This window comes from Thalassophryne amazonica, chromosome 18 (assembly GCF_902500255.1).
Source record: "Thalassophryne amazonica chromosome 18, fThaAma1.1, whole genome shotgun sequence".
Lineage (NCBI taxonomy): Eukaryota > Metazoa > Chordata > Actinopteri > Batrachoidiformes > Batrachoididae > Thalassophryne > Thalassophryne amazonica.
Window position 1 is genome coordinate 2183731 of NC_047120.1, and position 144179 is coordinate 2327909.

The window sequence follows — 144179 nt, forward strand, 5'->3', positions numbered from 1 at the left end:
TGTACTCTTTCTCTGGTTATCACAAGAGCTGGACATCAGCCATTTTCCGGCAGATTTCACTTTTAACAAGAGATTTTGTCATGGAAAGCCGCACGGAGGCTTCGCGCGTAAAGACCGATTCACTTTGGAAGCGAGACAAAGGAACACCTCCATTTCGGCGTGTCAGAGGACAAGTTTGGACATGTCTATCTCGGCTTTCAATGCTTACCAGTCCAGTAAGTATCAGTGAATTTGTGGAGAGCTGGTTCATTTTGGTATATAATTTACATCACCTCTCGACCTGGTGTATATTTTCAGCGCAGCGTACGCCAACGACCACATTGATAAATGCCAAGTAGCGCAGCCGTTTTGGCATATAGCCCATATACGCTCAAATATCGCCGTACGCACGTTGATACATGAGGCCCACTGTGTGCTCTGACAGACATGAGCTTTAATATGTTATGAGGTTATTGCGAGGGAACGCAATAATCTGGGCCAAATAAATAAATAAATTTAACCACCATGTTCCCAGGTGGGCTCCGTACAAATGCCTTTTTTTTTTACAAATAAAAAAATGGCATATTTTACAAAAGCACATTTATATATGTAAACACCCAACACACACCTCACATTAACATGTTGGTTTTTACATAGAATGAATGAGTCAACCAATCAGTGTTTGGAGGCACATTTTACCCATAATCCCTTTCGTATCTATCTGTGTTTGTTATAAAAGTTAAGAATTAGTGCAGTATTTAACATTAAAATACATAAGTTATATTGTAACTTTGTACAAATGACAGAATTGACATTAATGGAGTTATTCTATTGGTATTAATTTTATTTTTAAATCCAAACCTTAAGTCAGTACTGCTTTATTTTCCAGGACCTCCGCCTTACAGCGAGGCTGTTATTGAATAGAGTTGAGCTTCACTGCTCCTCTCAACCACGTCTCTGCTGTAAGCTATGTGATAAACAGGAGCTTCCAGCAGGGGGCAGGATGCTCAAAGAAGTGCTGACTTGTTTGGGTTTGTGGTCACCTTTCATGCTACCAGAAGTGATTGTGGTGTTAAAACTCAAAATCAGCTTGTTAGTCTTTGCAAGTGTAAAGGAGACAATACTGGAAGTTATTGGTTATCTGTAGCTTCTGAAAATTTTTTGGGTTTAGCTTTATAAAAGATAACTTTTCAGTTAGCTGATTACGTTATTGAAGCTAACTTTTTGGTTAGCTGTGCCCACCACTGAATGAGCCCCAGACTCGGGGTCTATAGTTACCCTAAACATTGCTGCCATTGTATCCGAGGGCTCTCTTCAAGAAGGTGACCGTTCTCTTAATTGCTGATAACGGCACCTCATGGGCACTTTGGTGACCAGGGTTTACCATGAGGTACTTCTTCAGGTTCTTCTTCATAAGCCCTGTTGCCCCCACCACAACTGGTATTATATCTATTCGTTAAATGACCATATTATTTCAAGGTCATTTTTAAAGGTCTTGTAATTTTGTGATCTTTCCCCTTTCGGCTCGATTCAGCTGTCACCGCTGATGGTTTGACCTCTAACCTTAGAGGTATAGCAGCAGACATCATGAACCGGTTCTAGTTAATAACCAGAGCTCATCCGGGTTTATTCTCCCAACTATTTCCCCGCACTATGCAGGCGAGGAAAATTATGAGAGACCCCAAATAAAATTCAATGCCTGAAACATTTCTTGAATACCGTTGTTTTGGTAACATTTTTTCTTGCATGCGACTTGGAACACTGTCCAATTCTGGGCGTATTTCATGGTTTTCATGACCAAAATTTGGTCATGAAAACCATGAAATTTAAAATTCTAAATTTTGCAATGAAGAGCAGAACTGTAATGAAACAAACAAAACCATCAGAATTAAAATGTATCACAAACTGGATCCAAAAAGCATTTAGGTGAATTTTCCAAACAAAATTTAATGACAAAAATTCAAAGTTTTGCAAGGAAGAATTGAAGACAGTTTAGAAGAATCAAACTAAATAATCTGAATCAAAATAAAAATCAAAGAGAAGAAACATTTTGCATACATTTCCACAAGGAAGAATTATGAACAGTGTTTAGATCAATCTAACAAAATCAACAGAATTAAAATCAGAAACTGAAAAAGTGTTTGAATTTCACTCTTTTCACGAAGAAAAAAAACAACTACATTTTCAAAAACAATTCAAAACTTTAATATTTTGTGAAGAACCATGAAGAACCATTTCCTTTGAAGTAAACAAAAATGTGATAATCAAAATCCATCAAGAAGTGAAGAAGTTTTTAACCAAAAAAATAAATAAATTTAAAATTTCATCACACAGAATCAAAGCATGCAGCAGGACTCCTGACACAGACGCTATCACACACCTCGAAGACAGCAACACCTTGCTGACAGGTTAAACACCATGAACATCCAAACACAGGAGGTGATGGTCTCGTGGTTAAGCGTTGGACTCGAGACCAGAGAATCCTTGGTTCAAATCCCAGCCTGACCGGAAAATCACAAAAGGCCCTTGGGCAAGGACCTTAATCCCAAGTTGCTCCTGGTGTGTAGTGAGCGCCTTGCATTGCAGCACCCTGACATCAGTGTTTGTGTGAATGTGAGGCATAATTGTAAAGCACTTTGAGAGTCTGTTGCAGACCAAAAAGCGCTCTGTAAATGCAATACATTTAACACTTCACACCACGTTTTAGTCCAAATCTTCTGCCACACTGAAACCCACCTTTTTTTCTCTTGGATTTCTTTTCAATAGAATGTAACGAGCCCCAGAACTGGGGTCTGTAGTTGCACCCAACCATAGCTGGCACTGCAACCGAGGGCTCTCTTCAAGATGGTGATCGTTTCCTTAACTGCAGACAACTGCACCTCATGTGCTCTTGGGTGACCGGGGATTAACTCAAAGTATTTCTTCAGGTTCTTCTTCATCAGACCTGTTGTCCAACAACAACTGGGATGATATCGATGTCTTTCAATGACCATGTTGTTCATAGGTCATTTTTCAGGTCTTGGTATTTCGTGATTAGGGATGGGTATTGATAAGATTTTATCGATATCGATGCCATTATCGATTCTGCTTATCGATCCAATTCTTATCGATTCCCTTATCGATACCTCTTGTGAATTTTGTACTAAAAGTAGGCTTTACAGGTTTTCTATGTATTTCCTTGAGTCTTAAAGTAAATAAATATGAAATTGGTCACTGTACCCTTGATCTCTGGACATAAATAAAAATAAACAAAACGGTGTTTCACTTTGAAGTTATTAATTCAGACTGGATTCTATCGTTCTATCTTGACTTGTCAGAGAGCGTTTGGAGCTGTGTGAACAGAACGGAGGACGATTCTCGTTTCTTTCTCGCAACAAGACAGGAGTCCCAGTTAGTAACTTTAATTCGCACAAACGTGACTCACGATTGACATATTCAGGGATGAAAGTGGTGAAAAACAAAAAAAAGCTGAAACCCAAAATTACTGCCACCACCACCTGCATGAAAATGTTTGAATTCTAGAAGCTCTGAAATACAATCTGGGACTATTCCAGATGATAAACTGGAGTGAGTGCAGCATCCATTTAGTGAGAAACCCCCCCCACCAACTTTCCTTTTTCAATTTCATTCCAGTAGTATTCTGCTCTTACTACGATGCAGCAGTTTTCTAGTTTGGCAGATAGTTCTGGAGGAAATCACTGAAGAAATTAACAAATTGCAAATATGGTTTGACCGGAACAAACTGTCATTAAACGTAAATAAGACAGAGATGAAATGGAGGTGTAAGAGTCACTAGGTGTTCACAGGAAACACTTATTTCTGTATTTATTTATTTATTATTTATTTATGTTCATTGTTAGTTGCTATTATATATTTTCTGTTGTGTTTTCTTCAGGTTCTTTTTGTCTCTTTCTCTAAAATTGTATATAATAATCATTAGATTATTAATATATAAACAAAAATAAATTTAAGAAATATTACAATTTGAAAACAAATGCACCCGAACGTGATGACAGCTGCAACTGCTTAATGCTAACTAACATTGAAAATGCCATAGACATGCTAACACATTAGTATCGCTCCCGTGTTTAAGTTATAAAATACATCTATCAACTGTTTCAGGAGACCATAACAGGTCGTTTTAACATAGAAAAGGTAAATAATACTCACAGACGTATGCTCTTTAGGGTTTTAGCGGGGGAAAATTAATTCTAAAGAAAGAAAGTATAAACGAAGCAACAGATCGAAGCACTGCTTCAATCTGGGAACCACTGCTTCGATTGGTTCAAGGTTCAGAGTAAAGCAGCGCTGCAGAAAAGTTGATCACGGACCCACTGCAGGGTCTGTAATCAATGTAGAGAAATTATCATTTTACTGACAAACACCCGCCAAAACAACGGCCACTCTGAAGGACCGATAACGGAATCGTTAAGCACAAAGCTTATTGATGTCGGTAGATCGAATCATTTCTTAACGATACCCGAAAAGAACCGGTTCTCGATACCCATCCCTATTCGTGATCTTTCCCCTTTCAGCTTTATTCAGGCCATAGTCATTAGGGACTGTCACATGTATGATTTTGGCTGTTTTCTCTTGCTTGTTCAAGATGACAATATCAGGTTTGATTGCACCTCCTTCCATATGTCTTCCTGCTGGGATCTCTTTGTCGTAGGAGACAGTTACTTTTCCGTTGGATGAGACTGGTGCTAGCTGATGCTCCCAGATGTTTTCCTTGACTTCCATCTCCAGTTCCTTACATATTTTCCAGTGGAGATATTGACAGATCTTGTTGTGTTGGGATGTATAATGTCCGTCTGCCATGAGGATCTGACATGCTGATGTTAGATGATTTACACTCAACAGCTGTATGACAGAATCAGCATTTATCATTTTGTGAGATCTTTGACATTTGTTTAAAGCCATTTGTTAGAAGTCCCTGATCTTGTGCTCTAATCAGAATTCTTTCTCCATCAAAACCAAGTTCTCCATTTTTCAGCCACTGCATTGATCCAAGTTTGTCAATGTTTTCTTTTTCCAGTTCTTCTTGGAATCGTCCGGCCCTTTTGTGTTGTTTCCATCTGTCCACTCGATGTTTTCATTCTCTTTTGCTGTATTGTTCTCTGGTCTGTCTTGCAAGTTTTGTTGCAGGTGTCAGATTGTTGCTTTCCTCTCTCTTCTAGGAGGTCTTCTGCCAAGTTTTTTGCCAGTTTGATGACTGAGGTCTGCTCGGATAAGGTCTTCTTGTGATGCTGTCCTCCCTTTTTCATGAGTACTTATTCAGAGCTCTTTAAGTACTGTCCAAAACTTATTATTAGAGATGTACCGAATCCTGATTTTTAAGGTCCTGCCTGTTATGTGTCGGACGCAGCTCGGAGAACCGACCAGCGTTTGAAGGACCCAGTATGAAATAAGCAGAGCACGGTTCAAAGGCTAACTGAATTTAATACATAACAGTGATAATATAACAAAAAGGTGCGGCCTGGGGTGGTGCGCTCCCAGCAGCGCTAACGGTCCGGAGCCAGAAGCTGTTTCGGACCCAAGGACCCCGCCGACACCCCCCAGGTGGCCGCAACAACCGAGTCTGTAAAAGAAGGAACCATTATGTGAGTCCACACTCTACACACAGAACACTTAAAGGTGTACAAACAGCAAACACTTCCTGGCTTGATTACTGATCAGCTTCCCAACCTGCAGGCATGGAACCTCCCGTTCACAAAACTCCACTGCAGTGGAAGCTGATACATGACTAACAAACAGCTCAATACAATAAGGTGTGAGGGACACCACATTTACTGACTGTATAACTGTTAGTCACAAAATCTAACGTACCTCAGGAAGTGTGCTGACGAGCGTGAGACCTCACCCCCTCCTCTTTCACAGACTGTGCATCAAACCTGGACGTTCTCAGCATCCGCTGCTGATGAGATGGCTCCCAAGACGACGATCTCACCCGTCTGGTCACAAGGTCGAGTCTCTGGCAAATACACACTGTGCACTCCAGTCTTAAATGCCAACATGCTCCAATCCATCCAGATGCACCTCAGCTGTGAGTCCTGACGAGTCGCAGGTGATCAGGGTGAGGTCCTGACAGCCTCAGCAACACAGCCACTCAGTCCCAAATGCACGCCACCTGGGAGGAAACACAAAAGGCAAACAAACCAGCAGCCAGGCCCCCCCAGCCATATAACACTGCCGAATACCGAATCAAGTGCTTAAGATTTGGCCAAAACCGAATACCGAATCCTACTCCAATCATCAGCTAGTACATTATAATGCAATGAAAACCATTGCACAGTGTATTTCCTTTCCTTAACAGTAAGATAAAACATAGGCAATAACTTCTACCATTATTTTTTTATTTGAATATAGTCACACTTAGAGAACACCACTGAAATGTTAAGCTTAAAGCCATTCAGTGTACAGGCTTAGTGTTCTGTTCATTCCAAGAACAAAGAAAGAGAGCAAAAAGGTTATCTTCTCTTAAGCCTGGTTTACACGACAGGATTTTAAAATTATCTTTAGGTTTCCAAAACCTGAGAGACCACACACATGAAGATTAAAAATCATAGCTCTAACAGGTTTGGTGGTACAGTGTGTGGTGTTTAGCCACACGGTAAGAACAACAACACGAACAGATTTCACGCACGGACATTCACAGCTCAGACAGGAAATCTCGCAAAATCTCTCAAGATTAAACGTGACTTCAGAGTAAACAAACGGAGATACTTTGTGGACTATTTAAAACAGAGGGATAAAAACGATACCAAAAAAAAAATAAGAAAAGGCGTTAATTAAAGGAGTGGAGACAGCGTGACCACCGGACTTTCTGGTAAGTCAGAACAGCTGTTTTGATTTTATTTTCCGCTCCGTACATCCAGTACCTCGCGTTCTGATTGGCTGAATGTCACATTCAGCAGGCTGCATGCTTGTTTTGGTCGGAGGACAAACACACATAACGATATCTGCCCTTCCGAGCAGATCAGAGCGCTCTGAACACACTACACACGGGAGGAATATCTGATAAGATTATCTTTAGCGTCATCACGATTGTCGGGGCGTCCTTAAGATTGTCGGAAGGGGAACATCGGGTCCGATATCGGCCTAATTATCCCGCCGTGTGAACCCGGCCTTAAACATTAACGATATAATCACGTTGTGCTAACACGCGGTCGGATTCGGTTCGGTTGGCGCTCTAGGGTTCGGCCAAAACCGAACCCCGTCAACAAGGCCAATGTTCAGCCGAATCCGAAACTGAATCTTGGATTCTGTACATCTCTACTTATAGACGCTCTGTAGGCTGGTTGATTTCAGTGAGACCCAGACCTCCTTCTCTGTGAGGGAGATATATTCTGTCCATGCACTGATTTCTGTATGTAACCTTGTGGAGGGTGAGCATCTTCCTGGTTTTCGTGTCCACGCTGTGGCCAGTCAACTGCCAAACCCAAAGGTCACCACTGGTATTGCAAACAGGTGGTGACCTTTGTGATCTTGTTTCATGGTGTCAACTTTGATTTGCAGATAAATGCTAAATGGACTGCATTTATATAACACTTTGCAATCTGCATCGGACGCTAAAGTACTTTACAATGATGCGTCACATTCACCCATTCACAAGCACACCAATGTCACACTGGGACCTTGCCCAAGGGCCCTTAGTGACTTTCCATTCTGGCTGGGTCTTGAATAGAGGATCCACTGGTCTGAAGCCCAATGCTTAACCACTAGACCATCACCTCCCTTTTAAAGCGGTTTATGTATTCCTGTTTGACTCTCACTCCCATTTTCTTATGATCTTTTGTCGTATTTTCTTCATTTCCCAAGTATTTGTATGTGGAGTCTTCAGCCAAATCTTCAATGTAGCTCCCTTCATCCAACTGTATGTTTTCTGTTGTTCACTTTTTATCTTTTTTGATTGTGCACTTTGAGCATTTATCCAGTCCAAATTCCATACCAACGTCTTTGGAGAACTTATCGACTGCTACCATGAGCCAACTGAGTCCCTGATCTGAGTCAGCAAAGACTTATAAGTCAAAAACGTTTTGATCGATTGCAGTTTGTTTGTATTACAACATTTGTAAAGAGGTGTCATTTGATTTAAACGGCGTTTTGCTTTGAAGTTATTGATTCCGACTGGTTCTATCATTCTAACTTGACTCGGCAAAGAGCCGCGCAGTGTTTGGAGCTGTGTGAACAGAACAGAGGACGATTCTCCTTTCTTTCTCACAAGACAGGAGTCCCAGTTAGTAACTTTAATCCGCACAACAGTGACTCACGATTGACATACAAGGTCTGTCCAAAAAGTAACGGACCTTTTTATTTTTTTCAAAAACTATATGGATTTGAATCACGTGTGATTGCATCAGCCAAGCCTGAACCTTCGTGTGCATGCGTGAGTTTTTTCACGCCTGTCGGTTGCGTCATTCGCCTGTGGGCAGGCTTTGAGTGAACACTGGCCCACCCCCCTCGTCGGATTTTTATTGTCAGGGAACTGGCTGACTGCCACTTTGCTCCATGATTTTTTTTTTTCAGAAACTGTTAGAGACAGTCAGTTGGAAACCATTCGAAAGATTCAGATGGCATTCGGTGAATATTCTGTCTGCGTCACACGGATTAAAACCTTTTTAAAGACGGCCCACAGCGGCGGAGGGCGCGCGGCGCACTGAGCGGCCATTGACAAGCTGGATCGACCAGATCATTTCTAAACTGAACGCTGTGTTGATCCGGGACATCGTGTGACTACCACAGAAATGGCAAGAGAGCTGGACATAGCACTTTTGCGGCACATTCCACTGTTACAGGAGATTTTGTAATGAAAGACGTGCGGAGGATTTCGCGCGTCGGCACAGAGCCACTCATGACGCGCAAAAAAAAAAAAAAAAAAAAACACCTCCGTGTTGGAAACCATTCAGAAGATTCAGATGGCTTTCGATGGCTTTTCAGTCAAGTGAGTATCCGAGAAATTGTGTAACACCTGGACATGCCACAACATGTCCTGTGAGACTTCCAGCACTTCCTTACGATACCCAAAAGGAACCGGTTCTCGATACCCATCCCTCGTCTTCAGTTACTTATCTTTTTCTGAAGCAACCTTTCTGTTCATCTTCCAGGTAGCCATCAGTGTCCAGATGTTCATTAATGGCATCAGCTATGAGCTATGATTCCTGTCAGCCATTTGTATGTTGTTGTTCGGCAGCGGATGGGTCTGGTTAGCTGTGTTTCCTTGGTCTTTTGGACCTGTATGAATTTTCATGTGTCTGTTCAGGCTGCACTTATGTCCAAATCTTTGACCACATTCAGAACAGCCAAATTGTTTTTGTCTTTTTTTTTTCCATTTGCCTTGAATTTCCTTCTACTAGAGTGCAGTGGGCCCCAGACACGGGGTCTAAAGCTGCACCCTTAAAATTACTGGCTTTGTAACCGAGGGCTCTCTTCAAGATGGTGACCTTTCCTCTCCTCAAATACTGCCTTTAATCTCCTGCCCCTCAAGTTTGAGTAGGCGAAGCAGCGAGAGATCTTTTTCTTCTCCCCAATGGACCAATTTACAATGATGCAATTTAGCCCATTGATGGTGTTGTTGCTGGGGTCAAAGATCAGAACTATCTGGTGGATGACACCGCTGATCTGGTGGATGACCCAGCTGAGTGCTGCAACAAAGATGTCTTCCCGCAGCACTGGGAGACGTTGCACCATTTTCTTCATACGCCCTGGTGCCTAGGCGCTTGGTGGAGGTTTTAGCTGGGGTTTGTTTCTTGTGAAACATCCTCATACCAAGATCTCTCCTGGTAAACCCCTTCACAGTGGGACCGAGGACAATCGAGGCTTGTGTCCAGTAGGAACTCCAACCCACCACCACCCACCAATTTTTGTCCTGAGTGAATTATCATGTGTTTTTTCAGGTTGCCCTTTTGTCTAAATCTGCGACCACATTCAGAACAGACAAATTGTTTGTGTCCTGTGTGAATTATCATGTGTCTTTTCAGGTTGCTCTTAGCTCCAAATCTGCGACCACATTCAGAACAGCCAAATTCTTTTTGTTGTGTGTGAATTATCATGTGTCTTTTCAGGGTGCGCTTATCTCCAAATCTGCGACCACATTCAGAACAGCCAAATTGTTTGTGTCCTGTGTGAATTGTGTGTTTTTGCAAGTCGCCCTTTTGTCCAAATCTTTGACCACATTCAGAACACACAAATCGTTTTTGTGTTGTATGAATTATCATGTGCCTTTTCAAGTGGCTCTTATCTCCAAATTTGCGACCACATTCAGAACAGGCAAATTGCTTTTGTCCTGTATGTATTATCATGTGTCTTTTCAGGGGGCCCCTTTCTCCAAATCTGCGACCACATTCAGAACAGCCAAATTGTTTGTGTCCTCTGTGAATTATGTGTTTTTGCAGGTCACCCTTCTGTCCAAATCTTTGACCACATTCAGAACACACAAATTGTTTTTGTACTGTGTGAATTATCATGTGTTTTTTCAGCTCGCCCTTTTGTCCAAATCTTTGACCACATTCAGAACAGCCAAATTGTTTGTGTCCTGTGTGAATTATGTGTTTTTGCTGGTGGCCCTTTTGTCCAAATCTTTGACCACATTCAGAACAGCCAAATTGTTTGTGTCCTGTGTGAATTATCATGTGTCTTTTCAGGTTGCCCTTTTGTCCAAATCTGCGACCACATTCAGAACAGTCAAATGGTTTCTTTCCTGTCTGAATTGTCTTCTGTTTCTGTGTTTTACTCGAATCAGAACAGCTCAATGGTTTCACGCTTGCTTGCATCCCCTTGTATTGCTCTGAACTGTTCATGGGTCCAGGTGCTTGAGAATACATAAATTCTGCCTCAGCAATGTTACATCTGCTTGAACTAACAATACTGCTATTTTTTTGACAGTTAAAACTTGACAGAAGTCCTCTGGTCTGTTTCCAGTCATATCTATCATCAGTCTGAGTTCCAGAACTGTCTGAACTCCTGCCACTGGTATCTGGTTGTAAATGACTGTTTGGACCTGAGTTGCTGGCTGGTTGTGGTCCTCCATCGTCCTCTCCATCAGCTTCTGCTGTCAGTGTTCTGTGTACAGATGAGCTGCTAGCTACAGACTCAGCCTCTGTGCTCTCATCACTTGGGCTTTGATGAAGCTGTGATGACTCTGTTTTTTCATCATCATTTTCACTCTTCAGAGAGACGGCAGTGAAACCAAACTTGGTGAGATCTGCCTCCTCCAGCTGCTGAAGCTGCTCTCCCTCCTGACTTATCCACAGCTTCTCTTCTTCTTTAATGTCCTCCTGGTCAACACTCAGATTCCATTCCTGGTGTTCAGGGAGAGTTTCTTTTTTATTCAACAACAACGGCTGCATGTCTGCAAAGAAACAAATTGAGAATAAATGTTAGAACAACACTCATTAAAATAAAGTATCAGAGTGGTGAGTTTGACCTGATGATAGTAGGTTTTTGCACTGATTGAATTGATTAAGTGGAAATATACAGCACAACCCGGTTTCATAAAACAGTCTCATCTTTAAGTCTCCTAAACTTACTTAGTTGAGTAAAGCCTCGGTGACACGGCACTTACCAAGGACACTGAAGTCAAAACTTGTAGATTAGCCATCTAACGTTAGTCGACGATTTTCATGGGCATAAGCAGCCTCACAAGTGTCGCTGGCACAAAATGCCTCCAATGAATGAGTTTTGTTTACTTCCGGGTTGGTCGTCTGCTACAACCATAGCTGAGTTTACCACATCAGAGGAGAAGCACTCCTGGAAAAAGGATCCTGCCTTCTCCAAAGTAAAGAAAGCTCTCCTTTTGGAGGCATATGAGCAACATAAGGGTGCTCTTGAGTGTTTCAAAGGAACATCGGCCCTAGCTGCCAAAAGACGGGCTTGAGAGGAGATTACAATGTTCCTCAATAGGGAAGTGACATCCCTCAAAATTCGGCACACGTTCGACTTGCAGACGTGGATGGTGTCACCGATAACCTGCTGAATGGTTCCACAGGCGGAAAACTTCAGCTCAATCAAAATCTGAAAAGGGGTTGGCAGGACATTGTTCCTTCTCATTTGATGGTTGATTGCTGGAGCTGTCATGTCCACGATGAAGAAAACTGCAGACGGATGGAAGCGGTATCACTGTTGAACCTCGGTGTACGTAAACATCTCCAGTGGCTTATTCTGGTCCCGGTACACCCGCTCCTGCAGCAACACTCTCCTTCCTTCCTTCCTGCTCCCTCAAGTGGTGGTACATGATAGCTGCCATTTCTGAAGTAAGACACTGAAGTTTTGTTGACTAAAATAAGATTAGCCTCCTCTGTAGCAGGCTCAAATCTAACGCTGCATTTACACATAACGGCGACAAGTCACAAATGCCACGAAGTACACATTCTTGGCCGTTGATCACAAATGTGATGATTCGGGGCAGAGGCGTCAGGTGTCCTCAGGAACTGCTGCAACCTGTTACCACAAGTTACAATTAATGGCACATGTTGCTGGAGAATAATCAGGAACCATTACGCACGGTCAAGAATAATGTTCCCCGTTGTTGCCCGCTACTGCGCATCGTTAAGTTCTGTCACGTTGTGAACGAGGTGAATTGTCTACACACACACACACACACACACACACACACACACACACACACACACACACACACACCCATATTCATCCAACCGAATTCAGATCGCTCCAGTTTTTCAGAAGAACTTTGTGACTGCATGCGTAGTTGGGCTCTGTGCCATGGAGTGGTGGAGAGAAGAGGAGACGGACAGAGTCAGATGTGTGGCTTCATGCGGCTCTGGTCTCACGCGTTTTCCCAAACATCAGGCACATGGAGCAGGTGGAACACCTGCAGGAGCGCTGAAGAGCACTGAAATGAGACTTTTCGCCGACTTGGTGTCAGCAATCAAACTGCATGCGGTGCAGCAGGGTTTAATTGTGCGCATGCTTCTTCCTCTGCCAGACTGGAGGAGGTGCAGAGATGTCTGGCTGCATGTGAGTCTCCTCTCACTCCCCAGGTTCCTCTGGTTGCTCAGACTCCTTCTCCCAGTCATCGGTTACAACAACAGGTGAAACACCTGCAGGAGCGTTCTGAGGAGCTTCAGCAGGAACTGTGGAACGACACTTGGCTGACTTTGTGTCACTGTTCCTCTTCTACATACTGCATCAAATTGAACGCTGTGGGGCAGAGTTTAATTATGTGCACGTGACAGAAAACTGATTCGTCATGGCGCGCAGTAAAATGTGACGCTGCGTTAAAAGTCGTGTCAAAACTTGACAGTTTCCGTGTCACTTCGTAATAACGCGTGACAGTTTGGGCTCCAAGAACCATCACAGGAACCACTACGAACGTTGTCATGTTCTGTTAAGGATCAATACTCATCAAGACGGATCAATACGCTCAGTTGTGACCTCCACGGTGTGAGACGACATGAGGGTGGTGTGTGACATTCGTGGAAGATTGTTTGACAGGCAAAAACATGCTCCACGAATATCAAGAATATCACGCAACAACACGCACTATTAAGAAACCTATTCAGATGCGTTAAGTCACATTAAGAATATCAGGAATGTGTCATGAATGACAGAAAAATGACATTCGTAACGCGTCTTGCTTATGTGTAAACGCACCTTAAGCACTTTGTGCAATGGCTAACGTTAAATGAATAGCTGAGTTTAGTCAACAAAACAAAATTACGCTGCTTCATGAAACTGGGCCAAGGAGGATTTGTTTTACATTTCACACATACTTTAGCTGGACTCTAACGTAATGTCAAAACTCAACTATGACATGAACACATCAACGGTGACATTACAACTCAGTGAAAAATATATAAGCCAACTATTTTAATTAATATTTTAGAATGTTGCTGACCTCAAACACAATGCGAATGAAACTTCATTTCCACAGCACATTTTGCCATCTGATAAACGTGTTCAAAGAGCTTTACAGTGATGTCTCACATGCACCTCTTCACACTCATGAAGTTGGAGCAATTTGGTGTTTAAAACCTTTGTACTTTTCAGATCTTACAGGGAAACAAGGATCCTCTGCTGTCAAACCCGTGGCTTTGAACTCTTGACCTTGGTTTTCAAAATTACAGAGACGGGGGGGGGGGGGGGGGGTTCACACATGGAAGTTGCAATCAGAAATATTCAACTCCACAAAGATTTTATGGATTTATCAAAGTTATTTTTTTTTAAAGAGCAAGATTCTGCTTTGGATGACTTCTTCATGAGTTGAGAGAGATATAAAATCAACACAAAAAATACATGATGTTGTATTTGTGTTTAACAGTACATTTGGTCCACCCTGTGGGCTCACTACCCACGGGGGGGAGCCGCTGGTGTTGGGTACGCTGCCCCATGGGTGGCGGTGAAAGTAGAGGGGCTCGGTGGACCAGACCTAGGTGGCAAGGGCTCACTCGGTGGGTGTGCGTCACCTCCCTGTGGAGGAAGGAGCCGGAGATTGTGCAGGAGGTGGAGCAAAAACAGTTAGATCTGGTGGGCCTCACCTCTACGCACAGCCTCAGCTCCTGAACCACTCTCCTTGATAGGGGTTGCGCCTTATTCTTCTCTGGAGTTGCCCAGGGTGTGAGGTGCCGGGCAGGTGTGGGGATACTCACAAGGCCCCTGCTGAGCACTGCTACGTTGGAGTTTACCACAGTACATGAAAAGGTTGCCTCCCTGCACCTTCAGGTGGCCGAGGAAAAACTCTGAATGTTGTTTGTGCGTATGCACCGAACAGCAGTTTGGAGTTTTTGGCCTTCTTGGAGTCCTGTATGGGGCTCCCATGGGGTACTACATTGTTCTGCTGGGGGACTTCAACACCTGGAGAGCTGTGACCTGGGAGGAACGGCCTCCCCAATCTAAACCTGAACGGTCGTTTGTGAATTGACATCTGTGCTCGTCACGGACTGTCCATAACAAACAATGTTTGAACATAAAGATGCTCCTGAGTGTACATGGTACCAGAGCACTCTAGGTCGAAGATTAATCATCAATTTTGTGATCGTCTCATCTGTTCTGAGGCTGCATGTTCTGGACATTCAGGTGAAGAGAGGGGCAGAGCTGTCAACTGTTCACCATCTGGTGGTGAGTTGGAGGACTTTGGACAGACCTGGTAAGCCCAAACGGATAGTGCGGGTGAACTGTGAACATCTGGAGGAGCCCACTGTCCGACAGAGCTTTTCTAGTATCCCTGTGGAGGTTGGGGGCATTGAACCAGAATGGGCAATGTTCAAACCTTCCACTGCTGAAGCTGCAGCAGGGAGTTGTCGCCTGAAGGTCTTAGGTGCCTCAGGGGGTGGCAACCCTTGAATACCATGGTGGACACCTGGGGTCAGGGAAGCCATCCAAGTGAAGGAGGAGTCCTTCCGGGATCTGTTATCTCTGAGGGCTCCGAAGGCAGATGCAAGGTAGCGACAGGCCCAAAGGCTGACAGCCTCTGCTGTGGAAGGACTTCAGAGCAACCACAGAAGACGTTCAGTCGGCACCTAGGTGCTTCTGGGGGAATGTGAGGCACCTCAGGAGGGGAAAACAGGGAACCATCCACGCTGTCCACAGTAAGAAGGAGATTCTGTTGACCTCAACTGAGGATGTAATCTGCCGCTGGAAGGAACACTGAGGAACTCCTGCATCAGACCGGAGCACCCTCTATAGTAGGGGCAGAGCTGGAATTTCCCTGGGCGAAGTCAATGAGGGAGTCAAACAACTCTGCAGTGGCAATGCCCTGGGAGTTGATGAGATCTGTCCAGAAATGTTGAAGGCCTTGGGTATGGAGGGACTATCTATGGATGAGATATCTCTTCAACACTGTGTTGTGCCTAAGGAGTGGCAAACTGGGGTGGTGGTCCCCATATTTAATAAAGGGGACCAGAGTGGGTGCACCAATTCCAGGGGCATCACGCTATTCAGCCTTCCTGGTAAAGTCTCCTCCAGGATGCTGGAAAGGAGGGTTCAGATGGTAGTCGAACCTCTGACTGAAGAGGAACAATGCGGGTTAGGGACCCAGGCATACTCCAGGATCCTGGAGGGTGCCTGGGAGTATGCCCATCCAGTCTATATGTTTTGTGAACTTAGAGAAGGCGATGATGTCATAGGCCTGCCTCTTGAAGCTCAGCTGCTCACAATTAATGACATGTAGTTGTTAACAGGGTCATTTAATATACTTTTTTGTTCTTGCTGAACCATTAATGGTATTTTTTTTTCATTGCTAGTAGAATGCTGAAGAGATGAAAGATGGCTGTGGTGAACGCTAATCATGAATAAAGGGACCCCTGTGACACATACAATAATTCTAGAAAGGACTACTTTCGACTGCTCCCATTAGGGGGTCGCCACAGCAGATCAATCGTTTCCATCTCTCCCTGTCCTCTGTATCTTCCTCTGTCACACCAACCACCTCATATAGCAAGACGAATGGGTCGTCAGGTTTTCATGCCGGATGGGGCTGTGGCCGTTGCAGTTGTTGTCGCCTGCAGCATTAAAAGCCGAAGTGGGCATCAAGAGCATGGTCATCAAGGGGTCGAGAAGACCTTGGAGCTTTTGCATCAGCGGTGTTTCTGGCCATGGATGTTTGTTGAGGTGTCAAAGTGGTACAAGGCGTGTGAGAGGTGCCAGGTGGCCAAGGGGACTCAACCAGCAGCTCGTGGCCCTATGGGACACCTAGGCATCCCGGCCTAGAGAGATTCTTGCCATTGATTTTACCATTTTAAAGCCTCGCTATGGCGGAATAGAAGACGTTCTTGTGGTGACTGACTGTCTTCAGTAAATACACTAAATACATGTGGACAGTCCCCCCCCCCCCCATACTGTTTAAGGAATTAAGCTTGATCTGAACAGCTGATAATTTATGTTTATTTTTTAAGACTATATTTTAGGAAATTTGTGATTTTTAAATATGTTATTAATACATTCTTATGTTTCTTTTTTAAAACTATATTTTAGGAAATTTGTGATTTTTAAATAGGTTGTTATTAATACATTCTTTTGTATTTTGGAACCACTTCTGTCTCTCATTTGTGAATGAACCTGTGTGTCTTGAGTTGGAGTGAATTTGATTGTGGAATTCCCTGGGTGAAACCCAGGCTGTCAGCAGTACAACTTATTAGTCCCCTCATGAGTTTTGGATGTTTCAATCATTTAATATTTTCTGCTCTGGCATATTTTGGTGTCAGAAGTGGGATGCAAATTGAGACGAGGTGTGTTGTTTTTTTATGTCAAAAGTAGAATTGTTGTTACTGTTTAATTTGTGTTTGTGTTTTTTTTTTTTTTCTTTTTCAGGACAATGCAGCAGTTGGCTTCTGTGCAAGTGATTTCCTCTCTGATTTTGGCCTCACCTTCAGGGTGGAAAGGTTCAAGTGTGTGGTGAAGCGGACTGGGGAAATCGTGCAAATAATCAACAGTGTTGGTAATGATAGGTCAAACTTCTGACACCACCCTGGGAGTTTAGCCCAGGGAACTCTACACTCAAATCCAAGCGCACAGGTCCTTGGCAGAAAGAGGCAGTAGAAGTGGTTATCAGTACAAGTGTAATTTATTAGTGCTAGTTTATATTTTTTATTAAAAAAATTGGTAACTATAAAATGAGACGTCTAACGTCTAAAATTAGACATCCCTTGTGTCATCCAATCCCAGCCATATCATCAAGTTGACAAAACATCCACAGTGACGATAAACCTCACAGCAAAGTAGCAGTAACGTCCGGCAGAGCATCAATCTGCTGCCTCACTCCTCTCCACCACGGACCTGAGGCCTAACCTGCTGCCAGCATGTGGCATCTTGGTGAAGGATTCTCCCGGTATGTCTCTGCAGATTCCCAGGGTCCTGGGGATGAATGTCTTCCACAGGTATTATGGGAAACTGTTTAGGCAGCATGGGGTTTCCCTGTTTGACTTACTGGTGGTGTCCGAGGCCACTGAGGGTGTCACACAGGCATTTCAAAGGTGTCACGAAGCTAGTGCTATTGCTAGCTGAGGAGCAGGTAAAGTTAAGGTTCATGGGAGAGAAGCTTGTCGGATTCCAGGTGGGGTGATGAAGTTTGTTACAGCCACATATTCAGAGCGGTATTCTGGTGGTGTGGCCCTGTTTGAGCTTGTAGTCTGGCCTGCCTGTGTCTCCTGTTGAGGTACAGCTGGAGCGGGGCACAGCCTACATTCTGGTGATGAATGTGGGGTCATCAGATGTGTGGCTTCCCGAGTGAGTGAGTGAATAGAGAGATAGTGGACATAAAGGACAGCAACAAGTACTGAGGAATCCCACAAGCCAATCAGAACCATGATGAAGATGCAAAGTTAGTCACAGCCAAATACTTCCAGAAGGTCAGACAGGTACTGAGAAGCCAGTTCAATGTAGGAATAAGATCTCAGCCATTAATACATACACTCAACAAAAATATAAACGCAACACTTTTGGTTTTGCTCCCATTTTGTATGAGATGAACTCAAAGATCTAAAACTTTTTCCACATACACAATATCACCATTTCCCTCAAATATTGTTCACAAACCAGTCTAAATCTGTGATAGTGAGCACTTCTCCTTTGCTGAGATAATCCATCCCACCTCACAGGTGTGCCATATCAAGATGCTGATTAGACACCATGATTAGCGCACAGGTGTGCCTTAGACTGCCCACAATAAAAGGTGCAGTTTTATCACACAGCACAATGCCACAGATGTTGCAAGATTTGAGGGAGCGTGCAATTGGCATGCTGACAGCAGGAATGTCAACCAGAGCTGTTGCTCGTGTATTGAATGTTCATTTCTCTACCATAAGCCGTCTCCAAAGGCGTTTCAGAGAATTTGGCAGTACATCCAACCAGCCTCACAACTGCAGGCCACGTGTAACCACACCAGCCCAGGACCTCCACATCCAGCATGTTCACCTCCAAGATCGTCTGAGACCAGCCACTCGGACAGCTGCTGAAACAATCGGTTTGCATAACCAAAGAATTTCTGCACAAACTGTCAGAAACCATCTCAGGGAAGCTCATCTGCATGCTCGTCGTCCTCATCGGGGTCTCGACCTGACTCCAGGAGATACATACCACTGATGTCAAGACATGAAAACTCCTCATAATGCACAGAGGTTTCTACTCAAATTCTAGCACTCTGAGGCTCTATGAGCAGCCGAAGGAGGGAGGACAAGGATTAGTGAGTGTCAGAGACACGATCCAAGATGAGACAAGGAGAATCCATGAATACACCAGAAAGGCATCACCCCAAGATCAGCTGCTACAAGAGTGTCTGACAGTTACAAGCTGAATGAAGTTCTCGGGTCTGTTTGTATTCACAGCTGTTGTCAGTCTCAGTTCCTGAACTGTCTGAACTCCTGCCACTGATTTCTGGTTCTAAATGACTGTTTGGACCTGAGTTGCTGGCTGGTTGTGGTCCTCCATGGTCTTCTCCATCAGCTTCTGCTGTCAGCGTTTGATTCAATTTTATTTGGTCAGAGGAACAATGTACATTAATGAAGGTTTTATTTTAAAAATAAATAAAAATAAGAATGTAAATGTACATAATTGCAGTCATAGGCTGATTTTCATTGTCAGCCCCCCTACCAGATGGTACAGGCAAATTCCTAAAATAATAAAACAAAAAACATAATAAAATCATTAAAAAAAAACATATAAAATCATATTAAACAGCAGTACACTCAGCAACGCTGCTATAACACAGATTGCATCACATTCCCAGCCCTTTACACAATGTCCAAGGTTCTACTGACTATGATGGCAGGTTTGGGTGGACATTAACCATCCCTTCAGGTGTTTTTTAAAGTACTAAAAGTAGGACATTACCTAACAGTGGATGGTATGGTGTTCCAAAAATGACCACTCTTGACAGATAAGGCCATCTGGCCAAAGGTAGAGTGTCTACCTGGTATGACACAGTCACCTTGAGTGGTTCTGGCCGCGGGGCCACAAGAGGAGCAGCGTTTGATAAAGTCTGTGCACAGATGAGCTGCTGGCTACAGGCTCAGCCTCTGCACTCTCATCACTTTGGCTTTGAAACTCTAGAACCTGGTCTCCAAAACTGCTGAGACAGCTGTGAGGAGGTGTGCAAGAGACAATTTATGCACTGGCCCACAGGGCCAGTAGAATTTGAAAGTTACTGGCCCGGATGAAAATATCACTGGCCCATACTTTCACGTCTGCGCCGAACCGACAGCTGCCGCATTGACCCAGTAAATATACAATACTCTAACTGGCAACTTGCGTTGACCCAGTAAATTTCACCAGTAAAAAATTATTTCTGTGACAAATTATTTCATGTAACCATGACAGTCTCTTGAGTCAGTTTCTTGAGATTTGATTATTTATAATTTGGTGCACATGTCCTCCTCATGCATGACACGTCCTTCCACCCTCTCACGCCCCAAACACTCATCCATACACTCTTCATCAACCTCATCCTGGCTGAGGAACATGTCCTTTGACCTTAAAGACGAGAGTTCTTCCTCCATTTTATTTTCTAATTCTTGCAGCTCTAGAGCTAGCTCTTCATCAGAAATTCATAATATTCACTGCGATCAATCTTGCGTAAGCAAAAATGATGCGTCGATGTTGAAGCGAAATTCGCGCCACATCAGAAGATGCTCCTGCAGACGAACTTCGTCTCCAGGAGCATGTTCGGAACATTGCCGAAGTGGCGTGGAAAGAGATGAAGACGGCCCCACGCATGTGCCGTAGCTACCACAACAAACATGGCGGACGATGTAGCGAAAATGTTCAATTTCTACATGTATTTTGACAGATTTCTTCACGGTAAGACTAATAAATTTGCCCAAAGCGATTTTAATTCTTACTGGCCCGTACGGACCAGTGAAATATTAACTTCACTGGCCCATGGTGGCCCGGAACGTGTAAAAAAGGCCGCCGGGCCATCGGACCAGTGCTATTGTCGAGCCCAGCAAGTAAATCACTGGGTTTGTTCCTCCTCATTTTCAGTCTTCACAGTGACAGCAGTGAAAGTGAACTTACTGATGGCCTCCTCCAGCTGCTGCTCCTGCTGACTGATGCAGAGATTCTCTTGTTCCTCTTTAATGTCCTCCTGGTCAACACTCAGATTCCCCTCCTGCTGTTCAGGGAGAATTTCTTCTTGAATCAGCAACAACTGCTGCATGTCTGAAAAGAAACAAATTGATATGATTTAGAACAGTGGGCGACGCAGTGGATTAGTGGTTAGCATGACGCCTCATGACGCCTAACATGTATCCTGAATTGCATGAAAATTGGGTGACTTGGTTTGGAATGACCCACAGCTGAAAAAAGTCCTGGAATTGACAGAAAACGTTTAGCAAGATGAAAATTACTGTGGAGCCAAATAATTTTTCCCCCCAGAGCTGAGAAAAAAAAAACTACAACCAAAGAGATTATTATATAAGTACTAGAGTCCACACTCCCAATGCTACCTACTAAATGTGAATGTCCCTTCATGGACAGCAACATGACGCCTCCTCACTGGGCAAAATACTGACGAAGTTCCCGGATGTTAATACATTTTCAATTGGGATTCACGAATGAACAAACTCAGAAAGAAGCTCACAAAATACGTGTTAAAATGTCATTCTGACCTGGATATCGTGCCAGTAAAAATTAATTAAAATTAAACCATGTCCAAAAGTATTAAACTTACTCTGACACCTATACATTCCCAAATATTAGTGTTCGGGAAATTGACACGGATCTGCGCTGTTAAACTGCTGAGCTGCTGCTGCTACGTTCAGCGTGGCTCCTAAAACCATTAAAATACACATATTTTTACACAATTATCCTTTATTGACAGAGTTTCATTCATGAATTCAGTGGTGTGTGTGTGTGTGTGTGTGTGTGCACACATCTCTGAAAATATCAACTAGACATAAGTGAAGAATTTAATGTTCTGTGTCCTCAGACGATACGGAAACGGGCAGGAAACATACACCTGTTTATCAAACAAATGTCACGGACAAAGTGACAACAACATAACCACTTATGGAAGGAAATGTTGGCTCCCTTCTTCCTCGGTTTGTGGCTTTGCCAGCATGCGCAGCTTTCCGGTAGGCCTGGGCGATTTGGCCTAAAAATAAAATCTCAGATTTTTTCAGAAAAAATTCGATTTTCCATTTTTTCTGATTTTTTCCCCCCTACTTTTTAAAAGAAAACATTTAGTACAAATGACAGAGATACCTCAAAACAACTTTTGCTTTTATTCTATCAAAAACCTAAAACTAACTCCTACTTACCTCCTGGAATTGAAGCTCCAACTGTTCTTTTGATTTAAAAAAATACTCTTGGGTAAATTATTCTACCAGAGTAAGCTGGTTTTTAGAGGGAGTTTGCGCTCTTGTTCCCCTCGTAAAGTGTACCATTTCTCCCATGCAGCTGGATGCCTCTGTTTTAGATACTGGAATAAGTTTGTTGTGCGGCTGCATTTTGTTGCGATGGACTTTCAGAGTTCGCCCCAGAAATTTTTAGTATAGTGGTGCTGTTGGCAATTATCAGGTGGCGCGTTGTGAGTCATTTTGACTGGTTTGAGATGCATTGAAAGCAAGAATAATAGACAAAAAAAATGACACGTGTTATAATATCAAAATTCTTTTTGCATGTTTCTAAGTTAATGAAATAAACAACATTGAAAAGTTTAAAAACACATTAATATTTGATGGACATATCATTTGCTCTCCTCTTCTTTAAAAATGACACACTGGACCTTTACTCCAGTCAGACAGGCAGAGTTTTACTGGCATGTTGATAGTTTAGTTTTTCCTTTTTAACATTTCTGAGTGTATACTTTTTTAAAAACAATATAACCCCTAATTGTCTTGTTTGCACAAGAGCTAAACCTGGACTGATTTGATTGTCAAATCAGAATAAAATTTATTGCAAAGTAAGTTCTCACATACAATTAATTTGATCTGGTGTCATTGGTGCAGAAACAATAATAAAAAAGAAGACACTTCTGTAAGAAGTAAATTTGCTCTCATAAAGATGACATCCTGGATGGAAAAACTGTCTGAATCAGTTTTTCACACTTTACTGTTTCACTGAATTGTGTGGTGAAGATGATCGTTGATTAATTGCTTCACTTTTTTTTTTTTTTTACAGTGTGGAGCCTCTGTTCACTTTTTCCTTTTCTCTCTCTCTTTCTCTCATTGTGAGGGAACGAGACTCTTCACTCTAACAGCGTCTTTGCGGCTTATTTGAGCAAACTTTGGAAATATTAAAGCTTCATCTGTAAAATAAAGCCTAATAGCTACACAGGCAGAAGAAGCCGTTTTCGTTGAAAGACTAGGACGGAGTTTTTGTTCTTTCACTCTGAGCTGCAGCGCTGTGACTCTGCTCTGGTCCGATCAGCACAAACAGACTGGCTGGATTAAACAAAAATACAACAGCACTACGCCGTTGTTCCATTGTGTGGGGAGAACCGTGTCTTTAGACAAACTCTGCAGCGTCTAGTCACTTGTTCCACGTCTGTCACAACAATCTCAAACCACTGACGAAACTCGCTCTCCATTAGCAGTTAGCCATCTTTGTTATTGTGTGAAGGAAACGGGACGGGGAGGGGGAGCTACGGAAGGTCCTGGGGACAAAAATGTGCGCCGCTGCAAGAGGATAAAAAAACTCGAATTTTTTATTTTTAAAATCGTCCGCAACAAATAATTCGAATTAATCGATATTACCGATATATCACCCAGGCCTACTTTCCGGAATATTCCACCTGTTTCTTGACAAGACTAATGGAACTTTTGTGGGCGCTGCCTCCTGACCTGCCCAGAATTCTCAGAATCCTCATTGTTTAACTACAACACTGAACAGACTGGGACAGAGTTTTTCTCAAGCCAAATTCAAACCATTTTATTTTAGTCCCAGATCATTTTATTATACAGATATACTTTATATTTTTATAGTGCTGAATGTTGCCACTTTTGTCCTCGTTGAATAGAGGCTGACCAAGTTACATCTGCTGCTGTCTAGTGGGCAAAGCATTCTGGGAAAAAGGTTGCCATACGCAATCACGCACATACAACACACAGGCTGGTAATTTATTGTCTTTTTAAGGAATGAGGTAATTCCGTGTGAAATCAGATTTTCCAAAATCTTCCCGGGTCACCAACTCAGGTTTTGTATTGTTTTGAGTATATTTCTTATTGTTACATGGGAAACAAGGTACCAGTAGATTCAGTAGATTCTCACAAATCCAACAAGACCAAGCCACACTGTTAAGGCTATGAAATCACACATGGTGTCAACAGGACGGTGCCATCAGAACCGCACGAGTAGAGAAAGTGCAGAGAGAAGTAAAGGCAGCTCCACGTTTTGTTTTGTTTTTTTTTAAAATGTTCACTCAGGTTAAAATCCTCTCTCTCTGCTCCACACTCGCTGTCTCACATGCATGGATGGTTCTCAGCAGAATGTAATGTCTTGTGTCTCCGGAATCTCCCTCCCCCCTCCCTTGCAGTCTGCGGCCAGTTGCCTCCGCACGCACGCACACACACACACACGCACACCCCCCTCCGTCACTAAACTGCGCATTTTAGACGGCTTTGAACAAGACGGCCACTGTTTTAATCGGCCGTCTTTTTCAAAATTCGAAAGTCCAAATGACGGCAGGACGGCTCGCTGCCTAATTTAGAGACAAACAAAGACGACGGTTTCAATAGTCGACATAGTCGTGACTAGGGATGGGCATTGATAAGATTTTATCGATATCGATGCCATTATCGATTCTGCTTAACAATCCGATTCCTTATCGATTCCCTTATCGATACCTCTTATTAATTTTGTACTAAAAGTAGGCTTTACAGGTTTTCTATGTATTTCATTGAGTCTTAAAGTAAATAAATATGAAGTTATTCACTGTACCCTTGATCTCTGGACATAAATAAAAATAAACAAAACAGTGTTTCACTTTGAAGTTATTAATTCAGACTGGATTCTATCGTTCTATCTTGACTTGTCAGAGAGCCGTGCAACGTTTGGAGCTGTGTGAACAGAACGGAGGACGATTCTCGTTTCTTTCTTGCAATAAGACAGGAGTCCCAGTTAGCAACTTTAATCCGCACAAACGTGACTCACGATTGACATATTCAGGGATGAAAGTGGTGAAAAACAAAAAAAGATGAAACCCAAAATTACCCCCCCCAACACCACCTGCACGAAAATGTTTGAATTGTAGAAGTTCTGAAATGCAATCTGGGACTATTCCAGATGATAAACTGCAGTGAGTGCAGCATCCATTTAGTGAGAAAAAAAAAACAACTTTCCTTATTAAAATTCATTCCAGTAGTATTCTGCTCTTACGAGGATGCAGCAGTTTTCCAGTTTGGCAGATAGTTCTGGAGGAAATCACTGAAGAAATTAACACATTGAAAATATGGTTTGACCGAAACAAACTGTCAAACTTAAATAAGACAGGGATGAAATGGAGGTGTAAGAGTCACTAGGTGTTCACAGGAAACATTTATTTCTGCATGTATGTATTTATATATGTTCATTGTTAGTTGCTATTATATATTTTCTGTTGTGTTTCTATTCAGGTTCTTTTTGTCTCTGTCTCTAAAATTGTATATAATAAACATTAGATTATTAATATATAAACAAAAATAAATTTAAGAAATATTACAATTTGAAAACAAATGCACCCAAACGTGATGACAGCGAGAACTGCGTAATGCTAACGTTTAACATTGAAAATGCCATAGACATGCTAACACATTAGCATCACTCCTGCTTTTAAGTTATAAAATACATCAACTGTTTCAGAAGACCATAACAGGTCGGTTTAACATAGAAAAGGTAAATAATACTCACAGACGTATGCTCTTTAGGGTTTTAGCGGGGGGAAATTAAACGAAAGAAAATATAAACGAAGCAACAGATCGAAGCATTGCTTCAATCTGCGAACCACTGCTTCGATTGGTTCAAGGTTCAGAGCAAAGCCGCGCTGCAGAAAAGTTGATCATGGACCCACTGCAGGGTCTGTAATCAATGTAGAGAAATGATCATTTTACTGACAAACACCCCCCAAAACAACGGCCACTCTGAAGGACCGATAACAGAATCGTTAAGCACAAAGCTTATTGATGTCGGTGGATCGGATAATTTCTTAACGATACCCAAAAGGAACCGGTTCTCGATACCCATCCCTAGTCGTGACTAGTTGAGGCAGCCCTAATATACAACCCCAATTCCAACGTTGTGTGAGATGTAAATAAAAACAGAATACAATGATTCACAAATCCTCTTCAATCTATATTCAATTTAATACACAAAGACAATATATTTAATGTTCAAACTGATCAACTTTATTGTTTTTGTGCAAATATCTGCTCATTTTGAAATGGATGCCTGCAAGACATCTCAAAAAAGCTGCACGGGGCAACAAAAGACTGGGAAAGTTGATGAAGTTGATGCTGAAAGAACACCTCTTTGGAACATTCCACAGGTGAACAGGTTAATTGGAAACAGGTGAGTGTCATGACTGGGTATAAAAAAAAGCATCCTCAAAAGGCTCAGCCTCCAGACTGTTATCAGAACAAAGTTCAAAAGCCAGCATCTGTGATGGTATGAGGATGTGTTAGTGCCCATGGCATGGGCAACTTACACATCTGTGACAATCAATCAATCAATCAATTTTTTATATAGCGCCAAATCACAACAAACAGTTGCCCCAAGGCGCTTTATATTGTAAGGCAAGGCCATACAATAATTATGTAAAACCCCAACGGTCAAAACGACCACCTGTGAGCAAGCACTTGGCTACAGTGGGAAGGAAAAACTCCCTTTTAACAGGAAGAAACCTCCAGCAGAACCAGGCTCAGGGAGGGGCAGTCTTCTGCTGGGACTGGTTGGGGCTGAGGGAGAGAACCAGGAAAAAGACATGCTGTGGAGGGGAGCAGAGATCGATCACTAATGATTAAATGCAGAGTGGTGCATACAGAGCAAAAAGAGAAAGAAACAGTGCATCATGGGAACCCCCCAGCAGTCTACGTCTATAGCAGCATAACTAAGGGATGGTTCAGGGTCACCTGATCCAGCCCTAACTATAAGCTTTAGCAAAAAGGAAAGTTTTAGCCTAATCTTAAAAGTAGAGAGGGTGTCTGTCTCCCTGATCTGAATTGGGAGCTGGTTCCACAGGAGAGGAGCCTGAAAGCTGAAGGCTCTGCCTCCCATTCTACTCTTACAAACCCTAGGAACTACAAGTAAGCCTGCAGTCTGAGAGCGAAGCGCTCTATTGGGGTGATATGGTACTACGAGGTCCCTAAGATAAGATGGGACCTGATTATTCAAAACCTTATAAGTACGAAGAAGAATTTTAAATTCTATTCTAGAATTAACAGGAAGCCAATGAAGAGAGGCCAATATGGGTGAGATATGCTCTCTCCTTCTAGTCCCCGTCAGTACTCTAGCTGCAGCATTTTGAATTAACTGAAGGCTTTTTAGGGAACTTTTAGGACAACCTGATAATAATGAATTACAATAGTCCAGCCTAGAGGAAATAAATGCATGAATTAATTTTTCAGCATCACTCTGAGACAAGACCTTTCTGATTTTAGAGATATTGCGTAAATGCAAAAAAGCAGTCCTACATATTTGTTTAATATGCGCTTTGAATGACATATCCTGATCAAAAATGACTCCAAGATTTCTCACAGTATTACTAGAGGTCAGGGTAATGCCATCCAGAGTAAGGATCTGGTTAGACACCATGTTTCTAAGATTTGTGGGGCCAAGTACAATAACTTCAGTTTTATCTGAGTTTAAAAGCAGGAAATTAGAGGTCATCCATGTCTTTATGTCTGTAAGACAATCCTGCAGTTTAGCTAATTGGTGTGTGTCCTCTGGCTTCATGGATAGATAAAGCTGGGTATCATCTGCGTAACAATGAAAATTTAAGCAATACCGTCTAATAATACTGCCTAAGGGAAGCATGTATAAAGTGAATAAAATTGGTCCTAGCACAGAACCTTGTGGAACTCCATAATTAACTTTAGTCTGTGAAGAAGATTCCCCATTTACATGAACAAATTGTAATCTATTAGACAAATATGATTCAAACCACCGCAGCGCAGTGCCTTTAATACCTATGGCATGCTCTAATCTCTGTAATAAAATTTTATGGTCAACAGTATCAAAAGCAGCACTGAGGTCTAACAGAACAAGCACAGTGATGAGTCCACTGTCCGAGGCCATAAGAAGATCATTTGTAACCTTCACTAATGCTGTTTCTGTACTATGATGAATTCTAAAACCTGACTGAAACTTTTCAAATAGACCATTCCTCTGCAGATGATCAGTTAGCTGTTTTACAACTACCCTTTCAAGAATTTTTGAGAGAAAAGGAAGGTTGGAGATTGGCCTATAATTAGCTAAGATAGCTGGGTCAAGTGATGGCTTTTTAAGTAATGGTTTAATTACTGCCACCTTAAAAGCCTGTGGTACATAGCCAACTAACAAAGATAGATTGATCATATTTAAGATCGAAGCATTAAATAATGGTAGGGCTTCCTTGAGCAGCCTGGTAGGAATGGGGTCTAATAAACATGTTGATGGTTTGGATGAAGTAACTAATGAAAATAACTCAGACAGAACAATCGGAGAGAAAGAGTCTAACCAAATACCGGCATCACTGAAAGCAGCCAAAGATAACGATACGTCTTCGGGATGGTTATGAGTAATTTTTTCTCTAATAGTTAAAATTTTGTTAGCAAAGAAAGTCATGAAGTCATTACTAGTTAAAGTTAATGGAATACTCAGCTCAATAGAGCTCTGACTCTTTGTCAGCCTGGCTACAGTGCTGAAAAGAAACCTGGGGTTGTTCTTATTTTCTTCAATTAGTGATGAGTAGAAAGATGTCCTAGCTTTACGGAGGGCTTTTTTATAGAGCAACAGACTCTTTTTCCAGGCTAAGTGAAGATCTTCTAAATTAGTGAGACGCCATTTCCTCTCCAACTTACGGGTTATCTGCTTTAAGCTACGAGTTTGAGAGTTATACCACGGAGTCAGGCACTTCTGATTTAAAGCTCTCTTTTTTAGAGGAGCTACAGCATCCAAAGTTGTCTTCAATGAGGATGTAAAACTATTGACGAGATACTCTATCTCACTTACAGAGTTTAGGTAGCTACTCTGCACTGTGTTGGTATATGGCATTAGAGAACATAAAGAAGGAATCATATCCTTAAACCTAGTTACAGCGCTTTCTGAAAGACTTCTAGTGTAATGAAACTTATTCCCCACTGCTGGGTAGTCCATCAGAGTAAATGTAAATGTTATTAAGAAATGATCAGACAGAAGGGAGTTTTCAGGGAATACTGTTAAGTCTTCTATTTCCATACCATAAGTCAGAACAAGATCTAAGATATGATTAAAGTGGTGGGTGGACTCATTTACTTTTTGAGCAAAGCCAATAGAGTCTAATAATAGATTAAATGCAGTGTTGAGGCTGTCATTCTCAGCATCTGTGTGGATGTTAAATCGCCCACTATAATTATCTTATCTGAGCTAAGCACTAAGTCAGACAAAAGGTCTGAAAATTCACAGAGAAACTCACAGTAACGACCAGGTGGACGATAGATAATAACAAATAAAACTGTTTTTGGGACTTCCAATTTGGATGGACAAGACTAAGAGTCAAGCTTTCAAATGAATTAAAGCTCTGTCTGGGTTTTTGATTAATTAATAAGCTGGAATGGAAGATTGCTGCTAATCCTCCGCCCCGGCCCGTGCTACGAGCATTCTGACAGTTAGTGTGACTCGGGGGTGTGACTCATTTAAACTAACATATTCATCCTGCTGTAACCAGGTTTCTGTAAGGCAGAATAAATCAATATGTTGATCAATTATTATATCATTTACCAACAGGGACTTAGAAGAGAGAGACCTAATGTTTAATAGACCACATTTAACTGTTTTAGTCTGTGGTGCAGTTGAAGGTGCTATATTATTTTTTCTTTTGAATTTTTATGCTTAAATAGAATTTTTGCTGGTTATTGGTAGTCTGGGAGCAGGCACCGTCTCTACGGGGATGGGGTAATGAGGGGATGGCAGGGGGAGAGAAGCTGCAGAGAGGTGTGTAAGACTACAACTCTGCTTCCTGGTCCCAACCCTGGATAGTCACGGTTTGGAGGATTTAAGAAAATTGGCCAGATTTCTAGAAATGAGAGCTGCTCCATCCAAAGTAGGATGGATGCCGTCTCTCCTAACAAGACCAGGTTTTCCCCAGAAGCTTTGCCAATTATCTATGAAGCCCACCTCATTTTTTGGACACCACTCAGACAGCCAGCAATTCAAGGAGAACATGCGGCTAAACATGTCACTCCCGGTCTGATTGGGGAGGGGCCCAGAGAAAACTACAGAGTCCGACATTGTTTTTGCAAAGTTACACACCGATTCAATGTTAATTTTAGTGACCTCCGATTGGCGTAACCGGGTGTCATTACTGCCGACGTGAATTACAATCTTACCAAATTTACGCTTAGCCTTAGCCAGCAGTTTCAAATTTCCTTCAATGTCGCCTGCTCTGGCCCCCGGAAGACAATTGACTATGGTTGCTGGTGTCGCTAACTTCACATTTCTCAAAACAGAGTCGCCAATAACCAGAGTTTGTTCCTCAGCGGGTGTGTCGTCGAGTGGGGAAAAACGGTTAGAGATGTGAACGGGTTGGCGGTGTACACGGGGCTTCTGTTTAGGGCTACGCTTCCTCCTCACAGTCACCCAGTCGGCCTGCCTTCCCGGCTGCTCCGGATCTGCCAGGGGGTAACTAACGGCGGCTAAGCTACCTTGGTCCGCACCGACTACAGGGGCCTGGCTAGCTGTAGAATTTTCCACGGTGCGGAGCCGAGTCTCCAATTCGCCCAGCCTGGCCTCCAAAGCTACGAATAAGCTACACTTATTACAAGTACCGTTACTGCTAAAGGAGGCCGAGGAATAACTAAACATTTCACACCCAGAGCAGAAAAGTGCGGGAGAGACAGGAGAAGCCGCCATGCTAAATCGGCTAAGAGCTAGTAGCTACGCTAAGCTAGCGGATTCCTAAAAACACGCAAAGTGAATAATGTGTAAATAATTTAGAGGTGATTCAGCAGAAGGAGTGCTTTAGTTAAGGCACGTAAAGATTACACTGGAAAACAAATCGTAATCTAGATAACTAGATCAATCTAATTGCGCAGATTAAACAGCTAACAGATACAGAAAAACACCGCTGTGCTCCGGAACAGGAAGTGATACAATACCGCAGTGAGAGCCAACCACCAGTATAATGCTGAAAGCTACATCCAGGTTTTGGAGCAACACATGCTGCCATCCAAGCAACGTCTTTTTCAGGGACGTCCCTGCTTATTTCAGCAAGACAATGTCAAGTAGGGCTGCAGCTATCGATTATTTTACTATTCGAGTATCGATTATCGTTTTTCCCGCCACTATCCACGCAGTGGACAATCGGAAAACATGATAACACAGAGTTCTATTGGGTTAAAATTGTCTCATTAATATTTGTAAATGCACACAGGGTGATCTACAAATAATCATTGATTTGCAAATGTGTTCAGATATCCACAAATCCAAATTTCATATTTGTAACTTGTAAATTGGTCTTGGCAAATAATGTATTTGCAAATATAAAACTTAATTTGTAAAAAAAAATAAAAAATTACATTTGTAAGCCACATCAATGAAGGGAACCACACTGCCATCTAGTGGATATCCAGTGTGCGTGAGTGTGTATTTGTGAATCAGTCGGCATTTGTTTGTGGATCACGAAAAGAATGTCTCAAAATGACATCACAAAGGAAAGCGATGAATGCGTGTAATTGGTGATCCATAAATGCTGAAACTCAATTCACAAATACGATTTCCAGTTTTACGAATGTAATTTTTTTTTTTTTTTACAAATTAAGTTCTATATTTGTAAATACAACATTATTTGCAAAGACCAATTTACAAGTTACAAATATGAAATTTGCATTTGTGGATATCTGAACACATTTGCAAATCAATGATTATTTGAAGATCACACTGTGTGCATTTACAAATACGTATTAATGAGACAATTTATAGGTATTAAAGGCACTGCGCTGCGGTGGTTTGAATCATATTTATCTAATAGATTACCATTTGTTCATGTAAATGGGGAACCTTCTTCACAGACTAAGGTTAATTATGGAGTTCCACAAGGTTCTGTGCTAGGACCAATTTTATTCACTTTATACATGCTTCCCTTAGGCAGTATTATTAGAAAGCATTGCTTAAATTTTCATTGTTACGCAGATGATACCCAGCTTTATCTATCCATGAAGCCAGAGGACACACACCAATTAGCTAAACTGCAGGATTGTCTTACAGACATAAAGACATGGATGACCTCTAATTTCCTGCTTTTAAACTCAGATAAAACTGAAGTTATTGTACTTGGCCCCACAAATCTTAGAAACATGGTGTCTAACCAGATCCTTACTCTGGATGGCATTACCCTGACCTCTAGTAATACTGTGAGAAATTCTTCTTATAAGGTTTTGAATAATCAGGTCCCATCTTATCTTAGGGACCTCATAGTACCATATCACCCCAATAGAGCACTTCGCTCTCAGACTGCAAGCTTACTTGTAGTTCCTAGGGTTTGTAAGAGTAGAATGGGAGGCAGAGCCTTCAGCTTTCAGGCTCCTCTCCTGTGGAACCAGCTCCCAATTAGGATCAGGGAGACAGACACCCTCTCTACTTTTAAGATTAGGCTTAAAACTTTCCTTTTTGCTAAAGCTTATAGTTAGGGCTGGATCAGGTGACCCTGAACCATCCCTTAGTTATGCTGCTATAGACAGACTGCTGGGGGGTTCCCATGATGCACTGAGTGTTTCTTTCTCTTTTTGCTCTGTATGCACCACTCTGCATTTAATCATTAGTGATTGATCTCTGCTCTCTTCCACAGCATGTCTTTTTCCTGGTTCTCTCCCCTCAGCCCCAACCAGTCCCAGCAGAAGAGTGCCCCTCCCTGAGCCTGGTTCTGCTGGAGGTTTCTTCTTGTTAAAAGGGAGTTTTTCCTTCCCACTGTCGCCAAGTGCTTGCTCACAGGGGGTCGTTTTGACCGTTGGGGTTTTTCCGTAATTATTGTATGGCTTTGCCTTACAATATAAAGCGCCTTGGGGCAACTGTTTGTTGTGATTTGGCGCTATATAAATAAAATTGATTTGATTTGAATTTTAACCCCATAGAGTTCTCCCCAGACAATGGAACAACGGCGCCGCGCCACAGTGTTCTGACAGCGCCGTCACACTCTGCCCTGCAATCAAGAAGTTTTTAAAAATACAGCCAGGCTGCAGAACTGGCCTCTTGCTCCCCCTCCACCGCCAGCAGAGAGCCAAGCAGCGCTGCAGCTCAGAGCGCACAGTGGAGAAAAAAAAACAAAAAAATCTTCAGGTAATAAGAGCCCATTCTGCTTTGCACAGCCCCAGAAATTCATTTATAGGCTTTATTTTATAGTTGAGAGAGAGAGAGAGAGAGAGAGGAGACAGAGGGGGGTAGGGGGAGACAGAGAAACAGAGAGAGAGAGAGGAGACAGAGAGAGACGGGGGGGGGGGGGGGGGGGGATACACACATTTTATATATATACACACACACACACACTCAACAAAAATATAAACGCAACACTTTTGGTTTTGCTCCCATTTTGTATGAGATGAACTCATAGATCTAAAACTTTTTCCACATACACAATATCACCATTTCCCTCAAATATTGTTCACAAACCAGTCTAAATCTGTGATAGTGAGCACTTCTCCTTTGCCAAGATAATCCATCCCACCTCACAGGTGTGCCATATCAAGATACTGATTAGACACCACGATTAGTGCACAGGTGTGCCTTAGACTGCCCACAATAAAAGGCCACTCTGAAAGGTACAGTTTTGTTTTATTGGGGGGGGGATACCAGTCAGTATCTGGTGTGACCACCATTTGCCTCATGCAGTGCAACACCTCTCCTTCGCATAGAGTTGATCAAGTTGTCAACTGTGGCCTGTGGAATGTTGGTCCACTCCCCTTCAATGGCTGTGCGAAGTTGCGACGACGAACTGGAGTCAGGTCGAGACCCCGATGAGGACGACGAGCATGCAGATGAGCTTCCCTGAGACGGTTTCTGACAGTTTGTGCAGAAATTCTTTGGTTATGCAAACCGATTGTTTCAGCAGCTGTCCGAGTGGCTGGTCTCAGATGATCTTGGAGGTGAACATGCTGGATGTGGAGGTCCTGGGCTGGTGTGGTTACACGTGGTCTGCGGTTGTGAGGCTGGTTGGATGTACTGCCAAATTCTGTGAAACGCCTTTGGAGACGGCTTATGGTAGCGAAATGAACATTCAATACACGAGCAACAGCTCTGGTTGACATTCCTGCTGTCAGCATGCCAATTGCACTCTTGTTATGTTTCGGACGCGGTCGGAGCACCGACCCAGCGTTTGAAAGGACCCAGCATAAAATAAGCAGAGCACGGTTCAAAGGATAACAGAATTTAATAAACATAACAGTGAGATGCAGTGCTAAACAACTAAAAAAAAGTCTGCGGTCTGGTGAGGTGGAAACACGGCGCGCTCTTAACAGCGCAAACGGTCCGGAGCCACAGCAGTTCGGACCCAGGGACCCCGCCGACACCCCCCAGGTGGCCGCGACAAACCGAGTCTGTGAAGAAAGAAAACATGAGGTGAGTCTAACTCCACACAGAGAGACACAACTCAAAGGTGCACGCAATCAGCAAACACTTCCTGGCTTAAATCTATACATCAGCTTCTCACCCTGCAGGCACGGAACAACTCAGTTCAAATCTCCACTGCAGCAGAAGCTGATTAGACAATTAGCATAACGTGACAGCTCAATAAAACAAGGTGTGAGGGACACCAAATCCACTGTCATTACTTCATAAAAGTCACCAAAACCAAATTACCTCAGGAAGTGTGCTGAAGAGCGTGAGACCTCACCCAATCCTCCTTCACAGACTGTGGCGTCAAACCTGGAGCGGTCTCTGCGTCCGTGATGGTGAGATTGTTCTCCTGATGTCGATCTCACACGTCTGCTCACAAGGTCGAGTCTCTGGCAATCACACACTGTGCATTCAAGGTTTAAATGCAGCAATCTCTGATTAAGACAAAATACACCACAGCTGTGAGTCCTGATGACCTGCATGTGAAAACAAGCCTCAGGTGTTCAGGGTGAGGTCCTAATGCTCAGCCACTCAGTCCTGAATGCATACCACCTGGTGGGAGAAACAGAAAACAAAAACCAAGCCAGCCAAACACCCCAGCCCACAACAACGCTCTCTCAAATCTTGCGACATCTGTGGCATCGTGCTGTGTGACAAAACTGCACCTTTCGGAGTGGCCTTTTATTGTGGGCAGTCTAAGGCACACCTGTGCACTAATCATGGTGTCTAATCAGCATCTTGATATGGCACACCTGTGAGGTGGGATGGATTATCTCAGCAAAGGAGAAGTGCTCACTATCACAGATTTAGACTGGTTTGTGAACAATATTTGAGGGAAATGGTGATATTGTGTATGTGGAGAAAGTTTTAGGTCTTTGAGTTCATCTCATACAAAATGGGAGCAAAACCAAAAGTGTTGCGTTTATATTTTTGTTGAGTGTATATGTATATATATATGTATATGCAAGGCTTGTCGGTTGCATCATTCGCTTGTGAGCAGGCTTTGAGTGAGCACTGGTCTACCCCTCTCATCGGATTTTTATTGCGAATAAATGTCTTAATGATTTGGAGCTTTGCTGCATCAATTTTTTTCCAGAAACTGTGAGAGACCTCCAGGTGGCCACCATTCTGAAAATTAATATGGCTTTCAGAGACGATTTTATGGGGATTACACAGATTAAGGAGTGCTCCAGCTGGTTTAAAGACCGCCCACAGCATCTGAGAGCGCGGCGCACTCCGAGCGCCGATCGACAGACTCAGACCCCACTGAAACAACCAGATCATTTCCAACGTGAAGGTTTTGTTGATCCAGGACGTCGTCTGACTTTCACAAAAAGGCAGAAGGCATGGACATCAGCACTTTTTCAGCACATTCTACTGTTACAGGAGTTTTTTTTCATGGAAAAAGAAGCGGATGAATGCGCCACCGTACCGAGAAATTGAGCATGAGCTGGACATGCCCCAACATGTCCTGTGAGGCTTCATCACGGCATTGCTTTGCGCCATGCGGCTCCGCCTCTTTCCATGACAAAAACTCCTGTAACAGTGGAATGTGCCGTTCATTTCCAAACTGGACGCTGTGTTTTATCCGGGACGTCGTCTGACTAGCACAGGAATTGTGAAAAGACGTGGACATCAGCACTTTTTTGGCACATTGAGACAGACATGCGGAGGAATTCGGTGCCGCATGGCGCAAAGCAACGCCGTGATGAAGCCTCACGGGACATGTTCTGGCATGTCCAGGCACATCCACAATTTCTTGGATAATCACTCGATGGAAAAGCACCGACAGCTGTCTGAACGCCATCTCAAAGACGTCCTGTGAGACCAAAACGGAGGTGGTTTTGTCTCGCTCCAGTAGCGAATCCATCGTGACGCGCAAAGCCTCCGCTCAGCTTTCCATGACAAAATCTCTTGTTAAAAGTGAAATCTGCCGGAAAATGGTTGATGTCCAGCTATTGTGATAACCAGCGAAATGGCACACGATGGTCACGGATTCAGACAGCCATCCGTTTAGAAATGAAATGGTCACTCAGACTGTCGATTCCATCAGAATTTCTTCAGCTTTAAGTACCCCTTTAAGGATGCTCGGCACGCCGCGCTCCGAGCTGCGACGACGCGGCACAAGCCACCGGAGCATTTCTAAATGGATGGCTCTGTGGATACGAGACCGTCGTGTGCTCTTTCTCTGGTTATCACAAGAGCTGGACATCAGCCATTTTCCAGCAGATTTCACTTTTAACAAGAGATTTTGTCATGGAAAGCCACGCAGAGGCTTTGCGCGTAAAGACCGATTCACTTTGGAAGCGAGACAAAGAAACACCTCCGTTTCGGCGTGTCAGAGGGCAAGTTTGGACATGCCTATCTCGGCTTTCAATGCTTACCAGTCCAGTAAGTATCAGTGAAATTGTGGAGAGCTGGACATGTCCAAACTTGTCCTCTGACACGCCGAAACGGAGATGTTCCTTTGTCTCGCTCCAGTAGCGAATCCATCGTGACGCGCGAAGCCTCCATGCGGCTTTCCATAACAAAATCTCTTGTTAAAAGTGAAATCTGCCAGAAAATGGCTGATGTCCAGCTCTTGTGATAACCAGAGAAAGAGCACACGACGGTCTCGTATCCACAGAGCCATCGATTTAGAAATGCTCTGGTGGCTTGTGCCGCGTCGTCGCAGCTCGGAGCGCGGCGTGCCGAGCGTCCTTAAAGCTGTAGTAACAGACCTTATTCTCTGTGAAGCCCGTAAAACTTTCACCGAAAGCCAGATACATTTTTCCAATGGTTTCCAGCTGCCAGTCTCTAACAGCTTCTGAAAAAATTCTGATGGAAAAAAAGTCCTTTTCATTCCGCCATTTCCAGACAATGAAAATCCGACGAGGGGGCGGGACCACTCCTTCCCAAGGTGTGCTCACAGGCGAATGACGTCACCGACAGGCGTGGAAAAACTCACGCATGCACACGAGGGTTCAAGCATGTCTGACGTAAAAACATATGAATGAAATCCATATAGTTTTTGAAAAAAAAAAATAAAAAGGACCGTTACTTTATTGACAGACCTCATATATATATATACACACACACACACAACAAAAATATAAACGCAACACTTTTGGTTTTGCTCCCATTTTGTATGAGATTAACTCAAAGATCTAAAACGTTTTCCACATACACAATATCACCATTTCCCTCAAATATTGTTCACAAACCAGTCTAAATCTGTGATAGTGAGCACTTCTCCTTTGCTGAGATAATCCATCCCACCTCACAGGTGTGCCATACCAAGATGCTGATTAGACACCATGATTCGTGCACAGGTGTGCCTTAGACTGTCCACAGTAAAAGGCCACTCTGAAAGGTGCAGTTTTGTTTTATTGGGGGGGATACCAGTCAGTATCTGGTGTGACCACCATTTGCCTCATGCAGTGCAACACATCTCCTTCGCATATAGTTGATCAGGTTGTCAACTGTGGCCTGTGGAATGTTGGTCCACTCCTCTTCAACGGCTGTGCGAAGTTGCTGGATATTGGCAGGAACTGGTACACGCTGTCGTATACGCCGGTCCAGAGCATCCCAAACATGCTCAATGGGTGACATGTCCGGTTAGTATGCCGGCCATGCAAGAACTGGGACATTTTCAGCTTCCAAGAATTGTGTACAGATCCTTGCAACATGGAGCCGTGCATTATCCTGCTGCAACAAGAGGTGATGTTCTTGGATGTGGCACAACAATGGGCCTCAGGATCTCGTCACGGTATCTCTGTGCATTCAAAATGCCACCAATAAAATGCACCTGTGTTCTTCATCCATAACAGACGCCTGCCCATACCATAACCCCACCGCCACCATGGGCCACTCGATCCACAACATTAACATCAGAAAACCGCTCACCCACATGATGCCACACACGCTGTCTGCCATCTGCCCTGAACAGTGTGAACTGGGATTCATCCGTGAAGAGAACACCTCTCCAACGTGCCAAATGCCAGCGAATGTGAGCATTTGCCCACTCAAGTCGGTTACGACGACTAACTGGAGTCAGGTCGAGAGCCCGATGAGGACGACGAGCATGCAGATGAGCTTCCCTGAGATGGTTTCTGACAGTTTGTGCAGAAATTCTTTGGTTATGCAAACTGATTGTTTTAGCAGCTGTCTGAGTGGCTGGTCTCAGACGATCTTGGAGGTGAACATGCTGGATGTGGAGGTCCTGGGCTGGTGTGGTTACACGTGGTCTGCGGTTGTGAGGCTGGTTGGATGTACTGCCAAATTCTCTGAAACGCCTTTGGAGACGGCTTATGGTAGAGAAATGAACATTCAATACACTAGCAACAGCTCTGGTTGACATTCCTGCTGTCAGCATGCCAATTGCACGCTCCCTCAAATCTTGCGACATCTGTGGCATTGTGCTGTGTGATAAAACTGCACCTTTCAGAGTGGCCTTTTATTGTGGACAGTCTAAGGCACACCTGTGCACTAATCATGGTGTCTAATCAGCATCTTGATATGGCACACCTGTGAGGTGGGATGGATTATCTCAGCAAAGGAGAAGTGCTCACTATCACAGATTTAGACTGGTTTGTGAACAATATTTGAGGGAAATGGTGATATTGTGTATGTGGAAAACGTTTTAGATCTTTGAGTTCATCTCATACAAAATGGGAGCAAAACCAAAAGTGTTGCGTTTATATTTTTGTTGAGTGTGTGTGTATATATACAAGATTAGGCTTAAAATTTTCCTTTTTGCTAAAGCTTATAGTTAGAGCTGGATCAGGTGACCCTGAACCATCCCTTAGTTGTGCTGCTGGGGGGTTCGCATGATGTACCGAGTGTTTCTTTCTCTTTTTGCTCTGTATGCACCCCTCTGCATTTAATCAATAGTGATTGATCTCTGCTCTCTTCCACAGCATGTCTTTTTCATGATTCTCTCCCTCAGCCCCAACCAGTCCCAGCAGAAGACTGCCCCTCCCTGAGCCTGGTTCTGCTGGAGGATTCTTCCTGTTAAAAGGGAGTTTTTCCTTCCCACTGTCGCCAAGTGCTTGCTCACAGGGGGTCGTCACGTTCGGGTGCATTTGTTTTCAAATTGTAATATTTCTTAAATTTATTTTTGTTTATATATTAATAATCTAATGATTATTATATACAATTTTAGAGAAAGAGACAAAAAGAACCTGAATAGAAACACAACACAAAATATATAATAGCAACTAACAATGAACATAAATACATACAGAAATAAATAAATGTTTGCTGTGAACACCTAGTGACTCTTACACCTCCATTTCATCCCTGTCTTATTTAAGTTTAATGACAGTTTGTTTCGGTCAAACCATATTTTTAATGTGTTAATTTCTTCAGTGATTTCCTCCAGAACTATCTGCCAAACTGGAAAACTGCTGCATCGTAGTAAGAGCAGAATACTACTGGAATGAATTTTAAAAAGGAAAGTTGTATTTTTTTTTTTCCCTCATCTAAATGGATACTCCAGTTTATCGTCTGGAATAGTCCCAGATTGCATTTCAGAGCTTCTAGAATTCAAAGATTAGGCGCTTTTCCACTTCACAAAAGTAGCACTACCCGGCTCGACTCTACTCGGTTTTTTTGCTTTTCCATTACGGTAGTATCTGGTACCGGGTCCTTTTTTTTAGTACCTGCTTGGGAGCGGTTCCAAAGCCACTTTTCCACTACAAAGCACCAGCACTATTCGGCTCTACTCTATTCGGCTCTACTCGGTTTGGTTCAAAGCGCGAGCTTTTCTACTGCAAATAGTACGTCTTCAACGTGGGCGGGGTCAGCAGAGCAAACTGCAGTGACGTAGTTTTATACGCGACACAAACATAAACAATGGCGAACTCCGTGTGTTTACTGCTGTGAGTTTTTAAGAGAAAGTTGCTGGCGGCGAGAAAAACACGCTTGATTCATACAGAAGACTTTGGGAATTCATATGAAGATGAAGACGAGAAGGTACAAGCTGCTAGAGATGAAGAGACAAAGCATGACGGTAAGCTAATTGTTAGCTTCCTAAGTAGCTCGTAAATAATTAATAACTGCAGGCTGTCGCTATTAACTATTAAAATTGTGGCTGTCAAAATAAAGCGTTAATTTAGATTAATTACAATACCTATCAGGCCTTCAGTCACACTTTGCTCCATTTTGTTTTGACGTCAGTGACTTGGTCTGTAAATAGAGACGCGTTTCTGAGCAATAAACGTGTTAATGTCAATACTTTTTTTTTTTAACCAAAGTAACTTGCTTTGGTAACTTATTGTTAAATCTCAAATGTGGGAGTTTGTGCATTTACTGACGTTCACGCGCAAAATGTTGATTCGGTTTTAATGACCGTTAATTAACGTCGTCACTGAACTCGAACAGGCTTAAAACACATTAAAAACGTTTATTTTTAATCCGGATTTTAATGTTCAATGGACAAATTTAAAATATGAAATCTAATAAGATAATTATTAAAGGAGTCATATTGTGCAGAAAGAATCAGCCTCCAAACTCCCACAATTCTGTTTTTATAGACATTCTTTATAATATATCCTTTTATTGTCATTGTACACATAAATACAATGAAATTTGCCTGCATTTAACCCATCCAAATTACACTTAAGACAGTTCTCCCAATTTAAGACCAATTTACAGCTTAATACCTCCTTGATATGTAACAAAAATAACCCTGATCCTTTTTTACCTGATTATTAAATGCCCCAAACACACACAGATCTGAGTTTTTTAAAATATACCTGCAATTAACTGATTCATTTAGATTCATCACAAACCCCTGTAATCAATTACATTATTTTTTTAATAACCTGACAGCACTAATTAAAGTATGTATGCTGTATGTGTGTGTTTCAGATGGTTTTCTCAGAGTCACCGGTTCATGCCACGGAATGGGACACCTTTGTCATCATCATGTTATACACCAGTTATGTTTCACTATGAATTTTGAATAAATTTTTGTACTTTTTGCTAAAATGTCTCCACTTTTGTGTAACATCATTTTGATTTGTAAAAGTTACCAAGGTTTACTGATTTAAAGGCTAACAGTTTGAAAAGCTGTTTAAGCATAATCCAGTAGTAAAACAAGTTTTACATTTAATGGGGTCATAAATGTAAATGTAATAGACAGTAAAACTGGTTGTTCAAAATTCCTTGATGTAATGGTGCCTTCACTGAAGGGACTAAACCTTTTTGTTTATGTTAAATACCATTTGGTAAAATCTCAGTTTGTGATTATTCCAGCATCTGTGTAAAGATTCAGCCAGGTGTAGTGTGCAGTGTCTTCTGGAGCGCAAAAACCCAAATTAAAAATTCTTAGAAATGAAAAAAAAAAGTTTTTGTTTTTTTTTTTACTGTTGACTCAGAATGAAATGACAAATTATTATACAGTCACATGAATCAAATTGTTTACTGCAACAAAAAAGAGCAAATACACAAAAAAAGCAACACAAACTATACAAAAGTTTCATGTGTCTGTAGTCTGGGTTGGGGGCGCAGGTCACACGCCCCAGTCATGCATCGCGTGCACAAGGTCACCCAGCACGCCAAGATATGCCTGATTAAATGCAGCTTCCACCACCGTTGCTTCCTCAAGGATCAGTCGGATGTGTCGATCACACTGAACCCAGTTCAGCTTCAGCCTCAAGGTCACTCAAGATGGTGAGATTCTCCTGCTGGAACAGGCTCCTTTATCTCTTGCCTGGACAATAATGAAGGTAGAAATGGGAAAGAAAGTTTAAAAAAAAAAAAAAAAAAACCTTCAGTCTCTGTATGATCATTCCCCAGACTTTCAGTTATCTTGGTCACTTTGCATAAAAATTATGTTCTTTCAAACTTATCCTCCAACAAATCAGATCATTTGGAGCATCATTTTGAAAGAACATGACTTTTACGCAAAGCGATCAAGATAACAACCTTTGTGGGATTTATGACAATATTTATGGGTTCTGGATTTTTTTTTTTTTTTTTTTTGGTGGTGGTGGGGGGGGGGGGGGGGGGTGTCGCCCTGTATATATATCGTATTTGGGAAAGTTAAGGTGACGTGAGACACGTTATTCTTACCTGTGATGACATGTTGCTGTGTGATGCTGGACGTTGATACAGATGTTGAAGCTGGTGTTCGAACCCTCCTCACTTATGGAACTGGATTCTTCAACAAAAACACAAAATGGCGACATGTCAAAAAAACACACACATCACCGTAATGACACTAAATGAGTCAAATGTACACGTTTGTTGTCTTGCTGACTTGAGGTGTTTTTCTGTCAGAAGAACACCTCAAGTCAGCAAGACAACAAACGTGTACATTTGACTCATTTAGTGTCATTACGGTGTTTTTTTGACATGTCGCCATTTTGTGTTTTTGTTGAAGAATCCAGTTCCATAAGCAAGGAGGGTTCGAACACCAGCTTCAACATCTGTATCAACGTCCAGCATCACACAGCAACGTGTCAACACTGGTAAGAATAACGTCTCACATCACCTTAACTTTCCCAAATACGATATGTATACAGGGTGACCCCCCCCCCCCCCCACCAAAAAAAAAAAAAAAAAAAATCCAGAACCCATAAATATTGTCATAAATCCCACAAAGGTCCAGCAAATTTTGCTGGACCTTCCCAAAGTTTCAGTTATCTTGATCGCTTTGGATAAAAGTCATGTTCTTTCAAAATGATGCTCCAAATGATCTGATTTGTTGGAAGATAAGTCTGAAAGAACATAATTTTTATGCAAAGTGACCAAGATAACTGAAACTCTGGGGAATGATCACACATAGACTGAAGGTTTTTTTTTTTAAGTTTTTTAAACTTTCTTTACCATTTCTACCTTTATTATTGTCCAGGCAAGAGATAAAGGAGCCTGTTCCAGCAGGAGAATCTCACCATCTTGAGTGACCTTGAGGCTGAAGCTGAACTGGGTTCAGTGTGATCGACACATCCGACTGATCCTTGAGGAAGCAACGGTGGTGGAAGCTGCATTTAATCAGGCATATCTTGGCGTGCTGGGTGACCTTGTGCACGCGATGCATGACCGGGGCGTGTGACCTGCGCCCCCACCCCAGACTACAGACACATGAAACTTTTGTATAGTTTGTGTTGCTTTTTTGTGTGTGTGTGTATTTGCTCTTTTTTGTTGCAGTAAACAATTTGACTCATGTGACTGTATAATAATTTGTCATTTCATTCTGAGTCAACAGTAAAAAAACATTTTGGTTCATTTCTAAGAATTTTTAATTTGGGTTTTGCCGCTCCAGAAGACACTGCACACTGCACCTGGCTGAATCTTTACACAGATGCTGGAATAATCACAAACTGAGATTTTACCAAATGGTATTTAACATAAACAAAAAAAGGATTAGTCCCTTCAGTGAAGGCACCATTACATCAAGGAATTTTGAACAACCAGTTTTACTGTCTGTTACATTTACGACCCCATTAAATGTAAAACTTGTTTTACTACTGGATTATGCTTAAACAGCTTTTCAAACTGTTAGCCTTTAAATCAGTAAACCTTGGTAACTTTTACAAATCAAAATGATGTTACACAAAAGTGGAGACATTTTAGCAAAAAGTACAAAAATTTATTCAAAATTCATAGTGAAACGTAACTGGTGTATAACATGATGATGACAAAGGTGTCCCATTCCGTGGCATGAACCTCTGCAGCGGTGACTGAGAAAACCATCTGAAACACACACATACAGCATACATATTTTAATTAGTGCTGTCAGGTTATTAAAAAAATAATGTAATTGATTACAGGATTTGTGATTAATCTAAATGAATCAGTTAATTGCAGGTATATTTTTAAAAAAACTCAGATCTGTGTGTGTTTGGGGCATTTAATAATCAGGTAAAAAAGGATCAGGGTTATTTTTGTTACATATCAAGGAGGTATTAAGCTGTAAATTGGTCTTAAATTGGGAGAACTGTCTTAAGTGTAATTTGGATGGGTTAAATGCAGGCAAATTTCATTGTATTTATGTGTACAATGACAAAAGGATATATTATAAAGAATGTCTATAAAAACAGAATTGTGGGAGTTTGGAGGCTGATTCTTTCTGCACAATATGACTCCTTTAATAATTATCTTATTAGATTTCATATTTTAAATTTGTCCATTGAACATTAAAATCCGGATTAAAAACAAACGTTTTTAATGTGTTTTAAGCCTGTTCGAGTTCAGTGACGACGTTAATTAACGGTCATTAAAACCGAATCAACATTTTGCGCGTGAACGTCAGTAAATGCACAAACTCCCACATTTGAGATTTAACAATAAGTTACCAAAGCAAGTTACTTTGGTTTAAAAAAAAAAAAAAAAAAAAAAAAAAAAAGTATGGACATTAACACGTTTATTGCTCAGAAACGCATCTTTATTTACAGACCAAGTCACTGACGTCAAAACAAAATGGAGCAAAGTGTGACTGAAGGCCTGATAGGTATTGTAATTAATCAAAATTAACGCTTTATTTTGACAGCCACAATTTTAATAGTTAATAGCGACAGCCTGCAGTTATTAATTATTTACGAGCTACTTAGGAAGCTAACAATTAGCTTACCGTCATGCTTTGTCTCTTCATCTCTAGCAGCTTGTGCCTTCTCGTCTTCATCTTCATATGAATTCCCAAAGTCTTCTGTATGAATCAAGCGTGTTTTTCTTGCCGCCAGCAACTTTCTCTTAAAAACTCACAGCAGTAAACACACGGAGTTCGCCATTGTTTGTTTGTGTCGCGTATAAAACTACGTCACTGCAGTTTGCTCTGCTGACCCCGCCCACGTTGAAGAGGTACTATTTGCAGTAGAAAAGCTCGCGCTTTGAACCAAACCGAGTAGAGCCGAATAGAGTAGAGCCGAGTAGTGCTGGTGCTTTGTAGTGGAAAAGTGGCTATTTTCGTGCAGGTGGTGTTGGGGGGTAATTTTGGGTTTCATCTTTTTTGTTTTTCACCACTTTCATCCCTGAATATGAGTTGTGATTCACTTTTGTGCGGAATAAAGTTACTAACTGGGACTCCTGTCTCGTTGCGAGAAAGAAACGAATCGTCCTCCGTTCTGTTCACACAGCTCCAAACGTTGCGCGGCTCTCTGACAAGTCAAGATAAAACGATAGAATCCAGTCTGAATTAATAACTTCAAAGCGAAACACCGTTTTGTTTATTTTTATTTACGTATGTCCAGAGATCAAGGATACAGTGACTAATTTCATATTTATTTACTTTAAGACTCAAGGAAATACATAGAAAACCTGTAAAGCCTACTTTTAGTAGAAAATTCACGAGGTATCGATAAGGGAATCGATAAGGAATCGGATCGATAAGCAGAATCGATAATGGCATCGATAGATAAAATCTTATCAATACCCATCCCTATTTTCAGTACCACTGAAGGTGACCAAGCAACACTTAGAATCCAGCCTCAGTGTATCATGGCCTACACAAAAATGTATGATAACCATCCCAGGGTGGTAGCTGTAGTCAGGTAGGGGTCAATGAAGAATTACACAGAGGTCAAAATTTAAAAATGCTCCAATCATGTTGAAAACTACATTACATTATTTGTCTGATCATAATGATTCCAAAAAGGTATAGTTTGGACCATCTATGACAGAATGCTCTGGAGTTATGGGGTAAAAACAGCAAAAATGGTGACAAAGGTCAATTTCAGTTTGTACAGGGGTCAAAAGTTAAAGTTGCTCCAAATTCAGTAAAAAATTATGCAAATTATTGTTTGGGTTGATAGGGTTCTAATAAGGAATAGTTTGCACTAGGACTGCAACAACAAATCGATAAAAATCGATTACAACAGGCGTTGCTGGCCGCTTCTGACGCCAGTAGCGACCAGTGCACAGAGCAGATCAGACGCTGTTTCATAGAACTACACAGTTAGAATATGGCAGATGCAAGTAGACGAAAGAAAGTTAAGACTTCAGAAGTGTGGGAGCACTTTACATTAAACAACAGTTTAACTGCAACATTTGCAAGTCGGACCTCGCATGGCACGGGAGGCTCAGGCTGTCTGCGCGTCTCCCAGAGCAGCAAGGTGAGGGGCAGAGAGGGAGAGAAAAAGAAAGAACAGTAACAGCACCGACAGTTTTTTATTAATGTTGTCAAAGTCCTACCATCGACATTAACGCTTGTCCGATTGTCCAGGACAAGTGTAAAATGTGATTGGACAAGTAATAGCTCTAAATCGTTGTCCGATCGGACAAGTGGCATTTTTTTTTCTTGGTTTAAAACGTTCAAATACTTCTCGCACCTCGCGAGAAAGCGTCTTTGGTTTTTCCTGCCACACTCCACGCAGCGGACAATCGGAAAACATGATAACACCGAGTTCTCCCCAGACAGTGGAACAACGACGCCGCGCCATCAGTGTTCTGACAGCACCGTCACACTCTGTCGTGCTCTCAGGTCATTTTTAAAAATTCAGCCAGGCTGTTTGTGCAGAAGTGGCCGCCCCCCCCTCCCCCCGGAGACGCTGCAGCGGAAAAAAACTCCGTTAAAGACTTCACATAAAACGAGCTCCAGAAGTTCATTTATAGGCTTTATTTTAGAGCACGATTTTTTATTTTTTATTTATGTTTTATTTATGTTTTATTCTTTTACTTCTGTTTTTAATTAGGTATTTGAATTTTTCTTTAATTTTTTGATGTTGAACTGTTCTGTGTGAGGCACCTTGAGATGGCTTTTGTTGTAATTTGGTGCTTTATAAGCTGATTACATTGAAATTGAAGCCATTAAATGGCTGACTGGCGTTTAATGGCCAGTCAGTCATTAAACTTAACAGTTTGTCAGAGTCAGAAGCTGGGGACCTCCAACTAAGCCTCACAGCAGTGCTGAACAGTGGTAAGCCTCCTCTGTCCAACATCACAGGAGAACAGAAAGCTTTGTCAGCACTGCAAAAGAACCAAAGCATCCTTATCCTGCTAGTGGATAAAGGCAGATGTACGGTGGTCCTGAACACATCGGACTACGAGGCCAAGATCAACAACTTGCTCAGTGACTCCAACACATACGAACGTCTGAAGAGAGACCCCACGAGCGGCTATAAGAAGAAAATCATTAGCTACCTCCAAAACCTGGAGAAAGAGGGACTCATCGACAGGCAGACATACTACAGACTGTACCCAGGAGATGTCACTCCATGCATCTATGGACTGCCCAAAATCCACAAACAGGACGTGCCACTCAGGCCTATTGTATGTAGCACAGATTCCATCACATACAATTTGGCCAAACACCTCAAGTGGATTTTGGCTCATCTAGTGGGTAACTCAGACCACCATGTGGAGAACACAAAAGATTTTGTGAACAAGATCAAGGACCTACAGCTGGAGGCAGATGAAACTATGGTGTCATTTGATGTGACTTCGTTGTTCACCTGCATCCCCACTGCTGAGGCCATCTCAGCTGTGAGGCAGAGACTGCTGGAGGATGTGTCTCTACTTGAAAGGACCAAACTCACACCAGACCACATCTGCCAACTCTTGGAGATCTGTCTCAACACCACGTATTTCTTGTTTAGGGGGAATTACTACAGGCAGATTCATGGTTGTGCGATGGGGTCTCCGGTATCCCCCATTGTGGCCAATATGTACATGGAGCGAGTGGAGAAGACAGCCTTGACGTCTTTCACAGGCATCTTTCCCAGTCACTGGTTCAGATATGTTGATGACACGTGGGTCAAAATCAAGCAACAACAAGTTGAGGACTTTACAGAACACATCAACTCGGTGGAAGCCAATATCAAGTTCACACTTGAGGATGCCAGAAACAACCATTTAACCTTCCTGGACTGTGATGTTACGATTGGAGAGAACAGGCAGCTCCAGACAGGGGTTTACAGAAAACTAACTCACACTGACCAATATCTGCTCTTCGGCTCAAACCACCCTTTGAACACAAGCTCGGGGTGATCAGGACGCTTCAACACAGAGCCCTACAGGTGCCCACAACTGCAGAGGGAAGGGCTAAAGAACAACGTGTCCGGAAAGCCCTCACAGTATGTGGGTACCCACAATGGTCCCTGGACAAAATGCAGAAGTCCCAGAGAACAAAGAGACCAGATAGACAGGAGACGGAGACAAGAAGAAGAGGAGTGTCTCTCCCTTATTTAGCAGGAGTACGGGAAAAACTACAGAGGATCTTCAGACAGCACAAAATCCCAGTTTACTTTAAACCGGTTAACACCTTGAGACAGAAATTAGTTCACCCTAAAGACATGATCCCTAGTTACAAACAGAGCAATGTAGTGTATTCTATCAGATGTCAGGAAAACTGTAACGAACACTACATAATGAAACGAAGCAACCTTTACACAAAAGGCTATACCAGGACCGCAGAGAGGGCGCCAGTGGACCTCAGTCGGCGGTTCACCTCCATCTTAAAGACATTAACCACACGTTTGAGGACAAGGAAGTTAAAATACACTCAACAAAAATATAAACACAACACTTTTGGTTTTGCTCCCATTTTGTATGAGATGAACTCAAAGATCTAAAACTTTTTCCACATATACAATATCACCATTTCTCTCAAATATTGTTCACAAACCAGTCTAAATCTGTGATAGTGAGCACTTCTCCTTTGCTGAGATAATCCATCCCACCTCACAGGTGTGCCATATCAAGATGCTGATTAGTGCACAGGTGTGCCTTAGACTGTCCACAATAAAAGGCCACTCTGAAAGGTGCAGTTTTATCACACAGCACAATGACACAGATGTCGCAAGATTTGAGGGAGCGTGCAATTGGCATGCTGACAGCAGGAATGTCAACCAGAGCTGTTGCTCGTGTATTGAATGTTCATTTCTCTACCATAAGCCGTCTTCAAAGGCGTTTCAGAGAATTTGGCAGTACATCCAACCAGCCTCACAACCGCAGACCATGTGTAACCACACCAGCCCAGGACCTCCACATCCAGCATGTTCACCTCCAAGATCGTCTGAGACCAGCCATTCGGACAGCTGCTGAAACAATCGGTTTGCATAACCAAAGAATTTCTGCACAAACTGTCAGAAACCGTCTCAGGGAAGATCATCTGCATGCTCGTCGTCCTCATTGGGGTCTCGACCTGACTCCAGTTCGTCGTCGTAACCAACTTGAGTGGGCAAATGCTCACATTCGCTGCCATTTGGCACGTTGGAGAGGTGTTCTCTTCACGGATGATGCGAAGATGTGTTGCACTGCATGAGGCAAATGGTGGTCACACCAGATACTGACTGGTATCCCCCCCCCAATAAAACAAAACTGCACCTTTCAGAGTGGCCTTTTATTGTGGGCAGTCTAAGGCACACCTGTGCACTAATCATGGTGTCTAATCAGCATCTTGGTATGGCACACCTGTGAGGTGGGATGGATTATCTCAGCAAAGGAGAAGTGCTCACTATCACAGATTTCGACTGGTTTGTGAACAATATTTGAGGGAAATGGTGATATTGTGTATGTGGAAAAAGTTTTAGATCTTTGAGTTCATCTCGTACAAAATGAGAGCAAAACCAAAAGTGTTGCGTTTATATTTTTGTTGAGTATATTAGCCAGAGAGAAGAAATGGTTTGAGAGAGGGGTCAAGGAGGCATTCTTTGTGAAACGTTTGAAACCCAGCCTTAACCGGGGAGGGGGTCTGAGACATACTTTATCCCCTGTTTACAATGGGGTACTCAGGTCAAAGGAGTTTCAGTCTTTTGTTCATGGTAATGAGTCATTCACCATGGCCATCATTAGAGGGACAGTTGTCCTGCCATTAGGAGAGTGCTAAATACAGCACAATAGTTGCTAATTAGAGCTATTGTTTAGTCACTAGCCTATAGCAGTCTGCCTCTCAGTAGGAGGGGTCTGGTTAGGTTTAAAACTCCAGCTTTTGTTGGCTTCTGTTTTATTCTTCTCTACAAGAGTCAGACAGAAGTCAGACTTCCAGAGCAAGAATTTTAGCTGAGGAAGCTTCTGCGATTTGAAGCGAAACATCCTCGCGTCAAGCAACCCAGTCTAGTCGAAGATTCAAGCTTCTCTACTATTGAATTTGAACAACATTTTATTGAGTCTTAAAGTAAATAAATATGAAATTGGTTACTGGATCCTTAAACTCTGGACATAATAAACTCTACATGGTGGATCCTTGATCTCTGGACACAAACAGAAATAAAATCTGTTAGTTTTTGCATTTCTTTCAGACATTATGAACGTATTCCATACCTATGAGCTGAGTTCTACAGTTCATAGACGTCTCATTTTTTTTGGAAAAACGTTTTAGTCGATTGTAGTTTATTGTCTGTATTGCAACGTTTGTAAGAGGTGTCATTTCGTTTTGAAGTTATTAATTCCGAGCGGACTCTCAGCAAAGAGCCGCGCATCGTTTGAATCTGTGACAAAGGAACGGAGGATGATTCTCGTTTGTTGACTGCAACAAGACAACAGTCCCAGTAAATGACTTTAATACACACAAAAATGACTCATGATATTTTAATGGCTTTGAGAGCGGTTAAGAAGTGGACTTGCCACTTCTGAAGAGCAGCGACTCAAAGAGCCACGAGCCAAATCGAACCATTGCTTCAGTGATTCACGCTTTAAACTGGAGTCGCGCTGCAGAAACGGTTGATTACACGGTCCAAAATAAGCGTAACGGTCCAAAATTATATCGTAACGGGCCGTAACGCCTGTTACGATAGCTCGCTAGCTGGCGCGAGGCTAGTGTGAAGTGTGTCCGCCTGTGAGTCCTTTGTGACGGTGGAGGAGCTCAGTAGCACCCGCTGCTCGGTAGGGACAGAAACTGCGATAGAAGTCAGTCTCTAAACACAAGCAGCTACAAAAAAAAAAAACACCAGAAATAGAAGCTCAATTTGTCGCTAGTCGTTTTTAACAAAGAAAATGCCGCTAAGAGGATTAAGAAAGTCTCCGTTTCAACTCAGAAAAGAATGAAAACGCTCCCACGGGTGGTTACACCAAAAGATCTCTGATTCGCTCATTTCGCTGTCAATCAAAAAGGGATTCAGTCTCAGACAGATCATCCAATCATCATGCAGAAGCTGAGCGTCCGATGGGCAGGACTAAGCCCAGCATTAATCCAATGACTCGTCTCGTTTCGCTGCATGCTTTGTTTCACTATTAAAGCACTGTGAAGCTGCGAGAATGAGTGAGAGGAAAGCCGCGTCGTTACCAGTGATAAGAAGCTGATTCTGAACAAAAGTTGAGCGTGTTGTACTGCATATTTAGTCAATGACATGTACACACAACAGTATATATTTGATCAGTTATTTTTTTTTGACATTTTATGGGAAGCTAAGCTTCCCTTGCAGTCTTCGCCTCTGAGACGGCGAACTACGGGAGCGGGGAAGAACACATTTAAGCAGGGGTGTAAGCAGCTCTCAGTTGAATGGAGTCAGAGCTCCATCTACTGGACAAACGGTGGAAGGACATTTTACATGGCTGACAAACATTTCAGTAACTGTTCTGTTTATGAGAAATCATCGGTGTTGTATCGGCAAAATTTCGGCCGATGGTGAGTACTTTGAAAAGGGCTTATATCGGCTGATAATATTGGCCGGCCGATGTATCGGTCGGGCTCTACTTTATTTTACTGTTGAAAGTCTTCATGTTTCCAAAGTTTGCTCAAATAGGGTGTGTGTGTGAGAGACAGACAGAGGGAGAGAAATACGTATATGTGGGATGAGTCACATGTGTCATTGTGAAATGACCACATAGTTTACAAGTTATACAGAGAATGTTTCACATAATGAATCAGGCTACAGTTTTTGATTTAGGTTTTATGGTTAACTGGTTATGCTAATTGCTCATTTTCAGCAATAAAATACCTCTTTTTTCACCATATACATATTTTATAACATATGTTTCAATGTTTTATGGCAACTCAGCACTTTGATAAAGCAATGCCATTTGAAATAATTATTTTTGTTCTTTATTATAAACTGTTTTATTCTTTATTATTTTATATTTCAACAGCCAAGGCACATTTGACAATTTGTTGATTTTCAAGTATTTTAAGTTTTCAAATAATGTTCTGTTGTTAAATAAAGTGATGAAGGGAGTGGTGGCCAAATGGTTAATGCGCTTGGTTTCAGTGCAGAACGTTCCGGGTTCAAATCCCACCCCCGCCACCTTTCTCCATGTAATGTGGAGTTGCGTCAGGAAGGGCATCCGGCGTAAAACCTGTGCCAATTCAACATGCAGATCCACCTTGGATTTGCTGTGGCGACCCCGAGTGCAAACAAGGGAGCAGCCGAAGGGACTTACTGTTAAATAATGGAAGGAGAGAAAAATTGTTTCCCTGGCACATTTTTTAAAAATTCCCCGCTAATCTGATTAATCGATTAATCGTGTCGAAACCCCATCAGATTAATCGATTACCCAAATAATCATTTGTTGCAGCCCTAGTTTGCACTGTCATGTTTAGTTACCATGTTACAAGGTAACATGTCACCTGTCACAGAATCCAATTTGACCTTGTTTGACCTTTACTTTGGAGACCAAACATTCAGCACAGCACTATTCCATTTATTAATCATTTTATTTCAACCAATAATTTGCATCATTTTTTACTGAAATTGGAGCAACTTTAATTCACAAACTTTAAATATGACGCACATACGTGAAATACATTAAGAACACTGTGTAATTAAGACATATAAAAGTGTCTTCAAACATGATATTGGAAACATACAGAGAAACGGCAACAAGCACACTACGCATGGCTGAAAAAAAATTACCAATTTCAAACAATTTAAGCAAAATTATCTGAGAAAACAGAGTGAACAACTCAAACTTGAAAATCATTATGATGGCGCTGATAATGTTAACCTGGTGCAGCGCACTGGCGTGAAGTTAGACAGTAGTTCATTATTCAGACAGTAATTTGCGATGAAGCAGTTCTGGTTGTATTATGGGCAAAAAATGTTTTTAAAATGGAAATAAATGTGCCCTGTTGAATTCTACCTTACAAAATCCAGAATAAAACAATGATTTGGTTTTGATGCTTAAAACAGTAATTTGGTTGCAAAGCTTAAACCAAAAATTAAATCTATCTCTTTACACCTCACTCTAGTCACAACTTTAGTGAAAAAAGTGCTGCAGAAACAATTATGAATTTAGTTACACATCAAAAACAACAAGAAATAAAAGAATGACAAAAACCATTTAAAAATAAAAAAAAATAGTAAAGATGACAAGTGACTACAATACAAATAATATTTTGAAAATTTTGATTTTCTGTGCTGAATGACTGTCCACATTTAAGCAGTCATAGCTTTTACATGGGCAAGTGCATTTTGGCACCACCTGCCCAGATATGTCCAGTGTCCTTGCCCCATCCACCCCAACCCTCATTTCTCCCCCTCCCACCACTCCATATGACCATATGAGGTTGGTGGGCATGGGGCAAGGGCAATTGACAAATCTGGGCAGGTGGCGCCAAAATTCACTTGCCCATGTAAAAGCTATGACTGCTTAAGTGTGGACAGTTATTCAAATTCCAGACAGTAGTTCGTCATATCATTAAATATAGTGAAATTGAGGGGTGGGAGGGGGTGCCATTTATTAGGCACAAGCCTAATGAGTATATGTCTGTTTACGCTTTCCATATTCTGTCGTTCTATTTTTGGTTTAAGCATCAAAACCAAATCATTGTTTTATTTAGGATTTTTTTTTAAAGCTAGAATTCAACAAGACACGTTTATTTCCATTTTTAAAACATTTTTTGCCAATAATACAACCAGAACTGCTTCACTGCGAATGACTGCCTGAATAATGAACTATTGTCTAACTTCACGTCGGTGTGCAGCGCCATGTTTCCATTGTTTAGACAGAGACCTGAATACAGAACATAAAGTTTAGTGGACAAACCTGCTCTGGATCAGCGAACATCAGGCTTGAAAACAGCATCCAGCACGTTGACTAGTTTCTTCTCTTTTTTAAATCCACTCGTTTCTTCTTACTGCTCTGCGATCTGTTTGTTTCTACCAACTCAAATATCTCGGCTTCATTAGCAGCAGTTAGCCGCTGTTTCAACAACCTTCTCAGCTCTTCCACCTTTTCGCCTTCCGGTTTACTGTCGACCTTTGTGCTTCTGGAGCTCTTCAAAAAACATTCGAGGATCACAGAGTGAAGTTTGATCTGTTCACAGAAGAGTTTCCAGCGTCTCCAGCTAACTAGCTTTAGCCTCGCGCGCCAAAAGGAAAGTTTTTCTTCGTTGGATTCTTCTTCTATCAAGTTTTTGGCGGTTTACAAACAGACATGGTGCATTACCGCCACCAACTGTTGGGGTGTGGAGCATTAATGAAGTCTGATGTATGTTATATTAATGACGAAATGTGGAGATAAAGGAGGGAGAAAAAAAAGGTGGAGGAAATTACACAGTTCTGTATTCTGTTGAATAACCCTGTTCCCTTTAAATATGCCAATACTTGCCTCCAAGCTGGTGGTTTCGGTGTAGAAAAAGAATGTAACCCCTGAAGTGTTAAACTGGTCTGTCCTTGTGTTCTGACATTATCTAATAGAATTCTTCTTTGTCTGTTATGTTCTTGTCACTCCAGTAACACGTGCTCAACAGTCTCCCTTCTGCTGCATCTCAGTTTCATGTTTTCCAGTGATGTTGAGAGTTTGATTTAAACCTGTGTGATCTATACATAGTCATGTGACTTCATCTCCTCTGTTTCCTTGATACAACCCGTCCCTGAATTTTATGTAAAAACCGACCCTTAGATTCTCTGTCCCATTGCTTTTATCATGCTGTGCTTGAGACCAGACGACCCTCGGTTCAAATCCCAGCCTGACTGGAAAATCACTAAGAGCCCTTGGTCAAGGTCCTTAATCCCCTCGTTGCTCTCGGTGTGTAGTGAGCGCCTTGTATGGCAGCACCCTCACATCGGGGTGAATGTGAGGCATTATTGTAAAGTGCATTGGGCGTCTGATGCAGATGGAAAAGTGCTATATAAATACAGTCCGTTTCCCATTTTACCAGGCTTTGTTCTTTTCTGTCTTGATGATTGTTTTAACTTCAGTTTTACTAAGTGGAATGTTGATCTGTGTTTCTGATTTCAGAGCTGCTTTTACCAGCTGATCTGCTGCTTCATTGTCCTCAATTTCAGAATGAGATGGAACCCACATGAAACACACTGAAATATTCTGTTGGAGTTTAAATTAGCTTTGAAGAATCTCATTGACCAGGTTTGGCCTCCAAACAGATTTTCCATTTGAAAAGCAGATTAAAGCTGCCATTGAACCTGAATAGATGACATGGTGACTGAACGTCATCTCCTCGACCCACCACAGTGCAAGAAAAATTATTAGGAGTTCCACACAAAAGACAGCGAACTGATCTGACGGTCTTTAAACCGGCTGGAGCACTCCTTAATCTGTGTAATCCCCATAAAATCGTCCCTGAAAAAGCCATTTGAATTTTCCGAATGGTTACCACCTGGAGGTCTCTCACAGTTTCTGGAAAAAATTGATGCAGCAAAGCTCCAAATCGTTCAGACATTTATTCGCAATAAAAATCCGACGAGAGGGGTGGACCACTGCTCACACAAAGCCTGCTCACAGGCGAATGACGCAACCGACAGGCGTGAAAAAACTCACACATACGCACGAAGGTTCAAGCTTAGCTGATGTAATCACACGTGATTCAAATCCATATGGTTTTTGAAAAAAATAAAAAGGTCAGATACTTTTCTAACAGACCTCGTATTTCATAATAAGGTCCTGCTGAACGAGACCGTCCATCCCACTGTACTTATTACTTTCCTTTGAAACCTTTGACAGAGGCAGAGTTTAACAAAAACTGTGTCTCACCATTGGTGGAGAACATTTGTCCTGAGAAGAAGCAACAAATTTCTGATGTTTGTTTGGTTCAAAACACTGTGACACAGACGACTGAAGACACATCATGTGATATTAAAAAGACAACTGGGGGAAGGAGGTGAATTTAAAGACCAGATTCTTCTGACACCGATCAGTTTCTGATTTATTTTTTTGAAGCTCTGATGATGACATGAATGTAGCAGAAGAGCTGCTTTACATCAAAAGCCTTCAAGGCCAAACAAGAGGAACAGATTAATAGATAAATAAAATGCTGAAGTTATTTTTAGATCCACATACAGTGCCCTCTAGAAGTATTGGAACACTTGGTATTTCACATATTTTAATTTTATTATGCCATTTCAAATACAAAGCAAATACAAAAAATAAAAAAATTCTAAAATTATCTTCCTTATTTATTCAGTGTACAACAGCGTGAGCCAGAGTTTTTAAAACGGCCGGCATATGTCGGCTAAATCATCAAGGTGTGACAGGACCAAACTCAAACTGAAAGCAAATCTCTACAACTTGATATAAATTAATTGCAAATATAAAAGCCAAGATGATGGGTTGCATAAATAATGTAACACTTTGGCATAATAACTGTAAATAATCAGTTTTATTGCCAGTTTTCTTTAGACAAGTCAGGGGATGGATACATAAACATTTACAAGTCACTGAATATGTTGTTGACTATATTTACATCAATTATTAAGAAATACAAACAGTATGACACTCTGTGGTAAATGTGTGTGGAGCAGACAGTTCTCAAAAACTGAGTGACTGCATATACATGTCAACCTATATGGATTGTCCTTAAATTATACAGATTTTTTTGAGTTTCAGAGTCATACGGATGTACAAATAAAGTCTTACGGATATTCAGGGTTTGGTCTGCAGCGGTTCTGTAATCAATCGTTTCTGCAGCCGACTCCACTTTGATGCATGAGTCAATGAAGCAATGCTTCGATCCACTAGCTCGTTGATTCTTTGATTCGCTGCTCTTCAGAAATAGCAAGTCCGCTTCTTAACTCCTCTCAAAGCCATTAAAATACAGTGAGTCACTTTTGTGCAGATTAAAGTCACTAACTGGGACTCTTGTCTTGTTGCAATTAAGAAATGAGAATCATCCTTCGTTCCATTGGCACAACTCCAAACGCTGCGCGGCTCTCTGCTGAGACAGAGTTCAGTCAGAATTAATAACTTCAAAACCATTTGCCGCTTTAAATAAAATGACACCTCTTTAAAACACTGTATTACAGACAAGAAACTACAATCGATTAAGATGCTTTTTCCTCTCAAAATGAGACGTGCTGTATTCTTTATAAATTACATCGTGACGTGCAGCACAGCAGCTGTAAGAGCTCGGCTCAGATATATGGAAAGACATTCATGCCAATAATGTCTGAAAGGAAATGCTTTTGACAAAAACTACAGATTTTGTTTATTCCTATTTATGTCCAGAGATCAAGGATCCACCACGGAGAGTTTATTATGTCCAAAGTTTAACGATCCAGTGACCAATTTCATATTTATTTATTTTAAGACTCAATAAAATGTTGTTCAATTTCAATTCAATTTCAATTTAATCAGCTTATAAAGCACCAAATCACAACAAAAGCTGTCTCAAGGTGCCTCACATAGAACAGTTCAACATAAAATAATAAAAATGAATAATGAATAAATGAATGAATAAAAAATTAAAAATTCAAATACATAATTAAAAACAGAAGTAAAAGAATAAAACAGACAAGAAATAAAAACTATTCATAAGAAAGAGAATAAAAATAGGCTTTAAGTCTTGACTTAAAAATGTCCACAGACTCCGACTGCCTCACGGTCGCAGGACGACCGTTCCATAGAGCGGGTGCACGATAAGAAAAAGCTCTTTGACCCGCTGACATAGAAAACCTGTAAAGCCTATTTTTAGCACACACACACAAAAAAATCACAAGAGGTAACGATAAGGAATCGATATCGATATAATCGTATTGATATCCATCCCTAATAAACACAAGGGCAAAGTGGAGGATCATTGACATGCCCGTCTGCAACACTGGCACTTGCGAGGTGATTTTTGATACACTTGAAGTTCTGAGGTATGTTTTATTTTGTTAATTGTATTTGATTTATTTTTCATGATTTTATTAATGTATTTCCACTAGTGACACACAGTTCTTGTTTCTGTAAAAAATAACTAAATTTGACACATTCAGTTCTATAAAATTCAATATGACGCATGAATACTACATAGATCTCTATTGTTTGAAATTCAACATGGAGGAAATACTAATGATCCTGACTTTAATGTCATTGTGACAACTCATAAGATGTGGACAAAAACCCAGTTATGTGATACCGCTATGCAGCTGTGTGTATTGTAATAAAACGATTTGGAGATTATCAGGATTTTGTGTTGATTTTATGGATTTTCTCACTTGGTTATACAGGTGGACCCTCAAAGGCGTTGACATGTATGTGACTGTGCAAGAAGAAGAAGAGTGAGGAAAGCCACCAAGACACCCAGAAGAAGTTTTAGGCTTCTGTGGCTGTGATTGGAGAAATTGTGCACAGTGCATGTTTTGTATCATCAGTTATACAGCTTCATGATGAAGGTACAGAAGAGGATTTTCTCATCAAATCTAGGGTTCATCTCAGACGTACCTTCTGGCAAACTGTAGCTGAACTTTCAGGTCTTAAAAACAAAATCCCGCTCCCCTCCCCCTTCACCACAACAGATCTTCTTCAAGGAGCTTCACATGAGGATGTTTTAAATGCAGTTTCCATGTTGCTGCACAAAAGAGTGTTGATCATTTTTTATAGTCAAAATCACTGAAATCCTGTATTTCCTGTTGAAATCCAACCGAGAGACAAGAGCTGAGCCGAGTCTCTCCCCAGATTGTTCAACCCCTCACAAAGTGGACTGAATGTGTGCTTGTTGCCATTTCTCAGAATGTTTCCAATATCATGTTTGAAGACACTTTTATACGTCTTCATTTCCACATCTGTCATGTATTTCACATATGTGTGTCATATTTATGTCTTTCTGATCTGATATAAATCCACAAGGAAAAAGCCTTGAGGCAGCCGGGATTTTGTTTTTAAAAAGACCTGAAAGTTCAGCTACAATTTGCCTGAAGGTCCATCTGAGATGAAGCCTAGATTTGATGTTTTGGTGAAAGAAAATCCTCCTCTGTACCTTCATCATGAAGCTGTATAACTGATGATACAAAATACAAAACATTACTGTGCACAATTTCTCCAATCAGCTGGAGAAGCCTATAACTTCCTCTGGGTGTCTTTCCTCACTCTTTGTTATGGTTCGATTGGAAGATGAACCCAAAAGCAGGGAGCAGAAAGCAACACGTTAGAACACTGATTTATTTACAAGGAGTTATTTACAGAGGAGTTAGTGCGCAGAAGACTGACTCGCCGAATGCAGACCGGCCCGCAGAGCGGTGGAACGAGGAGAACCGTAGTCCAGATGGGATGGATCCAGAGCCAGGTGGCCTCCTGCAAGCTGTCTATGCCGTCTGGAGAGGATCCACAGATGAGTGAGTGCTGAGCTGAATTAGTTCCACAAATAATGTAATCACAGTTAATTGGTAACAGATTATCTTAGCTGAGTCCTGTGTGCTGGAGAGAGCTGAAGCTGTGGAAACAAACTGAAGCTGAGAAAACGCTGTGACAGAAACACAGAGCTAGAAAAATCTCTGACAGGCTGCAGGACAAAAATACTCAACACTAGTCAGGAGCACAAAATCAAACAGAAAAGTACAGCGTAGGAACCCACAAATACAGACCAGTTACTGTGGAAGGTACACTGAGTTTCTGGTGAAGATGGAGTGAAGAACCGGGGTTCATATGCAGGTGCTGATGAGATGTGGATCAGGTGTGTCGATCAGCTTGAGGCGCTACACCTGTGCAGAGGGGAGAGAGAGAGCGAGAGAGAGAGAGAGAACAGGCAGCCCACATGGCAAAAACTTTCCTTTTTGTTTGCTGCTGCTCCATGACTTTTGGTGAATTTGATGATACACCGCAAAAGATCCGAGATTGTTTAGGCAGATGGATCCTGTTGACAGATACACTTAAACACAGTTTGGCCACTTTGGTGCGTCAGTGTAAGTTCGAAACAGTTCCTGTATCGGTCACGTGACTTTCGCAAAACGATACGCACACCGACACGGGGTTTCACTCTATGAGCTCGACATATGCGCCGACGCATCAGTGTTGTTGGACCCATCACTAATGTTCATGTATCCATCCCCTGACTTATCTAAAAAAAAACTAGCAATAAAACTGATTATTTACAGGTATTATTGTTGGGTATTTTCTCCTCCAAAACATTCTTAAAACCTTGATAAGACAAACAGAGTCAAGAAACACCAGTGAGACAGAAAGTCAAATTTATGACGCGCGGAGTGCAGTCAGGCTGTACACCAAGGCTACACTAAAGTCTGGCCTGTTCTCCCGCTCTTTTTATTAGAGAGGCCCTCATCACATAAAAAAAACTTGTCCTAAGGGTGGGGGAAGGATGACGCAAGACAAGTTTCTTCCCGTAACCTAAACACATACGTCAATAAGTGCAGCTGTAAGGAAAAACAGTTTCTTTCTTTTACTCTTATCGTCGAAGGTCAGCACATCTCGTTCGTCTGTTGCAGTTATCAGCTGTTCTGCATCTGCCTGGAACACTAAGCATCACATCACAACAGATCACAGCATCAAAACAACCTTCAGTTCTTTTACTCCCAGTTCAGCCTGACCCCGTCATGCTTCACTCCCAGTCGTTAGCGGCTACAAAAACAAGTTGTATAATAATAATAAGTACATCCAGCTCTTCATTCCCAGTTCAGATTGACCCCAGCATGCTAAAACAAGGTTGAATAACACGTACATTCTTAGGGTTACTTTTAAGACAGGTGCATAACAGCACAATAACGTTTTCATAAGAAAGAAGACAAAGGTACAAATGTTTAACAGTGATAACATATATATATATATATATATATATATATATATATATATATATATATATAAAATCCTTAACATTTCCCACCTGTTTATCGCCTGTTAAACATATAGTAGTAGTTATCACCTAACTTAGCACTTCTTTCTTGAGATTTTCACTAAGAGGTTCATCATGGTACGTAAAGCATCTATTTCAGTGTTTTGAGCTGCTACTATTTTTTCAGTTACATTCATGAACAGACCCAATCGATAATTCAGTGTTTCAATCATTAATGAATTTTTTTTTTTTTTCCCCCACTCCTATCCAGGGGAACAATGAATGTGCTATTTTATCTCCTACAGACCACAATTTTTTGGTCCTTTGGTACATCCGAGCCCCACATGTGATCATGTGGTAACACATCTGGGTATATCAATCTCCTCCGCCTGGTGCTGCCATTCTTCTCTGTGGAGGTCCTTGGCACTACCACATATGTATGGTCAGTCACCTGGGTAGGTGCACACACACCACCCCAATTTGGTGGGAGACTCATGTACAGTCTGGAACCACAAAGCCAATAGATGTCATCATACACCGGAGTACCATTTACAGGTGGTAGCAAAACTTACTAACATAAGCACATGATTCATCCGTTCCCCATGGACAGGAGCCTGTATAATTACATCCCCGTCCAATGTGATGAAGATAAGTACCATCCACATATTATGTTTTGGTTAGGCTTAAATTATTTGATAAAACATACGTTTGGGTACACAGCCGTTTCTTAATTTTACCTACAGTTTTATTCCCTGTCCCATAAAAGCAAATTGGGAATGGCCGTTGTGATGACAATTTAACGTGATGATATTTTTGCGTTTCCCTTCAGTCTAGTCAATGGAGCAGCACTTGGGCACGCTTGTACGTCCTCTGTTGAAATCCCTATCATATAAGTGGTTGCACTGAGGCAAGTGGTGTTAGAACTGCCCCCGAAATACAGTTTGATTATGCATCCGTATGATAAGACATTCTGTCACCCTAGCAGGGTACGGTTTAGCCGTCAGAGCTGGGTGTGTTGAGGATATAGGTATTTGCGAACAAACATAACAATTAGTAACGTAATTCCATAGCCAATAAATGAACATCTCTGTACCACATATTAGTATGGTATATATGAGGGTGTCCATCTGTCTCATTCACATTATGAATAAACCTCTTCTGACGTTGCTTGCGTTGTTCTCTGGCTCGGTCCACAGTGAGCTGCAATTCTTGGGTCAACCACCAGGCCAGGAATCCGAGGAGCACGAAACACACTAAGATCACAACGCAACCGGCTGCCCTACCAACAGTCCGGCAGCGGCGGCGCTGAGCACGCCGCTCCGGGGTCTGCTGTAGTTCAGTCATGATTGCTAGGATACAGTGTTGTTAACCACCTCACCTAATAGTGCAAGGATCTCCCTGCTTCACTGGCATTGAGACAATCTATTGCTAATTAAATAGACTCCCTTTGTAGCCAGACTTCCCTTTACACTGTGGAGGCAGCCAACACACGCTGTATCTTACAGTGATGTATCCACGTTGATCTCTCCGCTATCTTTACTGCAGTTGGTGTTGTTAACAGCACTTGGTATGGACCTTCCCAACGAGGACTGGACCAGTTCTTCCTCTTAATCACTCTGATGAACACCCAGTCTCCTGGCTAGACTACTGGAAGGCCGTCCTGTGGAAGATCAAAATTATTCGGCAGTAAATGTGTTTAAGTTATGTGTGTTAATGTCTTTTTCATAAAATTTGCTAATGTTTGTTCCTCATCTGCTGTTTTAGTATCCATGTCAAAATTGGTAGACGATATGGTCGTCCTGTTGGGAAAGTGTAGGAACACGGACCCACAACAGGGGGCGCAAATGAACGGACAATGGAGTAAGTCAAAATAACAACGCTTTACTGTTGTGAATGTGCACAACGAATACAACCAATTACAGAATTGGACAAAAGTCAATACACAAAGGTGTCGTGTGGGCAGGCTCGAAGATAGGAGACGCCTCTCCAAGGTAAGACCGGAACCACATGGCTTCCTCCGCCACAGGTCCCCGGGTATACTGGAGCCGCCAAGTCCCGAACTCCCAGGTGGCCACTGCCTCCGCGTGTCGGACCTGGTACTGCTGGCGAGGGAAAAAGAACAGTTAGATGGGGGCGCGTTTGCACCCAGAACTCCGAACGGCAGGAAAGGTACCTCCACCTCTCGTTGGAACAGTAACCAATAACTAGCTCAGTCAAATGCTGTGTACTCAGTAGGCTTTGATACGTCACCTCTCTGGTAGAAACGATATCTCGGCAATGAGGTGGAGATGCCGTCCTGCTGATATACCCCACGGATGATTGCCGTCAGCTGTCTCAGGTGATGGGTGACAGCTGTCACCGAGGCTGCTCCCGTGAGGCGGCGGCGCCCTCTGGTGCCTGGAGCCCGCACTTCAGGCAGGGCGCCCTCTGGTGGTAGCGGGCCAGCAGTACCTCCTCTTCAGAGGCCCACACAACAGGACCCCCCCCTCAACGGGCGCCTCCTGGCGCCCGACCGGGCTTGTCCGGGTGGCGACGGTAGAAGTCGGCCAGGAGGGCCGGGTCCAGGATGAAGCTCCTCTTCACCCAGGAGCGTTCTTCAGGGCCATACCCCTCCCAGTCCACCAGATATTGAAAGCCCCGGCCCATCCGTCGGACGTCCAACAACCGGCGCACTGTCCAAGCCGGCTCGCCATCGATGATCCGGGCAGGAGGTGGCGCCGGACCGGGTGTACAGAGGGGCGAGGTGTGATGGGGCTTGATTTTTGACACATGGAATACTGGATGGATCCGCAGTGAGGCTGGAAGCTGAAGCCTCACTGCGGCGGGATTGATGACCTTGAGAATTTTAAACGGACCTATGTACCTGTCTTGGAGTTTTGGGGAGGCCACTTGCAGTGGAATGTCCTTGGTGGACAACCACACTTCCTGCCCGGGGCGATACGTAGGGGCCGGGGACCGCCGCCGGTCTGCATGGGTCTTCGCCCTCATCCGGGCCTTCAGCAAAGCAGAACGGGCGGCACGCCACACCCGACGGCACTTCCGCAGGTGGGCCTGGACCGAGGGCACAGCGACCTCTCCCTCAACCACCGGGAACAACGGGGGCTGATACCCCAAACACACCTCAAAGGGGGAGAGGCCGGTGGCTGATGACACTTGACTGTTGTGGGCGTACTCGATCCAGGCCAGATGAGTACTCCAGGCCGCCGGGTGCGCGGCTGTCACACAACGCAGTGTTTGCTCCATTTCTTGATTGGCCCGCTCTGCTTGCCCGTTGGTCTGGGGGTGATACCCGGACGAGAGACTGACCGTGGCCCCCAGTTCCCGGCAAAAGCTCCTCCAGACATGCGAGGAGAACTGGGGACCGCGATCGGAGACGATGTCTGATGGTATTCCATGCAGGCGGACGACGTGGTGGACCAGGAGGTCCGCTGTCTCCTGGGCCGATGGGAGCTTCGGGAGGGCCACGAAGTGGGCCGCCTTGGAGAATCGGTCCACTATCGTGAGGATCACGGTGTTTCCCTGGGACGGCGGGAGGCCCGTGACAAAATCCAGGCCGATGTGGGACCAGGGGCGATGAGGCACGGGCAGCGGCTGTATGAGTCCCGGAGCCTTGCGATGGTCGGCCTTGCCCCTGGCACAGGTGGTGCAGGCCTGGATATAATCCCGGACGTCGGCCTCCAGGGACGCCCACCAGAAGCGCTGCCGGACAACTGCCACGGTTCTTCGCACCCCTGGGTGACAGGAGAGCTTGGAGCCGTGACAGAAGTCCAGGACTGCAGCCCTAGCCTCTGGTGGGACGTAAAGTCTGTTCTTTGGTCCAGCCCCGGGGTCCGGGCTTCGTGCCAGGGCCTCCCGGACGGTTCTCTCTACGTCCCAGGTGAGGGTGGCCACGATAGTGGACTCCGGGATGATGGGTTCCGGTGGATCCGACAACTCCGCCTTGACCTCGTCTTCGTGTACCCGGGACAAGGCATCCGACTTCTGGTTCTTGGTCCCGGGCCGGTAGGTGATGCGGAAGTCAAAACGGCCGAAGAACAGTGACCAGCGGGCTTGCCTGGGATTCAGCCGCTTGGCGGTCCTGATATATTCCAGGTTCCGGTGGTCAGTGAAAACCGTGAATGGCACGGACCTTCCCTCCAACAGGTGTCTCCACTCTTCAAGAGCCTCTTTCACCGCAAGGAGTTCTCGGTTGCCGACGTCATAGTTCCGTTCAGCCGGGGTCAACCTGCGGGAAAAATAGGCACACGGATGAAGGACCTTATCGGTCTTCCCACTCTGGGACAGCACAGCTCCTATCCCTGAGTCTGAGGCGTCCACTTCAACCACTAACTGGCGACTAGGATCGGGCTGCACCAGAACGGGTGCAGACGAGAAGCGCCGTTTCAACTCCTTGAACGCGGCATCGCAACGATCCGACCAGGTGAAGAGGACTTTTGGTGAGGTCAGGGCTGTCAGGGGGCTAACAACCTGGCTGTAGCCCTTAATGAACCTCCTGTAGAAATTTGCAAAGCCGAGGAACTGTTGCAGCTTCCTACGGCTTGTGGGTTGGGGCCAGTCTCTCACCGCTGCAACCTTGGCCGGATCAGGAGCGACGGAGTTGGGGGAGATGATGAACCCCAGGAAGGACAAAGAGGTGCGGTGAAACTCACACTTCTCGCCCTTAACAAACAGCCGGTTCTCCAATAACCGCTGCAGGACCTGACGTACATGTCGGACATGAGTCTCAGGATCCGGAGAAAAGATGAGTATGTCGTCTAGATATACGAAGACGAATCGGTGCAGGAAGTCCCGCAAGACGTCATTAACCAATGCTTGGAACGTCGCGGGAGCATTTGTAAGACCGAACGGCATGACCAGGTACTCAAAATGACCCAACGGGGTGTTAAATGCCGTCTTCCACTCGTCTCCCTTCCGGATCCGAACCAGGTGATACGCATTCCTAAGATCAAGCTTGGTGAATATCTTGGCTCCATGCAGGGGCGTGAACACCGAATCCAACAAGGGTAAGGGGTATCGGTTATGAACCGTGATTTCGTTCAGCCCCCTGTAATCAATGCATGGACGTAATCCGCCATCCTTTTTCCCCACAAAAAAGAAACCCGCACCCATCGGGGAGGTGGAATTCCGGATCAACCCGGCAGCCAAAGAGTCCCGGATGTAGGTCTCCATTGATTCGCGTTCAGGTCGTGAGAGGTTGTACAGCCTGCTGGACGGGAACTCAACGCCTGGAACCAAATCAATGGCACAATCATACGGGCGGTGCGGGGGAAGGGTGAGTGCCAGATCCTTGCTGAACACCTCCGCAAGGTCATGGTACTGCACCGGCACCGTCCCTAGATTGGGCGGGGCTCTGACCTCCTCCCTGGCCTGGGAACCGGGAGGAACCGAGGAACCTAAACATACCCGATGGCAGGTCTCGCTCCACTGGACCACTACCCCGGACGGCCAGTCGATCCGGGGATTGTGTTTCAACATCCAGAGAAAACCTAAAATCACACGGGAGGTGACCGGAGTTACAAAAAACTCGATCTCCTCCCGGTGATTCCCCGACACCACCAGAGTTACTGGTGGTGTCTTGTGAGTGATTGGAGGGAGTAGGGAGCCATCTAGTGCCCGTACCTGCACAGGCGAGGTAAGTGCCACCAGAGGGAACCCTATCTCCCTGGCCCATTTGCTATCAAGCAAATTCCCTTCTGAGCCCGTGTCCACCAGTGCTGGGGCCTTCAGGGTTAAATCCTCATAAAGGATTGTAACTGGGAGTCGTGTGGCGATGTGGGTGTGTCCCACGTGCACGTCTCGGCCCCCCCCTAGCCCAGTGTCTAGGGGCGGGCGTTGGTGTTTAACCGCTCGGGGCAGTCTCGTACCTGATGCTCAATCGAGCCACAAACAAAACACGCTCCGCGGGCCAGCCTCCTCTGTGTGGCCGGTGCCCTAAATGTTGCCCTACTCGTGTCCATAGCTTCGTCAGCAGGGGGAGCTGTGATCGCACGGAGCGCAGGGGCCGTGGAGCGTGGGGAGGGCGGAACGCGGTTGGAACCGGAAGGGAGAGGGACGACGTGTGCCTGGCCACGCCCTTCGTCTCGTTCCCGACGGCGCTCATTTAACCGATTGTCTAATCGTATGACAAGATCGATAAGCCCATCCAAATCCCGCGGTTCGTCCTTAGCCACCAGGTGCTCCTTGAGGACCAATGACAGTCCGTTTACGAAGGCGGCGCGGAGGGCAGTGTTATTCCAGCCGGACCTCGCAGCCGCGATGCGGAAGTCGACTGCATAGGCAGCTGCGCTCCGGCGCCCCTGTCTCATTGACAGCAGCACGGCTGAAGCGGTCTCTCCTCTATTAGGGTGATCGAACACTGTTCTGAGCTCCCTTACAAACCCATCATATGTCAGAAGGAGCCGTGAACTTTGCTCCCAGAGCGCTGTAGCCCAAGCGCGTGCCTCACCACGAAGCAGATTTATCACATAAGCTACTTTGCTAGCGTCGGTCGCGTACATGACGGGACGCTGTGCGAAGACGAGCGAACACTGCATAAGGAAATCCGCGCACGTCTCCACACAGCCTCCGTACGGCTCCGGGGGGCTTATGTATGCTTCAGGGGATGGTGGGGGGGGTCGTTGGACAACCAGTGGAACGTCGCTGTCACGCACAGGGTCTACGGGAGGGAGAGCCACCTGCGCGGCGAGAGCCTCCACCCTGCGGTTCAGGAGGGCGTTCTGCTCGGTCATTAAATCTAACCGAGTCGTGAAAGCGGTGAGGATCCGCTGCAACTCACCGATTACCCCTCCTGCGGACGCCTGTGCGCCTTGTTCTTCCATTGGCCGTTCAACAGCCGGTTGACGCCCCTCGGGATCCATGACGATTGGCCGAGATATCCTGTTGGGAAAGTGTAGGAACACGGACCCACAACAGGGGGCACAAATGAACGGACAATGGAGTAAGTCAAAATAACAACGCTTTACTGTTGTGAATGTGCACAACGAATACAACCAATTACAGAATTGGACAAAAGTCAATACACAAAGGTGTCGTGTGGGCAGGCTCGAAGATAGGAGACGCCTCTCCAAGGTAAGACCGGAACCACACGGCTTCCTCCGCCACAGGTCCCCGGGTATACTGGAGCCGCCAAGTCCCGAACTCCCAGGTGGCCACTGCCTCCGCGTGTCGGACCTGGTACTGCTGGCGAGGGAAAAAGAACAGTTAGATGGGGGCGCGTTTGCACCCAGAACTCCGAACGGCAGGAAAGGTACCTCCACCTCTCGTTGGAACAGTAACCAATAACTAGCTCAGTCAAATGCTGTGTACTCAGTAGGCTTTGATACGTCACCTCTCTGGTAGAAACGATATCTCGGCAATGAGGTGGAGATGCCGTCCTGCTGATATACCCCACGGATGATTGCCGTCAGCTGTCTCAGGTGATGGGTGACAGCTGTCACCGAGGCTGCTCCCGTGAGGCGGCGGCGCCCTCTGGTGCCTGGAGCCCGCACTTCAGGCAGGGCGCCCTCTGGTGGTGGCGGGCCAGCAGTACCTCCTCTTCAGCGGCCCACACAACACGTCCATAAAGTATCTCAAATGGTGTTAACCCTGATGGTGTTGGTATTATTCTCATATACAATTTTACTAGGTCCAAACATTCAATCCAGGTTCGTTTTGTCTCTTCTATACATTTCCTTAATCTTATTTTTATTGTGCCCTTTGTCCTTTCCACTAATCCTGCACTGTGTGGATGATGAGCACAATGATTTTTGAGATTAATCTGTAGCGCTTCTCCTACGTATTGCACTATTGTATTAACAAAATGCGCTCCATTATCTGAATAGACTGTTTCTGGTATTCCAAATCGTGGAATGATGTCTTTGCACAATGCTTTTAGCCACTGTAAGTGCATCTGCATGTTTTGTGGGGAACAATTCTACCCATTTTCAGAACGCATCAATTATGACTAAACAAAATTCTTTTCCTTCATGTTTACTCAGCTGTATATAATCCATATACTTGAAAGGGATATTGTGGTGTTGGAAATTTGCCTCTTTGGGGTCTCAAATTGCCTTGTGAGTTGTGTTTTGCACATGTCATGCATGCTCTACAATGCTGTTTTGCATATGCATCGAACCCATAAAGACAAAAAATAGATTGCAATTGCGATATCATACCCCCTGATGAGACATGCGTCACGCCATGGCTCATAATAGCCGTCCATTTAAACATATTTTTTGGCAATATGGGTTTCTTTTGTGGTCATACGTACAAATCATTTGCATATATAGCTCCTTTAGTTATCCACATTTGTTTTTCTCTTTCAGTTGCCTGCTGTTGCATGTCAGCAAGCAGTGTACGACCTAAATGCAAATCTGGAGTGGTTTCCTGTACAACAAAAATAGAAGAAGCTGCTGCTGCCTCTTTTGCTGCTCTGTCAGCAAAATCATTTCCTTTTGAAACACTGTCAGAGCCGTTGGTGTGAGCCGCACATTTGCATATAGCAATTTGTTGAGGCAATTTCACAGCTTGCAGTAGTGCAGTTAGGAGAGTGGCATGAGTCACCGGCCTTCCAGATGATGTCACCATTCCACGCTCTTCCCACAGTTTTGCAAACACATGCACTGTGCTGAAAGCGTACTGGCTGTCTGTATAAATTGATACAGCCGTACCTTTAAACAGATAGCAAGCTGCAGTTAAAGCAACTAATTCAGCTGCTTGTGCTGAAAATGACGATGGCAATGAAGCAGAATCCAATACTTCTGAATTTGTGACAACAGCATATCCAGATTGTGGTTGTCCATAAGCATTTTTAGTGGAAGAACCATCCACATACACAATTGTACTGTTTGGGATGGGTGTGTCCCGGAGGTCCGGGCGTGCTTTCGTACAGACCGTAGCTACATCAAGACAATTGTGCGGCTCACCATCCTCAGGTAAAGGTATCAATGTGGACGGGTTCAATGTTGTACAGCGCTCTACCGTAAGGTGTGGTTGTGATAATAGCAAGGACATGCACGAAAGATGTCTTGCTGGGGACAAAAGGCTCATGTTTGTCTGCAACAGAAGTGCAGAAACTGCATGTGGAACTTTCAGTGTCAACTGATGGAATAGAACAACATTACTGCTACTTTGAACAGCCATAGAGGCTGCAACAACAGCCTGTACGCATGGTGGTAAAGCACTTGCTACTGTATCCAATTTAGATGAGTAGTAGGCAACTGGCCTCAATTTTGAGCCATACACTTGAACCAAAACACTAGTCATGAACTTATTCTTACAATCAACTGTTTGAGTGAATGGTTTACTATAATCTGGTAGTGCCAAAACTTTGGATGACACTAATGTTTGTTTTACTTTTACAAAAGCTTCCTCAGCATCTTTGTTCCATTCCAACACGGTTGACATTGAAATATCATCTTTGTACATCAAATCAGAAAGTGGACTAGTCAATTCTGCATAGCAAGGAATCCATGCCCTGCAGTAATTAGTCAGTCCAAGAAATGACATCATCTGTTTTTTGGTTTGTGGTTTTGGAGCGTGCAAAATTGCTTCCTTCCTGTCAGACAGGATCGTGCGCCCAGTGGCTGATAATTCATGTCCTAAATATTTTACTTTATCCCTACACAACTGAACTTTGTTTTTACTCACTTTGTGGCCATTATCAAATAAGAAACATAATAATGCTACTGTGTCAGTTATGCAGTTTTCTCGTGTGTCAGAGGCAATCAGAATGTCATCAACATACACTAATAGTTGGCTATCTGCCTGTGGAACGAAATTGGCTAAACATGCTGACATGACTTGAGAATAAATAGTTGGACTTTCTGCGTAACCCTGCGGTAATCTGGTGAATGTATATCGTTGTCCTTTAAGGGTAAAAGCAAACCAGAATTGACTATCTGGGTGTACTGGCACAGAGAAAAATGCATTACTTATGTCAATTACTGAGAAACTATTAGAATTTGGTCTCAGCGAATTTAACAAGGTGTGTGGATCTGGAACACATGGTGCTCTTTTAATCACAGCAGCATTTACTGCCTGCAGATCTTGAATCATTCTCCACCCCACTGAGGGCGGAGCCTTTTTCACAGGAAATATGGGTGTGTTACATGGTGAATCTGGACATGGCACTATTACTCCTGCTGCTAATAAATCCTCTATTACTGGCCTGATTCCTTCAATTGCATCAGGTTTCAATGGATACTGTCTTACACATGGTCTGTATTCTGTTTTTGGTCGTATAACTACAGGTTGTGCATTTTTTATCAGTCCTACGTCTGAAGGACCTGTTGTCCACAATCCTGATGCTACCGAAGAGAGAAAATCATCTTCTTCAGGACTCAACTGAAACACTCAGGATTGTGAAGTGGACACATCAATATGTGTTCCAGCTGTCAGCACCAATGAGACATTAACTGGCACTTTGTACAATTTAGTTGATGGGCTGAACTCCGTTCGTGGTCCAACTTTGCTCCAATCAGTGGCTGACAAAGCTGTTATGACTGTCAGTCCCAATTCTTGCCATTCCGTCAAATATGGCTTACAAAGTGACACATGCAAAGGCATACCTGTGAATCTCAATGTTAAAACATCTTCAGTGGCACCTGTTACTGTTATGACAGCTGTGGAGTTGCCATCATGAATCAAATCGGTCATTGTCAGCTTCACAGGTGAAACATTTTTCAATTTGTTTTCATAGTCACCATCCGGACCTGGAGGATCTTTATGCCACATTGTGACATGCAGGTCAGGTGGTGACATCTGTTGTTCAGGATTTTTTAGTAGGGCTGTCGCTTGCAAGACGACATCTTTACCCCATCCTGCAGCATCTTCTTCTGAAATGTCAAATGTATAGTAATAGTGGAATGTGGGGTCATCGCTTTCTTCTCTTACCATGTTAACGCCTCCTGTGCGTTCAACAACTAATTTCCCTTGTTCCACAATTATGGACAAGCCCAATGCAGTCAATCCGTCTCGTCCTAAGAGGTTAACTGGACATTGTGGCATGTTCAACACTGACATAGTACATGTCAGGCCAAATGGATCTGTCAACGTTATGGGTTTAGTGATAGGGACGTCTGATGTTTGTCCATTTGCAGAGCGAACCCTAAAAATTTCGTTGCTTAATTGATGGACAGGTATGTTGTCATTACATGTGGTTCTACATGCTCCTGTATCACAAAGGAATGTCACTGGTCGTCCATTTACCAACAAACTCACTTCTGGTTTTGGTACCGGATTTCCCAGTAAGGCACACAGATCCATATCACAATCAGACTGCCTATCTGATGTGGAATCATAGATTATGGATTCTAGTCATTGTGGATACTGTGGTTGTGGAGGATTATTCCGTTGTGGAATTCCTCCTGGTGCTCCATCAGTAGGTGGATTCGGACAGTTTCTATACATATGTCCCTCTCTTCCACAGTTCCAACAAATCAGGGGACCACGTGGTGGCCCTCCCTGTCTGTGCTGCTGTTGCGGTTGCCATGGTCCTTGACGTTGTGGCTGTCCACCTTGTCTATTTTGCCATGGCTTTTGGGGGCGTTTGCACTGCTTCTGCTGTCTTAAGTTACCCTGTTGGTAATATATTTCATCATCTCCGTGTGCTACATACACTCCTTTGTTGCTGTTTCCTGTCTTTTTCTGCTTTAAGACTTCTTCTGCATGACAACAGTGGGTGTGTGTTTCTTCCAATGTGCCTGTTGGCAGTCCAATCCAATGTTTCTGTATCCAAGCTTTTATATCCTTGTTGGAATGTTGGATCAGAGCGTTTTTCAATTGTTGTTCATACACAGGTGTTCCTGGCAATATGCCACTGTGGACCCTAAATACACTCTCAAATCTGCATCTAAACTCTGTCCATGGTTCTCCTTCTTTCTGTGTTGTCCTGGTAATTTCAGTATAATTTATTTTTGGTCCTAACACACCTTTTGCTCGTGTAATCATAGCTTTCACTCGTGTTTGCAAGACTGGATCATCATGTGGCAACGGTACGCCATCCTGGTCTGCAGGATTCCAGTCTCCGCGTATCTGACTCCATTTAGGGCCACATGCTTTCATCCACACCTGTTGGACTTCAGGTCCACTAAGGTGGTAAGAACTTCTAATGTTTTCTATATCCTGCATAAATCCCTCAATATCGACATGTGGCGATGGTATCATGTCGACTGCGGCTTTGATATCATCAGCATTCCATGTTCGATATACGAGCATGGTTGATCGATGTCCTGCTGTTCCTGCACGAGGATTTGGTACTTCTATCATAGGATAGGCACCTCCCTGATCACTATGTTCCACCATGGGAGGGGCTGTAGGCACTTTCGCTTGACTGCGTGTTTGTGGTTTTTCTGGTTTTTCTGGTTTTTCACTTTTTACCTTAGGTTTTACTGCTAAATCATACTGTGGTGGCGGTACATCGTCATCCTCTGGTAGAGGATATAAAGGTGTTGTTGTCACCGACGATCCAGCCGGCGGTGGTTGTTGAGGCTGTTCTGGTTCTCTGTGCTGAATTATCACATCTTCTTCTGCCTTACCTACAGCTTTCTTTTTCCTTGCTTTCTCTAATCGTCGCTTCTCTGCTCCCTTCCGTCTGTTCTCTGCTTCCTCCTCCCAAAATGCCACTAAATCTGCCCCTACTTTCTGCATCTTTTTCTCATCACCTTTATGTTCCTGTTCTAACTCCTTCTTTAGCTTCTGTATACTGATCAGGTTCAGTCATCCGTCAAAGTCATGTTTATTTATCCAGGTCTCCAATTTCTTTGTTGCTTTTGGATTTTTTGCTTCCATAAATTTCCAGTCGTCAGTTGATAAATTTTCCTTATTTATAGACGTCTTACCCCCCATTTTTATTATCCCTTGTTATAATTTGGACTTCAGACGGGGGCACACCTAGGGTGTTCTAAATCTGAAGTTTTCACACTTTCTTTGGACGTGACAATTAATTTGCCGTCGTGTGGTTGATTCCTTTCACCTCCCCGTAGGAAGCGGAATCACTTGCCTCTGCATCCGCATACGGTTGCCACTAACGTTGTCCAAAGTATTACACTTTCACACAGTTATTCTATTTACACTTACACAAAACACTATTTACACATAAAAACACTTTTTAATAACCGTACGCGTATTCTTATGCCAGGGGAGCTCGCCCTCCCGTGAAATTTAACTAATGTCCTGCATTAGGGGACTCCGCCGTCCCTGCCAGATTTAACTGCCTTTTTACAGTGCACGTATTTCTACCCGGGATTTCCTTTACGTATTAAAACAGAGGAGTCCGTACCCTCCTTCGGAATTTAACTACGGGCGTCCCTCGCAACCGTAGAGGAGTCCGCCCTCCTCGCAGATTTTAACTGCTTTGCATTAACAGACGATTCCACGCCATCGCTTACGGAGTTTAACTGTTTATGTGATCTGATCACCACTCACTCAGTACTGTTACAAAGAAATTCTACTCACTGACTCGACCTCCTGTCTGTCTTCTTCGGGAAAATCTCGTCAACCAGACGATGCCAACGGTGGTCGACAATTGCAGACACGATCAATCGATCGGACACGATCAATCGATCAGACACAATCAATCGATCGGACCTTGGCCAAGGATTTACGTCTGGACTTGACGACCTCCGCCGGACACCTCCAGTGTTGTTGAGATCCCGGACGTAGCCCCCAGTCAATGTTGGGTATTTTCTCCTCCAAAACATTCTTAAAACCTTGATAAGACAAACAGAGTCAAGAAACACCAGTGAGACAGAAAGTCAAATTTATGACGCGCGGAGTGCAGTCAGGCTGTACACCAAGGCTACACTAAAGTCTGGCCTGCTCTCCCGCTCTTTTTATTAGAGAGGCCCTCATCACATAAAAAAACTTGTCCTAAGGGTGGGGGAAGGATGACGCAAGACAAGTTTCTTCCCGTAACCTAAACACATACGTCAATAAGTGCAGCTGTAAGGAAAAACAGTTTCTTTCTTTTACTCTTATCGTCGAAGGTCAGCACATCTCGTTCGTCTGTTGCAGTTATCAGCTGTTCTGCATCTGCCTGGAACACTAAGCATCACATCACAACAGATCACAGCATCAAAACAACCTTCAGTTCTTTTACTCCCAGTTCAGCCTGACCCCGTCATGCTTCACTCCCAGTCGTTAGCGGCTACAAAAACAAGTTGTATAATAATAATAAGTACATCCAGCTCTTCATTCCCAGTTCAGATTGACCCCAGCATGCTAAAACAAGGTTGAATAACACGTACATTCTTAGGGTTACTTTTAAGACAGGTGCATAACAGCACAATAACGTTTTCATAAGAAAGAAGACAAAGGTACAAATGTTTAACAGTGATAACATATATATATATATATAAAATCCTTAACAATTATACCAAAGTGTTCCATTACTTATGCAACCCATCATCTTGCCTTTTATATTTTTAATTATTATATATCGAGTTATAGATATTTGCTTTCAGTTTGAGTTTAAGAAAGATAATTTTAGATTTTTTTGTATTTGAAATGGCATAAACAAATTAAAGTATATGAAGAGGGTATGTGGATCTAAAAAAAACTTCAGCATTTTATTTATCTGTTAATCTGTTCCTCTTGTTTGGCCTTGAAGACTTTTGATGTACAGCCGCTCTTCTGCTACATTCATGTCATCATCAAAGCATCAAAAACTATAAATAAACAAATAAAAAATCAGTAACTGATCAGTGTCAGAAGAATCTGGTCTTTAAATTCTCCTCCTTCCCCCAGTTGTCTTTTTAATATTAGATGATGTGTCTTCAGTCGTCTGTGTCACAGTCTTATGAACCAAACAAACATCAGACATTTGTTGCTTCTCAGGACAAATGTTCTCCACCAATGGTGTGACACAGTTTTTGTTAAACTCCGCCTCTGTCAAAGGTTTGTCATGTTTCGTGATGAACTTGGCCACTTCCCAGCCTGATTTGATGATGTTTTCATGATATGTCCACTCGAGGTAAGCGGCTCTGCACCCTCACTGAAAACAGTCTGATCTAAGAACTGCCTCAGTTTACTGACTCGTCTGACTGTTTGACAATAAACACTTTCAGGCTGAAAGTCTTTCTGTTACTACAGCACTGAGAAAAATACTCAGCATCCTTCTCCCTATATACCCTGGGTCCCTCCTCTGCACATGTCCAAACCATCTCAATCTCTCCTCTCTGACTTTGTCTCCAAACCGTCCCACCTGAGCTGTCCCTCTGATATGTTCATTCCTAATCTTGTCCATTCTTGTCACTCCCAAAGAGAATCTCAACATCTTCAGCTCTGCCACCTCCAGCTCTGCCTCCTGTCTTTTTGTTAGTGCCACTGTCTCTAAACCGTACAACATAGCTGGTCTCACTACTGTCTTGTAAACTTTCCCCTTCACTCTTGCTGATATTCTTCGGTCACAAATCACTCCTGCCACCTTTCTCCACCCACTCCACCCTGCCTGCACTCTCTTCTTCACCTCTCTACCACACTCTCCATTACTTTGAACAGTTGACCCCAAATATTTAAACTCATCTACTTTCACCACTTCTACTCCTTGTAACTGCACTATTCCACTGGGCTCCCTCTCATTCACACACGTACTCAGTCTTGCTTCTACTGACTTTCATTCCCCTTCTCTCCAAAGCATATCTCCACTTCTCCAGACTAGACTCAACTTGTTCTCTTCTCTCACTACAGATCACAATATCATCTGCAAACATCATAGTCCATGGGGACTCCTGTCTGATCTCATCCATCAACCTGTCCATCACCACTGCAAACAAGAAAGGACTCAGAGCTGATCCTTGGTGTAATCCCACCTCCACCCTGAATGAGTCTGTCATTCAGACTGCGCATCTCACCGCTGTCACACTATTTTTGTACATGTCCTGCACTACCCTAACATACTTCTCTGCCACTCCAGACTTCCTCATACAGTGCCACAACTCTTCTCTTGGCACCCTATCATAAGCATTTTCTAAGTCCACAAACACACAATGTAACTCTTTCTGGCCTTCTCTGTACTTCTCCAACAGTATTCTCAGAGCAAACATTGCATCTGTAGTGCTCTTTCTCGGCATGAAACCACATTGCTGCTCACAGATCTTCACCTGTTTTCTAAGCCTATGTTGTGTGTTGGGGGGTTTGGCTGGACATTTTGGTGTTGTTTTCTTTTCTTTGCTCTCCAGGTGGTATGCAAACTGGTTTTTTGTCTGTGGAGAAGGTGCTGGCAGAAGAGTCCTTCACCCTCATCAGCATAATTAGCTGTACCTGTGGAGGATGTTTACATGCAGGCCTACTGACTCGCAGCACCTGTGGATGATGCTCACGTGTAAACTTAAAGACTTTCAGCTGAAGCAGATAATGAGATGGCGTTCTGCATTTAAGCCATGAGTGGTTCAAGCAGAATTGCCGGGAACTCGACCTTGTGACGTTCGTTTGTGAGACGCTGAGGACCTCGCCTGGGTTTGACACATCATGCCTGTGAAGGAGGACGGGTGAGGGACACATGCTGTCAGCACACATCAGAGGTGATTGATTGTCTGAATAAGTGTTAATAGTAATTTGGTATTTTGTTACGCAGTATATTTGAACATTGATGAGAATTGTGTAGCTCGCTTCTCACTGCCGTGGCGTACGGACTGATGATCCTCCACCTGTTGTGAGAAGCTGCTCATTTACATAAAGCTTAAATTCAGACCTGAATGTGTTGCTGATAGTGTGTGCCTTTGAAGGATATTTGTTGTAGCTGTTGACTTACCTCACCTTTTCCATCCTTCACAGAGTCAGTTTGTCGTATCCACCTGGGGCGTGTTCGGCGGTGAGTCTGGGTCCAGAAGCGCCGAGCTTTGATCCATTTCGGCGCTGGAGAGCGCGCCGTCTTTCACTCCGCCAGACAAACACACATTTATGTTGTACACCAATTATTGCACGGGAGAAAAATAAAATTGTTTTGTTTTTGGAACCGCTTTCTGGTTATTTAGCGCTGGGTTCAGTCAGACGCTGGTCGCGCTCCTCAACTCGCGTCTGCACATAACAGCCTAGCTTCTACTACTCTTTCCCATAACTTCATGCTGTGACTGATCACCTTTATGCCTCTGTCATTACTGCAGCTCTGCACATCACCCTTGTTCTTGAAAATAGGAACCACCACACTTTGTCTCCACTCCTCAGGCATCCTCTCACTTTCCAAGATTTTATTAAACAATCTGGTTAGAAACTCTACTGCCATCTCTCCTAGACATTTATGCATCCACTGGAATGTCATCTGGACCAACTGCTTTTCCACTCTTCATCCTCTTCATAGCAGCCCTCACGTCTTCCTTACTAATCTCTTGTACTTCCTGATTTACTCTCACCACATCATCCAGCCTTTTCTTTCACTCATTTTCTTCATTCATCAGCTCTTCAAAATATTCCCTCCACCTTCTCAGCACACACTCCTCACTTGTCAGCACATTACCATGCGCATCTTTTACTACCCTAACCTGCTGCACATCCTTTCCAGCTCTGTCCCTTTGGCTGGCCAATCGGTACAAGTCCCTTTTCTCCTTCTTTACTATTCAGCTTCTTGTACAGCTCACAATATGCCTTTTCCTTCACTTTTGCCACTTCTCTTTTCGCCTTAAACCGCATCTCCTTGTACTCCTGTCTACTTTCTTCATTTCTCCTACTATCCCAAAACGTTTTCGCCAACCTCTTTCTCCTTATGCTTTCCTGGACTTCTTCATTGCACCACCAAGTCTCCTTGTCTTCCTTCCACTGTCCAGATGTCATACTCAGTACTGTCCTAGCTGTCTCCATCTCCACATCTGCAGTACTTTTCCAGTTTTCCAGAATTACTTCCCCTCCAACCAGTGCTTCTCTCACCTGCTCGCTAAATTTCACACAACAGTCTTCCTCCTTCAGCTTCCATCATCTGATCCTTTGTTGAGCTCTCACTCTCTTCTTCTTCTTTACCTCTAAAGTCATCCTACAAACAACCATCCTATGCTGTCTAACATCACTCTTTCCTGCCACCACCTTACAGTCTCTGATTTCTTTTAGCTTGCATCTCCTGTAAAGAATGTAGTCCACCTGTGTGCACCTTCCTCCACTCATATGTTATCCTGTGCTCCTCCCTTTTCTTAAAGTAGGTATTCACCACAGCCATTTCCATCCTTTTTGCAAAATCGACTACCATCTGTCCTTCTCCATTCCTATCCTTGATACCATATCTATCCATTCCTTCCTCATCACCTCTGTTCCCTTCACCAACATGCCCATTGAAGTCTGCTCCTATCACCACTCTTTCATGCTTGGGCACACTCTCCACCACCTCATCTAACACACTCCAGAAATCTTCTTTCTGCACTGATGATATTCATCAGCACCCCTTCAATTTCCAACTTCACACTCATCACCCTGTCAGACACTCGCTTAACCTCCAACACGCTTTTAACATACTCTTCCTTCAAAATGAGCCCAACACCATTTCTCTTCCTGTCCTCACCATGTTACAACAACTTGTACCCACCGCTGATGCTCCTGCTCTTACTTCCCTTCCACTTGGTCTCTTGCACACACAATATGTCTACCTTTCTCCTCTCCATCATATCAGCCAACTCTCTCCCTTTACCAGACATACTACCAACATTCAAAGTCCCCACTCTCATTTCCACCCTTCTAGTTTTCTTCTTCTCCCACTGTTTGTGGAAACATTCTCCTCCTCTTCTTCATCGTCTTTGCCCAGCAGTAGCCCAATTTCCACCGGCATCCTGTTGGGCAACAGCACCGGTGGCAGACGTTGTTAACCCAGGTCGTGACCGAACCGGTATGGAAATTCGATTCTTAGTCTGCATAGTTGGGTTGGCTTATTTTACGCTGGATGCCCTTCCTGACGCAGCCCTCCTCATTTATGCGGGCTTGGGACCGGAACTCAGAATGTACTGGCTGCACACCCCATGTGGCTGAATTGGATTTTTTATTCCAATGAATTTGAAAAATAATTCTCCATAACATTTTATCATTTAGGGGTTAACATTTAGGGGTTTACAGAAAACCAACTCACACTGACCAATATCTGCTCTTCGGCTCAAACCACCCCCTTGAACACGAGCTCGGGGTGATCAGGACGCTTCAACACAGAGCCCTACAGGTGCCCACAACTGCAGAGGGAAGGGCTAAAGAACAACAACGTGTCCGGAAAGCCCTCACAGTATGTGGGTACCCACGATGGTCCCTGGACAAAGTGCAGAAGTCCCAGAGAACAAAGAGACCAGATAGACAGGAGACGGAGACAAGAAGAAGAGGAGTGTCTCTCCCTTATTTAGCAGGAGTAGGGGAAAAACTACAGAGGATCTTCAGACAGCACAAAATCCCAGTTTACTTTAAACCGGTTAACACCTTGAGACAGAAATTAGTTCACCCTAAGGACATGATCCCTAGTTACAAACAGAGCAATGTAGTGTATTCTATCAGATGTCAGGAAAACTGTAACGAACACTACATAGGTGAAACAAAGCAACCTTTACACAAAAGGCTATACCAGCACCGCAGAGAGGGCGCCAGTGGACCTCATTCTGTGGTTCACCTCCACCTTAAAGATACTAACCACACGTTTGAGGACAAGGAAGTTAAAATATTAGCCAGAGAGAAGAAATGGTTTGAGAGAGGGGTCAAGGAGGCATTCTTTGTGAAACGTTTGAAACCCAGCCTTAACCAGGGAGGGGGTCTGAGACACACTTTATCCCCTGTTTACAATGGGGTACTCAGGTCAAAGGAGTTTCAGTCTTTTGTTCATGGTAATGAGTCATTCACGTCATCAAGGGAGCCATCAGAAAGGCATCCATCCCATCATTAGAGGGACAGCTGTCCTGCCATTAGGTGTGCTAACTACAGCACAATAGTTGCTAATTAGAGCTATTGTTTAGTCACTAGCCTATAGCAGTCTGCCTCTCAGTAGAAGGGGTCTGGTTAGGTTTAAAACTCCAGCTTTTGTTGGCTTCTGTTTTATTCTTCTCTACAAGAGTCAGACAGAAGTCAGACTTCCAGAGCAAGAATTTTAGCTGAGGAAGCTTCTGCGATTTGAAGCGAAACGTCCTCGCGTCAAGCAACCCAGTCCAGTCGAAGATTCAAGCTTCTCTACTATAACATTTTATTTATAGCTTGTACTGCCACTAAAACATCACTGTAAGAGTCAAACTCGTTTTTGGCTAGCTGGTAGTCCTGGTGTACACGTGTCTCATCATGTCTATGTAGCATTCATCCAATCCAGTTGAACATACAAAAACGTTTTTTCCAAAAAACAGAAAAAAGCTGCCACAGCAATCTGTAGATGAATGATACGAGGTCTGTTAGAAAAGTAACGGACCTTTTTATGTTTTTCAAAAACTATATGGATTTGAATCACGTGTGATTACATCAGCCAAGCTTGAACCTTCGTGCGCATGCGTGAGTTTTTTCACGCCTGTCGGTTGCGTCATTCGCCTGTGGGCAGGCTTTGAGTGAGCACTGCTCCACCGCTCTTGTTGTTGTTTCATTGCGAGGAAATGGCGGAATGATTTGGGCTTTTTTTCCATCAGAATTTTTTCAGAAACAGGCAGCTGGAAACCATTCAAAAAATTGAAATGGCTTTCGATGAAAATGTTACGGGATTCGCAGAGTTTAAGGAGTGTTACTATCGCTTTAAGGACGGCCCACAGTGGTGCACGGTGCGCCGCGCTCCGAGCTGCGTTAGACAGGCAGAAAGCACCAGATCATTTCTAAACGGATGGCTGTGTGGAGCCCGGACCGTCGTTTGCAATTTCTCTGGTTATCACAAGAGCTGGACATCAGCCATTTTCCGGCAGATTTCATTTTTAACAAGAGATTTTGTCATGGAAAGCCGCGCGGAGGCTTTGCGCGTCAAGACGGATTCGCTGTGGAAGCGAGACAAAGAACGCCTCCGTTTCGGAGTGCTAGAGGACAAGTTGGGACATGCCTATCTCAGCTTTCAGTGCTTAACAATCGAGTGAGTATAAGAGAAATTGTGGAGAGCTGGGCATGTTCCAACAATCAGCAATCTGTAGATGAATGATATTACCGCAGGTTCATGCAAAGTATGTGCAGGACATAGACACAGACACGGTACGAAAACCGTGTGACTCCACAGCTGGTAAGCTTCCAACTGCCCTGTAACTGCAAAAAAAAAAACTACTTAAAGCTATCTAGCTATCTGGGTCTATCTAGTTCACTTGTCTTCGTCTTAACACGAACTTGGCGAACAAGTCCATGTTCATCTGGTATCGACTGGATGACCTTGCCGATCACCCAGGAATTTCTTGGTGCAGTGTCATCCACAAGTAAAACGATGTCTCCTGGCATAAAATTTCGAGACACACGTGGCCACTTCTGACGTGTTTGAAGCTCAGAGAGGTACTCCCTTACCCAGCATTTCCAAAATAGGTCTGCCATGTACTGGACCTGTCGCCACCTTCGTCGCGAATAAAGATCCTCTTTCTGAAAAAGTCCTGGAGGTAAAGATGGCTTAGTCCTCAATAACAGGAGGTGGTTGGGGGTAAGTGCTTCCAGGTTATACGGGTCACTGGAGGATGTGGTAATGGGTCAACTGTTCAAGATGGCTTCAACTTCACAAAGAAGCGTGTGAAGGCTCTCTTCATCCAGACTTTGGGTCCTTAAAGTGGCAGTAAGGATTTTTCTGATGGACCTGATTAAACGCTCCCATACTCCTCCTTGGTGTGAAGCAGCAGGTGGGTTGAACATCCACTTAATACCATGCTGGAGCAAAGTGCTCTCTATTTTGGAGGTATTCCACTCTTGGATGGCCTTTCTGAGTTCCCGCTCTGCCCCCACGAAATTGGTCCCATTGTCTGAACGCAACTCTGACACTTGGCCTCTTCTTGCAATGAATCTACGGAGTGCGTGTATGAAAGAGTCAGTGTCAAGGGATGCTGCAACCTCCAAATGGATAGCTCGAATAGTTAAACAGGTAAAGATGACGCCATATCTCTTCACGGTAACTCTTCCACGCTTGACTTCAAAAGGACCGAAATAGTCCACTCCGGTTCTAGTGAAGGGTGGTTCATCTGGTGTGAGTCTGTTCTGTGGAAGGTCTGCCATCTTTTGTTGTGCAGCAGCACCATGCAGTCTCTGGCATATGAGACATTTGGACAAAACTTTTGATTGTTGCACCTGCACCAGGGATCCAGTATTTCAGGCGCAACTTAGATAGAACATGGTTGCGTCCGCTGTGCCCAAGATCATGATGGATTTGTTGCAAAATGAGGTCGGACACCCACTGTTTCTTCGCCAGGATGGCTGGGTGTTTGTATTCTTCTGGCATGTCTGCTCTATTGAGCCTACCACCAACTCTTAGAATCCCATCCTGAAGTATAGGATCAAGCCTGTACAAGTGGCTGCTTCTTTTGATCGGCTCTCCCTTTTGTAAAGAGTCAATTTCTTTTTGGAATGATTTTCTCTGGCAGTGTCTTATGCTCTCCTGTTCAGCTTTTTTTAAATCATTGACTGTGAGACTTGCCTTGAAGCTCACCATAATTTTGTGAAGCTGTTGTTTCTGTTGGTTGTCACTGGTGGATAGTCCGATCTCTGATCTTTGCTCCTTTCTCTTCTTTGCTAAACACAGCAATGTGTCTTTCACCTTGAGGATCCATGCTACAGCTTTCTTAAGGTGGGTCCATGAGGAATAATGCCCTGTTAATTGTGTCATAGCATCCATGCTTTGTGTCAGTGCAACAACATTGACTGCTGCATTTCTCTTAATCTCAGGATCTACTGCTGTGAGTTCTTTCAGGTTATCTGGGCTTTTTGGCCAGCTTTCAGTTGACGCTGTGAGAAAGTGGGTCCCGAAATCCAGGTTCAGTTTTGCACAAAGGCCTCTACTTTCTGTCCTCTCGAAGCATAATCGGCTGGATTTAAACCTGAGCTGACGTGCCTCCACTGAGACGCTGAAGATTTCAGTATTTCTGACACGCGGTTAGCCACAAATGTGCGGAACCTTGTCCTCTCATTGTTAACATATTTCAGCACAGACGTACTGTCTGTCCAGAACACAGAGTCTGCAAGCTGCAGCTGAAGCTCTCTTCTTAACATCATGTCCATGCGTCCAGCCATGGTTGCTGCTGTTAGCTCCAGGCGAGGAATGGTAGTAGGCTTGAGTGGAGCAACCCTAGCCTTTCCCATTACAAAGGCACAATGGACCTGGTTGGTACTGTTCTGCTGGACAAGGTAGGTCACTGTGCCATAGCCCTCCTCACTAGCATCACAGAAATGATGAAGCTGAGAAAGTGATGGATCTCCAAAATGTATGGGTTTGAAACACCTATCCACTCCAAAGTCGGCTAGCAGCTGCAGTTGCTGTATCCAGCTAGACCACTGCTGAGCAAAATGAGATGGAAGTACATCATCCCAGTTCAACTTTAGCCTGCAGAGCTCTTGCAACATCTTTTTTGCTGGTAAAATCACTGGTGCCAGTATTCCGAGCTGATCGTAGATGGAACTTATCATGGACAGAATGTTTCGTCTGGTGGGCACTTTGTCTTGGATGACTATTCTGAATTTGAATTGGTCAGACTGGATGCACCACTGTACTCCCAATGCTCTCTCTATGGGGAGTGAGTCTTGATCCATGTCGAGATCTTTCACTTCCTTAGCTATCTCCTCATGGGGTATGGCTGCAAGAACTGTCTTGCAGTTGCTAATCCACTTTGTTAAGTTAAAACCTCCCTGCTGACAGATCGCTTTCAGGTTGTGGCACAGCAAGACAGCCTCTTCCTTAGAGCTGACTGACTTGAGGCAGTCATCAACATAAAAGTTGTGCAATACAGTGTCAACTACTGTAGTGTCAAACAGATCCCTGTTGTCTTCAGCACATCGTCTTAATGCATAGCTAGCACAACTTGGTGAGGAGGTGGCCCCAAACAAGTGCACAACCATTCTGTACTCCTCCAAATCCTTGCTTGTGTTACCATTTGGCCACCATAGGAACCGCAGCAAGTCAGTATCATCTGGCGGGACCTTTACTTGATGAAACATGGCCTCCACATCAGCCATGAGAGCTACTGGTTCTTGGCGGAATCAGGTGACGACTCCAATCAGGGTACTGGTGAGGTCTGGCCCTTGAAGTAGTTGGTCATTAAGAGAGGTTCCCTGGTACGAAGCACCACAATCAAACACCATGCGTAGCTTGTGTTTTAGGATGGTACACTCCGTGGTGTGGAATGTACCAGACCTTTCCATCCTTGCGGCTGATTTCATCATCCGGAATCTTCACAGCATAGCCCTTTGTGATCATATCACTCATAAAGGTGACATAGTCCTCACGAAAAGAAGAGTTCTTGAAAAACTTTTTCCTCATGTTCAAGGCATGTTGCTCTGCCATAGCGCGGTTGTTGGGCATGCAGAGCTCCTTGTTTTTCAGAGTTAAGTTGATACAGTAATGACCTTCTATCAGTTTGGCAGACTGTGAGACACTATCCATAAATCTGAGGTTTTCCTGTGACATCTCCTGCTGTTCATCAGGGCTACCCTCAGGGAAGTCATATTTGAACTGTTGGTTCCACAGTTCATCCATCTTGGCTACAGATATCCTGTTTGTTGTAGCATGTACTATACCATCCTTTGTTACCAGACAGCTGCCCTCTCTCAAAGGTCCATTCACTGTCCAGCCAAGAATAGTTCTGACTGCGTAAGGCCCGTTAGTAACACTCTTGATGACCTCTTCTGGCTCCATAGCCTTTGGCACATTTGTTCCAATCAGCAGACCTATTTCTGCATCAATGTGAGGGATATGCACCCCCTCCAGATGAGGCCATCTGTCAACATCCTCTTGCAGTGGAATGTTTCTTTTATCAGCTGGTATTGTGACTTGAGAAAAGACTTCTCGTAGCTCTATGAAGTTGCAGCCTTCCATATTGCTCACCTCTATGCCTGATACAAGATGGCTGGGAACAGTCTTTTGTTCTCCCATAGTAGTTAAGAGAATGTTGATTTTCTTTCCACAAAGGTTTAGCACATTCATTAGCTCTTCAGTACAAAATGTGGCAGTACTGCCTGGATACAAGAAAGCATAAGAATGAACCACTTTACTACCCTTCTTGGCCTTTACTTGGATCGGAACAATGGCTAGGATACTGTCTGTCACCGGCCCGTGTGCCCAAACAGAATGTGTTAGCTGTACTCACAAACCCACTAGTTACAGAGAGTTTCTCAGCATCAACTTGGGGGTCTTCCTTCACTGTTCACTTTTCTTTACTCTTCATGTGCAACAAAGTGGGATGTGTCAATGAGGACAGTTCACAGCTTACCCACTCGGAAACTGAACATTCTTTGAATGTTCATTGAACGTTTGCAAACATGGCATGAACATCATATGAACAAAGAATGAGGACAGGTAATGTTTGCATGCAAACATTCAATGAACATTATACAGATGTTCCCAAATGTTCACAAACATGTGAACAGTTAAACCAGAACATTAAATGAACATTTGTAGAATGTTCGAATGCTAACATTACCTGTCCTCATTCTTTGTTCATATGATGTTTGTGTAATGTTCCTGCTCAATATATCTACAATTTTGTGATTTTTCCTATTGAGAACTAAAAATGACGTAAAACAAACTTTATAAATGTTTTAAAATTCAACAGGTTTTATTCAAATAGTAACTTGCAATGTATTCATGGAATTCACATATAAAATCAATAATGCAGAAACTTTTGAAATCACTTAGATTTAATGATGGAATTCATCTTTACAGAATTAAACATCATGCTCAAAAATAAGAGCACATAAAATGAAAAATTTTCAACTTTACAAAAGATTTCTTACATGGCATACCACCGACACTACTCCAAAAGATGTTCAGACAAAATAAGAATAAATCTTCGAGAAATAATAATGAAACCTAAAAAAAAAAAAATATATTCATCTATTGATCTACAACCAAGTACACATTTTAGGAGCAAAAATAAATTCAGCTTACATCTACATACAGTTAATAATACTTTATATTTAAGAGCAAAACTGTGGACAGTTTTAAAAACATTACTCTTCCTATGAATAAATATTAATATAAAGTTTTTAATCACAGATTTGAAGACTCATTATGACATTAGTTAGATACGACAATGCAACTTGCTGAACACACATTTTTAAGAGCGAAACTGAACAGTTTAACACAAGCACATTACAACCAATAAATTTCCTGAGGAAATTCACATGACAAAACACTAAGTTTTTAATCACATAGAAGTATGACAGTCAGATACGACAATATAATTGAACACAATTTTTAGAGCAAAACTGAACAGTTTTAACACAAGCTCATTACAATAAAATTTCCTGAGGAAATTCATGATAAAAAAAATATACAAAAATAAAAAATTATTAATTTAAATTAATGTTTGATCACCAGAGAAAAAGTTTCTCCGGAAGTAAAATAAAATTTTATCAAAAATATTCCATGTACAAGGCAAATTAAATGCTGCTGCTAATCTGCTCATAAGCTTTGATATTCTGAAATATAAACACAATGCTAAAATGCTGCAGCTAGAGTACTGACGGGGACTAGAAGGAGAGAGCATATTTCACCCATATTGGCCTCTCTTCACTGGCTTCCTGTTAATTCTAGAATAGAATTTAAAATTCTTCTTCTTACTTATAAGGTTTTGAATAATCAGGTCCCATCTTATCTTAGGTACCTCATAGTACCATATTACCCCAATAGAGCGCTTCGCTCTCACAATGCAGGCTTACTTGTAGTTCCTAGGGTTTTTAAGAGTAGAATGGGAGGCAGAGCCTTCAGCTTTCAGGCTCCTCTCCTGTGGAACCAGCTCCCAATTCGAATCAGGGAGACAGACACCCTCTCTACTTTTAAGATTAGGCTTAAAACTTTCTTTTTTGCTAAAGCTTATAGTTAGGGCTGGATCAGGTGACCCTGAACCATCCCTTAGTTATGTTGCTATAGACGTAGACTGCTGGGGGGTTCCCATGATGCACTGTGAGTGTTTCTTTCTCTTTTTGCTCTGTATGCACCACTCTGCATTTAATCATTAGTGATTGATCTCTGCTGTCTTCCACAGCATGTCTTTTTCCTGGTTCTCTCCCTCAGCCCCAACCAGTCCCAGCAGAAGACTGCCCCTCCCTGAGCCTGGTTCTGCTGGAGGTTTCTTCCTGTTAAAAGGGAGTTTTTCCTTCCCACTGTCGCCAAGTGCTTGCTCACAGGGGGTCGTTTTGATCGTTGGGGTTTTTCCATAATTATTGTATGGCCTTGCCTTACAATATAAAGCGCCTTGGGGCAACTGTTTGTGATTTGGCGCTATATAAATAAAATTGATTTAAAATACCCTCAGCCGTATGAGCATTGTCTTCATAATAATTACTTAATTGGTATCCCAGTGCAAAGTGTGTGTGTGTGTGTGTATATATATATATATGCCCTTTATTGTGTTATCTGTGTATCTCTAATATATTCACCTCTGCATATTAATATTGGTGTTGTAGGATAAACTCAATGACATTTTAATGGCATCCAAAGGAGATCATGCGTGTGCACATGCATGAGCTTCTGAAAAATGTGGAAGTTACCTTCGACTGCAGGATGTGTGCACACTGATGTCTGCGAGATGTCTTGTGTTATCAGGTTGTGAAAACAGCGTTTTCCGTTTTCGAAGTGTTTTTCAGTAGCTTTTACATAATATATGATAGACATATTAGATTTACATGGAAATTAATCTGTTTTGTAGCGGATTCTGCCATGTTGCATTAGCAGCCAGAGAGAGACCAGATGTCACGGTGCCTCTCTACTGTGACTGGGTGTGAAAAAAGACAGATTTGCAAGATTGTTAGTTTCTCAAACCTGTAATCTGGGTCAGGAAGAAGTTCAGGATGGTCCCGTCTATACTTCTTCTGCTTGGATAGGACATCTTCGGATTATGGCACAATTGTCGAAATGATGATTGTGATATTTATTGCAGCCTCCATAACTAAATTTGTGGCACGTCCCTGGCAAGGCTGCCTTTGACGGTTCCTGACTTGCCCTGACTGCTGAAGCACTGCCAAAGATAAATGGGAGCCGTAGCGTACAAGCAGCCCCTGACAATGCTCGTTACCATATTCTTCCCTTGTTCCATTCCAGGGGTGTATGCAGTCAAGGCACTGATTAGGGCATTCCTCTGGTGCCTGGTTCACTTGTCCTCGCCATCAAGTCTGTCATTAGCACTCTTGAGCTGCAAGTTGAACATTTCCATTGTTAGTCATAAGCAATTATATATACTTTCCTGTTCAGATACTGTATATTTTGAGCGGCATGGTCATAACTGGTATTCAATTCAACTGCTTATTGGACAGGCCCTATATTTTTAACAAGCTGTTTATTTGCATGCAGAATATTTCTCAGGTTAGTTATCAGTGAGGTATACCACACAGGTGAAAGCAGATCAGACAAAAATGATTAATCCTCTGTACCCAATGCTATGTGTGTAAAGGGCCTTTCACACCGCATGCTTTGGAAGTGTCAGAGGCATCACAAATCGGTCTAAAAAGCATTATTTTCAATGAAACACGTAGCTTTTTACAGGCGTTAGAAGTGTCGCGTCAAAAGCTGAGCTAAACAGATGCTTCTACCAGGAGTGTGCACATTCCTGCTTGTCAACAGAATGACGTTCAAAGTTCAACCCAATCCAACTTTTGGCGCTCTGAACTGTGACAAAGCTTCCCACTGTCCAATAGAAACGTGTTTGGTCCAAACATGGAAGACTCGTGGCAGAAACCACTGATCTCTACAAAACAGAAACGTGTCACAGGACTGCTCATTTATACAGAGCAGTTTTCTGAAGAAAAATCCTTGCAAATGTTTAACCCAAAAATTAATTTGATTGTGAAATCAAATTGCTATATTAAAGCTTTTTCTTGGTTCATCGACACATATACAACATGGAGATCGCTTAGCTTTCCTCTGGAAAAAAATCTGAGTGAAAATCTCAGCCCCCCCGCTGCATGCGTCGCGTCAGGGCGTAGGGAGGCGTTGACAACATGACTGACGACACACTGGGAGTTGCCTGACGCGTATAAAGCATGCAGTGTGAAAGGCCCTTTAGTTACTAGTTTCCATAAATACAGCATGTTTATAATACACTGTGCAAAAAAAAAAAAAAAAAAGCCAAAACTTTATTGAAGTGAAGAGGATCTAACAAACAGAAAACATTAACTCACTTCTTTGAGTGACTTTACTGGAAGCCCCATTACTTCCAGGCACTGCTTGTAATTGGTTCAAGCACACACTTCTGGTTTAGCTGGCCAACCTTCGGATAATCGTGTCAGCAGTGTCCACATTGTTCTCTCTCCTGTTATGTCTGGGAACCGACACTTTCAGGGATGGTCCAAGGATGTAGTGCATCAACTTTGTCATTCAGCTGTTTGATACTGTGAATGATGTCATTCTGCTTCTCCTGGAACACAAAATGTATATAGATCCACATGTTACAGCCTTAATACAGAAGTTCCCACTTTTTTATTAAATCCTATGCTTCACAAATGATTAAGCCAATGCTGTTGATGCCTTTCATCATGAGCACAGACAAATCTGTGAATGAACTGAGTGATGAAAGTGAGCTATGGAAAAAAAACTTGAAAGATCTTGACAAGGCCCTGGTGGGGTCTGGTGGTTGTCCCCCAGAAAAATGTGAAATCTCAAATGCATTCTGGTGCTTACTCAGGTCTATTCCAAAAGAATCTCCAAAAATTAATTTTTTTGTTGGCACAGGTCAGTTTTTCCACAACAGATAAGGTGGTAAACCTCAGTAGTACAGCATAGAAGTCCTTATGTTTCAAGTGTATGGTACCATAGACAGTATGCACACACTATGCAAATGAAACATTATGCAAGGGACACAATTTTTTTATATAAGAAATTCTGAAACTTTATATTAGCAATAAATAAATGTTTATTGAGTAACAGGGCCTGTAAATTATTTCTTTAAGGAAGGAAAGTTAGCATATACAACTTCATTACTGACAGATTTTACTCTATTTTCAAATTATATCCCAAACAGAACAAAGTATTTCTTGCCAGAAATGTTTGAATATTTTGCTTGCTGAACATGAATTTTAGAATCTACTGGCACAAGACACTATACATGTTATGAGTCGGACGCAGCTCGGAGAACCGACCAGCGTTTGAAGGACCCAGTATGAAATAAGCAGAGCACGGTACAAAGGCTAACTGAATTTAATACATAACAGTGATAATAACAAAAGATAATATAACAAAAAGGTGCGGCCTGGCGTGGTGCGCTCCCAGCAGCGCTAACGGTCCGGAGCCAGAAGCTGTTTCGGACCCAAGGACCCCGCCGACACCCCCCAGGTGGCCGCAACAACCGAGTCTGTGAAAGAAGGAACCATTATGTGAGTCCACACTCTACACACAGAACACTTAAAGGTGTACAAACAGCAAACACTTCCTGGCTTGATTACTGATCAGCTTCCCAACCTGCAGGCATGGAACATCCCGTTCACAAAACTCCACCGCAGTGGAAGCTGATACATGACTAACATACAGCTCAATACAATAAGGTGTGAGGGACACCACATTTACTGACTGTATAACTGTTAGTCACAAAATCCAACGTACCTCAGGAAGTGTGCTGACGAGCGTGAGACCTCACCCCCTCCTCTTTCACAGACCGTGCATCAAACCTGGACATTCTCAGCGTCCGCTGCTGATGAGATGGCTCCCAAGACGACGATCTCACCCGTCTGGTCACAAGGTCGAGTCTCTGGCAAATACACACTGTGCACTCCAGTCTTAAATGCCAACATGTTCCAATCCATCCAGATGCACCTCAGCTGTGAGTCCTGACGAGTCGCAGGTGATCAGGGTGAAGTCCTAACAGCCTCAGCAACACAGCCACTCAGTCCCAAATGCACGCCACCTGGGAGGAAACCAAACGACAAACAAACCGGCAGCCAGGCCCCCCAGCCATATAACAATACAATCTTATTTAACCATTATAGTACAAACCTCTGCATAATCGGGCTGATGTGAATCAACTGCAGGCAGACACTCAACCCACTGATCAGATGGAGGATTCACTGATTCAACAACTCTTACAGCAGCCGGCGTGGTTGCTGTTGGGGGGGGAACAAGCAATAATTCAAAAATATTATCACAAGCTTCTTCATAAAGTCTCTTTCTGGGCACTGACATTACTTAAATTTCAAATGTGTTAACACCTAATAAAAGAGAGTATATATTTTAGTCATGTTTTAGTCAAAATATTAATTAGGCCTGTGCCTCTCTGTGGCTAACGTTAGCTCCATGCTAGTCAAAAATGTGTTGGTTTGGTTCCCATTAATCCATGGCTGGCATAATCAAGCTTCAAGCAAGTTTTGTTATTTGTGGCTAAAACGAATTTGTGCTCACATCAGGTTCCGTTACCTTCTTTTGATAGTCACAGCGTCGATATCACGGCACAAAGCCATTTGAAGCTAACTGCTACCTCATGGTAGCTATGTGGTGGTTCTTTGTGAGGAATCAAAGAGATTACAGCATGCCATAGGTATTAAAGGCACTGCGCTGCGGTGGTTTGAATCATATTTGTCTAATAGATTACAATTTGTTCATGTAAATGGGGAATCTTCTTCATAGACTAAAGTTAATTATGGAGTTCCACAAGGTTCTGTGCTAGGACCAATTTTATTCACTTTATACATGCTTCCCTTAGGCAGTATTATTAGACGGTATTGCTTAAATTTTCATTGTTGCGCAGATGATACCCAGCTTTATCTATCCATGAAGCCAGAGGACACACACCAATTAGCTAAACTGCAGGATTGTCTTACAGACATAAAGACATGGATGACCTCTAATTTCCTGCTTTTAAACTCAGATAAAACTGAAGTTATTGTACTTGGCCCCACAAATCTTAGAAACATGGTGTCTAACCAGATCCTTACTCTGGATGGCATTACCCTGACCTCTAGTAATACTGTGAGAAATCTTGGAGTCATTTTTGATCAGGATATGTCATTCAAAGTGCATATTAAACAAATATGTAGGACTGCTTTTTTGCATTTACGCAATATCTCTAAAATCAGAAAGGTCTTGTCTCAGAGTGATGCTGAAAAACTAATTCATGCATTTATTTCCTCTAGGCTGGACTATTGTAATTCATTATTATCAGGTTGTCCTAAAAGTTCCCTGAAAAGCCTTCAGTTAATTCAAAATGCTGCAGCTAGAGTACTGACGGGGACTAGAAGGAGAGAGCATATCTCACCCATATTGGCCTCTCTTCATTGGCTTCCTGTTAATTCTAGAATAGAATTTAAAGTTCTTCTTCTTACTTATAAGGTTTTGAATAATCAGGTCCCATCTTATCTTAGGGACCTCGTAGTACCATATCACCCCAATAGAGCGCTTCGCTCTCAGACTGCAGGCTTACTTGTAGTTCCTAGGGTTTGTAAGAGTAGAATGGGAGGCAGAGCCTTCAGCTTTCAGGCTCCTCTCCTGTGGAACCAGCTCCCAATTCAGATCAGGGAGACAGACACCCTCTCTACTTTTAAGATTAGGCTTAAAACTTTCCTTTTTGCTAAAGCTTATAGTTAGGGCTGGATCAGGTGACCCTGAACCATCCCTTAGTTATGCTGCTATAGACGTAGACTGCTGGGGGGTTCCCATGATGCACTGTTTCTTTCTCTTTTTGCTCTGTATGCACCACTCTGCATTTAATCATTAGTGATCGATCTCTGCTCCCCTCCACAGCATGTCTTTTTCCTGGTTCTCTCCCTCAGCCCCAACCAGTCCCAGCAGAAGACTGCCCCTCCCTGAGCCTGGTTCTGCTGGAGGTTTCTTCCTGTTAAAAGGGAGTTTTTCCTTCCCACTGTAGCCAAGTGCTTGCTCACAGGGGGTCGTTTTGACCGTTGGGGTTTTACATAATTATTGTATGGCCTTGCCTTACAATATAAAGCGCCTTGGGGCAACTGTTTGTTGTGATTTGGCGCTATATAAAAAAATTGATTGATTGATTGATTGATTGAATCCCAGTCGACGAGCGTCCAGCGTTAGTCTCCTCTTCTGCTCTCAGTGGTCTCTTAATCACAGTACAGAGACTGAACAGGCGAATTAACTTGTGGAACACAAACTTCTATTTGCTAAAACACAACGGAGTTGAGTGCAGTAACTCAGTTAAGTCTTCTTCTTCTTCTAATAGATTCCGGCAGGCTGTACGCTGGCGTAGCATAATGCTGCCCCCCACAGGTAATAGTTAAATACTTTATCTTATGTTAGACTCTCAAATAGAGGTTGGTGGAATGGAGGAACTTAATCACAGCTTTGTCCACTAAATGCGAGTAACTACCCTCAGAAAAAATTGACCTAAAAGAAAACAGTCAATCCACAGTCTGACAAATCTTTAAACAATTTCCGCCTATCACTAGAATACATAGGACAGCACATTAAAACATGATGAACACTTTCCAACTGACCACACTGACACAACCCATCTGGATGTTTTCCAATCACTTTTAAATATGCTGCCAACCCACAATGCCCCAGTCTCAATCTAATCAATTTGACTTGATCCTTACGACAGGATGAGGAGAGGAGTCTCTTATTTTTAATCGAAGGCTGACACATAAAATAGTGCCTCCCTACCGACTCACTCTCCCACTGCTTTTGCCACTTCTGATCACTCAACTCTTTAAAAATACTATAACAATCAACCTTTCCCAAAGGGATATTAGCATCAACTTTATTTTTCAGAAGGGACTCTTTGGCCAATGAATCTGCAATCTCATTACCTATAATGCCAGAGTGCCCAGGAATCCAAGTGAAGGTTACACAACAGCCAGCTGACTCAACACGATGGAGGCAAGACAGAATCTCTAGCACGAGGTCAGGACGAGCTCCTCCTGAGGCTCCGCCCATCAAAGCTTGCAATGCAGCTGCAGAATCAGAATAAATATGACACTCAGGTCTGTTACTTTGTACCCACTCTAACGCCCACCATATGGCTGACAGTTCCATCGAACATACAGAAGAACAATTAGTAACACGGGTACTCTGCCTTATCTGGTTATCCATAACAAACCCCAAAGCCTGCCCTACCAGAGCTTGGATCCCGAGACCCATCTGTAAAAATGGGACACATACTAACTGTATTCTGAGATATAAATCGATTTACTAAATTGCTGGCTACTGTCTTATTCAGCCCCAGAAGGTCCAACTCAACATCTGGTACAGGCAAAACCCAAGAAGGAATAGGAGACCACACTGGCCCTATCACCTTATTTCCCTTGACAGCCCTTTTAGCGACCTGCCGGACATCAAAAAGGAAATTAGATTTATCCTTCTTTTTAGTAAATTCATAACTCTTCCAATAAACACTTCGCGGATGAGTTATGCGCAAGTCCTGACAGCCTGGCCCAGTACTGAAGACCCAACTTCTCTCTCCTAATACTCAAAGGGGTCTCTCCCATTTTGACTAACAGTGCTGGGATAGGAGTAGTTCTAAAGGCACCACTACAGATTCTTAGGGCTTTTGCTTGGATCCTATCAAGCTTGAGAAGTCTGGATTTAGCCGCAGCACCAAAAACAAAACAACCATAATCCAGTGATGACCTTATCATTGCTCTATAAATCATGTGCAGCGTTGACCTTTCTGCCCCCCAATCACTACCAGACAGACTACGAAGTACATTATTAATCTTTTCACATTTCACAAATGTGGGTGGTTGGCTCTCACTGCAGTATTGTATCACTTCCGGTTCCGGAGCACAGCGGTGTTTTTCTGTATCTGTTAGCTGTTTAATCTGCGCAGTTAGATTGATCTAGTTATCTAGATTACGATTTGTTTCCCAGTGTAATCTTTACGTGCCTTAACTAAAGCACTCCTTCTGCTGAATCACCTCTAAATTATTTACACATTATTCACTTTGTGTGTTTTTAGGAATCCGCTAGCTTAGCGTAGCTACTAGCTCTTAGCCGATTTAGCATGGCGGCTTCTCCTGTCTCTCCCGCACTTTTCTGCTCTGGGTGTGAAATGTTTAGTTATTCCTCGGCCTCCTTTAGCAGTAATGGTACTTGTAATAAGTGTAGCTTATTCGTAGCTTTGGAGGCCAGGCTGGGCGAATTGGAGACTCGGCTCCGCACCGTGGAAAATTCTACAGCTAGCCAGGCCCCTGTAGTCGGTGCGGACCAAGGTAGCTTAGCCGCCGTTAGTTACCCCCTGGCAGATCCCGAGCAGCCGGGAAAGCAGGCTGACTGGGTGACTGTGAGGAGGAAGCGTAGCCCTAAACAGAAGCCCCGTGTACACCGCCAACCCGTTCACATCTCTAACCGTTTTCCCCCACTCGACGAAACACCCGCCGAGGATCAAACTCTGGTTATTGGCGACTCTGTTTTGAGAAATGTGAAGTTAGCGACACCAGCAACCATAGTCAATTGTCTTCCGGGGGCCAGAGCAGGCGACATTGAAGGAAATTTGAAACTGCTGGCTAAGGCTAAGCGTAAATTTGGCAAGATTGTAATTCACGTCGGCAGTAATGACACCCGGTTACGCCAATCGGAGGTCACTAAAATTAACATTGAATCAGTGTGTAACTTTGCAAAAACAATGTCGGACTCTGTAATTTTCTCTGGGCCCCTCCCCAATCAGACCGGGAGTGACATGTTTAGCCGCATGTTCTCCTTGAATTGCTGGCTGTCTGAGTGGTGTCCAAAAAATGAGGTGGGCTTCATAGATAATTGGCAAAGCTTCTGGGGAAAACCTGGTCTTGTTAGGAGAGACGGCATCCATCCCACTTTGGATGGAGCAGCTCTCATTTCTAGAAATCTGGCCAATTTTCTTAAATCCTCCAAACCGTGACTATCCAGGGTTGGGACCAGGAAGCAGAGTTGTAGTCTTACACACCTCTCTGCAGCTTCTCTCCCCCTGCCATCCCCTCATTACCCCATCCCCGTAGAGACGGTGCCTGCTCCCAGACTACCAATAACCAGCAAAAATCTATTTAAGCATAAAAATTCAAAAAGAAAAAATAATATAGCACCTTCAACTGCACCACAGACTAAAACAGTTAAATGTGGTCTATTAAACATTAGGTCTCTCTCTTCTAAGTCCCTGTTGGTAAATGATATTCTCTGTGAATTTTCAGACCTTTTGTCTGACTTAGTGCTTAGCTCAGATAAGATAATTATAGTGGGCGATTTTAACATCCACACAGATGCTGAGAATGACAGCCTCAACACTGCATTTAATCTATTATTAGACTCTCTTGGCTTTGCTCAAAATGTAAATGAGTCCACCCACCACTTTAATCATATCTTAGATCTTGTTCTGACTTATGGTATGGAAATAGAAGACTTAACAGTATTCCCTGAAAACTCCCTTCTGTCTGATCATTTCTTAATAACATTTACATTTACTCTGATGGACTACCCAGCAGTGGGGAATAAGTTTCATTACACTAGAAGTCTTTCAGAAAGCGCTGTAACTAGGTTTAAGGATATGATTCCTTCTTTATGTTCTCTAATGCCATATACCAACACAGTGCAGAGTAGCTACCTAAACTCTGTAAGTGAGATAGAGTATCTCGTCAATAGTTTTACATCCTCATTGAAGACAACTTTGGATGCTGTAGCTCCTCTAAAAAAGAGAGCTTTAAATCAGAAGTGCCTGACTCCGTGGTATAACTCACAAACTCGTAGCTTAAAGCAGATAACCCGTAAGTTGGAGAGGAAATGGCGTCTCACAAATTTAGAAGATCTTCACTTAGCCTGGAAAAAGAGTCTGTTGCTCTATAAAAAAAGCCCTCCGTAAAGCTAGGACATCTTTCTACTCATCACTAATTGAAGAAAATAAGAACAACCCCAGGTTTCTTTTCAGCACTGTAGCCAGGCTGACAAAGAGTCAGAGCTCTATTGAGCTGAGTATTCCATTAACTTTAACTAGTAATGACTTCATGACTTTCTTTGCTAATAAAATTTTAACTATTAGAAAAAAAATTACTCATAACCATCCCAAAGACGTATCGTTATCTTTGGCTGCTTTCAGTGATGCCGGTATTTGGTTAGACTCTTTCTCTCCGATTGTTCTGTCTGAGTTATTTTCATTAGTTACTTCATCCAAACCATCAACATGTTTATTAGACCCCATTCCTACCAGGCTGCTCAAGGAAGCCCTACCATTATTTAATGCTTCGGACTTAAATATGATCAATCTATCTTTGTTAGTTGGCTATGTACCACAGGCTTTTAAGGTGGCAGTAATTAAACCATTACTTAAAAGCCATCACTTGACCCAGCTATATTAGCTAATTATAGGCCAATCTCCAACCTTCCTTTTCTCTCAAAAATTCTTGAAAGGGTAGTTGTAAAACAGCTAACTGATCATCTGCAGAGGAATGGTCTATTTGAAGAGTTTCAGTCAGGTTTAGAATTCATCATAGTACAGAAACAGCATTAGTGAAGGTTACAAATGATCTTCTTATGGCCTCGGACAGTGGACTCATCTCTGTGCTTGTTCTGTTAGACCTCAGTGCTGCTTTTGATACTGTTGACCATAAAATTTTATTACAGAGATTAGAGCATGCCATAGGTATTAAAGGCACTGCGCTGCGGTGGTTTGAATCATATTTGTCTAATAGATTACAATTTGTTCATGTAAATGGGGAATCTTCTTCACAGACTAAAGTTAATTATGGAGTTCCACAAGGTTCTGTGCTAGGACCAATTTTATTCACTTTATACATGCTTCCCTTAGGCAGTATTATTAGACGGTATTGCTTAAATTTTCATTGTTACGCAGATGATACCCAGCTTTATCTATCCATGAAGCCAGAGGACACACACCAATTAGCTAAACTGCAGGATTGTCTTACAGACATAAAGACATGGATGACCTCTAATTTCCTGCTTTTAAACTCAGATAAAACTGAAGTTATTGTACTTGGCCCCACAAATCTTAGAAACATGGTGTCTAACCAGATCCTTACTCTGGATGGCATTACCCTGACCTCTAGTAATACTGTGAGAAATCTTGGAGTCATTTTTGATCAGGATATGTCATTCAAAGCGCATATTAAACAAATATGTAGGACTGCTTTTTTGCATTTACGCAATATCTCTAAAATCAGAAAGGTCTTGTCTCAGAGTGATGCTGAAAAAATTAATTCATGCATTTATTTCCTCTAGGCTGGACTATGGTAATTCATTATTATCAGGTTGTCCTAAAAGTTCCCCTAAAAGCCTTCAGTTAATTCAAAATGCTGCAGCTAGAGTACTGACGGGGACTAGAAGGAGAGAGCATATCTCACCCATATTGGCCTGTCTTCATTGGCTTCCTGTTAATTCTAGAATAGAATTTAAAATTCTTCTTCTTACTTATAAGGTTTTGAATAATCAGGTCCCATCTTATCTTAGGGACCTCGTAGTACCATATCACCCCAATAGAGTGCTTCGCTCTCAGACTGCAGGCTTACTTGTAGTTCCTAGGGTTTGTAAGAGTAGAATGGGAGGCAGAGCCTTCAGCTTTCAGGCTCCTCTCCTGTGGAACCAGCTCCCAATTCAGATCAGGGAGACAGACACCCTCTCTACTTTTAAGATTAGGCTTAAAACTTTCCTTTTTGCTAAAGCTTATAGTTAGGGCTGGATCGGGTGACCCTGAACCATCCCTTAGTTATGCTGCTATAGACGTAGACTGCTGGGGGGTTCCCATGATGCACTGTTTCTTTCTCTTTTTGCTCTGTAAGCACCACTCTGCATTTAATCATTACTGATCGATCTCTGCTCCCCTCCACAGCATGTCTTTTTCCTGGTTCTCTCCCTCAGCCCCAACCAGTCCCAGCAGAAGACTGCCCCTCCCTGAGCCTGGTTCTGCTGGAGGTTTCTTCCTGTTAAAAGGGAGTTTTTCCTTCCCACTGTAGCCAAGTGCTTGCTCACAGGGGGTCGTTTTTGACCGTTGGGGTTTTACATAATTATTGTATGGCCTTGCCTTACAATATAAAGCGCCTTGGGGCAACTGTTTGTTGTGATTTGGCGCTATATAAAAAAATTAAAGAAGAAAGAAAGAAGAAGAAAAATTTTTTCTATATGTGTACACCACGTTAGTTTTTCATCCATCCACATACCTAAAAATTTAAAAAGTTTCACCCTCTCTAAAGGACAGCCATACATGATAAGGGTTATGTCTGGGATTTTCTTTTTAAGTCCAAAAATCATATAACTACTTTTTGATATAGAAATCTTAAAGCCCCATTTATTTGCCCACCGCACTATTTGGTTTAAGGCAATTTGTGTGTTTCATTAAAAACGCAATGTTTCTACCCCTCCTCCAGATGGCGCCATCATCAGCAAACAAAGACCTCCCGAATCCTACATTGATATCAGAAAAAATGTCATTAATCATAACATTGAATAAAACTGGACTAATAACTGATCCTTGCGGAGTACCATTAAAAATACTTACTAGTTCAGAAAATTCCCCTTCAACTCTTACTTGTATAGTTCTGTCACTTAAGAAATCTTTGATCCATATGAACATACCACAAATGCCTGCATTATGTAATTTAATCAACAATCCCTCTCTCCACATACTATCATAAGCTTTCTCAATATCAAGAAACACTGCAACTACTGCTTCCTTATTGATTATAGCTCGTCTTATATATCTTGGTCTAACACTGCAACTGAGTCCATAGTATTTCTTCCAATTCTAAAGCCATTTTGATAATCAACAAAGAAACTACCAACTTCTAAATAATAAACAAGTCTGTTTGTGACCATTCTCTCCATCACCTTACACAACACTGCAGTAAGTGCCATGGGTCTGTATGACAATGGAGAGGAAGGGTCCTTTCCTGGCTTTAGCACTGCTATTACCATCATTTTTACACTACTCCTCTATCTACCAAGCGCTGCCAAATGGCAGCACTGGGGTACTTTACATCTCATTAGGCCACATTTTGTTATGTACATGGGGGCCATTAGATCAGAATGTGCAAGTGCTGGAAAGCCAGCTCACAACACATACTCACTCTGTTGACTGAGAGACGCAGAGATGGCTAAGCTTTATAGCACAGAGCATATAAGATATTTTGGACATCCAGTGTGGGCAGCAAAGTACTGTGCATATGACAATAAAGCTTTGAATCTTGAATCTAAATTTCTTCTACTAAGTGTTGTGTTTTTGTAACAAGTTCACAGAAAGGAGATGTGGCAGTGCCAGGTGCGTTCAGACAAACTAGGTCAAATGTCACCTGGTAACAATAGAAATAATAAGAATATAGAAATAACAAAACATTAGCATAATAACTATTGAAGTAATAGTGGTACAAATATCATTCCTAAAGCTATGGGTATGTCTTTATGGTCAAAGAATCTGATAAAGTTGAAAAGTTTATTTTATTCTTTATAACTAAACATCTGTTTTTTCTTATGTACTTGGGTTCTGTCTTTAGAGTTACTTCTTACAAATGCAACTGAAACTATTTTTTATTTTTGCTGACACAAAGAGGACAAATGCGCAAGCTGAATAAGGTGCTACTGTGTATTAGCTCATGAAAGGGGGTCGTTGAGATGTAAATCCAGGGAGTGCAGCTGCCATTTGGCAGCACCTTGGGATTTAAAGGTATAACTGCCATTTGGCAGCACCTTGGGATTTAAAGGTATAACTGCCATTTGGCAGGTCCTTGGGAGTAGGAGTGTTAAAATTGGGAGCACCATAGCTTGTTTCCAAGCTTTTGGCAAAGTTCCAGCATCCCAGATATAATTAAAGAGGACTAGAATCTCCATTAAGACTTCATCGTCAAGGTGTTGCAACAGTTTGTAACTAATCCTATCTTGTCCTGGTGACGTGTTTGCACCAGCTTGTACTGCCTCTTTTAGTTCTTCAAGGGAAAAATACAAATTAAAAGCACAGTCATTTGTATCTACACTACCTTTCAATTTCCAACCTTCTACACACAAAAACTCTTCTCTCAATCTCAAGCTTTCTTCACTTAATAATTCTGAATTATGAACATCTTGGAATGCTTTAACACACATTCCAGCGTTATCCTTACTACAAATAGCTTCTCTACATCCATCTTTTAAAACTGGAATTGAAGAATTGTTTACCTTACCTGACATCTTATGGATTCTAGCCCAAACCTGCTTCACTGGGGTATTAGAGTTTATTGTATTACAAAATGCCCTCCAGCATTTCTTTTTTTCCACTTTTATTGTCTTCCGAGCCAGAGCCCTACACCTCTTAAACTCAACAACATTTTCCAGAGTAGGATTCTTAAATGCCTGCTTCCTATTTTTAACCACCTCGTCACAAGCTTTGTTCCACCAAGGCACAATAACTCGATTACGAGGACTTCTCCTACAAGGAATAGCCTCAGATGCAACCCTCACAATCGTTGTTAAAGACTCGCACATTTCCTCTATTGATCCGTTACTATTAACAAAATCCAACCCTTTAACTGTATCTTCTCTAAACTTTCCCCAGTCAGCTTGAGAAAAATCAAACCGAGCCACTCTATCAAACGGGTTCACTACTAAAGACTTATCAAATGTACTCAAAACCAGAAAGTGATCACTACCAAGTGTATCTTCTTCTAACACCTTCCACTCTGCTATCCCAGCTAAAGCTGGAGTAGCAAAGGTTAAATCTAAGCAAGAAGTCTTACCTGTATTTATATCAATACGTGTAGGGCTGTTGTCATTCAACACTACCAGGTTTCCATGATCTAAAAATTCCTCTATTACTGTACCGTTAAAATCCCTGTCCTGACTTCCCCACAGAGGGTCACGAGCATTGAAATCACCAACCCAAAGGGCAGGAGCACCTATTTTACTTAACACCTCCTCAAGCTCGGCGAGTACAAGGGGTTTACATGGGTTATAACAATTAACTACATGAATTTTACCCTCAGTAGTCCACACCTCAACAATCACACATTCAAGCGACACTTCACATTCACACCATTTGTATTGTAACCCCGTTTTAATAAATGTAGCACATCCACCTCCCTGTTGATCATCCCTGTCCTTGCGTAGACACTCATATCCCGGAATAGAGAAGTCAAGACACGGTTTCAGCCATGTTTCCTGCACACACAAGAGGTCTGGTTTAGCACTAAGATCTTTAATGAACTTTTTAAACTCTTGACCATTTGCAATCAGACTTCTAGCATTCCACTGCAGGATACAGACCATAAAAATAAAACTAAACATCATCTATATTGCCTTCAAAATCACATTCCCCTATGTGAAACCCTTCTTCCTCGTCCTCCTCATCCTCCCCTAAGAGTGATTGACTCAAAGACTCCTGTCTTGTCCTCATAAAGGCATGTAGATCCTGGGGAGCACAATCCTTAATCCCCAAGAATCTTGCTGCAGCTTCCGATACAAACGTTATTATGTCAGACCTTGATTGCTTGCCACGGGTACCATAAAGAACATCAACAATAAAAGCGAGAAAAGCCTCTTTGTTAAACAATCATCTCTTGACTAGAACTGAAATGCTGTCTCACAAAACTATTACAGTAGTTTTGTGAGACAGCATTTCTCTGAGCTGATAAACCTGTTCTGGCTTTACCTTTAACCACGAAGGAACTAAACATTTATGCTAGAAATTTGTTAACTTAATTGGCAATACTTGAATGTATAATGTGATTACAGGAAATTATACACAATGACCACTGATGCTTTTTTATTTATTTATTTATTTATTTATTTTTTTTTACCAGAATGAGTATGTTGCATTTTACATACAGAAATGATTGTATCCAGATGTTACAATTATATTGTGTACAATGTACATGTTTTACCCTGGATAATTATAATATCATGCCTCACTGCAAACATGAATTAAGCAGCTGAAATTAAAGGAATCAGAAAGCAAGAAATATGTTGTAACAATTATGTGGTAACAGTTTAAACCAAACACTGTTCGACTGTGACATGAAGTCATCCTCAAATGAGGCCTGAGCGAAACACTAAACCCTGGACAAATGTTCATTCTGGAAATGTGAAATCGAGTTGATTTCTGCCACTGTAACGTGTGTAAACTGCAATCTGTTTCCATAAAAAACATATTTTGGTAGCTGACAATCACAGTCTGTAGTGATGTAAATTATTTTGCAAAAATTAATGTTCCAATTAACAGAGTGCATGTTTATGCAAGTTGCACCAAGACATGTTTCGGAGTTAGCTCTGTCAGTTTATTACAGTAATCTTGAAATTATACAGTATATTCATTAGGCCTGAATAAATCATAAATCGACAAATTCTTGGTTACCATGGTAGAGTGCTTAAATTATTTCCTATTGTTCATTCTACCTATGTTTGCACACATAATTTAAGTGGAGTCCAACATTAACTTTCTGTATGCCGTAAATTATATTTAATGTTTTCCTATAATGTGAAATTTTACACACACACAACACTTATTTAGAGGCAAGCTTTACACATACAACATGAACATTATGTGAATGTTGAACATTAAGCATACATTCTATGAACATTTGATTGATTTTTGCAAATGTTTCCTTACATGTTTGTCTAATGTTTGTTTCCATGCAAACATTAGACAAACATCACAAACATTACATGAATGTTCACAAACCTGCTGAACCTGCTTCCGGGTGGGTAGTTTCTCTGTGCAGAGCTTGCTCATATGCCCTCGTTTCAAGCAACTGAAGCATAATCCTTTTCCATGAAGAAAGTCTAACTTCTCTTTGTGAAGGGTTTTTCTCATTTTCTTACAGGTTGCCATACAATGTTCACCTTGACAAAAAAGACAGGGTTTTGTGAAGGCACCGTCAGAACTGAAAGGAAACTTCTTGCTCACTTTGACCTCTGTGCTGACACCTGTCTGACTGGTCACAGGTGTCGCAGTTGTGGTGAAAATTGTTTTCCTAGTTTTCCTTTCTGCCATGAGGATGGCTGATGACTTGGTTTGTCCCTTGCTGATATCCTTTATATCTCCAAACACAGGATGTAGTTCTACCTTGACTTATTTGTTAATAAACTTTACAAGGTCTTGAAACTTTGGTCTTTGAGACTTTGTTTCTTGAATGTTAAAAGCAACGCTTCTCCACTTCTCTCTCAACTTAAATGGAAGCTTGTTGACAATGGCACGCATGTTGGCGATATTATCCAACTCCTCCATATCCATCATTGCATTTCCACAGCTGGTGAGATAGAGAGCAAGCACATTAAGAGCTTCACCATCGTCTGCCTTGACTGCAGGCCAACTTAAAGCCTTGTTAATGTAAGCCACAGAGATCCTATATTCATTTCCGAAATGCTCCTTTAAGAGTTTCTTTGCCTCCTCGTAACCCTGGTCTGGTTCCATATGCAAACAACTCCAAATTAAGTCTCGTGGCTGACCGCTGGTGTACTGTTTCATAAAGTACAGGTGGTCCTTGCTGCTCTCTGTTTTACTCTCCACACCATGCTCGAATACCCTAATAAAGAGTCTATATTCTAATGGATCACCTTCAAAGACAGGGATATTCTGAGGTGGTAGAGTAGAAAGCTTTTGATGCTTCACCAAAAACTCTGATATTATTTTGTTGCAGCATCACAGTGGCCAAAGGGTTTGCTGTGTCCTCAGAGTGGTTACTTAACATGTTGGAGTGATGGACTTCACCTGCAGTTTGAGGTCTTAATGGAGCAGGATTACTGAAGTGGCCTTGGATTACATACATGGCCTGTATTCTTTGAATGCTCTGAATCATCACTTCATTCATCTGAACCCTCAAACTCCTGTAAAACTTTGAGTTTAGCATCTGCAGCAGCCAAAGCAGTCTGGATCTCAAGCTCTTCTTTCTCAGCCTTGAGTTTAGCTTCTTGCTCTTCCATAGCATGTTTTTGTCTGAGTCCTGCTGCTTGTGCTATAAGTGCAGCCTTTTCAAGTTCAGCCTTCAAACGTGCAGAAGAGGCAGAGGATGTTCACGAATGGACAGAACTTGACTTAGATCTTTTGGACTTTCTGGATGCTGCCACTGATATGCTGTCTGTGGGGCGCACATCATCATTTATTTTCCCAGCTTCCTCCATGCGCTCATAAACATTCTTTATCCATTTATCCACATCATCACAAAAGTCTCTAAATACAGCCGCCTTTGGTTCAAACCAGTTCTGCTGATCATTGTTCATGGCTTCTTCTGAGTCAGTCTGCTGAAGTAGTGCTTTAACAGAGATACTGAGCTCACAAAACTCTCCAAAGACTTGATTAAACTCCACAAGAAACTTCGTCTTTATCACCTCCAAATTGCCATCAACATTCATTAAGTGAAGCATCTCATTCTTTTTTGCAGTGAGTTGACCCAGTTTAGTTTTCCTTTGGCTTATTTTTCTTTGCAGTGTTTCTTCCATACCTTTGGCTGTTTGTTGGCTTCAGTTCCCGTTTTTCCACTTTGGCTGGGTCATTATTCATCTCCATGATGTCCTGTTAACTTAACAAAGCAGTGCTGTCTCTGAAAGTCGGAAACAGAAGCTGTACTTCGCACGTCGTTAGCAGCTAATTTGCATAAACTTCTGTGAATAGCTCCGTTGTCATTTCACAAGCACTTCCCACATTCACCAGAAATGGGTTCCAGTAGTCATTCCAGAGGCTTTGATTTCTTTTCCACTCCAAAACTCTTGACAACAAGGAGTTCGATTTTCGTACAGTCACTTGCCCAGTTCGGGATCACTGCTGTAGTTTTTGTGCTGCCGTTTCTCGTAATCAGCATGAATAAGCTAATACTTGGTACCAATGGAAAGACTGATGTTTTGTCTACAAACGACCACAAGCTTGACCGGATTCAGCCGTCCTTGTGATCAGCAGAGGAATCAAAACATCCCGGTGTCTGCCGTGTGCGCGCTTTTTCTGACTTACTTATTCCTGCAAGTTTTAAAGTAACGATCTCTAAAACATAGCAAAGGTGAGTTAGCCGTTCGGTGTTTTTGGTTCTAGAGTGGGAAAATACTTACTTGGGTAGAAAATGTCAGTGTGTTATGTCTTGCTGTTTAATTGCTGCGCGCATTTATCTCCGACGCGAAAATTTGCTGGTTCCAGATCACTGAAGCAGCAGCCTCGTGTCTGTAGTTGTGATCCTTGTGGACTTTGGGGGTCATTGCAACATCACGAATGGACATGAATGTGGGGGCTTTTACTTTTTAATTTGGGAGAAATCTCACCTCCACACTTCATTTTTTGCTCGTAAAAACGTATAACGGCGCTTTTCGAAACAAAGTAAATTCTCATTTAATAAGTATTATTTCTATCATTTTGTGTTCAAAACACATTCTCGGGCACAGTGGGCATCATTCTGCATTAGAAGGGCACCAGCCAGATGCCAGGAATGAACCCAAAGTGACGCAGTGTGTTGTGATCCGGAACTGGCAAAAAGTGATCCGTTTCTGGCAAATGTTTGCGCTACACATAATGTGGCTTCACACTTTAAGTAGAAGCGCCAAACCACCCAGACGTTTTCAGCTAAATAACATCCAAATACCCAATACAACAATACACAATAAAGGACATTCAGTTGCATTATGGCTCCGTATAGCGGGACTTTAAAAAAAAGGTGATCCAGAACTGGGCAACCGTCTGTACTAATGTAAGAGTCAAACTCGTTTTTGGTTAGCTGGTAGTCCTGGTGTACACGTGTCTCCTCATGTCTATGTAGCATTAATCCAATCCAGTTGAACATACAAAAATGTTTATTCCAAAAACCAGAAAAAAGCTGCCACAGCAATCTGTAGATGAATGATATTACCGCAGGTTCATGTAAAGTATGTGCAGGACATAGACACGGTACGAAAACTGTGTGACTCCACAGCTGGTAAGCTTCCAACTGCCCTGTAACTGCAAAAAAAAACTACTAACCTCACGAAGTACCTTCTTAAAGCTACAGTAACTAAATAACTGTAATTACACATTATGTCAAAAATAAAGTTTTGAGTTGTAGCAATAATCAATTATTATTAACAGAAGCGTAATAATTCTAAATATATGCTGAACATAAAATAAAGGAAGAAATATGCAGTCTTGAACTTATAAAAGAAACAACAATCAGAACTTGTATCATACAATCACACATCAGTGACTCCCTCTGGTTGTACTTATTGGAAAAATGTACAATTATATAATTTTGAAGGTTTTTTTTACTGTAACTTTGAATGACATCTCAAAACCATTTTATTTAAAGCCTGTAATGCAACCAAACTCACATCACACGTCGGTGAGCTCCCTCTGGCTGTACGACTGCGCTCAGTTTTGAAAAATGTGATTGTGAAAATTTTTGGAGAATTTTTAATTGTTAAAATTTTCAATTGCATCAATGTTATCAGGTATAGTGACAATATCCACAGCACACATCAGTGGTCTCCTGCTTGTTACGACAGCACTAGAACAATGTCTTTTTGCATAGTTTTGAAGAATTTTTCATTGTTTAAATATTCAATAGCATCATTACTATAAGGTGACCTTGAGATGGAGAAACTTTCAAAGGAAAGTAATAAGTACAGTGGGATGGACGGTCTCGTTCAGCAGGACCTTGATCTGAAATATACGGATATGATTCAAATATTTACAGAAGGAGCTAAAGATCCAGTTACAGGAAAGACAGAAGCAGCAGTTTACATTCCTCAGCTTCATAAGTCGATCATAAAAAAGGCCGTCAGATCAGTGAGTCTTTTGTGTGGAACCCCGAGTGATTTTACTTGTGCTGTGGTTGGTAGAGGAGGTGAAGTTCAGTCACCAGGTCATCTGGTCAGATTCAGTGGCAGCATTAACCAACATTTCAAATGGAAAACCTGTTTGCAGGTCAGACCTGATCATGAGATTCTTCAAAGCTAATTTAAACTACAACAACAGAATACAGGTACTGATTATATAATTAGAATATTGTTGTGAAAGTGTAGGAACACGGACCCACAACAGGGGGCGCAATGAACGGACAATGGAGAGAGAGTAAATAACAAGTTTCACTACTGAAACAAGCACGAGTAATACAACAAACACAATTTGGGGTCGAATCCGCTGGTGTCGTGTGGGCAGGCTCGAAGGTAGGAGACGTCTGTCTCAGTCGAACTGGAACCACCCAGATCTCCTCTGCCACCGAACCCTGGAAATACTGGAACCGCCAAGTCCCGAATTCCCAGGTGGCCACTGCCTCCGCTCGTCGGATCCGGTACTGCTGGCAGGAGAGAGCAACAACACACAGGAGTGGATGAACGCACCCAGTAACAGAGAGGGGAGAAGCCGCCTCCACCTCTTGGCAAAGTATAGCAGGAAGGTGAGTACTTATCCAAAGAATGAGGTTTTCAGTAGTCACCAGTCCTGAAAAAGGTTTTAACAGTCTTAGCTGATGATGCAATGTATAACTGCAGAGAATACTACCTTGGTCTTAGGCGATATCTCGGCACTGAGGTGGAGACGCCGTCCTCCTGATATACCTCGGTGCTGAGTAGAACAGCTGTGTCTGGTGATGGGTGACAGCTGTCACCCAGGCTACTCCCATGATGCGGCAGCGCCCTCTGGTGCCTGGAGCCCGCACTCCAGGCAGGGCGCCCTCTGGTGGTGGTGGGCCAGCAGTACCTCCTCTTCAGCGGCCCACACAACAGGACCCCCCCCTCAACGGGCGCCTCCTGGCGCACGACCGGGCTTGTCCGGATGGCGTCGGTAGAAGTCGGCCAGGAGGGCCGGGTCCAGGATGAAGCCCTTCTTCACCCAGGAGCGCTCCTCGGGGCCGTACCCCTCCCAGTCCACCAGATACTGAAAACCCCGGTCCATCCGACGGACGTCAAGGAGCCGGCGGACAGTCCAAGCCGGTGCCCCGTCGATGATCCGGGCAGGAGGCGGCGCCGGACCCGGGGTGCAGAGGGGTGAGGTGTGAAGAGGCTTGATCCGGGAAACATGGAAGACTGGATGGATCCGCAGTGAGGCCGGAAGCTGGAGCCTCACTGCGGCGGGGTTGATGACCTTGAGGATCTTATAAGGTCCGATGTACCGTTCTTGCAGTTTAGGAGAATCAACCTGTAGGGGAATGTCCTTCGTGGACAACCAGACCTCCTGCCCAGGACGATACTTGGGGGCCGGGGCTCGCCGCCGGTCTGCATGTTTCTTCGCCCTCGTCCGGGCCTGCAACAAGGCAGAGCGGGCGGCCCGCCACACCCGACGGCACTTCCGTAGGTGGGCCTGGACCGAGGGCACACCGACCTCTCCCTCAACCACCGGAAACAAGGGGGGCTGATACCCCAAGCACACCTCAAACGGGGAGAGGCCGGTGGCTGATGACACTTGGCTGTTGTGGGCGTACTCGATCCAGGCCAGGTGGGTACTCCAGGCCGTCGGGTGCGCGGCTGTCACACAGCGAAGTGTCTGCTCCAGTTCTTGATTCGCCAGCTCTGCCTGCCCGTTGGTCTGGGGGTGGTACCCAGACGAGAGGCTGACCGTGGCCCCCAGTTCCCGGCAGAAGCTCCTCCAGACATGTGAGGTGAACTGGGGACCGCGATCGGAGACGATGTCTGATGGTATGCCATGCAGACGGACGACATGGTGGACCAGGAGGTCCGCTGTCTCCTGGGCCGTAGGGAGCTTCGGGAGGGCCACGAAGTGGGCCGCCTTGGAGAAACGGTCCACTATCGTGAAGACGACGGTGTTTCCCTGGGACGGCGGGAGACCCGTGACGAAGTCCAGGCCGATGTGGGACCAGGGGCGATGAGGCACGGGCAATGGCTGTAGCTGCCCTGAGGTCTTCCTATGGTCGGCCTTGCCCCTGGCGCAGGTGGTACAGGCCTGGACGTAGTCCCGGACGTCGGTCTCCAGGGATGCCCACCAGAAGCGTTGCCGGACGACTGCCACGGTCCTTCGCACCCCTGGGTGACAGGAGAGCTTAGAACCGTGACAGAAGTCCAGGACTGCAGCTCTAGCCTCTGGTGGGACGTATAGTCTGTTTTTTGGTCCGTTTCCGGGGTCCGGGACACGGGTCAGGGCCTCCCGGACGGTCTTCTCCACGTCCCAGGTGAGGGCGGCCACGATAGCGGACTCCGGGATGATGGGATCCGGGGGATCCGACGGTTCCGTTTTGACCTCATCTTCGTGCACCCGGGACAATGCATCCGATCTCTGATTCTTGGTCCCGGGACGGTAGGTAATCCGGAAGTCAAAACGGCCAAAGAACAGTGACCAGCGGGCTTGCCTGGGGTTCAGACGCTTGGCGGTTCTGATGTACTCCAGGTTCCGATGGTCAGTGAAAACCGTGAATGGCACGGCTGTTCCCTCCAACAGATGTCTCCACTCTTCGAGGGCCTCTTTCACAGCAAGGAGTTCCCGATTGCCGACGTCATAATTCCGTTCAGCGGGGGTCAACCTGCGAGAAAAATAGGCACACGGGTGAAGGACCTTATCGGTCTTCCCGCTCTGGGAGAGCACCGCTCCTATCCCTGAGTCCGAGGCATCCACTTCAACCACTAACTGGCAGCTAGGATCGGGCTGCACCAGAACTGGTGCAGACGAGAAGCGCCGTTTCAACTCCTTGAACGCGGCCTCGCACCGGTCCGACCAGGTGAAGGGAACTTTTGGAGAGGTCAGGGCTGTCAGGGGGCTAACTACCTGACTGTAGCCCTTAATGAACCTCCTATAAAAATTAGCAAAACCGAGGAACTGTTGCAGCTTCCTACGGCTTGTAGGTTGGGGCCAATCTCTCACCGCCGCAACCTTGGCCGGGTCCGGGGCGACGGAGTTAGAGGAGATGATAAACCCCAGGAAGGACAAAGAAGTGCGGTGGAACTCACACTTCTCGCCCTTCACAAACAGGCGGTTCTCCAACAACCGCTGCAGGACCTGACGGACATGCCGGACATGAGTCTCAGGATCCGGGGAAAAGATGAGTATATCGTCCAGATACACGAAGACGAACCGGTGCAGGAAGTCCCGCAGGACATCGTTTACCAACGCTTGGAAGGTCGCGGGAGCGTTAGTGAGACCGAACGGCATGACCAGGTACTCAAAATGGCCCAACGGGGTGTTAAATGCCGTCTTCCATTCGTCTCCCTTCCGGATCCGAACCAAATGATAGGCATTCCTAAGATCAAGTTTGGTGAAGATATTGGCTCCATGCAAGGGGGTGAACACCAAATCCAACAGGGGCAACGGGTATCGATTGCGAACCGTGATTTCGTTCAACCCCCTATAGTCAATGCATGGACGAAGCCCGCCATCCTTTTTACCCACAAAAAAGAAACCAGCACCCATCGGAGAGGTGGAATTCCGGATCAACCCGGCAGCTAATGAGTCCCGGATGTAGGTCTCCATTGATTCACGCTCCGGCCGTGAGAGGTTGTACAGCCTACTGGACGGAAACTCACTGCCTGGAACCAAATCAATGGCACAATCGTACGGGCGGTGAGGAGGAAGCGTGAGAGCCAGATCCTTGCTGAACACATCAGCGAGGTCATGGTACTCCGCTGGCACCGCCTTCAGATTGGGGGGGACTCGGACCTCCTCCGTAGCTTGGGAGCCGGGAGGAACCGAGGAACCTAGACACTCCCGATGGCAGGTTTCGCTCCACTGAACCACTACCCCGGACGGCCAATCAATCCGGGGATTGTGCTTTAGCATCCATGGAAACCCTAAAACCACACGGGAGGTGGCCTGAGTCACGAAGAACTCGATCACCTCCCGGTGGTTACCTGACACCACCAGAGTTACTGGAGGTGTCTTATGTGTGATTGGTGGGAGTAGGGAGCCATCTAGCGCCCGAACCTGCACAGGCGAGGTAAGAGCCACCAGAGGGAGCCCTATCTCCCTGGCCCATCTACTGTCAAGCAGATTCCCCTCAGAGCCCGTGTCCACCAGTGCTGGGGCCTTCAGGGTTGAATCCTCATAAAGGATCGTGACTGGGAGTCGTGTAGCAATGTGGGTGTGTCCCACGTGAATGTTTTGGCCCACCCCTGGCCCAGTCTCTAGGGGCGGGCGTTGGAGTTTAACCGCTCGGGGCAGTCGTTTGCCATATGCTCACTCGAGCCACAAACATAACAAGCTCCGTGGGCCCGCCTCCTTTGTGCTCCAGGTGCCCTAAATGTTGCCCTGCTCGTGTCCATAGCTTCGTCAGCAGGGGGAGCCATAGGCGCACGGAGCGCAGGAACAGAGGAGCGTGGGGAGGGCGGAGCTCGATCGGACCCGGAAGGGAGAGGGACGACGCGTGCCTGGCCACGCCCTTCGCCTCGTTCCCGACGGCGTTCTTCTAACCGGTTGTCGAGTCGTATGACTAGATCGATGAGCCCATCTAAATCCCGCGGTTCGTCCTTAGCCACCAGGTGCTCTTTTAGGATCAGAGACAGTCCGTTTACAAAGGCAGCGCGGAGGGCAGTGCTATTCCAGCCGGATCTCACCGCCGCGATGCGGAAGGCGACTGCATAGGCAGCTGCGCTCCGACGTCCCTGTCGTATGGACAGTAGTGCGGTTGAAGCGGACTCTCCTCTGTTGGGATGATCGAACACCGTTCTGAGCTCCCGTACAAACCCATCGTATGTATGAAGGAGCCGTGAGTTCTGCTCCCAGAGCGCTGTAGCCCAAGCGCGTGCCTCCCCGCGAAGCAGATTTATCACATAAGCTACTTTGCTAGCATCAGTCGCGTACATCACGGGACGCTGAGCGAAGACGAGCGAACACTGCATAAGAAAGTCCACGCACGTCTCCACACAGCCTCCGTACGGTTCTGGAGGGCTTATGTATGCTTCTGGGGACGGAGGGAGGGACCGTTGAACGACCAGTGGAACGGTACTTTCGCACGCAGGGTCCTCGGGAGGGAGAGCCGCAGCGGCGCCCGAAGGGCGCGCCTCCACTTGTGCGGCGAGAGCCTCCACCCTGCGGTTTAGGAGAACGTGCTGCTCGGTCATTAAGTCGATCCGAGAGGTGAAAGCGGTGAGGATCCGCTGCAACTCACCGATTACCCCTCCCGAAGCCTCCGCCGCGCCTTGGTCTTCCATTGGCCGTTCAACAGCCGGTTGACGCCCCTTGGGATCCATGATGCTGGCCGAGATATCCTGTTGTGAAAGTGTAGGAACACGGACCCACAACAGGGGGCGCAATGAACGGACAATGGAGAGAGTAAATAACAAGTTTCACTACTGAAACAAGCACGAGTAATACAACAAACACAATTTGGGGTCGAATCCGCTGGTGTCGTGTGGGCAGGCTCGAAGGTAGGAGACGTCTGTCTCAGTCGAACCGGAACCACCCAGATCTCCTCTGCCACCGAACCCTGGAAATACTGGAACCGCCAAGTCCCGAATTCCCAGGTGGCCACTGCCTCCGCTCGTCGGATCCGGTACTGCTGGCAGGAGAGAGCAACAACACACAGGAGTGGATGAACGCACCCAGTAACAGAGAGGGGAGAAGCCGCCTCCACCTCTTGGCAAAGTATAGCAGGAAGGTGAGTACTTATCCAAAGAATGAGGTTTTCAGTAGTCACCAGTCCTGAAAAAGGTTTTAACAGTCTTAGCTGATGATGCAATGTATAACTGCAGAGAATACTACCTTGGTCTTAGGCGATATCTCGGCACTGAGGTGGAGACGCCGTCCTCCTGATATACCTCGGTGCTGAGTAGAACAGCTGTGTCTGGTGATGGGTGACAGCTGTCACCCAGGCTACTCCCATGATGCGGCAGCGCCCTCTGGTGCCTGGAGCCCGCACTCCAGGCAGGGCGCCCTCTGGTGGTGGTGGGCCAGCAGTACCTCCTCTTCAGCGGCCCACACAACAAATATCATGGAAAAAAAAGTTGTTTTATTTCAGTAATTCCATTCAAAAAGTGAATCTTGTATAACGTATGCATTCATTACACCCAGACTGACATATTTCAAGTGTTTATTTCTTTTCATTTTGATGATTATAACTGATGACTAATGAAAACCCCAAATTTAGTATCTCAGAAAATTAGAATTTGTGAACAGGTTGAATATTGAAGACACCTGGTGTCAGACTCTAATCAGCTAATTAACTCCAAACACCTGCAAAGGTCTTTAACTGGTCTCTCAGTCTAGTTCTGTAGGTTACACAATCATGGGGAAGACTGCTGACTTGACGTCTTGTCTGGGTGTGACGGAGCAGCCCCGCCAAAGCCCGCGGCGTCACCTCCGACCAAACCACACGCTCACTCACTCACCTTCATTCAGTCAACTCCCCGTCCTCCTGCGCAGTTTCCAATAATCGCCAGTCCATTTCACCAACGCAGTAGTCTTGGGTGCACACTAAGCTGCTTTTAAATCCTCCATAATTTTGTCCAATAACCAACTTTTTTTTTTAGTATCCAGCCACAATTCACGAGCCCCCCACTGTCATACCGAGCGCTGCGTATACTTACAGTTTTATTGCGTCCAGTGCAGGACATTAGCGTCTGACGTCATCGCTGACATCATCATTAAGGGCCGTTTTTTCAAAAATCTGATTTTATTATTTTTTCTGAGTTTCTTATAGGTAAGTGGACAAGGCGAAATAATAGAGTATTAATTTGATTTTTTTTTTTTGGTATTTTTGTATTTCTGAAATTCACAGTTTGATTGCAGAAACCTGTATTTTTTTGGTTAATTGGGTTGAGGGAGGGGCCTAGGGGTATAAAGGGGCGCCAGTCTCCCTGGCTCAGTCAGCCTGGGCCTGGTTGTGTTACAGAGAAGGTAACTGTGATCCTTTTGTTTGTTGTTATTTCTCTGTTGGTTAAAAATATAACTAATTGTTCACTGTTGTTTGTATAGCACTGCTCTTTTGACTTTTTGGGAAATTAAAAACACCTTAAAAACATCCTTGGACTTTGCCACTGTTTATCATCCTGTACAAGAACCCCCGTCACATGTGGTGTCAGAAGTGGGATGGCTAGCTGAAGGAAGAGAAAAGGACTTAGTTCCCAAAGAAAATTTGAAGAGGAGTATGCTTCTGAGGAGGAGGCAGGAGGCTCGCTCCAGGAGGGGAGAGCTGCTGCGAAGCTGATGGGTGAGCTCCTGTGCTTAATGAAGGACTTTGTGGCAGGTCAGAAGGAGAGAGAGAGGAGGGTTTGCTAAATGAGATTCGCAACCTCCGTGTGAGTCTGCACTCATCTTCTATTGCCGGATCTGAAACTGGAGTTCAGGGTGTGAATCGCCTGTGTGAAGCGCCTTGAGGCAACTCTGTTGTGATTTGGTGCTATATAAAGGAAATGAATTGAATTGAGGGTCCAAGCATGGACACCGAGTCCACGTTCCGCACGGCGTACCCCTGTTGCTCCCAGGCGACCTCGGGGTGAGTTGACGACCCTGTTTCGGCCGCCAGAGGACAACCCAGTGGTCTGGATACAGTGCCACCTATGGAGGGGAGATCTTATGCGGTTGAGCCGAAGATACCTCCTTACCAGACTGGAGAGGACATTGAGAACTATTTGTTACGATTTGAGAGAATTGCCAAAACATGGAAATGGCCAGAGACTGAGTGGGCCTGCCGTCTTGTGCCGCTTCTATCCGGGAAGGCCCTGGAAGCATATACGGCCATGGATAAGGAGGAGGTGCACTCTTACAAGGATCTAAAAGCTGATTGGTTGATTAAATTTGACATTTCCCCTGAAACATACAGACAGCGGTTCCGGTATCCCACTGTACCACCTGGGGAGACACCCACCGAAACGTACCAAGGACTGAAGAGACTCTATCAAAGGTGGGTTCGTCCAGATCAGCTCACCAAGGAGCAAATCGGGGAACTCATCATTTTGGAGCAGCTTCTTCGTGTCCTGCCGCCTGATGTTCGCACTTGGGTCAGAGAGCACAAGCCTGAGGACGGCCTGACTGCAGCGAAGCTGGCATTGCAGTACCAGAACGCTCGTCGAGGAGGACCGCCGCGCTTCATTGGCTCTGCACCCCATCCATCTCAACACCCGGCATCTTCTCGTCACTGTAAAGAGACCAGCCACGACTCTAGAGGTACACCCAGCTCTGCTAACACCCAGTCAGCAAATGGTAAGTCCCTTGTTTGCTATTACTGTCAGCAGCAGGGTCACAAGGCCTCTGTGTGTCCAGTGCACAGAGACAAGCTGACTGGGGCCTGTTATGCACCTCGTGGGGAAGGTGACCAGTGCACTCAGGGCTTGAAGGAGCATACCTTTAAAAACTAACTCTGAATGGCCAGTAAGTGACCGCTCTCTTGGACAGTGGGAGTTTCACTTCGCTGGTAAAGCAAGACTATGTAGCCGTTAACTCAATTAACCATGGCTTAAAAACTGACATTGTGTGTGTCCATGGTGATAGTCATGCTTACCCTAAGGCTGAGGTTACTGTGACTATTGACTATCAACCTTACCTTTTGACTGTTGCCGTGGTGAAGAATTTACCGGTTGACCTTGTCTTGGGAACTGACTTACCTGTGCTTTGGATCTCTTGCGGGGAGCGGAATGTACTACTGTATGTGATGTGTTTAATGTCTCCTGTCCTGTTGTTACTAGGTCTCAGACCAAGGCTGGCGTTGAACCCCCTGCCTGACTTAGATGATGGGAACCAAGGGGCCTAGAAAATCAAAATGCCAACGGAGGTTTGAGAAACAGCTAATGCTATGTGCCCAAGGGTGGAAAGAGTTTAGATGTGGATGAAGTGTGGAATGTGCCTGAAAATCTTGCTGAGCTACAGAGGCAGGATGCATCTCTAAAAACCTGTTTTGATAAAGTTGAAGCTAATGCTAATGTAACAGGTAAAGAGCAATTTACTGTTAGTGATGGTATTTTGTACATTTGTGACAATGCACAGAAACGCCTGGTTGTCCCTGTACCTTGTAGGAAGTTGGTCCTGCATGTCGCGCACACACTCCCATGGGCCAGGCATTTTGGCCACCACAAGACCTACCTGCGCATCAGTGCTCGTTTCTATTGGCCCGGTATGTATAAAGACATACAAACATATTGCACTACATGCCCCACTTGTCAAAAGACTGCTCCAAACTATAAATCAGAGAGAGCTCTCCTCCATCCACTACCTGTCCTTTTCACAGAATAGCCATGGACATTGTTGGCCCCCTTGTCAAGAGCGCTCGGGGTCACCAGTACATCTTGGTAATTTGACTATGCCACCAGGTACCCTGAGGTCTTCCCACTCCGTGCCATCACCTCCCCTGCTGTCCTCCGTTCAATTGTTTCCAGAGTTGGTATCCCAGACAAAATCCTGACCGATCAAGGGACTAATTTCACTTCTCGTCTGTTACAGTTGTTTCACAAGCAGCTGGGAATCACTGCTCTGCGTACCACACCGTATCACCCACAAACTGATGGTCTTGTCGAAAGATTTAACCAGACCCTGAAGAGGATGCTTCAGAAGTTTGTATGTGACACAGGAAAGGACTGGGACCGATGGCTGCCATTTGTTCTCTTCGCCTATCAAGAGGTACCACAGTCATCCACTGGCTTTTCACCATTTGAACTCCTATATGGCTGGGACGTTCAAGGATCCCTGGATTGTTGGGCAAAACATGGACTACCTCAGAAACAAAGCCAGGTGAGCGGGGGATTGTCCAGTTTGTTTTGCAGATGAGACCGGCTCTCCAGCTACTGGGACGAGGCTGAGGAGAATCTGAAAGTGGCGCAAAGACGACAGAAAACCTGGTATGACCGGCAGGCCCGACACAGATTTTGAGCCAGGACAAAAGGTTCTTCTGTTGCTCCCCTCATCTAACAGCAAGTTACTGGCAAAGTGGCAAGGCCCATATACGATCACCAGACGGATGGGTCCTGTTACTATGACATTAACCAGCCAGATAAGAGGAAGCCCCGGCAAACGTACCATGTAAATCTCCTGAAGGCCTGGAAGGAATCCCCTGCCGTGGTTCCTGAGGCAGCGCTGATGGTGAGACAAGTGGAGGAGGAGGAGGAGGACCCTGGTGTTCCAGTAGTCACCAAACCCTCAGAACCCCTCATTGCACACGTCTCTGCAGACCAAGCTGCCGCCCTCCTGCAGATCTTTCGGGATATGCCCTCGGTGTTTGCTGCTGAACCTGGGAGGACTACTGTGATTGAGCACGTGATTCAACTGAAAGACCAGAATCCTGTCAGACAACGACCCTACCATGTTCCTCAGCAGCTGGTGGCTCAGCTTCAGCAAGAAATCAAGTCCATGCTGGAGCTTGGAGTCATCGAGCCTTCAATCTCAGAATGGTGCAGTCCTGTCGTCATTGTTTTCAAAAAGGGTGGATCATTGAGAATCTGCATCGACTTCCGAAAACTTAACTCCATCTCGGAGTTCGATGCATATCCTATGCCATGAATAGACGACCTCCTCGACCGGATTGGCTCAGCATCATACATTACCACTCTGGACTTGTGTAAAGGTTATTGGCAGGTTCCCCTGGATATTTCAAGTCGACCCTATACAGCCTTCAGAACACCAGTCGGACTTTTCCAGTTTACTGTTATGCCTTTTGGCCTGCACGGTGCCCCTGCAACATTCCAGCGCCTCATGGACAAAGTGCTACAGGGCTGTGAAGAGTTCAGTGCTGCTTACCTGGACAACGTGGTGATTTTTAGTCAGACCTGGGCACAGCACGTTGAGCACCTGAGGACTGTCTTGCAGAAGATCAGTGCCACTGGTCTGACACTGAACGTGGCCAAGTGTGAGTGGGCCCGTCACAAGACTTGTTACCTGGGCTATCAGCTGAGAGGTGCAGCCACAGATGCATAAGGTCGAAGCTATCCAGAAGTGCCCTCGTCCGCAGACCAAGAAGGTGGTGCGATCCTTTCTGAGCCTGGCTGGTTGGTATTGGAGGTTTGTGCCACAATTTGCACTATTGCAGCACCACTCACTGCCCTAACCACAAAAGACGACAAAATCCAGTGACCTGGACTCAAGAATGTGAACGGTCCTTTTGTATGTTAAAAACTCTCGTGTTCATCTCCAGTTCTTCACAGTCCAGATTTCAGCCGTCATGTCCTCGTACAGGTGGATGCCTCTGAGGTGGGTCTTGGCGCAGTCCTCGCTCAGGGAGAGCCAGGAGCTGAGCAGCCCATCTTGTACCTGAGCAGAAAGTTGCTGCCCAGAGTCCAGATACTCTGTTGTCGAGAAGGAGGGGTTGGTGATCAAGTGGGCTCTGGAGAGTCTTAAGTACTACTTACTTGGGAGGGAGTTTGATCTGGAGGCAGACCATTGAGCGCTTTCGTGGATCAACTCAATGGAGGATCACAATAGCAGACTAACTCATTGGTACCTCTCGTTGCAGCCCTTCCAGTTTGTGATCCAGCACCAGCCTGGGAAGTCCAATCTCGTGGCAAACTACCTTTCCAGGTTACCAAGACTGTCAACCGTGTGTGTGTGTGTATATATGATTAGGCTTAAAATTTTCCTTTTGCTAAAGCTTATAGTTAAGGCTGGATCAGGTGACCCTGAACCATCCCTTATTTATGCTGCTATAGACCTTAGACTGCTGGGGGGTTCCCATGATGCACCTAGTGTTTCTTTCTCTTTTTGCTCTGTATGCACCATTCTACATTTAATCATTAGTGATTGATCTCTGCTCTCTTCCACAGCATGTCTTTTTCCTGATTCTCTCCCCTCAGCCCCAACCAGTCCCAGCAGAAGACTGCCCCTCCCTGAGCCTGGTTCTGCTGGAGGTTTCTTCCTGTTAAGAGTTTTTTTTTTTTTTTTTCTTCCCACTGTCGCCAAGTGCTTCCGCATAGGGGGTCGTTTTGACAGTTGGGATTTTTCTGTAATTATTGTATGGCTTTTGCCTTGCAATATAAAGTGCCTTGGGGCAACTGTTGTGATTTGGCGCTATATAAATAAAAAAAAAAAAAAATTTGATTTGAAATCAAACTCTCAACATCATTAGAAAACATGAAACCGGTCAGTGTTTGAGATGCAGCAGAAGAGACTGTTGAGCACGTGTTACTGGACTGACAAGAATACGAGGTCTGTCCGTAAAGTATAGGTCCTTTTTGTTTTTTTCAAAAACTATATGGATTTCATTCATATGTTTTTACGTCAGACATGCTTGAACCCTCGTGCGCATGCGTGAGTTTTTCCACGCCTGTCGGTGACGTCATTCGCCTGTGAGCACTCCTTGTGGGAGGAGTCCTCCAGCCCCTCGTCGGAATTCCTTTGTCTGAGAAGTTGCTGAGAGACTGGCGCTTTGTTTGATCAAAATTTTTTCTAAACCTGTGAGACACATAGAAGTGGACATGGTTCGAAAGATTAAGCTGGTTTTCAGTGAAAATTTTAACAGCTGATGAGAGATTTTGAGGTGATACTGTCACTTTAAGGACTTTTCACGGTGCGAGACGTCGTGCAGCGCTCTCAGGCAGCGTCATCAGCCTGTTTCAAGCTTAAAACCTCCACATTTCAGGCTCTATTGATCCAGGACGTCGTGAGAGAACAGAGAAGTTTCAGAAGTCGTCGGTTTCAGCATTTTATCCGGATATTCCACTGTTAAAGGAGATTTTTTTAATGAAAGACGTGCGGGCGGATTGCAGCGTCGGCTCGCAGCCGCCGCGACGCTCCGCCACAGGAAAAACACCTCTGTTGGAAGCCTTGAGGACAAGTTGGAACATCTCCAGCTGATAAACAATTTCTCATATACTCACTCCACTGAAAGCCATCAAAAGCCGCCTGGATTTTACAAATGGTTATCAACACGGAGGTGTTTTTCCTGTGCCGCCGCGCCGCGTCGGCTGCATCCCGACGCGCGGACCCGTCCGCACGTCTTTCATTAAAAAAATCTCCTTTAACAGTGGAATATCCGGATAAAATGCTGAAACCGACTTCTTCTGAAACTTCTCTGTTCTCTCACGACGTCCTGGATCAATAGAGCCTGAAATGTGGAGGTTTTAAGCTTGAAACAGGCTGATGACGCTGCCTGAGAGCGCTGAGCGACGTCTCGCACCGTGAAAAGTCCTTAAAGCGACAGAATCACCTCAAAATCTCTCATCAGCTGTTAAAATTTTCACTGAAAACCAGCTTAATTTTTCGACCCATGTCCACTTCGATGTGTCTCACAGGTTTAGAAAAAATTTTGATCAAACAAAGCGCCAGTCTCTCAGCAACTTCTCAGACAAAGGAATTCCGACGAGGGGCTGGACGACTCCTCCCACAAGGAGTGCTCACAGGCGAATGACGTCACCGATAGGCATGGAAAAACTCACGCATGCGCACGAGGGTGCAAGCATGTCTGACGTAAAAACATATGAATGAAATCCATATAGTTTTTGAAAAAAATAAAAAGGACCTATACTTTACGGACAGCCCTCGTATAAACAGACAAAAGAATTCTATTTGATAATGTCAGAACAGTTTAACATTTGAGGGATTGCTTTGTTTTTCTACACTGTAAATACATGCCACCAGCCTGGAGGCATGAATTTACATATTTAAAAGGAACAGAGTTATTTAAGAGAATTTATATAACGGCTGAGTGGATCCTTGTGCTTTGTATGTCACATGACATGGATTAATTCATCATCTTCATTTGTGTTGCATTGTATTCGATTCCATTTAGAGTGCAAATTTGGTTCCATACGTTTCGTACCATTGCACTGTCATGTGCACATGCACGGCCTCACGCACAGGCGCACATGTGATCACTCATACATAAGTGTGCATGAGTATGCGTGCACGCGCATATGTACCCATGCCCGCGCACACATACTCATGCACGCACATGTTGCGAAACACACAAACCCAATCCACTGTGCTGCCTGGAGGTTGTTAGCGGGAAGAGAGAACAAAAGCTGGACTCATTTTGACGTGATGTTTTTATTTTTTTGCTGCACTGAGGACGTATACAGTCTTATTTTTGTTCACAGCACGCCACAAGTGCCGACCAGGTTGCGTGTTTGCGCGCGCGGGGGACACGACTCTCCTGAGACATAATTTGAGCTACTGACACTGCTAATTCTTGTAAGATACAGTTACACACAACAAATCCACTGTGCTGCCTGTTAGCAAGAAAACCTGGACTCATTTCTGACGTGACTTTTTTTTTTTTTGCTGCTCTGAGGAGGTGCAGCTGGACCGAGCCGGTTGCATGGGCGCGCACACGGGACAGCAACATGATGATTTGAGTTAACTGACGCTGCCACACACACACAAATCCTCTCCCCTGTAAGCCGTCTGGATGTATGAAGAACTGCTAACATGAAACACTGATGTGATTTTTGACTGAACTAAAGTCTTTTTTTTATTATTTTTTTTTTTTTAATGGAAGTCTGAAGTCAGTGCACAGCATCACTGGACTACACATCACAGTGGAACACCAAATTGTAAGTCCCTTTTCTGTTTATAAATTAATAAAATATCAAATGACAATGATCTATCTTAGCCGTTATATAAAACAAATAATGAATGTTTTTACGTTCTTTCAATGGTACAAATATTCGGTGAAAGCTGGAACATACCATTCAACTCGGCTTCGCCTCCTTGAATGGTATGTTCCAGCTTTCACCTCATGAAATATTCGTACCATTGAACTCATAAACATTCATTATATTATATAACGGCTGCGTGGATTCTTGTCATTTGATTGGTGCTTTGTATGTAACATCACATGGATTAATTCATCCCATTTGTGTTGCATTGCATTCAGAGTGCGGCTTGGTTCCATACGTTTGGTACCATTGCACATATGCACACGCAAATATGCTTGCACGTCACGCACACGCAGGCTTGCACACGAGTATCTGCGCACCCATGCATGCTTGTGCACGCGCACCCTGCACACACAAAATCAATCCACTGTGCTACCTGGAGGTTGTTGGCAGGAAGAAAGAAAACCTGGACTCATTTCTGACGTGACTTTTTTTTTTTTTGCTGCACAGCTCGACCGAGCCGGTTGCATGCGCGCGCACGGGACAGTGACATGATGATTTGACTGAGTTAACTGACGTTACTACTACACACACACACACACAGTGGGGCCTCACGATCCTTCTGACTTTTTGGGTTTTAAGCAGGAGGAGTCAGAAAAGTTACCACAGGGATAATTGGCTTGTGGCGGCCAAGCATTCATAGCGACGTCGCTTTTTGATCCTTCGATGTCGGCTCTTCCTATCATTGTGAAGCAGAATTCACCAAGCGTTGGATTGTTCACCCACTACTAGGGAACGTGAGCTGGGATTAGACCGTTGTGAGACAGGTTAGTTTTACCCTACTGATGATGTGTTGTTTCAATAGTAATCCTGCTCAGCACGAGAGGAACCGCAGATTCAGACATTTGGTGTATGTGCTTGGCTGAGGAGCCAATGGTGCGAAGCTACCATCTGTGGGATTGACTGAACGCCTCTAAGTCAGAATCCTGCCTAGACGAAGCGATACCGAAGCACCGTGGATGTTCGGTTGGCCCCTGATAACAGAACAGAAAATTAAAGGCTGGATTTAAACTAGATGAGAACTCAACATGTGGCAGCAGTGTACAGAAAACCTAAGGGACAAATGTGCTCAAGATAGAGTGACTGAATAACCAGAAAGTAAAGGATGAAGACTGAACTAGAACAGAACTCAAGAAGTGGCTGAAGGGTGTTGTGTGTGGGCCGCCAGAAGAGTAGGTACTGCTGGCCCACCACCAGTGGGCGCCCTGCCTGAAGTGCGGGCTTCAGGCACGAGAGGGCGCTGCCGCCACAGACACAGCCGGGGGTGACAGCTGTCACTCATTATCTCTGGACAGCTGTCACCCATCTACTCAACATCATCTCACTCCATAAAGACCAGACGTCATCTCCACCTCGTTGCCGAGATATCGTACTTCATTGGAGGTAATATACTCAGCCATTTGTGTTTTACACATCAATCTGTATATTGTGAGTCTTTGCAGGAGTACCTGTTATCCTCTGTCTGCGGGAGCTGATTGAGTGCTGGACTGTACTCTTTACCCCTGAGGAATCACTGCAGTACTCAGCAAGATATTGAGTGAGAGGTGGAGGTGGCATTCCCACCATAATTGTTACTGGGTGTACACACACCCACACTTGACTGTCTTTGTCTCGCCAGCAGTACCGGATCCGACAGTCGGGGACGGTGATCACCTGGGAATTCGGGACTTGGCGGCTCCAGTATTCACCAGGTTCGGTGGCGGCGGAAATCGTGTGGTTCCGGCTCTTCTCAGGACAGACGTCTTCTATCCTCGAGCCTGCCCACACGTCACCTTTGTGGATTGACTGTAATCATATTCTGAGATTGTCTGTATGTTCGTTGTGCTCCTTCACAACATTAAATTGTTAATTTTTGGCTCATCTATTGACCGTTCATTTGCGCCCCCTGTTGTGGGTCCGTGTCACTACACTTTCACAACAGAAGGGTAACAGATAATACTCAAAACCTAATGTGAAAACACAGTGGGCCTCATGTATCAACGTTGCGTACGGCGATATTTGAGCGTATATGGGGTGTATGCCAAAGCAGCTGCACTACTTGGTATTTATCAATGTGGTCGTTGGCGTACACTGCGCTGAAAATATACACCAGGTCGAGAGGTGGTGTAAATTATACACCAAAATGAACCAGCGCTGGAATCCACATAAAAATGATGATCACATGATAAACAGTGCCATTATACAAATCAATGCATATGTTACATAAATAACACTTTCCTGATTATACTACATAATAATCAATACAAATCCCGCTGTTGCGGGATTGTTATGGAGCACGATCCATGGTCACAGCGCTGACAGGAAGGAAAGCGCTGCTCGCCTTTTTCTCCAGACTTCGAGCCTGGAGCCAGAGCAGCGCTGAGCTTAACGTCATGTGGTGTGATCGTTTTAGACAATGAAATTGATAATAACTGTGCTGCAATCAGGTTTTGTCATCTCCATTCGGTTGTCACAATAAAATAAATACAGAAATACATTTAAAAAATAAATCTGACAGATTAGGCGTGTTTTATAAATTGAGTGAGCAAATATCCACGTCAAGAATTATTGACATGTGAAAAGAGAATACAGTGGTCCCTCGCTATAACGCGGTTCACCTTTCGCGGCCTCGTCGTTATTTTGCATGCTTTTTTTTTTAACAGTGTTCTGTGTTCTGCGTGTCTGTTTATAAGAATCTTGTTGCCCAGAAGAGAAAAGAGCGCCAACAACTACTCATAACTGTGTTTGTCACACGGAAACAAACACCTGCAGCCAGGTGTGAGTGGAAAAAGGCGCAGCGTCAGGACGCAGAGGAGCGATCTGTGACATACTGGTCAGTCACTATTAATCATTTTTTATGTGTCCGACCTCGTTCGTTGATCGTTAAAATTAATTTGTTAGTTCTAAATGCCAACATAATTATTTATAGGAAAATGTTCTATTTTATCTCTCAAACAAAGGTTTGGGCCTGAAAACAGTTTGGTATTATTTTCCTACTAAGGTTTGAACTTTGAGAGTGTTTACACACGAGAGAAAAGTGAGAAAATGTTCATGCCTGATTGAGAAAGTGTATAAACTGTGTAGTGAGGGGTTTTACAGCTTTGAAACGTCTATAATAATTGTAAAAAATAACGCTGACTACGTCGCGGTTTCGAGTATTACGGGCTATTTTTTAGAACCTAACTCCAGCGATTAATGAGGGACCACTGTAACACTTTTTTGATTATGTAATACAAAACAATTGATACGACGGCCGCTTTTGATGCTCTATTGTCACGCGTTGTGACTGGTGTTCTTCTTCATTGCCGTCTTTCCGGTTTCTATGTCGTAAAATGAGGGTGTGTCTGAAGCAGAGTCTGAATATTTATGGGCGTGTTTATTATAATTACGATCGGTTCCACCCGCCACATTTATCAAGATCACATCAGGCGTACGTTGGAAAGGGCAGGTACGCACTGCTTGATACAGGTCACGGCGACTTTGGTGTATTTCAAGTTTACGCCGTAAATTTACGCCACAAGTGCGCAACATTGATACATGAGGCCCAGTATGACTAAATAAAATCAGAGACCAAACTAGAACAGATCTTAATGTGGCTGAAGGGTAACAAATCATAAAACCAAGACCAAAGTGGAAGAAACAGAAAATAAACACTCAGAGCCGAACAGAAGGACCAAGACAGGGAAATGGACAGAGACTGGGGGACAAAACCAGATTCTGGGCAGGTCCAGGGTCTAAAACATGATACTGTGTCGATTTGTAAGCCATCAAAACTGAGTAGAAGAAGAAAAATCCAACAAAGAAAAACTTTCCTTAGGTGCGAGAGGCTAAAGCTAGTTAGCTGGAGACGCTGAAAACTCTTCTGTGAACAGATCAAACTTCACTCTGTGATCCTCGAATATGCTTTTGAAGAGCTCCAGAAGCACAAAGGTCGACAGTAAACCAGAAGAAGAAAAGGCGAAGTTAGCGCGAAAAGGTGGAAGAGCTGAGAAGGTTGTTGAAACAGCGGCTAACTGCTGCTAATGAAGCCGAGAGAAACAACAGATCGCAGAGCAGCAAGAAGAAACGATGTGGATTTAAAGAAGAGAAGAAACTAGTCAACATGCTGGATGCTGTTTCAAGCCTGAAGTTCGCTGATCCGGAGCAGGTTTGTGACAAACTGTGCTTATGATGATAAATGGACAGTTCAGCTTGGTGATGGACTGATGAAGCCGATCAATCAGTCCTATTGATTACAGTTTTTCCCTCATTTTATACACACAAAAATGTAACTATGCGCAAAATCCATAAATCTGAAGCTCATGAATCAACATCATGACTCCAAACTGCTGAACTGTGAGAACAACACCATGATTTCACTCAGATTCAAATCACAGTGACGCAAACCTCTGAACATAAAATCATTTATCAAAGTTTTTTCAGTTTGGTTGTGGAAACACTAAGCTTCAAAACGCAGCACCCTGATAACCAGTTCGAATCAGAACACCTTAATTTATCCTGAAGGAAACCGCTGATGTTCCAGCTGCACAGATAAAGAGATACTGTGTTCACATGAACACCTGAAAAAAAAACAGAACATTGACATTTTTGTGTTTTCCAAATATACATATGCATGTAAACCTGAATCGCCTGTTTTTGTTCAGACTTATGTTCATTCAAAGTAGATTAGATGTGACACAATTTATGATTACAGATGTTCTGTATGTGTATTTTAGACAGGAAAGTCTCCATTTAGCATAAATAAACATTTGTCTACAATATTCTGGCTAATAAAATTTGACAACAGATACAGAAGTAAAATTTTGTTTTATTTAGAAATCTTTTTCCCATATGTGGGTCTACAGCATTTTAGATAAAGATTTGCAATCATTAGCTTTGAATAAAATGTGAAGAATTAGCAGTCACAAGAAACTGATTTTTTATTTTTTTTTTTTTTTTGCCTCCTTGCTCTCGGCCGAGATGGGTCACATTTTTTCTCTTCTCCCTCCCTCCTTATCTTTCCTGCTTCTGTGGCGTGTTGTCTGTGAGGCTGCCAGCTTTGCTCTTCTGGAAACAGCAAAAATGGATCTGTTAAAGTGGTCTCTGAACGCAACTGACACTATTTTTTTTCTACAAGACACTCGGGAGCTGAGGACCCGACCTGTCCTGCCGGGACACATATGATGGGTTACGTGATGGACAGTTGGAGGAAATGGCAGGTCATGTGCCTTTACACGCTGTCTGTGGAGGACGTCGAAGATGTGTATATATTTGGCACGGTGGTGACCGGGTTCCTGCTGTGGAGCGGGTATAGCACTGGTTTACCGGAAAATTAAGAAAGTGGAAGCGGGCAATAATTGGCCCGTCCAGGCTGCCCCACATGATTGATTCGATTGTAAGGGCAGTGTCAGCTCAGTCGGGCGGGTGTGTCACCGCGCGTTGGAAACCATCTCTGGTAGGATGGCTGCCACTGGAAAACCGCATTGATCGTCAGTAATGACCACATCTCCTCTCCTAATTCAGATGTATTGGAAGCCACTCTGTCTCAGACTGTGGAATCTTTCAGGCGTCTGCTAATCTGGATTTTCATTCGGCTTCCCAAAACACAGCTGCACTTCAAGGCCGCTGTGATAAAACACCTTCTGGAGAAGAACAACGCTCATGCCTCACCCCCCGGTCTTCCCCCGCCCTCAGCTTCTCCAGCTCTGACGTTGACTGTGGACAATGGACTTTTCAGGGCTGGGCCCTTCCTCCCTCCAGAACGGACGAGCAAGGCCGTTGATGGCGCCTAAAGGCGGCCTCCGGGTGTTCTGTCTGATAACTGGACTCTTACAAATTCTCGTGTCGTCGTCTCTCGTCCTGTTGTTGTGTGTGTTCATTGTGCTGATGGGTTTTTTCCTGCATTGCTGGCTGCATGATTCAATGGCAGGCAGCAATGAAGGTTTTTCTTTCCCAAGTCTTACCTGTGTGTTGCTTTTTTATATGTGTTCATGTACCGGGCCAGCTATGTGTGTGTTTTGTGTTTGTCATCATGAGGCCGGTCATGGTTTGCTCAGCCCTGCTGTTGACCTAAGGCAGGACATACATCTGGAGCTGGTCCCCGGGCGCCTAAAGGCGACTTCTGCTCCTAACTGGCAATTAGGATGGGTTAAATGCAGTAAACATATTTCATTGTGCAGGAACATGTTCCTTTGTGCATATGAGAATAAAATTCTTTTGATCCTTTGAAATTATTAAATATATACAGAATGTACAGAAACTTTATTTTCAGTAATTTTTGAGCAAACTCCTGAATTTAAGCACGCTGTGCTGCTGAAATAATTTTTTCATACACAAACACACCTGCCAGGAATAAATGATCATTTATAAGTAAAGGTGGTGAGTGAACAATCCATCGTGTTTTGTAAGCAGCTTATATCCGACAGCATTGTTGTCATCCCCTGACAGCTGCGCTTCACATCCTCTTTGTCGCGTTCGGCTGGAACATACATGGTTTGGAGCCGCTCATTATTTTTACCGTGGCTTCCTTTCATCATAAACTTCATCTTCTTCAAAACAATCTATATGTCACTTAAATCTTGGCTATAATTGCGCACTATGCCTTCTCTGTCCATGTCTGCCGTATTGGTAAACAGAGCCGCACTGCAACACATTTAGTCAAATGACATCACATCTGTCACAGCGAAACAGTAGGTCAACTCGGAGGTGGTAAATTCAAATAATCAGATAGGTAACGAAACGTCTAAATCCTTGCTCATTGTAATTTTATGGTAAAAAACAAAGACAACATGTGGAAAAAGCTTTTTTTTAATTCAAGAATATGTAAAAACGTCATGGCATGGCAGGGACCCTTTAAGGTCTTGCATGTTTGTGATCTTTCCCCTTTCAGCTCAATTCAGGCCATGGTCATTGGGGAATGTTACGTAAATGATTTTGGCTGTTTTCTCGTTTGTTCCAAATGACAATATCAGTTTTTATTTTTGTCTTTTGTTTTTCATTTGTCTTGAATTTCCTTCTAATAGAGTGCAGTGGGCCCCAGATCCGGGGTCTAAAGTTGCACCCTTAATATTACTGACGTTGTATCCAACGGCTCTCTTCAAGATGGTGACCTGTCCTATCCTCAAATACTACCATTGATCTCCTGCCTCACTGCTCATGTTTGAGTAAGTGAAGCAGTGAATGATCCTTTTCTTCTCCCCAATGGACCAGTTTACAATGGTGTAGTTTGATTGGATTCTTTTGGCCCTTTGATGGTGTTTTACTGGGATCTAGGATCAGAACTATCTGGTGGATGACCCAGCTGATCTGGTGGATGACCCAGCTGAATGCTGCCACAGGAGAGATTTCTCCCCGCAGCACTGGCAGAAGTTGCACCATTGCTTTCTTCACACACCCTGGTCCCTAGGTGCTCCGTGGAGTTTTTAGCTGGGGTTTGTTTTCTTTGAAACATCCTTATACCAAGATCTCTCCTGGCAAACCCCTTCACAGTGGGACAGAGGACACTCGAGGCTCGTGTGCAGTAGAAACTTGCCTTTGTTTTTTCATTTCGCTTTGATTTCTTTTTAATAGAATGTGGTCCCCTGACCTGGGGTCAAAAGTTGCACCCTAGGCTCTATAGTTACCCTAACCATAGCTGGCATTGTATCAGGGCTCTTCAAGATGATGATTGTTCCCTTAATTGCATACAACTGCACCTCGTGTGCGCTTGGGTGACCGGGGATTGCCTCAAGGTATTTCTTCAGGTTCTCCATCAGGCCTGTTGTCCAACAACAACTGGGATGATATCGAAGTCTTTCAATGACCATGTTGTTTGTAGGTCATTTTTCAGGTCTTGGTATTTCGTGATCTTCCTGTTGTGTGGGCCGCCAGAAGAGGAGGTACTGCTGGCCCAACACCAGTGGGCGCCCTGCCTGAAGGCGGGCTTCAGGCACCAGAGGGCGCTGTCGCCACACAGGAGCACCAGGAGCCCGGAGCTGACAGCTGTCACTAATCACCCATCATCACATAGTAAGTCCCTTCGGCTGCTGCCTTGTTTGCACTTGGGGTCGCCACAGCAAATCCAAGGTGGAGCTGCATGTTGAAGTGGCACAAGTTTTACGCCAGATGCCCTTCCTGACGCAACTCCACATTACCTGGAGAAATGTGGCAGGGTGGGATTTGAACCCAACCTTCTGAACTGAAACCAAACGCATTAACCACTTGGCCACCACCCCTGCTTAATCAACCATCATCACATCATTGTCCATAAAAGCCTGGGAGAGACATCACATCCCTGCCGAGTTATCAGCTTACCAGACAGGTAAACTTCTCAGCCGTTTTGTGCCGTACGCGCACGTTTTTGCATCTGAGCTTTTTGCAGTCGTTAACCTTTTAGTACACTTGCAGCTTGTAGCTGAGTTTGAGAAAGTTGGAGGAGTTGGCGTACTCCACTCCTCACTCCAGACTTGTTAAGTGTTACATAAGGCACTGCACGTACTCTGAGTTCCTGTGATCAGGAGGTGGAGGTTTTTCCCACCAGAAAGGAACTGTGTTTTCTGACTGTTTCCTGGGTGTACACACACCCACCGTAACCTGTTTGTTCTTCCTGCCAGCAGTACCGGATCTGACAGCTGGAGGCAGTGGCCACCTGGGGACTCAGGACTTGGCGGCTCCGGTGTATTGCAGGTCTCCGTTGGCGGTGGAACCTTGTGGGTCCCGGCTCTTCTCTAGATAGGCGTCTCCTACCCTTGGGCCTGCCCAGACGTCATCTTTGTGATTATTGATTGACTGACTAAAAGCAGTATTCGTGACCTGTTGTGCACATTTACAACATTAAATTGTTATCTTTGGCATCTCTATTGTCCGTACATTTACGCCCCCTGGTGTGGGTCCGTGTCATTCACTTTCCCCAACACTTCCCCCTTTCAGCTCGATTCAAGCCATAGTCATTGGGGACTGTCACATCGATGATTTTGGCTGTTTTCTCTTGCTTGTTCCAGATGACAATGTCAGGTTTGATTGCACCTCCTTCCATATGTCTTCCTGCTGGGATCTCTTTGTCGTAGAAGACAGTAACTTTTCCATTGGACGATATTGGTGCTGGCTCATGCTCCTGTATGAATTTTCATCCGTCTGTTCAAACGTCACTTTTCTCCAAATCGTTTCACATTCATAACAGTCAAATGTTTTTTTTTTCCTGCTTTCGGCAATTTCACAGAAGAACATGACCAGACCATCAAGAAAAAGCTCATCCCATGGCAGGAAATCCATTACAACACTTCAAGTCAGAATTATAGAAACAGCTGTGGCATTTTTATTCTGATGGTATGTTCATTAATAATAAGTGCATTTTGTGGACATACATAGTTTGGAAAAATATATATCCCATCCTTCACTCGACTCAGAATTATGTCCATATCCTTGAAACAGGATTGACAAATTCCTCATGGTTGAAAATTTATTTCATCTTACTCCAGGAACATGGCTTGTGAAGAAGTAATAACATTTTAGAGGATTTTGTGAAGGACTGCTCAACTTATTAGAGTTCCAAGAAAATTTTAGTTAAAACATCCATTTCATTTATTTATTTATTTTTTATAATTTTTGGGTTTAGCAATACATGTGACTTAAAATATATGTTCTGATGGCTTATTTGCATAGAAAGAATGCGCAAATGGTTATGATTGTTTAATAACCTGACTAATAGTTGCATTTTTTATTATTGTTTAATAACCTGACTAATAGTTGCATTTTTTATTATTGTTTAATAACCTGACTAATAGTTGCATTTTTTATATGTTTTTAACCTGACTAATATTTGCATTTTGTTTGATTAATAGTCTAATAGTTGCATTTTTTTATTATTGTTTAATAAATCAAAATCAATTTCATTTATATAGCGCCAAATCACAACAAACAGTTGCCCCAAGGCGCTTTATATTGTAAGGCAAAAGCCATACAATAATTACAGAAAAACCCCAGCGATCAAAACGACCCCCTGTGAGCAAGCACTTGGCGACAGTGGGAAGGAAAAACTCCCTTTTAACAGGAAGAAACCTCCAGCAGAACCAGGCTCAGGGAGGGGCAGTCTTCTGCTGGGACTGGTTGGGGCTGAGCGAGAGATCAGGAAAAACATGCTGTGGAAGAGATCAGAGATCAATCACTAATGATTAAATGCAGAGTGGTGCATAGAGAGCAATAAGAGAAAGAAACACTCAGTGCATCATGGGAACCCCCCAGCAGTCTAAGTCTATAGCAGCATAACTAAGGGATGGTTCAGGGTCACCTGATCCAGCCCTAACTATAAGCTTTAGTAAAAAGGAAAGTTTTAAGCCTAATCTTAAAAGTAGAGAGGGTGTCTGTCTCCCTGATCCGAATTGGGAGCTGGTTCCACAGGAGAGGAGCCTGAAAGCTGAAGGCTCTGCCTCCCATTCTACTCTTAAAAACCCTAGGAACTACAAGTAAGCCTGCAGTCTGAGAGTGAAGCGCTGTATTGGGGTGGTATGGTACTATGAGGTCCCTAAGATAAGATGGGACCTGATTATTCAAAACCTTATAAGTAAGAAGAATAATTTTAAATTCTATTCTAGAATTAACAGGAAGCCAATGAAGAGAGGCCAATATGGGTGAGATATGCTCTCTCCTTCTAGTCCCCGTCAGTACTCTAGCTGCAGCATTTTGAATTAACTGAAGGCTTTTCAGGGAACTTTTAGGACAACCTGATAATAATGAATTACAATAGTCCAGCCTAGAGGAAATAAATGCATGAATTAGTTTTTCAGCATCACTGTGAGACAAAACCTTTGTAATTTTAGAGATATTGCGCAAATGCAAAAAAGCAGTCCTACATATTTGCTTAATATGCGCTTTGAATGACATATCCTGATCAAAAATGACTCCAAGATTTCTCACAGTATTACTGGAGGTCAGGGTAATGCCATCCAGAGTAAGGATCTGGCTAGACACCATGTTTCTAAGATTTGTGGGGCCAAGTACAATAACTTCAGTTTTATCTGAATTTAAAAGCAGGAAATTAGAGGTCATCCATGTCTTTATGTCTGTAAGACAATCCTGCAGTTTAACTAATTGGTGTGTGTCCTCTGGCTTCATGGATAGATAAAGCTGGGTATCATCTGCGTAACAATGAAAATTTAAGCAATGTTTTCTAATAATACTGCCTAAGGGAAGCATGTATAAAGTGAATAAAATTGGTCCTAGCACAGAACCTTGTGGAACTCCATAATTAACCTTAGTCTGTGAAGAAGATTTACATGAACAAATTGTAATCTATTAGATAAATATGATTCAAACCACCGCAGCGCAGTGCCTTTAATACCTATGGCATGCTCTAATCTCTGTAATAAAATTTTATGGTCAACAGTATCAAAAGCAGCACTGAGGTCTAACAGAACAAGCACAGAGATGAGTCCACTGTCTGAGGCCATAAGAAGATCATTTGTAACCTTCACTAATGCTGTTTCTGTACTATGATGAATTCTAAAACCTGACTGAAACTCTTCAAATAGACCATTCCTCTGCAGATGATCAGTTAGCTGTTTTACAACTACCCTTTCAAGAATTTTTGAGAGAAAAGGAAGGTTGGAGATTGTCCTATAATTAGCTAAGATAGCTGGGTCAAGTGATGGCTTTTTAAGTAATGGTTTAATTACTGCCACCTTAAAAGCCTGTGGTACATAGCCAACTAATAACTAATAATAACATGACTAATAGTTGCATTTTTTTATTATTATTGTTTAATTACCTGACTAAAGGTTGCATTTTTTTTATTATTGTTTAATAACCTGACTAATAATTGCATTTTGTGTGATTGTTTAATAATCTAATAGTTGTATTTTTTTAAATTACACTTAGAAAAAATTGTGAAGTATTGTATGCAATTATATTTTTTTAAGCATTTTCAGAATGCTGAGGTCCTCCTTGCAGGTGGTCGTCCATGTGTGATGAGGCAGACACATGCTGCGACTTTCAGGAACTATGTTCTGCATCGACTCCTAGTAGAATCTAGAAAATTTGATGTGATAATTTGTCATTCTGTGAGAATCCTACAGGACGTTCAAACTGGGTGGAATGTGACTCCTGACACAGATGGTGTCACTGGTGCTGTGGACATGTGAAGACAATGAAGATGTCAGAGCCTTTCACTTGTGTAATTTGTAATTAATGAATGAAACTGAACTGTGTATTTCATTTTTTTAATGCTTCATGAGAAGAGGAACATATGGTCAACAAAGAGGACCCAAAGTTGTTTTTTTTTTATTGTGGACATTTCCAGTTCCACAGTAAAGTGATAAATGTGTTGTGTGTTGGGGGGGCGTGGCTGGATTTTGGTGTTCTTTTCTTTTCTTTGCTCTCCAGGTGGCATGAGGGCTGATTTGTCTGTGAAGAAGGTGCTGGCTGAAGAGTCTTCACCCTCATCAATATCATGGAAAGCACCTGTGCTTGGTGCTCACGTGCAACCTGGACGACTTGCAGCTGAAGCAGATAATTGGATGGCGTTCTGCATTTAAGTCATGTGTGATTCAAGCAGAACTGCCGGGAACTCGACCTTGTGACGTTCGTTTGTGAGACGCTGAGGACCGCGCCTGGGTTTTGACACATCGAGCCCGTGAAGCAGGGAGGGGTGAGGACACATGCTGTCAGCACACACGAAAGGTAATTAAGTGTTTAGGTACTTGTTGATAGTAACTTGGTGTTTTGTTACACAGTATACTGGAATTGTAAAGAGAATTGCGTAGTTTGCTTCTCACTGCTGTGGCGTGAAGGATAAGTGATCCTCCACTTGTTGTGAGAAGCTGCTCATTTGCATAAAGTAAAAGAAAGGACACTGACCTGAGTGTGTTGCTGGCAGCGTGTGTTTATTGGAAGATATAGTTGTATCTGTTGACTTACCTCACCGTCTCTTTGCTTCACAGAGAATCAGTTTGTCGTGTCCACCTGGGGGGTGTTTGGCGGTGGTAGGAAGTCCAGGAGCGCCGGCTTTAATCCTTGCGGGCGCGGAGAGCGAGCCGCGGATTACTCCACCAGAGGGACGTTGTTTTTTATGTTTTTACACTTTTAAACAGAGGTGTATAATAAATAGTTTTTTTGGAACCGCTTTCTGGTTATTTTTAGCGCTGGGTCCTGTCTGACGCAGGTTCGCTCCTCAATCCGCGTCGACACATAACAAAATGTGTGATTTCCAAAACAATAAAATAAATTTGAAGGTGTAACACAAGATGTAAGTTTAGTTCATTATTGTGCACTTGACACCTGTCTAATTTTTCCATATTTTTCCTTCATCTGAGTCTTTCTCTCCAAGTATGACAGCTTGTTTTTTTTTTTGTCTTTATTAAATATTTTCAGACATACGGTCTTCTGTTCATTCTTTAATCTTTATTTTTGTTTGTTTGTTGCTGTGAGGTCTTTCAGAAGGGGAGGGGAACAGCCCTCAGATATTGGCTGTATTTGTTAATTTGGTGTAATTGTAAGGTTGCACCATTATTTACACCCCTGTGGTGTAAAGAAGAACACCATAGGGCATTATTCACACCACTGTGGTGTATTAGGAGGTTGGCATTGTCTCATTTGCATCAGGATTATAAAATCAAACCTTCACTGTGCCTTGTGATAGAATCACTATGAAAACTGGTCCAAGACGGTGGACACATTTCTTGCACCTCAGCAACCAATGTGGTGTCTACTGTTGTGAAAGTGTAGGAACACGGACCCACAACAGGGGCGCAATGAACGGACAATGGAGGAAGATAAATAACAAAGTTTACTATTGTGAAACAAGCACAATAAGTACAACAATCACAATTTGGGGTCGAATTTGCTGGTGTCGTGTGGGCAGGCTCGAAGGTAGGAGACGCCCGTCTCAGTCGAACCGGAACCACCCCGATCTCCTCTGCCACCGAACCCTGGAAATACTGGAACCGCCAAGTCCCGACTTCCCAGGTGGCCACTGCCCGCTGTCTCCTGGGCCGTAGGGAGCTTCGGGAGGGCCACGAAGTGGGCCGCCTTGGAGAAACGGTCCACTATCGTGAAGACGACGGTGTTTCCCTGGGACGGCGGGAGACCCTGACGAAGTCCAGGCCGATGTGGGACCAGGGGCGATGAGGCACGGGCAATGGCTGTAGCTGCCCTGAGGTCTTCCTATGGTCGGCCTTGCCCCTGGCGCAGGTGGTACAGGCCTGGACGTAGTCCCGGACGTCGGTCTCCAGGGATGCCCACCAGAAGCGTTGCCGGACGACTGCCACGGTCCTTCGCACCCCTGGGTGACAGGAGAGCTTAGAACCGTGACAGAAGTCCAGGACTACAGCTCTAGCCTCTGGTGGGACGTATAGTCTGTTTTTTGGTCCGTTTCCGGGGTCCGGGACACGGGTCAGGGCCTCCCGGACGGTCTTCTCCACGTCCCAGGTGAGGGCGGCCACGATAGCGGACTCCGGGATGATGGGATCCGGGGGATCCGACGGTTCCGTTTTGACCTCATCTTCGTGCACCCGGGACAATGCATCCGATCTCTGATTCTTGGTCCCGGGACGGTAGGTAATCCGGAAGTCAAAACGGCCAAAGAACAGTGACCAGCGGGCTTGCCTGGGGTTCAGACGCTTGGCGGTTCTGATGTACTCCAGGTTCCGATGGTCAGTGAAAACCGTGAATGGCACGGCTGTTCCCTCCAACAGATGTCTCCACTCTTCGAGGGCCTCTTTCACAGCAAGGAGTTCCCGATTGCCGACGTCATAATTCCGTTCAGCGGGGGTCAACCTGCGAGAAAAATAGGCACACGGGTGAAGGACCTTATCGGTCTTCCCTCTGGGAGAGCACCGCTCCTATCCCTGAGTCCGAGGCATCCACTTCAACCACTAACTGGCAGCTAGGATCGGGCTCCGCCAGAACGGGTGCAGACGAGAAGCGCCGTTTCAACTCCTTGAACGCGGCCTCGCACCGGTCCGACCAGGTGAAGGGAACTTTTGGAGAGGTCAGGGCTGTCAGGGGGCTAACTACCTGACTGTAGCCCTTAATGAACCTCCTATAAAATTAGCAAAACCGAGGAACTGTTGCAGCTTCCTACGGCTTGTAGGTTGGGGCCAATCTCTCACCGCCGCAACCTTGGCCGGGTCCGGGGCGACGGAGTTAGAGGAGATGATAAACCCCAGGAAGGACAAAGAAGTGCGGTGGAACTCACACTTCTCGCCCTTCACAAACAGGCGGTTCTCCAACAACCGCTGCAGGACCTGACGGACATGCCGGACATGAGTCTCAGGATCCGGGAAAAGATGAGTATATCGTCCAGATACACGAAGACGAACCGGTGCAGGAAGTCCCGCAGGACATCGTTTACCAATGCTTGGAAGGTCGCGGAGCGTTAGTGAGACCGAACGGCATGACCAGGTACTCAAAATGGCCCAACGGTGTTAAATGCCGTCTTCCATTCGTCTCCCTTCCGGATCCGAACCAAATGATAGGCATTCCTAAGATCAAGTTTGGTGAAGATATTGGCTCCATGCAAGGGGGTGAACACCAATCCAACAGGGGCAACGGGTATCGATTGCGAACCGTGATTTCGTTCAACCCCCTATAGTCAATGCATGGACGAAGCCCGCCATCCTTTTTACCCACAAAAAAGAAACCAGCCCCCATCGGAGAGGTGGAATTCCGGATCAACCCGGCAGCTAATGAGTCCCGGATGTAGGTCTCCATTGATTCACGCTCCGGCCGTGAGAGGTTGTACAGCCTACTGGACGGAAACTCACTGCCTGGAACCAAATCAATGGCACAATCGTACGGGCGGTGAGGAGGAAGCGTGAGAGCCAGATCCTTGCTGAACACATCAGCGAGGTCATGGTACTCCGCTGGCACCGCCTTCAGATTGGGCGGGACTCGGACCTCCTCCGTAGCTTGGGAGCCGGGAGGAACCGAGGAACCTAGACACTCCCGATGGCAGGTTTCGCTCCACTGAACCACTACCCCGGACGGCCAATCAATCCGGGGATTGTGCTTTAGCATCCATGGAAACCCTAAAACCACACGGGAGGTGGCCTGAGTCACGAAGAACTCGATCACCTCCCGGTGGTTACCTGACACCACCAGAGTTACTGGAGGTGTCTTATGTGTGATTGGTGGGAGTAGGGAGCCATCTAGCGCCCGAACCTGCACAGGCGAGGTAAGAGCCACCAGAGGGAGCCCTATCTCCCTGGCCCATCTACTGTCAAGCAGATTCCCCTCAGAGCCCGTGTCCACCAGTGCTGGGCCTTCAGGGTTGAATCCTCATAAAGGATCGTGACTGGGAGTCGTGTAGCAATGTGGGTGTGTCCCACGTGAATGTTTTGGCCCACCCCTGGCCCAGTCTCTAGGGGCGGGCGTTGGAGTTTAACCGCTCGGGGCAGTCGTTTGCCATATGCTCACTCGAGCCACAAACATAACAAGCTCCGTGGGCCCGCCTCCTTTGTGCTCCAGGTGCCCTAAATGTTGCCCTGCTCGTGTCCATAGCTTCGTCAGCAGGGGGAGCCATAGGCGCACGGAGCGCAGGAACAGAGGAGCGTGGGGAGGGCGGAGCTCGATCGGACCCGGAAGGGAGAGGGACGACGCGTGCCTGGCCACGCCCTTCGCCTCGTTCCCGACGGCGTTCTTCTAACCGGTTGTCGAGTCGTATGACTAGATCGATGAGCCCATCTAAATCCCGCGGTTCGTCCTTAGCCACCAGGTGCTCTTTTAGGATCAGAGACAGTCCGTTTACAAAGGCAGCGCGGAGGGCAGTGCTATTCCAGCCGGATCTCACCGCCGCGATGCGGAAGGCGACTGCATAGGCAGCTGCGCTCCGACGTCCCTGTCGTATGGACAGTAGTGCGGTTGAAGCGGACTCTCCTCTGTTGGGATGATCGAACACCGTTCTGAGCTCCCGTACAAACCCATCGTATGTATGAAGGAGCCGTGAGTTCTGCTCCCAGAGCGCTGTAGCCCAAGCGCGTGCCTCCCCGCGAAGCAGATTTATCACATAAGCTACTTTGCTAGCATCAGTCGCGTACATCACGGGACGCTGAGCGAAGACGAGCGAACACTGCATAAGAAAGTCCACGCACGTCTCCACACAGCCTCCGTACGGTTTGGAGGGCTTATGTATGCTTCTGGGACGGAGGGAGGGACCGTTGAACGACCAGTGGAACGGTACTTTCGCACGCAGGGTCCTCGGGGGGAGAGCCGCAGCGGCGCCCGAAGGGCGCGCCTCCACTTCTGCGGCGAGAGCCTCCACCCTGCGGTTTAGGAGAACGTGCTGCTCGGTCATTAAGTCGATCCGAGAGGTGAAAGCGGTGAGGATCCGCTGCAACTCACCGATTACCCCTCCCGAAGCCTCCGCCGCGCCTTGGTCTTCCATTGGCCGTTCAACAGCCGGTTGACGCCCCTTGGATCCATGACGCTGGCCGAGATATCCTGTTGTGAAAGTGTAGGAACACGGACCCACAACAGGGGGCGCAATGAACGGACAATGGAGAGAGTAAATAACAAGTTTCACTACTGAAACAAGCACGAGTAATACAACAAACACAAGTTGGGGTCGAATCCGCTGGTGTCGTGTGGGCAGGCTCGAAGGTAGGAGACGTCTGTCTCAGTCGAACCGGAACCACCCAGATCTCCTCTGCCACCGAACCCTGGAAATACTGGAACCGCCAAGTCCCGAATTCCCAGGTGGCCACTGCCTCCGCTCGTCGGATCCGGTACTGCTGGCAGGAGAGAGCAACAACACACAGGTGGATGAACGCACCCAGTAACAGAGAGGGGAGAAGCCGCCTCCACCTCTTGGCAAAGTATAGCAGGAAGGTGAGTACTTATCCAAAGAATGAGGTTTTCAGTAGTCACCAGTCCTGAAAAAGGTTTTAACAGTCTTAGCTGATGATGCAATGTATAACTGCAGAGAATACTACCTTGGTCTTAGGCGATATCTCGGCACTGAGGTGGAGACGCCGTCCTCCTGATATACCTCGGTGCTGAGTAGAACAGCTGTGTCTGGTGATGGGTGACAGCTGTCACCCAGGCTACTCCCATGATGCGGCAGCGCCCTCTGGTGCCTGGAGCCCGCACTCCAGGCAGGGCGCCCTCTGGTGGTGGTGGGCCAGCAGTACCTCCTCTTCAGCGGCCCACACAACAAATATCATGGAAAAAAAGTTGTTTTATTTCAGTAATTCCATTCAAAAAGTGAATCTTGTATAACGTATGCATTCATTACACCCAGACTGACATATTTCAAGTGTTTATTTCTTTTCATTTTGATGATTATAACTGATGACTAATGAAAACCCCAAATTTAGTATCTCAGAAAATTAGAATTTGTGAACAGGTTGAATATTGAAGACACCTGGTGTCAGACTCTAATCAGCTAATTAACTCCAAACACCTGCAAAGGTCTTTAACTGGTCTCTCAGTCTAGTTCTGTAGGTTACACAATCATGGGGAAGACTGCTGACTTGACGTCTTGTCTGGGTGTGACGGAGCAGCCCCGCCAAAGCCCGCGGCGTCACCTCCGACCAAACCACACGCTCACTCACTCACCTTCATTCAGTCAACTCCCCGTCCTCCGCAGTTTCCAATAATCGCCAGTCCATTTCACCAACGCAGTAGTCTTGGGTGCACACTAAGCTGCTTTTAAATCCTCCATAATTTTGTCCAATAACCAACTTTTTTTTTTAGTATCCAGCCACAATTCACGAGCCCCCCACTGTCATACCGAGCGCTGCGTATACTTACAGTTTTATTGCGTCCAGTGCAGGACATTAGCGTCTGACGTCATCGCTGACATCATCATTAAGGGCCGTTTTTTCAAAAATCTGATTTTATTATTTTTTCTGAGTTTCTTATAGGTAAGTGGACAAGGCGAAATAATAGAGTATTAATTTGATTTTTTTTTTTTGGTATTTTTGTATTTCTGAAATTCACAGTTTGATTGCAGAAACCTGTATTTTTTTGGTTAATTGGGTTGAGGGAGGGGCCTAGGGGTATAAAGGGGCGCCAGTCTCCCTGGCTCAGTCAGCCTGGGCCTGGTTGTGTTACAGAGAAGGTAACTGTGATCCTTTTGTTTGTTGTTATTTCTCTGTTGGTTAAAAATATAACTAATTGTTCACTGTTGTTTGTATAGCACTGCTCTTTTGACTTTTTGGGAAATTAAAAACACCTTAAAAACATCCTTGGACTTTTGCCACTGTTTATCATCCTGTACAAGAACCCCGTCACATGTGGTGTCAGAAGTGGGATGGCTAGCTGAAGGAAGAGAAAAGGACTTAGTTCCCAAAGAAAATTTGAAGAGGAGTATGCTTCTGAGGAGGAGGCAGGAGGCTCGCTCCAGGAGGGGAGAGCTGCTGCGAAGCTGATGGTGAGCTCCTGTGCTTAATGAAGGACTTTGTGGCAGGTCAGAAGAGAGAGAGAGGAGGGTTTGCTAAATGAGATTCGCAACCTCCGTGTGAGTCTGCACTCATCTTCTATTGCCGGATCTGAAACTGGAGTTCAGGGTGTGAATCGCCTGTGTGAAGCGCCTTGAGGCAACTCTGTTGTGATTTGGTGCTATATAAAGGAAATGAATTGAATTGAGGGTCCAAGCATGGACACCGAGTCCACGTTCCGCACGGCGTACCCCTGTTGCTCCCAGGCGACCTCGGGGTGAGTTGACGACCCTGTTTCGGCCGCCAGAGGACAACCCCAGTGGTCTGGATACAGTGCCACCTATGGAGGGGAGATCTTATGCGGTTGAGCCGAAGATACCTCCTTACCAGACTGGAGAGGACATTGAGAACTATTTGTTACGATTTGAGAGAATTGCCAAAACATGGAAATGGCCAGAGACTGAGTGGGCCTGCCGTCTTGTGCCGCTTCTATCCGGGAAGGCCCTGGAAGCATATACGGCCATGGATAAGGAGGAGGTGCACTCTTACAAGGATCTAAAAGCTGATTGGTTGATTAAATTTGACATTTCCCCTGAAACATACAGACAGCGGTTCCGGTATCCCACTGTACCACCTGGGGAGACACCCACCGAAACGTACCAAGGACTGAAGAGACTCTATCAAAGGTGGGTTCGTCCAGATCAGCTCACCAAGGAGCAAATCGGGGAACTCATCATTTTGGAGCAGCTTCTTCGTGTCCTGCCGCCTGATGTTCGCACTTGGGTCAGAGAGCACAAGCCTGAGGACGGCCTGACTGCAGCGAAGCTGGCATTGCAGTACCAGAACGCTCGTCGAGGAGGACCGCCGCGCTTCATTGGCTCTGCACCCCATCCATCTCAACACCCGGCATCTTCTCGTCACTGTAAAGAGACCAGCCACGACTCTAGAGGTACACCCAGCTCTGCTAACACCCAGCACAAATGGTAAGTCCCTTGTTTGCTATTACTGTCAGCAGCAGGGTCACAAGGCCTCTGTGTGTCCAGTGCACAGAGACAAGCTGACTGGGGCCTGTTATGCACCTCGTGGGGAAGGTGACCAGTGCACTCAGGGCTTGAAGGAGCATACCTTTAAAAACTAACTCTGAATGGCCAGT

General features: G+C 44.1%; 2 long non-coding RNA genes across 2 annotated transcripts; both read right to left on the reverse strand.

The window, feature by feature from the left end:
• Nucleotides 1–11269: 11269 nt before the first annotated feature.
• LOC117530241 lies at nt 11270–54527 on the reverse strand. Its single transcript, XR_004566250.1, has 3 exons — nt 54466–54527; nt 20944–21087; nt 11270–11329 (listed from the first exon to the last, which is right to left on the reverse strand). It is a non-coding gene; the product is annotated as an uncharacterized LOC117530241 (long non-coding RNA).
• Nucleotides 54528–90803: 36276 nt separating this feature from the next.
• LOC117530261 lies at nt 90804–92901 on the reverse strand. Its single transcript, XR_004566270.1, has 3 exons — nt 92826–92901; nt 92409–92515; nt 90804–90837 (listed from the first exon to the last, which is right to left on the reverse strand). It is a non-coding gene; the product is annotated as an uncharacterized LOC117530261 (long non-coding RNA).
• Between the last annotated feature and the right edge of the window lie 51278 nt (nt 92902–144179).